Genomic DNA, 103,054 nt, shown 5'->3' on the forward strand with positions numbered 1-103,054 from the left:
GCAACAGTCCAGTTCTTCTTCTCCTTAGCCCAGGTAAGACACCTCTGACATTGTCTGTGGTTCAGGAGTGGCTTAACAAGAGGAATACGACAACTGTAGCCAAATTCCTTGACATGTCTATGTGTGGTGGCTCTTGATGCCTTGACCCCAGCCTCAGTCCATTCCTTGTGAAGTTCACCCAAATTCTTGAATCGATTTTGCTTGACAATCCTCATAAAGCTGTGGTTCTCTCGGTTGGTTGTGCATCTTTTTCTTCCACACTTTTTCCTTCCACTCAACTTTTTGTTAACATGCTTGGACACAACACTCTGTGAACAGCCAGCTTCTTTGGCAATGAATGTTTGTGGCTTACCCTCCTTGTGAAGGGTGTCAATGATTGTCTTCTGGACAACTGTCAGATCAGCAGTCTTCCCCATGATTGTGTAGCCTAGTGAACCAAACTGAGAGACCATTTTGAAGGCTCAGGAAACCTTTGCAGGTGTTTTGAGTTGATTAGCTGATTGGCATGTCACCATATTCTAATTTTTTGAGATAGTGAATTGGTGGGTTTTTGTTAAATGTGAGCCAAAATCATCACAATTAAAAGAACCAAAGACTTAAACTACTTCAGTCTGTGTGCATTGAATTTATTTAATACACGAGTTTCACAATTTGAGTTGAATTACTGAAATAAATGAACTTTTCCACGACATTCTAATTTATTGAGATGCACCTGTATATATAAACATCCCTTTTTCAGGACACTGTATTTTAAAGATAATTTTGTAAAAATCCAAATAACTACAGATCTTTATTGTAAAATGTTTAAATAATGTTTTCCATGCTTGTTCAATGAACCATAAACAATTAATGAACATGCACCTGTGGAACGGTCGTTAAGACACTAACAGCTTACAGATGGTAGACAATTAAGGTCACAGTTATAAAAACTTAGGACACTAAAGAGACCTTTCTACTGACTCTGAAAAACACCAAACGAAAGATGCCCAGGGTCCCTGCTCATCTGCGTGAACATGCCTTAGGCATGCTGCATGGAGGCATGAGAACTGCAGATGTGGCCAGGGCAATAAATTGCAATGTCCATACTGCGAGACGCCAAAGACAGTGCTACAGGGAGACAGGAAGGACAGCTGATTGTCCTCGCAGTAACAGACCACATGTAACAACACCTGCACAGGATCGGTACATCTGAATATCACACTTGCGGGACAGGTACAGGATGGCAACAACAACTGCCTGAGTTACACCAGGAACGCACAATCCCTGCATCAGTGCTCAGACTGTCCGCAATAGGCTGAGAGAGGCTGGACTGAGGGCTTGTAGGCCTGTTGTAAGGCAGGTCCTTGCCAGACATCACCGGCAACAACGTCGCCTATGGGCACAAACCTACCTTCACGGACCAGACAGGACTGGCAAAAAGTGCACTTCACTGACGAGTCGCACCATTGAACACGTCTGGGACCTGTTGGATCGGAGGGTGAGGGCTAGGGCCATTCCCCCCAGAAATGTCTGGGAACTTGCAAGTGCCATAGTTGAAGAGTGGGGTAACATCTCACAGCAAGAACTGGCAAATCTGGTGCAGTCCATGAGGAGATGCACTGCAGTACTTAATGCAGCTGGTGGCCACACCAGATACTGACTGTTACTTTTGATTTTATATATATTGTGCTTAAGAACACTTAAACACATTTTACCCCCCAATTCTCATTACCGTAATGTGTCCTAACATTTTACTTTTACCATTTTAATTGTTTTCAGTGATGACTCATTGCTGTAACAGTCATTTTTAAACTTTATTACAGTAAAAAGATGCTGTTGTGCAGTGATTTTTACAATTAAAATATATATTAAATAATATCATTTATCATAGTGCAGTAATGAGAATATCAAAATCTTTTTTCGCATTGCGGTATTGAGAATTGTGGGGTAATACTTTATGTGCATAACTGTCATGAAAATGTCACAATGTAAAAAGTGCCATTGGCCCTTAAAATAGGCTTCATTGTCTATAAACAAAATCAAATTTCTTATTTATTTATTTAGATTTTTGAGTAAAATGTGACTTGGTGTGATTTTGAGAGCTAAGGCAGAAGGCAAAATATTTAGTAAATAATGACTTAATTTTCGTCTTTTCTGCATAAGATATCTATAGTATGGCTTCAGAAGACTTGGAATATAGCTCAAGGTTGACTTTTATTGTGCTTTTTTTTGGAGCTTGACAGACCTGGACACTGTGAACTGTCATTGTATGGAAAAGAGCAACGTGAGCATTCTTCAAAGTTTGTTCTCTTGTTTTCCACAGGAGAAAATCATACAAGTTTGGAGCAACATGATAAAACAGAATTTCATTTTAGGGTGAACTTGTATGTGGTCAGAGCCAAATGCTTTTATTTTTATGTTCATGAAAATGATTGCATCTCTTTTCAGTAGTAAATACAGTACATTACCCAAAATACACATACTAACATGTTCACATAATCACTCACAACATCCTTAATTTTGCCAAACCATTGTAGACTTACAAAAAAAACAAGAACTCAATGTTCTTCTCCATGTCTTGTTTTTATATATAAAGTTTATTGTAATAGCACTGTCGCCTCACAGCAAAAAGTTCCCCCAGTTCGAGTCCCGGCTCACTCTTGTTCCTATTGTGTGGAGTTTACATGTTCTCCAAGTGTTTGCATGTGTTTCCGCTGGGTTCTCTGGTTTCCCCCACAATCCAAAGACATGCAGGTCAATTGAATTGGAGACTCTAAATTGACCTTAGGTGTGAGTGGAAGTGTGAATGTGTTTGTCTGTGTGTGTTAGCCCTGTGATGGACTTGCCGACTGTCCAGGGTGTTTCCCTGCCTTTGGCCCGAGACAGCTGGGATAGGCTCCAGCCCTCCCCGTGACCCTACATTGGATAAGTGGCTATAGAAAATGGATGGATGGATGTTAATGTTACATTTTAATGTTGTTATAATTTAACCTGTATAGCCTTATTTTGTTTTCAAAGTTAATAACATTTCAAGTAGCCTAACACAATATTTCACTTAAAGTTTTGAAGAAAATTTTTTTTCATGTCTAGTTTATCATCTCTTGAGGGGCACACTTCTATAGATCATTGGTTCACAAAATGTGTGTATTTTGCACGTTTTCAGCATTCAGAAGTTATCGATTTAAAATGTATTTTGTTTTCCGTTTTTTGTAGGAATGACAGCAGTTTATGTCCAGGGCTTTGTGTACGCTGATGACAAGAAGTAGAATTTATTGTAAGCTGCTATCTCAAACCAAATATTACAAGCAATCTTGTAAATTATATTACAAAATAAGGAAAGAAATAGTTTAGAATAAGGCTTGGTAAACAGCCACATGGGGCGATGTCATTCAGTATATTTGTTCTTTTAAATCACTGTATCTTTGTTTTTCTGTGTACTTGAAAGAAAGAAAACTTAATATTTATATGCAAAACTGCATCCAAGAACTGAATGATTAGTACATGCTTTTAATTGCAAGGGATTCTGCTAATGGGGCAGAGTATATTTAAGCATATGGAGAATATTTTATTCATATGCAAGCTTTCTGTATGTTGTGAACATGATGGATAGAAAATGTACACAACACTTTTTGTTTTTATTTTCCTAACTGATAAACAATATCAGGTTAGATTTGCAAGTGATCACAGTACTGGTATATTAACATTCACACAGAAATGAAAATGCTGTCATTATTTACTCACCCTCATGTAATTCCAAAACCTATAACGCAAAAGGAGACATTCAGTAGAATACCACCCTGCTCCAATGTGGATGGGGTCCTGGGACAACTGTAGTCACCATTTACTTTCATTGAATGGAAAAGAGCAGCATGAATGTTCTGCTAGATAACTCCTTTTTTGTTCAATGCAAAAAAAGAAAGTCATGTTGGAATGATGTAAGATGAGTAAATTAATTTTCAGTTTATTGTAGTAACCTGCTGGATTTTTCAATGGCATTCAGGGTTTCTCTGAACTCTCATAGGGATTGTTGAACATAACACCCTCATGTGTTTTTATCATGCACTAGTGCAATGCTGCAGCCACAAAACAAGAAGGTCAAGAGCCTTTTTTTCCCTTTAATTCTCTTGTTTGATAAATATTACAGTGCCATGAAAAAGTATTTGCCCTCTTCCTGATTTCTTGTATTTTTCATACTAAATTGTTTTAGATCTTCAAACGAGATATAACAAAAAACAAAGGCAACCTGAGTAAACACAAAATACAGTTCTTTTCTCTCTCTCTCTCTCTCTCTCTCTCTCTCTCTCTCTCTCTCTCTCTCTCTCTCTCTCTATATATATATATATATATATATTATTTCTTATTTATTTATTTATTTATTTTATTTTTTTGAAGCCAAAATGTTATCCAACACCTATATCACACATGTGAAAAACGAACTGCCCTCCTAAACTTAATAGCTGGTTGTGCCACCTTTAGCAGCAACAACTGCAACCAAACACTTCCGATAACTGGAGATCAGTTTTTCACAAAGCTGTGGAAATTTGGCCCCCTCTTCTTTGCAGAACTGCTTTAGTTCAGCCACATTGGAGGGTTTTCGAGCATGAACTGCCCATTTAAGGTCCTGCCACAGCATCTCTATCAGGTTTAAGTCAGGACTTTGTCTAGGCCACTCCAAAACTTTAATTTTGCTTCTTTTGAGCCATTCAAAGGTGGACTTACTCCTAAGATCATTGTCTTGCTGCATAATCCAGTTGCACTTGAGCTTCAGCTCACGGACTGATGACCAGATGTTCTCCTTTAGGATTCTCTGGTGGAGAGCAGAATTCTCTCCTCAATTATTGCAAGTCACCCTGTCCCTGAAGCAGCAAAGCATCCCCACACCATCACACTACCACCACCATGCTTGACTGTAGGTATAATGTTCTTTTTGTGGAATTCTGTGTTTGATTTACGTCAGATGTAACAGGACACCTGTCTTACAAACAGTTCCACTTTCAACTCGTCAGTCCACACAACGTTCTCCCAAAATGTTTGAGGATCATCAAGGCATGTTTTGACAAAATACAGACGAGCAGATGTTTTTCTGGGTTAGTAGTGGTTTTTGCCTTGCCACTCTTCCATGGATTCCATTTTTGGCCAGTGTCTTTCTAATAGTGGAGTCATGTACAGTGACCTTTATTGATGCGAGAGAGGCCTGCAGTTCCTTAGATGTTGTCCTTGGCTTTTTTGTGACTTCCTGGATGAGTCGTCACTGTGCTTTTCTGGGAAGGTTCACTTCTGTGCCAAGTTTTCTCCATTTGGAGACAATGGCTCTCACTGTGGTTCTTTGGAGTCCCAGAGCCTTTGAAATAGCTTTGTGACCCTTCCCAGACTGATGTATTTCAATCACCTTTTTCTTCATCATTTCTGGAATTTCTTTTGACCTTGGCATAGTGTGCTACTGGGTGAGACCTTTTAGCCAACTTCATGCTGCTGAAAAAGTTCTATTTAGGTGTTGATTTGATTGAACAGGGCTGGCAGTAATCAGGCCTGGGTGTGTCTAGTCCAGCTGAACCTCATTATGAATGCAGTTTCATAGATTTGGGGATTTAGTAACTTAGGCCCAGTTGGTTTTGGATAACATTTTTGCTTCAATAAATAACATTATTATTTAAAACATTTATTTTGTGTGTACTCAGATTGCCTTTGTTTTATGATAGATTTTGTTTTAATTTTTGAAATAAATGGTATGAGATATACACAGAAATTGAATGTATATATTGTTTTGCATTTAAAATTTTCACTGTCATCTGTGGGGTTATGTGTGTTGGGTGCATGTACTTTCCAACAGTATCCATTGAGACGTTTTGTCTTCCTTTATTTGTTAGTTTTTTAAGAGCACTAATGTTTCTGCAGGTTGATCACTAAAAGTATTATCACCTTTCCCTCCTTTTTTGCCAACAATATAAAAGCTTTCTCTTATTTATCTCATGTTTTCTAAATATAGGTCTTCCAGGCCAAATTAGGAACTCTTTTTTTTTTTTTTTTTTTTTTGTCTTTATATTTCTATTAGTTCATATCAAACATTTCCAAAAACAATTTTAAAATTGTGTATCACGTTTTCAATTATGTATACAGGTAAATCTATGCCATGTATATAAAAAGGGCTTTTCATTATTAATAGCTGGATGATGGTGAGTGACTGAAGCTTTTTCCCCCAAGTTTTCGAATTTTGCTGTGTTCATAGCGTTAGGTTTCTGCACAGTCTTGACTGAATGCTTATATAAGCATGTGGCAGATACAAAAAGAGCCTGTTTACTCTCTGCGTGTGTGTGAGCTCACAATTAGTGTATTTTGGGTTTTTGCCTTTATACTATATATGGTTGATTTACGTAGTATAACTACATTATGATATTTTTGTCATTGTTAATGGATTAGTAATAAAATGCATATGTGTGGTCTCAGATATACAGCGACATATTTGGTCATTTGGTCTCTTAAAAATTTATGAATGTCATTGCATTAGACTACAAATATCAAACCAAGTGCCATTTATTTGAGAAAGATGACACAAGCAGACTTTTCAAGCAAAACATTTCACAAAATACATTTTTACTACTTTGCAAAAAATCACCTTTGCCCAAACGGTTCGGAAAAGTGAAGTTACTTCAGAGAAAAGGTCTAGCGTCATTTGTTTACAAATGCCATTTAATTTTATATTTGCTATCTAATGAAATGGCATTCATACATATTTAATGTGGCTTTAGTGTCCAAATACTTTTAGTGCATTTTATTTTTGAAGCTTTTCTCAATGAGTAGTTCATTTCTTTGGTCATGGATCCAACAGTGTTGTGTATTCATGCCTGTTTTGAAAGGGAGCCCTATTCCCCCTCACACCAATGCTACACATTCTGCCTCTCATGATCAGCGCTTGGTGGACTTCATATTCAACAGCACAGGTAACTCATAGCCATACTCTAAGTTTAAGCAGATGTTTTGTAGAAAATGATAGCAAACTGACGTACTTTATTTGTATTTACTGATGTTAAAAGTCATTCAGTGAATCTGGTAATGTGTTATTACCAGTTGTAATATGTGCATTATAATAATAGGGGATTGATTTCTATTGCCGGTCACATTTTTCCGGCTTCCAAAGAGATGAAACGCATGAGGCATATAGTAATTCTAATGGCCCTCATAGCTGGTGAGTTAAATTAAAAATAGTATCAAATAGTTTTTATTATTTGCATAAAACATTCTGTGTATAACAAAATGTGTGAGCAAGCGAAAGGTAACTGTAGCAAGGAAAACACCCTAAATACATCGTGAACTCTCACTATTGTCTTGCCTCTTTACTGTTTTGTCTCTTGTTGTATTGCTGCTTGTTTTTTATATTTCACATTTTGGCCCTATTTTAAGTGTGCTAGCGATAAGTGCAGCGCTATGCTTTAAGTCATATGTGCAAAGTCAGTGGGCATGGCCATGAAGGTTTGGTATTTTCGTGCAAGCATGCGCTAAGTCTAGGCGCAAATGTATTTGGCGAAATTGCGCACGCAAGCGATAATGGGCTGGGTCAAGTGCAATTTAATTCTGAGGTTTTTCTCTGGTTATTGCACTGTCTGCATCCTATTATATCGTTAATTCCCTGTCAAGCACCAGCAATGTAAACAAAGACAGCACATTCATAAGAAGTTGGTAGTGTAAATGGATTGTATATGCAATTAATTAGAAGAATAGAAATATGGACTTTCTTTTGTGCATTAACTGTGTCCTTGTTGAACGACATAATTCTATGACAGTGACATGCTCCTTTTATATGCATGAAAATTTAGTTCTCATCAGTATTTGGATGTAGGCTCTGTTAAATTTTAGAAAATGTAAGTATTATTATTAATTTTCACCTGCTGACACAAATCATAGCTAGTATTAACAGTGATTGTATCGGCCTTCCAGGTAAGGTGATAAATCGAGGGATTTTTGCACGCACTTCACTTCTACTGCTCAGTTTTGAAAAATGTATTTCATTTATTGAAACACGAAAAAATTAATTCAAATTACACTTGAAAACAAAATGAAAATATAATCAAAATAATGAAGTGATCCAAAAAATCATAAAAAAAAAAAAAAAAAATTCTAACATTTTACCCTCTCCAACTTGTTTTTATGAAACAAACATCTCCAATTGTTTGTTTCATTAAACGGCTACAACAGTGATTGTCAGGGACATTATTTGATGTTCCATTATATTTTCAGAGTTTGAACATGAACATTATTACCAGTACTACCTTCTGGTGGAATCTCTTAACTGATCTTAGACTTTGCACTGAGATTAGACGTCCTTCTCAAATGCCTTAGCCTAATGACCTATTTCTCAGGAAAATAGCAAATCGCGCTTTGCGCCACTTCATTTACGCACATTACACCCCAGTTTGCATGCATACACCCACTGAGAGCGCAGACACTCCCACCCCCTCTTGCACTTTGCGCTGGCACGAAAATAGCGCTTAGAATTAGCGTTCTCATGAAAATTTGTTAAGACTTAGCGCACGTTCGTTGCATGTAGCGCTGTGCTTAGTGCGTCATGAAAATGGAGCCCTTTATTTCCATTTTCTTACATTTTTATATATTATTTCATATATCTTTATATTCTGTTTTATATTTTATAAAGTTTATTGTCTCATGTGTCTGTCTGTTGCACAATCTGTTTGTCCTAATTTTGCAAGGAATAATTCAAGAATTTAATTGGACTTGGTACACTATACTCTGTACATATGACAATAACAACCTGGTCTAATAGAACTGAATTACTATACCTACATTTTTGCAAAATAATTTTTACGTGATTCGTTGTATGTATCGTGAGAGTTTCCTGGTAAAATGAACACTAGAGGCATTAAAACAATGACTTCTATTCCCTTTCATACAAATCACTAGTGAAACGGCAGATTGTTAGTTCATAAACACTTATCACACTTTTCAGCCTGTTCCTCACGCAATGCTGTCTTATGACATCTAAACACTTTTACTATAATGCGTGACTTGTAAGGCGATACGTTTGAATGTTTGCATTATATATCAACTACATTTAGAGGTTTGTTCTTACACAATCAAATTGCCCAGTATCAGTTAATAAAGTGTTGCAATTGCGATGGGCACACGAATCGATGCGTGAGCCAAAAATGTAATCGAAGCATCACTAGATGACATGGTTGCTTCAGCAATTGCTTTTCACGTGTCACTTTTGCTTTAAATGACAATATTTGTTAGGTTTAGGCTTAAGGTTTAGGGTTTTGTTCATTTAAACCCGAGAAAGCACTGACCTTAAAAACCTCATCTGTTGGGAAAAGATTTAACTTGCTTTTAGCGCCACTCAGTGGACATTTTACTTTGGAACTGCCACGATATGTGTAATGAACCACATAATATTGTTTTGCAAAAATGTTGCCACAGTCATGTTATTTTCATGAGACCAGGCTGGACAATAAAACTTTGACTTTGACCAAAAGATAGTTTGGAAGTATGCAAAAGAAACCTTGGGAGGAACCAAAAAAACAGAGAACTCCTCCTCTGGCTCGCATGTTTAAAAGAGTGTATATAAAAACATGAATACATGCACAGATCATCGTTGGCAAAATAGTTATCAGCCATATTCCCAGATATCACACGTTTATTTCTGAGATGTCTAATTAGCATTGCTTTCTAATTAACATCTGATAAACATCTTAAAAAGTCAGATTTACAAACATTCTAAATCATAAATGTCTCAAAGCTATATGTCCTTTTAACATCCAAGAGGAAACGTCTTATAGACATATTTTAGATGAGCAAACAATTTAAAATATGTCTTCCAGATGGAAACATGCCTCAAATAGACGTCTGGGTGATGTACAATAATATGAGAAGTGCTGTTAAACAAAGTTACAAATTGCTCTGAAAAATACAAGTGGAGAGGAAAGTGAGAGACGGTGGTGAAAGAGTGGAAGAGAAGTTCGTGAAATGTATTAGTGCCTCTGTGAGATGGCACCACAAGGCACCTCTCTTCAGCCGATCGCAAGCTTCTGGAGGGCACATACATTTGAAGTAGTGAGTGTAGATGGGGGGTGCGGAACCAGTGGCTGTTCTGTATGACAGCATCAATGCCTTGAATTTGACATGAGTAACCATTGGCAGCCAGTGTAGTTAGATTAAGAGAGGCGTGACGTGCACTCTTTTGGGCTCGTTGAAGACCAAACGCGCCACCACATTGTGGATCAATTGTAGAGGTTTGACTGTATATGCAGGAAGTCCTACCAGTTGTCCAGTCTCAATATAACAAGAAACTGGACATGGAGTTGTGTAGCATGCTCAGATAGGAAAGGTCTGAACTTACTAATGTTGTACATTGCAAATCTGCATAATCGTGCCATCTTTGCGATGTGGTCCGTAAGTTCAACTGATCGTCAAACACAACCTCAAGTTTTTTTGCTGTCCTGGATGGTGTAATTGTTGACGAGTCTAGCTAAATGGTGAAGTTATGTTGTATAGCTGGGCTTGCTGGAACAACTGGAAGCTCCGTATTTGCTAGGTTGAGTTGGAGGTAATGTTCTTTCATCCAACATGAGATGTCTACCAGGCTGAGATCTGTGCAGCTACCATAAGATCGTATTTGTGTGTCACTGGAACACTCTAAGTTCATACAGGTTTGTGGTGGTGACTTAGTCCTTAATCGTGGCTACTTTGAAGGGGGGAAAATGGACACCTTGAGGGGTAATGTCCCAATCTGGACCGGTAACACTGTCAATGTAGGCACTGCAGGAACATGGAAGCGTCAACAGTTGTTGAAAAAAGGGGCTCAATCCTTTGACACTCAGACAGAAACGGATGTTCCAACATCTTCTGAAAGTTTCCAAACACATCTGAATCATGGGATCACCAGTGAAATAACTCAAGATCTGGTGGAAGTAACAACAGCTGAACCATCACCTGTGTCAGGCAATACTGACCAGTCACCCTCAAAGATTGTACAAATATAAGAGACTGTTAAACGCTACCCCACTCACATCACTAGACCACCTGATTGTTATTAAGCAACATAGTGTGTACATTCTTTAAGATGAACAAGGACACAATAAGCTGAATAAATACACAAGAATAAGATTAAAAAAACTTTACATAAATTTTTTTAAAAACTTGTCAGAAACTGATATATTCTGCAATCATTGTGAAACACTAAGTGGCGCTGTATTGTTGTTTACACCACTGAACAACTTCAGTAAAAGTTGAGTTAAGAAAAATATCTTAATGCCTCGACCTTGACCTGTTTCTCAATGCTAAGAATGCAGACAATGGACTTGGGTTCTTATGAAGACTTGCCAGGCTATCTTGGAAGAACAAACTCGGAAGGACAGGAGGACGTAGAACGCATCTATTGCGAGCTTTGAGATGTGCTACGATTTTCCTGTTGTGCAATTGCCCGTCCCAGCACATTTGTAGACTGAGAGAAATACTGTCATTACAAATACAATAAATGTCCTTCATCTGCCACCGTAGTGCTGCTATGACTTCTGGTACTTCAAATGGGTTCTTGCCCACAAGTCACCATTCGATGCATCCTCGATTTTCTGCCTGATCAAGAACACATAGGGGTAAATTTATGCATTCTCGGTACTTGCATTCTTGAGTATTGGAAGTGAACTTCGTCAATGGATGATGAATTCAAACGAGTCCACGATTACGTAAGAATAAATAAAAACACACATTAAAAAACACCCATTGTGCCACTCTCCATTATTTTTACAATATATTGATATTGAGGGAGGAGTTCAGTGAATAGATATGAATGTTTTGAAGAGCATGCGAATATCAGAATTGCTGTTGATTTAGTTTAGATAGTATTATGTTTAAGCGGTTTAAGTAGAGAAGGAAGAGAGCAGTGACTGATACCTGCTTAGGTCAGTTGGATCTTTAAAGTTGTGCCATTTTCTTACTGCAGCTCTGAGTTTGGACCGATGTTCACAAAGAACATCAGATAGCCAGGGGTTTAAGGGTGTAGCATGGGCTGGCCTGGAGGAGAAGGGACAGAAGTTGTTTTGTATAGATGTTTTTAGACCATAGATATCCATTAATATCTAACTATATGAATTTCATTAATGTAAACAAACATTATGGCATGATATAATGCTTAAAATGCTGCCCATATCCACTATTGAAATCTGCTGCTCTAAAGAACCTGGATGCACGGTTGCCTTTGTGTAATGTCATGGTAATTTCATCTGTTGCTGCTTGCAGCATCAGTTTGTTAAATAAAAATTTAATTGTGCATTAAAACTGGCAGAAATATGTCAAGTGTAAGTTGGGTTAACCTCTTTTCAATCAACAAAACATCTAATTTTACCAGGGGTGCCCAGACTTTTGCATTTAACTGTTAATCGCAGAATGTATATTATTAATTATTCTATTCTGTTGTATCACGGTAAGATAGGAGTCTATCTTAAGGTTGTGTGATGGATGCAAGCGTTGATTAAGAAATTAGTTACAAATGGTTTCAAAGACAACTGTGAACATAAAAAGACACCAGTTTAAGCTATTAGCTGTTCTTCATATGAAAGTGAAGGCTTCCCTTCCACACACGTACATCACCCAGATGTCTATTTGATGTATGCGTTTACATCTGTAAGACTTATTTTTTAGGTTGTTTGCTCATCTGTAATACGTCTATAAGACGTTTCCTCTCAGATGTCAATAAGACATTCAGCAGATGTCTTTGAGACTTTTATGAGATCTTTTTAAGATGTTTATCAGATGTTAATTAGAATGTGATGCTTTTAAGATGAAAAGATCTAAAACAGACATCTCGGAGATGTACATGTGCTATCTGGGACATTATCTGAGGGATGCATTACATTTAAAATTGCATGCAGTCTAATGAAGAACTGTTTGCATGTAAATGAGAATTGTATTTGACTTGTATAGTCAACAGATTTATAATTGAGTTTTCTAAGGGTGCGTTTGCTGCTCCGTTTGTCAAGGGGGATCAGGCCAAGAAATGTTTATGCCCGAAGAGACAGTTTGGCTACTGGGACCCCAGCCACTCACACAACCAATGGGGTTACACCATTCAAGAGCAGGTGAGTCATCTTTTGACAGTCTCATATTTGATTTCTTTCATGAAATTCCTTGCATTTATCAGTGACGACCATGTGTTTTAAATGCTGTTCCTCATTAGCATGCACATGGTCTCTATTTGATAGGCATTGAATACTGGAATTCTCTGAGAGCAGATGCTCAATATTACATGGACATGGTAAATCTGAAGTTTGACCGTTCTGTGGCTGAGTGAGGACATTTCAAGGTGAAGTGTGTAATTGTTTCATTGTTAAAATACTTTCAGCTTAATGTGGATAGACAACATAAGGTAGCCATTCGAGGTTGACCACGAACATTTTAAACAGAGTGGCTCTGTGGCACTATCAGAACATTGCTTTGTTTAAGCATCATAATGGCCAGCCTGACATAATTTAGCAACATTAATTACATTTACATGCTAATCAATAATCCTTTTTTTTTTTTTTTTTTTTTTTTTTGTGAGAACAAAGGCCATCTTAACCAGAATATGGACCTTAAGCAGAAAATTATATGCATGTAAGGGTCATTCTCATGAAATCTGTCAAGAAAATGTCCTGGTCATATTTAACCCCAAATCTATATGAAAAATATAAAATAAAAATTATATTTTTCATAAAGAAAATGAAGCCTACATTGAGGACCATTAAGATATTTTGCAATGTTAAATTATTTTCAGGACACTTAAGGACATTTTACCCACTAATTCTCATTACCGTAATCCTTAAGAAAGTTTACTTTTACTATTCCTATTGTTTTCAATGAGAATTCTTATTACCGTAACACAGTCATTTGTTTTTACTGTATTACAAGAAAAAAAAGATGCTGTTGTACAGTGATTAATTAAAATCAGCTAACATGAAAGACAGTACAAAGGGAGAACTACTATGATGTATAAATACTTTACAATTTAAATAATATATCACTTTTTTCATTTTGTGGTAATAATACCATAATGACCATCTGTTTTGCATTGTGGTAATGAGAATTAAATGTGCGTAACTGTCATGAAAACAATGTCACGATGTAAAAAGTCCTAATGGCCCTAAAAATAGGCTTAATTTTTTATAGGAAAAATATAATTTCTTAATTGTTTTTTATTGATTTGGAGTAAAGTAGGAGCAGTACATTTTTTTGTCAGATTTCTTGACAGAATCACCCGTAAATGTAGTCATTGTCTCCACTAGTGGTGTGAGTTTGGAGCTGGACTATCTTGTTGATGACCAATAACAGACAGGGAGAGTGAGGGAAACCTGTATGGAAAAAGTGATTCTTTTTGCAATTCAGTTGATGCTAGTGGTACAGAAATTACACTTTTACAATTACACTCCTTTAATTAGTCTAAATAGTGAGATTTAGGTGTAACAGACCCAACAAGAGTACAATGTCATAATATAATAAAACAATAAATCAAAGTCTTTTGTTTTTTCTATAGTGAGAACAACAGGCTTTACATGGACATGCTGAGGAATGTGAGAGCACAGCTGTATGCACATATAGGCCGACAGTGATTGACATGACAGACTGATTGATGGATTAATTAAATCGATAGAGAGTGCTGAGGCAGCTTTGCTGATCTCGGGGTTGTGGGTAGGGCTAATTTCTCTTTGCAAATGGTTCTCTCAGAGATTGCATTTTGTTTGCTGAAATACCGTCTAGCATAGAGACCAGTATAAAGTGCTGTATGTCATCATACATTTATATTTTCAGTTATATATGTAAAAGAATACATTTGCAAGTACACAATAAAGAAGTCTGCAATGCATCTGCATCTCTATTATTTTGTTTTTTGGAGGGGGGCAAAAGTGTTTTCAGAAAATTAGTTATAAGCTATTACAGATTTAAAGTATAGAGGCTATAAGGGAGAATGGCTAAAGGCCCTTTAGGGTAAAATCCCTTTTTAATGTTCCGGTCCTATTTTGTCTATTTTAAATATACAAATAAAAATGTATATTTGCCTATAGAAAATGAATGTTATTTATAGGGCCATTAAGAGTTTTTACATTGTGACATTAATGACTATTATGCATATGTTAGCCCCCAGTTCTCATTACCACAATACAAAAAAAGATTCTCTTATAATATTCTCATTACCACAGTATATATTTGTATAAGTATATATTATTTAAATTGTAACATATTTATGCATCAAAGTAGTTCTCCCTTGGTATTGCCTTTCATTTTTGATGTTTTAATTATGAAAATCACTCAAAAAATAAATAAATATATATATATATATTTTGGCCTATCTGTTTTTTTTGTTGTTGTTGTTGTTGTTTTTTTTTTTTTTTTATGCAATTCATAATTTGCATTTCAATGTCATAACAACATTCCATCAAATTGAATTGTGTAATGTTTAACTAAATTAAATTAATTCACATTTTATTTTATTTAAAAGATTACTTAATTCAATGTGATGGAATTCATCGTTATAAACTCTGACCTTGATCTTGCCTTACTGTATATCATGCCACATGTTCATCATGGCCTACTTTTCATGTATGCACACTGATGCTCTCATCCATGCACGATCAAGTCCTAACGGCTTTCAACGTCCTTATTGGCTGGCTGCGTCACGCATGTCACACATTGTATTCTGTCAAGCCAATGATGAGCGCAACCTTCCATTTTTACGTAACACTTTACCGTGCAGTTCCCAACCCAGTTCTCTGAGTGGGATGCGTGATGCTCTGACTTGGCTAACTTCATGCAATGACGGATGCTGAGCTGTGTCCCACCCCCTCGCCCCATACGGATGCTCTTCCATGGTGCCAACAGACGGGCATTACACGGGCGAGAAAAACAACAAACAGCCTTCATCACTAGTAAGTATGTGCATGATGCCTCACTGGATTGTCAGTGAAATAATAATATTTAACAATTAGTTACACAGTAGCGCGCAATTTTCTCTAAATATTTGGATTTTTAATACGAGTGTAGGCTGCTTCGGGCAGTTTAATGCGCATATTTAATATTTTGTTGTTGGAGCAACAATCCTGATATAACGCAGGTTCTTATAGTTTATTTAACACAGCGTAATTCATTATATTATCATCGTAAAAACACGATGACTCAAAAAGTGCTGCGTGCCAATCCGTGGAGGAAAATGCGTGCATCACTATTTTGTCAGGTGGACATAAGGTAACGATGCCATAACTGCCTGATTTCAGGATTTCTTACGATTTCATTTGGAAAGGTTAAAGCTGAGCTTTCAAGAAATAATTTTCTCACATTAGGCCCAAAGTAGGGGAGACCATGGGTTGGTTGGTACAGAGCTGATTTCTGGTAATGTTGTAATTAATTTCACAAAAGTGTAACATTTACGTTCACGTTCTTGATTCTGTCAGGGAATTTGAATGTGAAAATCTGTTAAGGTGAAGATAACTTTTCATTTTATTTGTCAAAATAAATAAATAATAAACCCACTCTTCTAAGACCGGTATAGAAACAATACGTTGAAAGATTTTAAATATATAAATTTTAGTTAAAAGTGATGGGTACAAGTCATTTTTTATATAAGATTTGTAAGACTGCTTAGCTAAGCTAGCTGGCTAACATCATCACATGTTTATGTAAAATGGTTAACATTTAAACAAGTTTATACATGTTCAAAATTTTCATATTAATTCCAAACAAAAAAAAAAATATTTTAATGACAATCATGTTAATCATTACTCATAGTAATGATACTGTATATGACAAACATGTGTTCGGTTCAGTTGCCCTGTTAAAATAAACTGTTGTTTGTACTGTATTTCTGTGTAGATTCTCTCTTGAAACTTTAGTGTCAACACTGTGCCAACCAACCCCAATATAATTTTAATTATTAAATAAGTCAAAAAATGTTTGGCGACATTGAATGCATTTGTTTTTTACCTAAGAACCTAAGCTTTTATTTGCACGAGTTGGGTATCTTAACATTTGTCCCATCAAATACTATATTAAAAAAAGTATGAGGATTGTGCCAACTGCCAACCCACTTCGGTCTCCCCTACTCAGCCATAACAAGTATTGGGGGATCACCATAGGGGGATCCACGATGTGCCTCTCACATTCAGATTAGTGGTCAATCAATATAAGGTTTACAATGACATATTTTTGAACTACTATCTCCCAACCCTATCTTAAATACTTCTAGGAATTTATTTATATACTAATCCAAAGACTACATAATTTCAACCCCATCAAAGTTTGTAGCCTATTTTATGTAACTACTTAACATTTGAATATAGCAAAAACCATTAATTGCACCACATAACAGTCGATATTATGTTTTGTGCAAATATCCATATTTTTTATTTTCTGAAGTAAATATCACACTATCACATTTTTACAAATAACAGAGCTGAAATATTGAGCTTGATGAAGCTAAGATATGTAAATGTGTATAAATATTGATATAGACTGTAAGGGAAACTTGCCTCTGTTTGAACTAGGTTGTCAAAAAATGTATTATGATTGTCCTCCTTTAAATAAGATGTCTGAAAATTCAAAGTATTGTTTTATTAATGAGGGAAATGTCACAGCATAATGCAGTTGAAGAGAAAGTTCAAAAAGTGAGGGACAAATATAATTTTTAATTTGAATAAAAGCAAAGTTTAGGTAGAATTAAACAAATTTGTAACCGAATAAAGTGTAATGAAGGGGAACATGCAAACTGGCTGATATTCTGATGCAAAACAAACAAAACAAAGGTTTTATTTAAAATAAGTGCATTACACACCTACAGTCGAAATGTATTATTGTGACTAAATTTTGTACCCTGTTCATCAGTAGTCAGTAGTCATGGGGACTTTTCCTTAAAATTACCCAAGTTTATAGTTTATGCTTTAGTATAAAAAATTAATCATCGTTTGTTTGTATGAAACAATAAAAATAAAAAAAGGATGAAAAAGCGTACTTGTCAACCACTAATCTGAATTTTGGGCAAAGTGTCCCCCTTGTTGACTGTGGTGCTTATAGCCCTGGTTGTCTTGAATACAGACATGTTCTGTGTGTGTGTGTGCGTGTGTGTTTATACCCTAGCAGTTCAGATCATCTCTGGTGTAGGTCGGTGTTGATGTCTGAGTGCTGCCATGGCAAACAGGGGACCAAGCTATGGGCTCAGCCGTGAGGTCCAAGAGAAGATTGAGCAGAAGTATGATGCTGAGCTGGAGGCTAGGCTGGTGGAATGGATCCTTGTCCAGTGTGGAAACGACCTGGAACGGCCAGAACCTGGCAAACAGAACTTCCAGAAATGGCTCATGAGTGGAACAGTATGTGTTTTATGTTGGAATTAGAAAGAAGGAAAACTGTGGAGACTAACATTTAAAACCATGTTGCCCCTTCCAGGCCCATCGTGGAAAGTACTTGAAGGAACATGTCATAATTAGTTTTCATCATTTTATTTTGTTAGTTAAAAATTAAATGTTGGTCACTCTGTTTCACACAGTGCCAGAAACAGCACAATGTTTTGTAAACTGGAATAATGACATCTTCTGGTGTTAGAAATAATAGTATCTATCATGCTTCCTCCGTAAGACTAGGTGGTAGTATTTAAGACTATGTAGTAGCTGAACACCAAATAGGCATCATTAACGTGTAACTGAGGGTAGTCATATGTTAATGTATTCATAGGTTAAGTTGTAGACATCTGAAAGTTGTGGAGTTTCAGAGCTAGACAATTTTTTGAGCTTAGTTGCTCTTCGATGCTCTTTTTGAAATGAGCAGAAATTGAGTTTGTTTGCATAGTACATTGAATTCTCTTCTCAAAATATAAAAAAAAACTATTTTGACTATTCAAAATATGAACCCTATCAAAGTAAAAGACAGCTGTGAGATATGTAGTTATTGCTTTAGTTGCCTGGATAAATGGCATTATTGAGAATCTGGCAGAATGGATTCAACGAGTTTTGCATGGTTCTGGATATGCTCTGTCAGAGAATGTTTTCTGGCACATGTAGATAAAGATGCTTGTAACTCAGCATTCTGGGTGCGATATAAATGTCTCCCTGCCTTCCCTCTCCCCACCCCAGATTCTGTGTCGTCTCATCAACAGTCTTTACCCCAGTGGAATGGAGCCCATTAAGAAAATTACAGAAAGTAAAATGGTCTTTAAACAAATGGAGAAGATTTCTCAGTTCTTGCAGGCTGCTGAAGAATATGGAGTCACCAGAGGAGATATATTCCAAACCGTTGATCTTTGGGAAGGTAACACACACACACACACACACACACACACAGAAAATATTTATAAAACACATTTAATCCCACTGGTTAAATTTTTGATTGAAATTTACTTTGTAATTTCAAAGGTCTAAAAGAGCTGATGATTAAGTTTAAACTGTTGAAATGAATGTGCAGAATGTCTTGATTTCATGTTATCATTTTTATATGAGTGGTGCAAATAGTCAAATGACCACAGCCTTGTAATTCCACTTTGCCCTTCTAAAAGATGGTGTGTGTGTGTGTGTGTCTCAAAGCTCCATAAAAGGATGCAAGTAAAACCTGTAATAAAACGCATACAGCTACCAGATTTGGTACATATAATGTTTAAAGGGTCTGTTATTAATTTATTAATAAGATTGTTCTGGCTCATATAAATCATGCTCACAGGACAAGTAAACATGTAAGTCATCATGAAAACATTTAACAATTGTGACCACTAGGAAAACACAGAGCCTCATTTTTGAATAGGTTACTTTTAGCTATTGACTCCCATCATAAAATTGCAGATTTCAGAGTATTGTTTTGTTACAATAAATGAAACAAAATGCTTTTATTTTTCTCAATTGCATAAAAAAGTTATATATATATACAGTATGTATATGAACAATTCTACAGAGTTTAAACTGCAGTTTCACAATAAAAATAAAATGATAAAAAACAATTAAGAGTTTAGATACTGGATATTTCATAAGACTATGTTCTGATCTATTTAAACCCAAGGCATTAATTGACATGATAATAATTTAAATATACTGTATACAAAAACATAATTTATAGTATATTTTTTATTAGGAAGTGGCTGTCCCAAATCCCAACCCCTAAATTTCAATTTATGAAAATAATGCATAATATTAAATATATATATATATATAAAAATCTTCAGTGTTTATTATTTATTTATTTAAGATTTGTTTCCTTACATTCTATGGCAATATTTTGATTCTATTGAGGCTTTAATTTTTTATAATTACACTGTATCTAAGCATTTATTGCATCTGAAAGCATGACCAAAACTGGGGACATAAAGCAGTGCCCTCGACCTGAAGTAGAAGTGTGTGTGCAAGATCAGCCATTCTTGATGAATTTTGCAATAATTGATAACCTGCCCGCCGACATGATTTTAAGAAGAGACTCGCCAGTACTAGGGACTGTTACAAACCACCAAGGACTCTAACACTGCCACTGTAAATATGTCATGTCCAGCTGTTACTCGGGCCCAAGCCAAAGCAGGTGAATGATGGCTCAACCCGCAATAGCACTGAAGTGCAAGGTGCTGTTTATTTACAGTAGAGTTGGGGTACTCGAGTTCGGACTCGAAAAAAAAAGCATCCGGCCGGGATTTCAAAATTGCCTCTAAATGTCCGGGATTTGGCTTTGTCTTCATAATGATGAGGACTCTCTACAGTTAGCACCATCATACATTCTGTATATTTGATACTGCACATCAGTTTTCATGTGTGCATGTCCTTACGTGTGATTATTCTGGCTGAGAGCGGCTGCGTGCACTCTTTCAATGTACTTACTCTCTCTCTCTTGCCCGCGCATGTGCTGTATGTGTATGTGAGAAAGAGATCGCCACATTTGCTCTGCAACTTTCATCCAGAAACATCAATAACGTAAGTACACTTTTGAAAGTATGTTCCCCAACTCTGCAAATTATTAAATAGAACAAATGTTTTATCAGACTCACGTTACTATGCAAAGCAATTTCTGTAAATGAAAATGCTGTCTATATCGAGACAAAATCAAATTAACTATGTATCAGGGATATTTAAACTAATATGATGGATGAAATTGACCATGGAGATTGTTCAACTCAGTCCGTTACATATTTGTAGTGCAACCTCCGTGTTATCTGTAAAGCTGGCACTTGCGTTTCAATGGCAAAAAAGTCAGAAAATTCAATGAAGAACACAAGTGAGGGGAGAAGTCTATATTCACCTATTATCCATACTAAATATAATGTGAAATGAACAACACGTCAGCTCAAGGAGAGTTTGTCATAAAAAATTTGATCTTTAGGGAAGTAGGCTATACCTGGACACAGCAGGAGGACTGAAAAGTGTGAAGTGTAGTAGAATAAAAAGACATTTCTAATGGTATCTGATCTTTTCTGTTTTTTTCTTTCTGTTGAATTTTATGGGCGTTAAATGTTTTAATATTACATTTTATTAAATGTATTAAACACATTAAATGTATTTAATTAATTATATTACATGTATTTCCAACATCATTTAAATAAAACTAAACTAAATTAAATGGACAAATTGAAAATAAAGTAGAAATTTTTTTTAAATTAAAATTAGAAATAATAATAACTCTGGTTGTAATGACTAACGCAGATTTCACTTTCTTTGGTGTATGTTTGAGTGGAGGGGAAAAGCAACAAATAATTGAAATGTCAACAGAATGCAATAAGAAGTGTGTTGAAGAACAGTTTTGTCTTCATACACCTAAAGCATATGCTTTCATTCAAAGTTGTGAAAATTAAAATAAGCTTAAAATATTGATGTTGAGTTAACGGTTACAATTTTAATTCAGATTCATGAACAGATTCATTTGGACTCAACTCGGGCCTTGTATGGACACGGTCTTGAGTCCGACTCGGCCCCATTTTGACTCGGACTTGAAGTTATAGGGTCAGGTACCATCTTGTCACCCTCGCGTTGTGGTCCTTCATGGAGTGGATCCATGTTAGAGCACGATGGTCTGTCTCAAGGTCAAATTCTCTTCCCATTAGGTAGTACCTTAGACTATCGAGTGACCAATTGATGGCAAGACACTCCTCTACCGTCAAGTACCAGTTTCTCTGGGCAACAACTTCCTACTCAGGAAGACATCTGGCTTCTCTGCTCCCGCATTCCCTGGGGCAAGTACTTCTCCAATTCCTGTAGCTGAATCGTCCACCTGCACCAGGAAGAGCTGGGAAAAAACTGGACTCTGTGGGACCAGGCTTGAACATACAGTATATTCTTCTTCAGGGTGTTGAATCTTCCTGGTTTTAGTCAGGAAGTTTGTCAGTGGTGCTGCAATGGAGGAAAAGCCTTCAATACATTTTCTGTACCAGTCCATAAGACCTAAGAAGGACCTTAGGTCTCGGGCTCTGCTGTATTGCCTACACTTTATCGATTTGTGGTCATAGCTGACCATTGCCCAGATTATACCTAAGGTAGCTGGTTTCCTATCAGGCCCACTCACACTTTGCCACATTCAGGGTCAACCCACATCTTGGATCTTCTTTAAGCTCTGCTGCAAGTGTTCCAGGTGTTCTGCCAAGGTGTTACTATGTATCACCACATCACTGAGATAGGTGGCAAACCATCCCTTGTAGCCCTGCAGAACTTGGTCCAACAACCTTTGGAACGTGGCAGGTGCCCTATGCAGACAAAAGGGGAGGATGGTGAATTGGAACAGGCCCAGCGGTGTCCGGAACACGGTGTATGTCATTGAGGCTTGATTGAGGGGCACCTGCCAGTACCCCTTACACAGGCCCAGGGTGGTGATGAACCAGGCCTGTCCTATCCCTTCCAGCAGATCATCATTTTGTGGCATTGGGTAGGCTTCAAACCTCGACTGGGCATTTAGCTTGCAGAAATAGGTGCAGGCACACAGAGTTCCATCCTTCTTCAGGACGATGACCAAGGGACTACTCCACTCACTCATGGAAGCTTCGATTACTCCCATCTCTCTTATCGTCTCGATTTCTTTCTTCAAAGGAGCCACTAACATCTCAGGTACCCATTAGGGCCACTGTCTTGAAGTTGTGGGGTCGGTTAGGTGATGGTATTTTGGATCAGCTCAGTCCGTCCTGGCCCCTGGCGGAACAAAGTAGGATACCGGTTGAGAAGGTGTCACAGTTCAACCTCCTTGGAGTCCGTCAGATGGTCTAGGTTCACTGCTGATGACTCTGTGCTCTACCCTCTGGTTCCAGCTCTTCATCCTTCATATCTTCCACCTTCCATATCAGGAGCGATGTTTAAGTGGTCTTACTGGGTGGCTCCTTCCATTCCTAAGTAGGTTTACATGATATGTCTGTTTGTTTTTTCCCTTGTCGGGGTGGTGGATCTCATAGGTTACTGACCCCATCTTCTGTACAACAGTGTATGGCCACTGCCACCTGGCCAGCAGCTTGTGCATCAATGTCGGCAACAAGAGTAACACCTTCTGCCCCAGCTGGAACTGTTGAAGCCTTACATGCTGTAGTACCAACTTTTCTGTAGTGCCTGTTGCAGGTTTTCCCTCGTCTGTTCCCGATATCACTCAAGCCGGTCCCTCATCTCCAGGATGTCCCAGACAATGCCTCCACTGTTCTGGACTCCGGGACCTATCAGCCCTTCCTCAGCAGGTCCAGTGGTCCTTGTACTTGCCAGCCATTCGCAGGCTTGAGGTACTTCCCTATAAGCAAACAGTACAAAGGGAAGCCATTTGTCCGTGTCTGCGACGAACTTATGCAGCATGTTCATCAGTGTTTGATTGAACCTTTCCACAAGGCCATCAGTATGTGGATGGTATGGACTCATCCTGATGGTAGTGATGCCCAGCTGTCAGTGTAGCTGCCCCATTAGCCATGAGGTGGAAATCATCCCTTGGTCTGTTAAGATCTCTGTAGGGATGCATACCCTGGAGAATAGCTGGACGAGGGTGTGGATGATCTTGGATGTAGTAATAGATCGGAGTGGGAAGGCTTCAGGGTATCTCGTAACGTAATCGCTGATGACCAGGATGTACTGATGTCCCGCAATACTTCTTTCAAGTGGCCCCACGATGTCCATGGCAATGCGCCTAAAAAGGGAAGAGATGACAGGCAGAGGATGTAGGGGTGCTCTGCCCCGCTGGCACACAGCACAGGTCTTTTGACAGATAGCGCATGTGGTGCAGTATGTCTGTACATCAGTATACATGGTAGGTCAATAAAAGCGTGAGCTAAAGCATGCATATGTTTTCTGCTGGGCCAGGTGACCGGCCCAGGGAACAGTGGGTGCTAAGTGCAAGACAAGAGGATGACAGCAAATGGGAACAATAAAACGTGTGTCATCATTCGCTTGCAAATACAACACACCGTTCAACACAACATATTTCCTTTCACATAAGGTAGACACATGTACACACTGAACAGCGATGGTGTTAACATAGTTGACATTTGACACAAAACATGGTTTAAGCAGAGAAAGAGAGCTACCAGTGTCCAATAAAGCTCTTAGCGATTGTCCATCAACAGTCACATCATATACAGTCTGACTCTCCCCTACAGAGTCTTTTAAACAGTCCTCCTCCCCTGGGACATAGCAAAATCCAGTTAATTTGGCTCCAGCTGCTGACAGTAAAAGCAAACCAATCTTTTGCTAGCTGTTGACTTTGACCACTGTGTACTGTCCAGGCAATGTACTTGACCCATTTCAGCACCGCCCCCAGAGCTATGGGGTGTAGTACAAGTGATACCTCTGGGTGGTTGAGAGTGCGGACCTCCACGGTGAGCATTCATGTATTGCTGTGGCAACTTCCCCACCGCCAGTCCTGTCATCGGCTCGTGCTCCCTCACCCAAGTACGGCTGTCGTATGGGAGCACATGAAGTAGCTGCTCTAGGATTATAGTCTTGCCAATCTCCTCCTTAGAGTGCAGCTCAGGTCTCACCCAACATCGATAGAGATTTGCGCTGGTGGTAGGTCTCCGGAGAGATGTTAAACTTCTCACATGAGCGCCTCCTTTAGTTCCCTGTACACCTCTGCTTGCTCTTCATCCAACACTAGGTAAGCCTCCAGTGCCTGTCCTGTCAGCAATGGAACAAGCCAACAGCTCCACTCCTCCTCAGGCCACCGCCAAGTCTTGGCCAGACGCTCGAACCTGCAGAGATAGTCTTTGACATCGTCCCCCTCCTGGAAGAAAGGCATCCTCGGCTCAGATTGGGGCGTTGGCTGTCTATCTGAAGCAGAAACCATCAGTGAGTAGGAGTCTAATGCTATTAAGTTGTTGCCGCGTACTCTCTGTGGTGCCGGTGTTGGAACTTCCATCCACAGGCTCTCGTGATCGCTCGGGGTTGCTGCAGGCCGGACAGACTGCAGGATAGACTCATGTAAACCATGGAGCTCCAGAATATTCACTGTGACATGCCACAGGAATTTTTAGGGCCCAAGCACTGAAAGTGCAGAGACCGTATTGTTCTTCTAAGGATTATTATTAGGGCCCAAGCACTGAAAGTGCGGACGCCCTATTGCTTTTCTAAGGATTATTATTAATATTATTCTCTTCAAGGTTTCGGTACATTTGGGGTACTTAACATACGTGAAAACTATTTTTTTTTTGTGATATACATTTTTATTGATTCATACAACAAACAAAGAAAAGCAAAACATATATACACAGAATCAACATTTAACCCCCACCACTACCCCTCCCCCTCCCAATACCTGACCCCACCCTGACCCCCAACAAACATTCCTGTGGTCACACATGAGTATATTCACACACAAAAACATATATAATAATCACACACATGTATAACTATACCTCTCTCTCCAAGAACGCTAAATAGTTGCCCCATTTCCCAACAAACGCATCCAAGTTCCCCAGTCTTCTAGATGATGCTTCCTCGAAAGCCGCCACCCTCCTCATCTCCGTGTACCACTCCTGAAATGGGAGCACTCCAGCCGACTTTCATCCCCTTAAAAAGACTTGTCTGGCAATCATAACACTGGTTAGAACCCAATTTTTTATGTGTTTATTCACAATATTGTTGACCACCCCATCGCCTAAATTACAGAGTCTGGGACAAAATGAAATTTGAGTGCCCAATATGTCACACACAAAACTCTGAACCTTCAACCAAAATTCTTGGATCTTAACACACCACCAAAAAACATGGGTTGTGTCTCCATCTTCTGATTGGCATCACCAGCAGGTAAGTGTGTCTTTAACACCAAGCCTATATAATCTAGAGGTCCAATAGAATCGATGTAAAATCTTGAATTGCATAAGGTGCACCCTTGCATCTCTAGGTGTAGACTTGACATTTTTTAGAATCCTAGCCCACACTCCCTCCTCCAATACCAAGTTTAAAGCTTTCTCCCATAATCTCTCAAGAGATGTTGAAGCTCTGTCCCCCAGACTCTGAATTAGCAGAGAGTAATACATTGATGCCTCATGACCTTTTCCAAAAGCAGTAATCACCACTTCCAGAGTATCTGCCGCTTTAGGGGGGTGTATGCTACTCCCAAAAATAGTACAGATCAGGTGGCGCAGCTGTAAATACATAAAGAACTGAGATCTGGGAATCCTAAAATGTTTAACCAAATTTTCAAAGGCTCTCAACACTCTACTCTCATATAGGTCACCAAGTGTATTAACCTCTCTCACAATCCACTCTGACTAGCAGAAAGGGGACTTATTTATACATAATTTTGGGTTCATCCATATGCTAGAGGCAACATTTAAATAAATGTCAGCTTGAGCACATAAGTGTCTTTTAATGTCACCAGAGCCCAAGATTTTTGAATTCTTTGACATATTGTCCTCCTCGAACAGTTGTGGAGCCGAATGTATAGAATCTCACCGAATCTTATGTCATCAAAAGTGTTAAAACTAGCAAAGTGCGCATAGCTTGCCTTTCACACTTCCGAACTTCGCATGGCGTCATGTCTACGTGAAAACTCTTGAAACTTTGCACACACATTAGAGTCGTCAGCCATTAGGGCTGGGTAAAGTTGCGGGGGGTGGGGTGGGGGGGCTCTGTAGCACCCCCTTGAAAATGGGCATGTAATGGGTTCTCTGTAGCACCCCCATTTTCACCTAGAGTCACCAAATTGGTACATATATTGTTCTCATTAAGCCAAACAACTTTCATACTTACAGTTATTAGCTTGCCCCACAGGAAGTCAGCTAGTTTGGATATTCTGAAAATCGCAGGCTCTGAACTTTTAAATACTAAATTGCGAACAGATTTTTGATATATTGAACAGTGTTGCCATGGTGAGGCAATAAATTAATGGTGAAAAAATGGGAAACAGGAAGTGTCTCGTATCTTCTGTGTGTATTATGTTATTTAGATCAAAATGGAGCTGTATGTTTGGTAATGGGACTGATCACATGGCTACTGTGTGTCATGGTCATAGTGCCACCAACTGGAAACAGGAAGTGTGGCACTTACAACAGATTTTGAAATAGTCCTCTTACATTTACCCAAAATGCCCTGTAATGAAAATGGGCATGTATGGGGCTCTGTAGCACCCCATTTTCACCTACAGTCACCAAAATTGGTACATATATAGATCTCATCAAGCCAGACAACTTTCAAACTGACAAGCTCTGCCCAACAGGATGTCAGCCATTTTGGATTGTTTGAAAAATGCATGCTCTGGATTTTGAAATACTCCTCCTAGGGGATTCATGTTACTGGTACCAAATGTGGTCGACATCATGCAACATTGACAATACTAAATTGCAAATGAATCTTTGATATATCGAATGGTGTTGCCATGATGACATGATAAAGTAATGTCAAAAATGGTAAACAGGAAGTGTCTCATATCTTCTGCTTGCATCGTGTGATTTACATCAAAATTGAGCCATATGATTGGCCTTGCGGGTTGATCAAATTGATGTGGCTATTGTGGGTCATGGTCATAGCACCACCAACCGGCAGAAGTCGGCCATTAGGCCTGGTAAAAAGTTAACACATGGGCATGGCTGGGGAGCTCTGTAGCGCCACCTTTTGACAAAAGTGGTGGGGTCAGTTTCTTCTATGGTCACTAAACTTGGTACACATATTGTTCTGATCAAGCCGCACAACTTTCAAGTACAGTTATTAGCTCCGCCTCACAGGAAGTCAGCCATTTTGGATTGAATGTGCATTTTTTGAAAATTGCAGGCCCTGAACTTTTAAATACTCCTCCTAGGGGATTCATGTGATTGGCACCAAATTTGTGCAACAGCATGCCATCGTAGACATTGTAGATGCTAAATTTCATGCAGATTTTTGATATTTTGAACAGTATCGCCATGGTGAAGCAATACATTTGTGGCGAAAAATAGAAAACAGGAAGTGCCTTCTGTGTGCAGTGTGTGATTTTGATGAAAATTCAGCTGTATTTTAATAAAATCGCGGTAGTAAATATCCGAGCCCTCTATGCGCAAAACTTAGTGGTGAGCTTAACAACACTGAACAAGTGCAACAACAGCATCAGTGGTCGTCAAGCTATCCATGGTCCAGTTCTGGACCGGAGCGTGCATGTTTAAGCTTGTCTGGGCATAGTTCAGTTACACTCTTTTCCAAAACATGAACCAGCAAATTTTAGGTGAGCGCATTTTATCGCATCTTATTCAGTCAAATGTATTTATGCAAATTGTTTATCCACTGGGTGCAGTGAAAACTACAGCTTCAATTCAAAAATTCAAAGCTGTTACAGAAGTCAGCTCATATGCACAACCTTTTTTCACAAAAGATAAATCGATGATGAAAACCGAAGCTTCAAAGTAAATACACAGGAAAATGTGCATTTTATTCTCAATTCTTTTCTGTAGTGCTCATAAAGAGATTATGTGAAGTGTCACTGAACTTGCCTATGCATAAATCCTGACAGTAATTAGTTGGATACAAGTGTGTGTCAGTGTTCACAATCCTGAACATCATCAAATCAGTTTGTTCATTGTTTCTTATGATTATTTATTATCTGCATTATGATTATTTAGGATATAGCTCCTGTGTGCAAATTAATGTGTGCAGGACAAGAAAAGGCTAATTGTCCCCCTCATTGAATGACATTATGCTCTTTTTTTCAGTTTTAGGCTACATTATTTTGTGTAAAATGAGAGTTCTACATTAGATTGCCTTAGTTCTCTTATGTGAGTTGATATGGTCAAAGATAGACTTAAGCAGGTCTAAATATTCTTCCACAGATTTCATAAACAATAACCCTACATTGTATATTTTTATTTTACAACTTTCATACTAACAGTCATTAGCTCCACCCAACAGGAAGTTGGCCATTTTGGATTTTCTGAAAATCACAGGCTCTGAACTTTTAAATACTCCTCGTAGAGGATTCATGTGACTGGCACCAAATTTGTGCAACATCATGCCAAGACATTGTAGTTAAATTATGAACAGATTTTTTATATTTTGAACGGTGTCGCCATGGCGCAGCAATTAATTTATGGCTAAAAATGTGAAACAGGAAGTTCCTTATATCTTCTGTGTGCATAGTATGATTTTGATGAAAATTCAGCTGTATGTTTGGTAATGGGGACTGATCACATTTATGCAGCTAATATGGGTCATGGTCATAGCGCCACCAACTGGCTGCAGGAAGTATGGCACTTTTAACAGACTTTGAATATAGCCCTCTTATGTTTACATGAATTGCTTCAAAATTCTTTAGAATAATGTCTGATGTAAATTTGAAAAGGGATATTTGATATCTTAAATACTGTTGCCATGACAACGCATTAATTGTGATTATTCCTTCCTATATTTGGGTGTTTTTGAGGCACTTGACATGCTTAAAATTTCATGAAATTTTGCACACACATCAGTCGTTGGCCATTAGTTCTGGGCAAAAGTTCACGCATGGGTGTGTAGGGGGCGCTTTGTAGCTAAAATTGGTACATATATAGTTCTCATCAAGCTGGAGAACTTCCATAATTATAGTCATTAGGTCCGACCAACAGGAAGTCATCCATTTTTGATTTTTCTGAATATTGCAATCTCTGAACTTTTAAATACTCCTAGGTGATTCATGAGACTGTCACCACATTTAGATAGTATTATGCCAAGACATTGAAGATGCTAAATTTTGAACAGATTTTGATATATCGAACAGTGTTGCATTGGCGAGGCATTAAATTAATGGCGAAAAATGGGAAACAGGAAGTCATTTTTATTTGTATAGCACTTTTCACAACACACATAGTTTCAAAGCAGCTTTACAGAAAATCATGCATTAACAGAAAATAAAACTGTAATATCTATAATGTCTTACAGTGATCATTATGTAGTTTGATTACATATGATTGTAAAATGTGTATAGAAATTAAATAATAATTGTATTTAGAACCCATGTGAGCAAGCTGATGGCGACTGTGGCAAGGAACACAAAACTCCATAAGATATTGGTTAATGGAGAAAAATAACCTTGGGAGAAACTGTGGGGGCCAGTTCCCCTCTGGCTAAACAATATGAATATAATGCCAATATTAGTTCTTTGTGTGCAGTGCAAGTCATTGTTTTAAATTTGTAAATTAAGTTAAGGTCCAGTGTTTTAAAAATAAAAATAAAAGATTTTTTATGAACTTTAAGATGAATGACTAATGCAGAAGTTTACATAGATGTATTGTCCTTTGTTAGTTGGCTGATGAAGGCTTTTGTTGGCAATTAAATGATTGTCTATGTATTCCATTTCAAGAGTGTAGTCCATCAATAGACAAAAGTGATGCAGGCAGAGATAAATGATGAGGTGCATCGCAGTTCAACCTGGAGGTCATTTCGGTGAGGTTCATCCTAAGTCCAATGTTCAGGCAGTGGTATATGAAGTATCCAATGTCTTACAGTTGGAATCAGTTCATCCTTTGAAGTAAAAAACCTAGCAACACGTAGCAGTGGAGTCTGACACCAAGCAGGAACAGAGCTGGATCTGGCAGGCTCTGGTAACTTCGGGATATGGAAAAAAATAGAATAATATTAGCATAGGTGCCATTCAGTTTTATGCAGAGCTATAGATCATGATGGATGTTTCTGGTTCTGGCAGACCTAACTAAAGCAGCCTAATTGTGAGTTGAAGGATAAATTAAGTGTATGTCTGGCTAAATAGATGAGTCTTTAGTCTAGACTTTGAGTGAGTGTGTCTGCATCTCAAACAGTGTTAGGGAGACGATTTCATAGTTTAGAGCCAAGTGTCCTTATGTGGATTTTGATATTCTTGGAATTATTAACAAGCCAGAATTTTGTGATCATAATGAACGTGACAGAATATAGCGTGTCAGAAGGTCACTGAAGTATTGTGGAGCTAGACCATTCAAAGCTTTGTATGTAGTTAACAGAATTTTAAAATTAATACAAAATTTAACAGGTAGCCAGTGTAACGATGATGAACTTGGGCTAATATGATCACATTTCTTAGTTCTAGTCAGCACTCTGGCAGCTGCATTTTGAACCAATTGAAGTTTATTTATTGAACTTGCTGGACATCCTCCCAGTAATGCATTACAATAATCTAGTCTTGAGGTCATGAACGCATGAATACATTTTTTGGCATCAGCAACAGAGAGCATGTGTCGTAATTTAGCAATATTTCTCAGGTGGAAGAATGCTGTTCTACAAACATTGGAAATGTGATTTTCAAAGGACAGATTGGTATCAAATATAATACCCAAGTTCTTTGCTGAAGAAGACGACAGTACATCCATCGAGAGTCAAATTATATTTTAGTGGCTTATTTTTAGAGGTTTTTGGTCCAATCATTAGTACCTCTGTTTTGTGGGAATTGAGTAGAAGGACATTTCTGGCCATTCAATCTTTGATTTCATAGATACACTGCTAATTTGGAAAGTTGTGTATCGTCGGCATAACAGTGGAAACTTATTCCATGATTCCTGATAATATCTCCCAGGGGAAGCATGTATAAGGAGAAAAGCAGAGGTCCTAAAACGGATCCCTATGGCACTCCATACAATTCCTCATTTACACATACAAAGTGGTAGCGGTCTGATAAATAGGACCTAAACCATGCTAATGCAAGTCCACTAATGCCAACATAATTCTCCAGCCTATTCAAGAGAATGTCGTGATCTGTCATGTCGAAGGCAGCACTAAGATCTAAAAGCACTAGAAGAGAAATGCAGCCGTGATCAGATTATAAGAGCAAGTCATTTGTAACTCTGATAAGTGCAGTCTCTGTACTGTGATGGGGCCTAAATCCTGACTGAAATTGTTCATATATTCCATTTCTCTGTAGAAATGAACATAGCTGGGAGGACACTACCTTTTCTAGTATTTTTGACATAAATGGTAGATTTGAACTCGGTCTGTAATTAGCCAGTTCTCTGTCTAGGATCAAGCTGTGGCTTCTTAATTAGCGGTTTGATGTCCTAAGGATAGCGAGGAGTTAATAATATTAAAAAGAGGTTCTGAGATTACTGGGAACCTTAGTTGGTATTGGATCTAACATACAAGTTGTGGCTTTTGATTTTTTGATAAGTTTTGTTAGCTCTTCAAAATATTCCTCTTATATTTACCCAAATTGCTTCAAAATTGTTTAGAATAATGCTAAATTCCAAATGCATGTGTCCACCTTCCACTGTTTTCCGAAAGCCACCGTGTGGAAGTGGACCCATGATGCTTGGGCCCGTCATCACTGCTTGCATCTTATGGAGTTATGTGTGCACAGTCGCCTTTGATTTGCTCACTGGGGTACTAATTTTTATGACAGGATTTTCAATGACCTTCAATGAAACTGCTCATCGAGGACTTTAAGACATAACTGCATAATTTTCTGTAAAGCTGCCTTAAGACGGTGTGTATTGTGAAAAGCGCTATACAAATAAATATGACTTGGCATGGTGTTTAACTGTGTGTAGTATTTGAGATATTGTCATTAGCATGGTGGATGTGGTGTGAAAGGTGCTTTGGTCAGGTTGTATTGTGTTACAGCAATGATGTTTATTTAAGACATTTTGGTGTGTTTTTAAGGAAAGGACATGGCTGCAGTCCAGAGGACACTGATGGCTTTGGGAAGTGAAGCTCTAACAAAGGATGACGGTCATTATCTTGGAAACAAAGACTGGTTTCATAGGTGAGCTGGTCAAATGAGTTTGTTACTAAGGCCAGGTCCACACCAATATGTTTTCGATTGAAAATGCATTGATTTTATGCCTCTCATCCACAGTGTAATGCCGTTTTCCTCTACAGACAATGTAAACTTTAGAAAACACTCTCTAGTACTAAATACTTTGGAAAAAAATGACATTAGGAAATGGAAACTTTTTCCACCAAAAACTTGGAAGTTGCTGTGTATGGTCAGTTAGATGGACCAGACTCTATGCTGAAAGTTAAAAGTCTGTTGCTGGGAGACTAATCAAATCAAATACAGATACAATTTGTTATGCATTGTATTAGCACATTATTATTACAACCCATTATGCACACTTTCTGTAAAAAAACAATTGTGTTTTAGGAAAACAAAGGGAAACAAGAGGGAGTTTTCTGAGGAACAGCTGCGTCAAGGCCGTAGTCTAATTGGCTTTCAGATGGGAAGCAATCGTGGAGCATCACAGGCTGGCATGACGGGGTATGGCACCCCACGCCAAATCATGCGGTATGACTCTCCTCGACACAATGGAGATGAAACCAATCCCTAAATACAACACTGTTGGGTATGATTTAAAATCTCTATTGGAGATAAACAGTCAGTTGTAGAAGGACCATGTACATGTGTGTACCATATTTACAGTGCTGTGAGAAATTATGCACACCCCATGAAAGGTTTTATTTTTTATTTATTTTTATTTTATTTTTTTTACATATGTTGGCATATCAAAATCGGAGCTTTATTTAGACCGTATTAATGAGTGAAGGTGATCATTTAACAAATAAAATGTGAAAATTTGACTTTATTCAACAAAACTATCTACAGAAATGTCTTCTGTGTAAAAAATAAGCAAACCTTTACATTCAGTAGCTGGCATTTCCCCTTTAGAAATACCTTCTTGTAAAAAAAATTTGTTGTTAGTCTCTTATTCTGTGTTGCAGAACTCCATGAGGGGTTTCTTGCATGTAGTGTATGGCCCGCGTCAAGTCCTCCTACAGCATTTCAGTTGAATTGAGATCTGGACTTTGACTTGACGATTCCAAACCCCTCCATTTCTTTTTTTGAGCCACACCTTTGTGGATTTGCTTGCTTCTTTTGGGTCATTATCATTATCAAATATCCACTTTGCAAGTTTGCTGGACCCTTAAGCAGCAAAACAGCCCCCATACCAAGCCCAAAGTTGTTACAAGGTTGTTTTTCTCAAATCCAGTTTGGTTTTCGCCAAACATGGGGCCCTTTTTTCATACCTGCATTAGGTGCAGGGCTATGAGCAACAACTATGCTACATCTTATCCAATTTTCATGAGAGTGCTAAATTTGAAGTGCATTTTTCATGCCAGGGCAACATGCAGCTAGGCATGGGTGAGACCTGATTCTAATTTTTGGCACTTACAGTATAGTAAGTGATACAATAAATGTAGGGGTGTAATGAATTTCTTTGAACATGGTCATCTCTGTTTAAGCTATACACATTTTTACAAAATGTACATTCAAAGTGTCATTTGTTAAATTTAATTGCTTTTTATATCTCTATGTTCTAATATGCAAAAAAAAAAAAAAAAAGAAAAAGAAAATAATACACTTGTCATGGGGTGTACTTACCTTTTCACATCCCTGTATAGAGTGGACTTACACCAGCCCTAGATTACCCACATTAGTGTTATTTCTTCACCCACAGTGCACCAGTGTCCAAAACAAAAGTTCACAATACACATCTAAAACTGAATTAAAACTATTCAATATTAAATGTAATAATAAATTGTGGATGTTTCTAAATGCGTACCCCTTTAAGAATGGTAAGCTAACATGCAGTCTTTACAGGTCAAATGTCAAGTCCTGCATACTGTGCAACAGGAATGTTCTAAAGAATTTGTTTTATTTATTTTTTTTAATCTAGAAGCCATATAGAACTAATTATTGTGTTTAAAGATGTCATATTAAAAGAATAGTTCACCCCAAAATAAAATGACATTATTTACTCACCTTGTCGTTCCAAACCCCATAATTATTTTCAGAATTTTCATTTTTGGGTGAACTATTTTTACCATTAACCTTCAATATTCAAAAAATGTCAAAGTGCTCAAAACAAGAATGACCCTAGTCTCACTGTATATGGTTGAGGTAATACTTTGTGAAGTGACAAACAAATGTATACTGTTGATGCATAATGTCTCACTACAAAGATACACGTATTTTACAGTAACCTGCTACCAGAATGCTGCAAACTGACAGACTCGTGTCATTCTAAATTGTCTTTACAAAATGTAATTGTACTGCACATTTTTGTGATGTTACTGCAGATAACTGATGCCATAGATTCATGTGATATGCTGTACAATCATATACTAATCCAGTTGTGGTATTTATGAAATGTCAATTAAAAATGCATCTATTTTCAACTTCTTTTGCATTAACTAACAAGCATGTGCTTCTTATGCTTTATGATTGTATTACAGATTATTACACCATTATTTATTGTGAAATTTAATGTATATAACTACATATACTGTCCCTTTGACAATCAAAACACTTTCCAATTTTGACAATTGGTCAACATGTTTAGCTAAATCCAGTAGTACATTTTTTTTTCTTCATTTTAAATGCTGCTCATTTCTTTAAAAAATGGAATAGTCTTCATCGTAAATTTTCACTTCTACCACAGTACATGATTTATTATTAACATTAGGTTTTTATTTGTATTTTATTTTATTTCTTTTATTAGTTTTAGAGCATTTGCTTCACAATAAATTATTCAAGGTTTAATTGATTTAGATTTAATGGAATGTAGTACCCACTTTTTTTTTGACAGCATGGTTTGGCTGCATTGAAAATTAACAGGAGCAAATACTGTGCGGTTTTACCATTTAAGATGGTTCAGTGTTAAGATGACAGTTAGACCAGCATTGGCAAACATTGAGACACATGTTTGCGTATCCATCTGAATTGGGACTTGTAATTTTTTTTTTAATATAAAGCTAATTATAATTACTACAGACTAACCTTAACTCACACCCTACCCCTAAAAGAAAACATTTTGGACAGAAATAAAGTGTGTGCTTTGAGGACGTCCCTGAAGGTTCCCAAAGTGAGGTCTGATTTAGCTCTCTTTTAGGGACATTTTTATCTCCAAAGTATAGCCAAGTACATATGCACACACGCATGCACGCGCACACATCATTTCAGACCATGACCACTGAAGAGTCTTGCATAACTTCTTATGGTAACCTGATAAACAGCTGACAGTAAACATGCTCCATAGAAAGAGTAGTAAGCCATAATTTTTAAACAAAGAAGTTTATTTCAAGAGCTTACTATTACGCAGTCATTGAGCTGTGATGAAGTGACAAACATTTAATTTTGTTTACTGATACACATCCAAACCATCAGAACGACTTCACAAGTTTGTACACATCCGTGTCTCTCTCACTCTCATGGCGCTTTCAAAAACAAAACCTTTAAACAGTAATAATATGAAATGTAACTGTAATCAAAACAAATGATAATAAAAAATTAATCAAAAGTACAATGCCTTTGTCTTCCTCATGTTCACGCTTTTATTCACTCAACCATCTGGGTGTCCATCAGTGTCCTCATCCACTTCACCATGTTTCTTCTGCAAATCAAAGCAAGATGTAAGCTTATCCATGAAACCAGGATATGTAAAAGTCTAATATATGCCTATATATATATATATACATATATATATATATATATATATATATATATATATATATATATAGGCAACTGCTAAACTATGTCCATGGAAAATATCCTGGAACTGTAAGGTATACAGTGTGGAATGAAATGTAGTTTCATCAGGTCTACAGTGAAAGTTACAAATATGACAATGAACACTTGTAAACACACAGTGACCACGTTTACATGCACTTCAGAAAATGGTTTATTCCAGAGTTTTTGCAGTAAGTGTCATTCTGAAATGTCATGTAAACAATAACCGATTTCATTACACCATTTAAGAGATTAAGAGAAAGCAGTTTAACAAATCCAGGTTTCTACCCGTGAACGTGGCTTATGTGGTCATATAAACACATCAGCAGCGTTGTAACAGTTTTTGAAGTGTGTGCATGTGTGTGAACATACCGGACAACAAATGTCAAAGGATGGAGCCCAACAACAAGTCAACAAAGTGGAAAGAATTCAAAATTTCTGGTAGTACAATGGGAAAAGCAAATACACTACACTATAAACTATACCCATTAATACACACCCATGTAAAATATCACAGTCCCTCACGTTTGCTATGCGCTTGTAAATTGGAGAGGGGTCTGTCTGCATCCTGCAATACATGCCCACTACAAGTTGCGCCCCCTCCAAATAACCAGCGAAATCCTGAAGTCTTGGAACAGTTGGATGCCACATTCACACACACTGTTTGTTGTGTTTATTTGCTGTCCCTATTCACCTATCCATACTAACCATAGCTACAAAGATTTTAAAAACAAAAAGTTTGTAAATTCATTACATATACCGCAAAATAAAAGTTCTTTTGAATTCGATTACACCACCGTATAACTAGGTGGCGACAGTGAAGAGGAGAAGCTACCGGTATTCTAAGCTAATAGGCTAACTGATTAGCCTGTAAGCTAACTGGAGAAAACAGAACAGATAAATGTTTATCTTACCATTTATATGTTTTTTATTACTGAACAAGCAGAAATTGTACAAACACAGGAATAAAGAGCACTTCATCAAAATTTCACATTAAACAAGTTCAGTTTACCATTTATATCTTCCGTTTAATAATATGCTGTGTGACATATAATTTACAAGTTATTCTTTGTCATATTTAAAGAGTTAAGAGAAAATGAATTTTACAGCGATTGCATAGGATTTTAAAAGTTCTTGTAGCCAATAGAATCGCTTGATGATCCAAGGGGGGCATGTCGTGAAGTGGGTGTTCCTTGTAGTCTTGCTGGACGAAGATAGATACACTTGGTAAATTGGGGGAATCCCGGAATTTTACTTAAACCCCCACTATTGCAGCAAATTTCCACTGCAGGTTCCGATAAAAAATTAAGAAATCAAACGCAGCAACAACTCTGGAATATCTGGAAATAAAGCAACGGGGAATGAAAATATGGATACCATGTTTGTTTTTTACATGAGATTTTTGGGGAAAAATTCCATCACTGTGGAGAAAGCTGCTTACTGACTGAGCCACATGTATACGGGAGTAAAGAGTACACCGCACTTAAACAGTGCATGTAAATGGGAAAGCTACTTTCTTGCAGTGCAATGCTTTCTGGTGTCCATGTAAACGTAGTCACTGAGAGCATTTAAATTGCTCCCCTGTAAACAATACACTTTGCAGAAAGTGTTAACAATAGACTGTAAACAATAGACACTTTAAATATAAACTAGTACTGAAAAGATACTTGGATAACAAGTAGATGTTGACAGTTATTCCCCCTTAAAATACATTTGCTGCAACACAATAATACACTGACCAAGAGGAATATATCAAGTTACTCAAAAATATTCAAGCCAAAATCAATTATTCTTCTACCATTTAGATTTTCAGATAATAATATATTCATAATAAAGATATTGTATGGCTGCAGAAGACTTGGAAAATAGCAGACAAATTGAATGGACTATATTTCTTCTCTACAAAAAAAGGTTTTGCTGCCATATTACAGTAACTACTGCAAAAATATTTACTCTAATTTCTGTTCTAACCCCAGTACCTTCAGGTTGTTGTAGTGGTCAAGGCTGCGGCAGTGCTCTGATTTTGCTCTCTTCTCATTGCTGTAGAACATGTTACACAGCTTGCAAAAGAAGCCAGTTACTGGGATGACGTAGTTCACACCTGAAATGGGGCAAATTAATATTTAGTAAGATTTGAGCTTATTTCAAAAATACTCTAAAGTTACATTGGCTGTTTCTTAATGCAAAGAACGCAGAGAACGGACTTGATTTCTTATGAAGACCAGTCTTGCCAAGCTACCTTGGAAGAATGAACTCGGAAGGACAGGAAGACTTAGAATGCATCTTTTGCGAGTTTTGAGATGTGCTGCGATCTTCCTGTTGCATAATTAACCATCACAGCACATTTGAAGCCAGTGAGAGAACTACTGGCATTATCACATACCAGTGACATAATTATTATTACACCAGTGAGGTGTAGCAGGATAGTAACACGTTAAAAGAATAAAGTTTTTAACACTCAATTCCTCCATGTGTTTTTTTACGATATTAAAATTATGCCCAAAAACAACAACAAATGCTGTTTAACTCTCACTCTCAAGAGCTGCCAGACGTTCGTGAGCTTACAGCAAGAAACTCTTGAGGGAGGGGGCCTGGGTAGCTCAGTGAGTAAAGACGCCGACTACCACCCCTGGAGTCGAATCCAGGGTGTGCTGAGTGACTCCAGCCAGGTCTCCTAAGCAAACAAATTGGCCTGGTTGCTAGGGAGGGTAGAGTCACATGGGGTAACCTCCTCGTGGTCACGATTAGTGTTCTCGCTCTCAATGGGGCACGTGGTAAGTTGTGCGTGGATCGCGGAGAGTATGCACAACGAGCCACGTGATAAGGTGCGTGGATTGACTGTCTTAGAAGCGGAGGCAACTGAGACTTGTCCTCCGCCACCCAGATTGAGGTGAGTAACTGCGCCACCACGAGGACCTACTAAGTAGTGGGAATTGGGCATTCCAAATCTGGGAGAAAAGGGTATAAAAATTAAAAACAGTGCTTTAAACAAAACAAGTATTTAATAGTGAATGTGACTCATTCTAATTTTTGAAAATAGCTGTTAAGCTAAAAGGGGAAAAAAGAGAGTTCAGATCTATCTGAGTGAGTGTATATAATTTAACAGCTTTCTTTTACTTTTCTTATTTATTTTCTTAATTAAAAAATATTTATTTTATTTCTTGATTTATTTTATTTCTTGACTTCTTAATTGGTTTTAAAATGTATTTTTTTGGATCTTGTACTTATTTTCTTAATTTTTTTTTGTATGTAAAGCACTTTGAATTGCCATTGAAATCTGCTTTATACATAAACTTGCATCACCTATTGATAAAAAAATAGATGCAAAAGATGCATCGTGATGCATAGAGAATTGTTTTGTAATCGAATTGTTACCCTTTGGATCGTAATAGAATCATGAGGCCAGTGAAGATTCACACTCACACCTCTAGTTGTTATTGAGAAATATCTGACCTGAGATGGCGCGACTGACTAATCAGAATTAAGTATTAAAGAGAGCTGTGTAATATTGTACTATTTTCATAGCATTTTAATGTTTTCATATTTTTTTATTGCAATTAAAATACCTCGTATTATATATAATACATATAATGTAAGACAAGTGTAATGACTGACTTAATTTTTATGAAACTTTAAGTAAACAAAACAGTTCTTGCTTTTTTTTGTGTCAGGAATGAATGAATAACCTCATTTGTTCATCAGTTTCAGTTGTTTATTCAGTAACTGCTCTGATTGACTCAGTGAGTTCATTCAGGGAAGGATTCGTCAACTGATTCATACCGATAAATTGTGAGTCGGCAAGCCATTTGTAGAGATTCATTAAAAGAACTGGCTCATAAAGGCCATTTGTTCATGAATTGAACTACACTTGTCATGCTGTATGCCTGTTGTTTCTACGTGCGTCGGAAAACAATGCAGCAGAAAGACATTTTTGTGATTATTTTTTATCTCAATGCATTTAATTCAGAGTGCAAGCTCACCACTGGGGTGAAGCATAATTTCTTTTGCTGTGGCCTTTGAGGTTCAGTAGCAGCAGAGCATGTGATTTATTAAATGAGGCTGTAGTGGACATAGTTCCTGTAGCTCAATTGGTAGAGCATGACGTTAGCAATGCCATGGTCAAGTGTTTGATTACCACTGAACACACATACTGATACATTTAAAGCTTGAATGCACTAGTCACTTTGGATATAAGCATCTATCAAATGCATAAAAGGAAATGTAATGGAAATATATATTTTGGCAATGATTCTATTTTCAGAGTGTGTGAAAGTCTTACCCACACTGTGGTCAGGTAGGTAAGGGCCCAGAAGGGTTTTTTCTTGATGGTCAGTATCTTCTGAACCTGGTGTTTCACAAACTGGATCCACACACACCCCTTCACAATCTGGAAAAGAGCTGTGGTGGTTCTACAAACACAAAAATATTGCAAGTATTGAATCACTTATTTTGACAAATCAATTTCCACTTCCTGTCCATGATTTTTACAGTGTTTTGTGATTACTAGATAAGGATTTTAAATATGATTTTAGAAAATTTCTAGCTGATGAGCATGAGCATTACTAACAAAAATGATGTTCACTACAGAAATGTTCATGTCTTTTCCAGACCTGGAAACCACAATGTAAAAATTTAAATTCATTACCCATTAAATCAATAAGCTATTTTAGGCTTTGCGTTACAGTCATTTTACAATAGTTAAGAGATTTTTCTTAGGCAAGATGCAAAGCCGAGGTCAAATCACTAACATTCACCTCCTTTGTGCCACTCTTGGTCATCTGGTCCTTTTCTGTCCTTTTGGTGCTTTTAGGTTTTTTTGCCTCCTTTCTGAATTCTCTCTCCTCAGTGCTGTGCTTAGGGCGTTTCCTACAGTAACAGAGCAAAGTCTCAAGAGTTTACTACAAATTGAGAATAACACCAATTTTTTGTTACATCTTTATTGTTAAAATGGCTACCACAAGTCACAAGTGCATTCACCTAACACAAGGTTGGTCAACTATTTTGGTAAAGGGGCCACATCGGGCTTTTAGTGCATAGGGGGCCACATTGTATTCCTTTTGAGATACAATGTTCTGCATTGATTTGGTTTTTGTACCTTTTAAGCCCAGAAATAGTTGTGTACTCAATCTTAAGTGTATATGTGACTGATGGGACTATTCTGCAATTGCCTAAAGTACTGTATTGCTCTACAAAGGTAGATACTTTTCTATCAGGCATTAAAAAACCGAATAAAGGCTGAGCTTATTATAAATTATTTATTTTACCATCTCTACTTCCCTGTTAATTTATTATTCAATTTAACACTCTCTACATCAGGGGTCTGTTTTAATGAAAAAAAAAAAAAAAAAAAAAGATAGAACTTTTAATGTTTGTCGCGAAGCTGGCAAGTTTACTTATTTTATTCTCAAAACATTACTCGTTTACATGCTAAAAGGGTCATGATGTGGGTCTCGTCAATGTTTTGACTTTCCATTCACCACACAACTGAATAAAACAGGCTGAATGACTATGATAAATTATTACTGCAAGAGTTAGATTAACATACAGGTGCGAGGGGACTTCAACATTCCTAAATTGCACAAATACTGGTCAAAAGTTTTGAAACATTTGACTGAAATGTTTCTCATGATCTTAAAAATCTTTTGATGCTTAAATGTTTGAAATTAGTTTTGTAGACAAAAATATAATTGTGCCACCATATTAATTTATTTCATTACAATACTAAAATTTAATAATAAAAAAAAAAAAGTTTTTGAAATTGATGACTTGGACCAAATAATACAGAAAAGCAGCCAATAAGTGCCCAACATAGATGGGAACTCCTTCAATACTGTTTAAAAAGCATCCCAGGTTGATACCTCAAGAAGTTGGTTGAGAAAATGTCAAGAGTACATGTCTGCAAATTCTAGGCAAAGGGTGACTACTTTGAAGATGCTAAAATATAACACAGTTTTGATTTATTTGGGATTTTGTTTAGTCACAACATAATTCCCATAGTTCCATTTATGTTATTCCATATTTTGATGACATTACTATTATTCTAAAATGTGAAAAAATATTATAATAAAGAATAAGTGTTTCAAAACTTTTGACCGGTAGTGTACATATTCGTCTCCCGCTTGCTTTTGCTCATGTGTCAATGATGCCGAGATCTACTTTTATATTTGATTTCATCACTGAGAAGGTTTACTTGCAAACTCAGTAGCACCAAACATCATATATACTTCATATATACATATATACGTATAACACTTTTCCTTGAGCAGAATATTGCACAAGAGATCGCTAAATTTTTTCAATGGGGAAAGCGAAAGCTAGAAAGAGTGCACTCGTGTGCATGGTTGCCAGACTGCACAAAATAAGTATAACATTAGGTGGAATATTTCCAATTTACGCAAGTATAAATCACAAATTGGGGGTGTTGCGTCTCTTATCTGGCAACCCTAAGCATGTTAAAGGATTGTGGAGGCGCGTTAGGTCCCAATGCAAGATAACTGAAATATCCAATTAAAAAAAAAAAAAAATGCTTTTAGGATAAATGAGCCGTGGGCCACATTAAACCATGTGGAGCGCTGGATCCGGCACATGGGCCGTAAGATGCCCAGGTCTGACCTAACAAAGGCATCATGAGATTTCATTCAGAAGTTAAACTGTAGAACCTAGTCAGTCATTAGATTCATGAACTTATTATTTATAAACTCAGCAAAAAAAAGAAATGTCCCTTTTTCAGGACACTGTATTTTAAAGATAATTTTGTAAAAATCCAAATAACTTTACAGATCTTTATTGTAAAGCATTTAAACAATGTTTTCCATGCTTGTTCAATGAACCATAAACAATTAATGAACATGCACCTGTGGAACGGTCATTAAGACACTAACAGCTTACAGATGGTAGTCAATTAAGGTCACAATTATAAAAACTTAGGACACTAAAGAGACCTTTCTACTCACTCTGAAAAACACCAAAAGAAAGATGCCCAGGGTCCCTGCTGATCTGCGTGAACGTGCCTTAGGCATGCTGCATGGAGGCATAAGAACTGCAGATGTGGCCAGGGCAATAAATTGCAATGTCCGTACTGTGAGACGCCTAAGACAGCGCTACAGGGAGACAGGAAGGACAGCTGATCGTCCTCGCAGTGGCAGACCACGTGTAACAACACCTGCACAGGATCGGTACATCCGAATATCACACCTGCGGGACAGGTACAGGATGGCAACAACAACTGCCCGAGTTACACCTGGAACGCACAATCCCTCCATCAGTGCTCAGACTGTCCGCAATAGGCTGAGAGAGGCTGGACTGAGGGCTTGTAGGCCTGTTGTAAGGCAGGTCCTTACCAGACATCACCGGCAACAACGTCGCCTATGGGCACAAACCCACCTTCACTGGACCAGACAGGACTGGCAAAAAGTGCTCAACACTGGCGGTTTTGTCTCACCAGGGGTGATGGTCGGACTCGTGTTTATCGTCGAAGGAATTAGCGTTACACCGAGGCCTGTACTCTGGAGCAGGATCGATTTGGAGGTGAAGGGTCCGTCATGGTCTGGGGCGGTGTGTCACAGCATCATCAGACTGAGCTTGTTGTCATTGCAGGCAATCTCAACACTGTGCGTTAAAGAGAAGACATCCTCCTCCCTCATGTGGTACCCTACCTGCAGGCTCATCCTGATATGACCCTCCAGCATGACAATGCCACCAGCCATACTGCTCGTTCTGTGCATGATTTCCTGCAAGACAGGTATGTCAGTGTTCTGCCATGGCCAGCGAAGAGCCCAGATCTCAATCCCATTGAGCACATCTGGGACCTGTTGGATCGGAGGGTGAGGGCTAGGGCCATCCCCCCCAGAAATGTCCAGGAACTTGCAAGTGCCTTGGTGGAAGAGTGGGGTAACATCTCGAAGCAAGAACTGGCAAATCTGATGCAGTCCATGAGGAGGAGATGCACTGCAGTAATTAATGCAGTTGGTGGCCACACCAGATATTGACTGTTACTTTTGATTTTGGGGACACATTATTCCATTTCTGTTAGTCACATGTCTGTGAAACTTGTTCAGTTTATGTTTTAGTTGTTGAATCTTTTTATGTTCATACAAATATTTACACGTTAAGTTTGATGAAAATAAAAGCAGTTGAAAGTGAGAGGAGTTTATTACATTTTTTGTAACCTGACCAACTAATTGAAAAGATCAGACTCAAAAGAATGATTTGTTCAAGTTGTTTATGATCTGACATCGTTACTTCTTTTATTTAACTTATAGGGTTAGTTCACCCAAAAATGAAAATTCTCTCATCATTTATTCACCCTCATGCCATCTCAGATGTGCATGACTTTCTTCTGTTGAACACAATGAAAATTTTTAGAAGAATATCTCAGCTGTGGACATCCATACAATGCAAGTTAATGGTGACCAGATCTCCAAAAGCTTCAAAAATTAGATAAAGTCAGCTTAAAGCTAGCATTTTTGTTACTTTTGTTTGTTTGTCATGTTTTTTGTCACTCTTTCCCAATCAGTTTCACCAGAGCTTAACTGCTTAATATTCAGCAGAGCATACTTGATAATTTTTTGCCGGTGTTTGATTATTCAGATGTTTTATTTGATATCTTAGTTGGAGGTGCAGCGGTGCTCTACAAGCAATCCAAAAGACGCACGCAAGGGAAGCAAGCCAGTGTGCTTGTGAAGCTTTGTCAACGCAGCTTTAAGACTCCACTGCCGAGTATTCATCTGGCGAATGTCCGCTCCCTCGACAACAAAATGGATGAACTGCTTCTGCTCACTCAAACAAATAAGGACTTTTCTAATGCCGCTGCTCTGTGTTTCACGGAAACCTGGCTGAGTGAAGCCATTCTGGTCAGGGTGTTACATCTGCCGGACTTTCAGCTGTTCAGAGCAGATCGCATCATGGAGTTATCGGGGAAAAGGAGAGGTGGTGGAACATGTTTTACATCAACGAATGGTGTACGGATGTAACAGCGTTGAAGATGTGCTGCCCTAATTTATAGGCGCTCTTCATCAACTTTAAGCCTTTCTACTCGCCGCAGGAGTTTTCCTCGTTTATTCTGTTGAGTGTTTATATCCCGCCACAAGCATGCATGAACGCAGTGTTGTAACAGCTGGCTGATCACATCGCAGACACAGAGCAACAACACCCGGAGTCTCTTATAATTATTCTGGAAGATTTTAATAAAAGCTAACCTCACCTGTGAACTGCCAAAATACAAACACCACATCACATGCCCCACCACAGAAAGAAATATATTGGACCACTGCTACACCACTGTAAAGAATGCATATCACTCTGTCCCGACCTACAAGCAGAAACTAAAATCAGCTAAACCTGTAGTAAGGACGGTAAAGAGATGGACCAATGAAGCAGAGCTGGAACTACAAGCCTGCTTTGACTGTATTGATTGGAGTGTTTTTGAGGCTGCAGCCACAGACCTGGACGAGCTCACAAATACTGTGACATCATATATCAGTTTCTGTGAGGATATTAGCATCGCTACTTGGTAATTTTTATCATTCAATAATGATAAACCATGGTTTACAGGAAAACTCAGACAGCTTCGTTATGCCGAAAAAGGATGAAGTGGGCATAAAACATTGTACAACCAGGCCAGGAAAACACTTAAGGAAATCAGAGTGGCAAAAAGAAGCTACACTGAAAAGCTGAAGAAACAGTTTTCAGCCAACAATCCTGCATCTGTGTGGAAAGGCCTAAAAAGCATCACCAAGTACAAGATACCTCCCCCTCACACTGTAGAGAGTCAACTAATGGCTAATGAACTGAATACATTTTACTGCAGGTTTGAAAAACCCAGTCTCACACCCCTCCATCGCTCTGACCTTCACTTCACACACACACCAACACCTCCTGGAACCCCCCTCCTCCTCCCTCCTGCGACTCAATCTGCACTTATGATCTGTGAGGAGGATGTGTGCCGGGTCTTTCAGAAACAAAAGACTAGGAAAGCTTCAGGCCCAGATGGTGTTTCACCTGCCTGTCTGAAATTCTGCACTGACCAACTGGCCCCCATCTTCACACAGATCTTCAATAGATCACTGGAGCAGTGTGAAGTTCCCTGGTGCTTCAAACGCTCCACCATCATTCCAATCTGTCCATGGATCACCAGCTTTCTGATAGGCAGCAGCTAGTGAGACTGGGGAAACTCACATCTGGGACCCTCACTATTAGCACTGGTGCTCCTCAGGGATGTGTTCTCTCCACTGCTCTTCTCCCTGTACATGAATGACTGCACTGCAAAAGACCCGTCTGTCAAGCTCCTGAAGTTTGCCGATGACACCACGGGCATCAGCCTCATCCGCGATGGCAACGAGTCTGCATACAGACAGGAGGTTGATCAGCTGGCTGTCTGGTGCGGTCACAACAACCTTGAGCTGAACATGCTCAAAGCAGTGGAGATGACCTGTACATCTCCAGAGTGATGAAACGTGCAGGTTGAATCACTCTGGACCCCACACACCCTGCCCACTCCCTCTTTGAACTGTTGCCCTCTGGCCAGCGCTACAGAGCACTGAGTGCCAGGACATCCTGCCACAAGAACAGTTTTTACCCACAGGCCATTTTCCTCATGAACAATTGAACTGCCTCAGGACTCCCCCATAGTGCAATAATGTAAATACATCTCATGTACATATGTAAATTCACATATTTAAATCAATAACTGTACATACCCCTACCTTGCACGTACATTACCACTTGCACATACGCCATTCTGTTACATGTCCTATTATTTGTATGTCTATTTATACTCTTACATCGTTTTATATTCTGTGTCTCATTGTAGTGTTCTGTGTGCACTTGTTACTCATATCACCAAAAAAAATTCCTTGTGTACGTGAGAACACTTGGCAATAAAGCTCATTCTGATTCTGATTCTAAAGTAATCCATAAGACTCCAGTGATTTAATCAATGTCTTCTGAAGCAATCCAGTTAGTTTTGGGTGAGAACAGACCACAATGTAACTCCTTTTTCACTGTACATCTTGACAGCAGTCAGCTTGGCTATTATGATTTCAAGCTTGATTACATTTCCTATAGTGCCATTTAGCACTCTGCACATGTAAGTGCTAGGAAGTGTAATCGAGCTTGAATCATGATGTGTCTAGAGACTGCAATGACAAGATGTACATTGAAAAAGGAGTTATAGGGGGCCTGGGTAGCGAGAGAGTATTGACACTGACTACCACCCCTGGAGTCGCGAGTTTGAATCCAGGGTGTGCTGAGTGAATCCAGTCAGGTCTCCTAAGCAACCAAATTGGCCCGGTTGCTAGGGAGGGTAGAGTCACATGGGGTAACCTCCTCGTGGTCGTGATTAGTGGTTCTCACTCTCAATGGGGCACATGGTAAGTTGTGTGTGGATTGTGGAGAGTAGCATGAACCTTCACATGTGGAGTCTCCACGGTGTCATGCATAACGAGCCACATGATAAAATGACTGTCTCAGAAGCGGAGGCAACTGAGACTTGTCCTCCGCCACCCAGACTGAGGTGAGTAACCGTGCCACCACGAGGACCTAGTAAGTAGTGGGAATTGGACATTCCAAAATTGGGGAGAAAAGGGGATAAGATTTTAAAAAAATATATAGAAAAAGGAGATATTTTTTTCTCTGTTCTCACCCAAAACCAACTTGATCACTTTAGAAGACATTGATTAAACCACTGGAGTCGTATGGATTACTTCATTGCTGACTTTATCTCCTTTTTGGAGCTTTTGGATTTCTGGTTACCATTCACTTGCATTGGCTGGACCTGCAGTGCTGTGAAAAAGTATTTGCTGATTTCTTCTATTTTTGTGTATTTTTCACACTAAATTGTTTTTCTTCTTCAAACGAGATATAATATAAAACAAAGGCAACCTGAGTAAACACAAAATACAGTTTTCATTATATATATATATATATATATATATATATATATATATATATATATATATATATATATATATTTATTTTTATTTTTTTAAGATATCCAACACCTATATCACCCATGTGAAAAACGAACTGCCCCATTAAACTTAATAGCTGGTTGTGCCACCTTTAACAGCAACTACAACCAAATGCTTCCGATAACTGGAGATCAGTTTTTCACAACGCTGTGGTGGAAATTTGGCCCACTCTTCTTTGCAGAACTGCTTTAGTTCAGCCACATTGGAGGGTTTTCAAGCACGAACTGCCCATTTAAGGTCCCGCCACAGCATCTCAATCGGGTTCAAGTCAGGACTTTAACTAGGCAACTCCAACACTTTAATTTTGCTTCTTTTGAACTATTCAGAGGTGGACTTACTCCTTTGCTTTGGATCATTGTCTTGCTGCATAATACAGTTGCGCTTGAGCTTCAACGCACGGACTGATGACCAGACGTTCTCCTTTAGGATTTTCTGGTAGAGAGCAGAATTCATGTTTGCCTAAATTACTGCAAGTCGCCCTAGCCCTGAAGCAGTAAAGCATCCCCACATCATCACACTAACCCCTCCATGCTTGACTGTAGGTATAATGTTCTTTTTGTGGAATTCTGTGTTTGATTTACGCCAGATGTAACGGGACCCCTGTCTTCCAAACAGTTCCACTTTCAACTAATCAGTCACAGAACATTCTCCCAAAAGCTTTGAGGATCATCAAGGTGTGTTTTGGTAAAATTCAGATGAGCCTAAATGTTCTTTTGGGTTAGCAGTGGTTTTTGCCTCATCACCCTTCCATGGATGGCATTTTTGGCCAGTGTCTTTCTGATAGTGGAGTCATGAACAGTGACCTTTATTGATGCGAGAGAGGCCTGCAGTTCCTTGGATGTTGTCCTCGGCTTTTTTGTGACTTCCTGGATGAGTCGTCGCTGTGCTCTTGGAGGAATTTTGGAAGGTCGCCCACTTCTGGGAAGGTTCATTAATGCGCCAAGTTTTCTCCATTTGGAGACAATGGCTCTCACTGTGGTTCTTTTGAGTCCCAGAGCCTTTGAAATAGCTTTGTAACTCTTCCCAGACTGATGTATTTCAATCACCTTTTACCTCCTCATTTCTGGAATTTCTTTCAACCGTGGCATAGTGTGCTACTGGGTGAGACCTTTTAGCCAACTTCATGCTACTGAAAAAGTTCTATGTAGGTGTTGATTTGATTGAACAGTGCTGGCAGTAATCAGGCCTGGGTGTGTCTAGTCCAGCTGAACCCCATTAGATTTGGGGATTTAGTAACTAAGGGGGCAAATACTTTTTTTTACAAAGGCCCAGTTGGTATTGGTTAACGTTTTTGCTTCAATAAATGACATTATCATCATTTAAAAACTGCATTTTTTGTTTACTCAGACTACCTTTGTTTTATGTTATATCTCACTTGAAGATCAAAAACAATTTAGTATGAGATATACACAAAAATAGAAGAAATCAGGAAGGGCAAATACTTTTTCACAGTACTGTACAGAGCTGAGATATTGTTCTAAAAATCTTAATTTGTGTTCAGCAGAAGAAAGTCAAACATATTTGAGAAGGCGTGAGGGTGAGTAGATGATGAGAGAATTTTTATTTTTGGGTGAACTATCCCTTAAATGCAGTGGTTCCCAACCACTGTGCCGTGGCACATTAGTGTGCCGTGAAAGATTGTGAGGTGTGCCATAGAAAATTATCAGATTCCACAAAATACATCAGGGCTCTGGACTGAAACTCATTTTTCAACCATTTTTCCTAACAGTTCGATTAAACTTTGCAAGAGGTCGCATTTGTGCGACTACAAATTTGACTGACTCTCTGATTGTGCTCTGTCGTTTTTTGTTCCGTATGAGAAATATCAAATGGCAAATGTTCTAAACGCAAAAGGAAACAGCTTTACCAGGATCAACAATGGTTATGTGGGACAGTGGGATAGAGGTGTGCCATGGGATTTGTTTGATTGTAAAAAGGGTGCCGTGGCAGAAAAAAGGTTGGGAAACATGAAGAGATAGGGTGCATGTCTTCAGTGAATATCTTCAGTAAATAAATATTGATTTCAGTCTGTTACTCAGACAAGCTAATGTATGGCTTTAGAAGATTATATACAGGGTTCCCACACTTTTAGACCAAGGAAATTCCATGACATTTTTAGTCATTTGCAATTGCTGGAAACAGATTTTAAAAATCATTTTGATGTAGACTGAATCATTAATTAATCATTCAGACTAGGGATGGGACGATATGTTTCTCACGATTCGGTATGATATGAGGTTCACAATATGATATAATCTTTATTCGCTATAACACTTAAATGACAAAGTATGACATAAAATATAGATTTTTTTTTTTTTTTATGTTTGCGCATAATGCACATTATAATTTCTCATCAAATTGAAGTTAATTTATACACAATATAAATGCTCAAAGTTTAAATAATAAGAGTTGCTCATATACAGTTGAAATCAGAAGTTTACATACACCTTAGCCAAATATATTTAAAATCAGTTTTTCACAATTCCTGACATTTAATTGTAGAAAACATTCCCTCTTTTAGGTCAGTTAGGATCACTACTTTATATTAAGAATGTGAAATGTCAGAATAATAGTAGAGAGAATGATTTATTTCAGCTTTTATTTCTTTCATCACATTCCCAGTGGGACAGAAGTTTACATACACTTTGTTAGTATTTGGTAGCATTGCCTTTCAATTGTTTAACTAAGGTCAAACATTTTAGGGAGCCTTCCACAAGCTTCTCATAATAAGTTGCTGGAATTTTGGTCCATTCCTCCAGACAGAAATTGTGTAACCGAGTCAGGTTTGTAGGCCTCCTTGCTCGCACATGCTTTTTCAGTTCTGCCCACAAATTTTCAATTGGATTGAGGTCAGGGCTTTGTGATGGCCACTCCAATACCTTGACTTTGTTGTTCTTAAGCCATTTTCCACAACTTTGGAGGTATGATTTGGGGTCATTGTCCATTTGGAAGACCCATTTGCGACCGAGCTTTAAATTCCTGGCTGATGTCTTGAGATGTTGCTTCAATATATCCACATCATTTTCCTTCCTCATGATGCCATCGATTTTGTGAAGTGCACCAGTCCCTCCTGCAGCAAAGCATCCCCACAGCATGAAGCTGCCACCCCATGCTTCATGGTTGGGATGGTGTTCTTCAGCTTGCAAGCCTCACCCTTTTTCCTCCAAGCATAATGATGGTCATTATGGCCAAACAGTTCAATTTTTGTTTCATTAGACCAGAGGACATTTCTCCAATAAGTAAGATCTTTGTCCCCATGTGCACTTGCAAACTGTAGTCTGGCTTTTTATGGTGGTTTTGGAGCAGTGGCTTCTTCCTTGCTGAGCAGCCTTTCAGGTTATGTCGATATAGGACTCATGTTACTGTGGATATAGATATTTGTCTACCTGTTTTCTCCAGCATCTTCACAAGGTCCTTTGCTGTTGTTCTGGGATTGATTTGCACCTTTTACACCAAACTACATTAATCTCTAGGAGACAGAATGTGTCTCCTTCCTGAGCGGTATGATGGCTGCATGGTCCCATGGTGTTTATACTTGCGTACTACTGTTTGTTCAGATGAACGTGGTACCTTCAGGCATTTGGAAATTGCTCCCAAGGATGAACCAGACTTTTGGAGGTCCACAATTTTTTTTCTGAGGTCTTGGCAGATTTCTTTTGATTTTCCCATTATGTCAGCAAAGAGGCACCGAGTTTGAAGGTAGGCCTTAAAATACATCCACAGGTACACCTCCGATTCAGTAACCTCCTATCAGAAGCTAATTGGCTAATTGTCTAAAGGCTTGACATCATTTTTTGGAATTTTCCATGCTGCTTAAAGGCACAGTTAACTTAGTGTATGTAAACATCTGACCCACTGGAATTGTGATATAGTCAATTAAAAGTGAAACAATCTCTCTGTAAACAATTGTTGGAAAAATTACTTGTGTAATGCACAAAGTAGATGTCCTAAACGACTTGCCAAAACTATAGTTTGCTAATATTAAATCTGTGAAGTTGTTAAAAAATTAGTTGTAATGACTTCAGCCTAAGTGTATGTAAACTTCTGACTTCAACTGTACCCTTCTCTATAAGAAAAGATAAACAAATAAGCCTTCAAAAGTGATTAGGCTGATCAAGTGTAGAACAAGCAACAGAACTGAACAGAACTTGTCCTGAAAAAGTATGTGAAAGTGTTTATTTTTTAATAATTTGTTTGTCATCATTAGTCACATTGTATTCTTTTATATAAAAATTCTACATGTTATCATTAAATATTATATAATGAAATTGTATATAAAATAATGATATGTGCTATGCTATCAATGTTTGAAATAATGTGTAAAATTTACAAGTAAAAACAGAGTTTACATTTGTATTACAAGCGCTAAAAAGTTACTGTCACTTTAAGAGTTCAACGTGCACCTCACAATGTTTCGGTTATTAACGACAGAATTCTTTTTTTTTTTTTGCACATCTGTGCTATTTGTGATTAAAATTAATATTTATTTTTACTTTTTAAAGAAAAAAGTATATTAAAGATACATTATTCAATTAAAGTGGAGTATGCAAGAGGATATCATCTTTGTTGGACACACATTACATGGAAGAAATGTTCTCAAGCACTTTAACAAAACGGAGATTTCCAGGTATTCCTGTACTTAAATTTCTAAAAGTTAAATTCAAGCACTTTAAGGACCTTGTGTGAACCCTGTAAACAGTGTTGAAAAATAAAGCATGGCAGGGATCAAATCAAGCGACAGATTATGATGTTTGACAGGTCATTTTCATTTATGCTCACATGGACAGAAAACAATGTTACAAATTTTGAAATATCGAATTTTGCCTTGATATGGCTCATTTTTATTTTTTTAGTTTGTGATATATCGTCCCATCTCTAATTCAGACTTATTTGAGAATCGCTTTGACATATTCATTGTCTCAAAATAATGATCCACTCCCAAACCAGACATCACTATGGCTTTACTCTACTGGTGGTGCACTATGGCTGCCATCACATCATCCAGGTAGATGCTGCACACTGATGGTGATTGAGAAGATTCCCCCACTATGTAAAGCACTTTAATTTTCTAAAAAAGCCCTTTATAAATATAAAAAATTATTATGATTAAAGGTGCTGTAAGTGATTTCGTTATGAAATGACATCTAGATTTATTTCTTATAACCTGTCAAATATCACTGAAATAGGTGCCATGACATCTATCTCTGTAACAGCCTAGGCTCTGTAAACAACAGGGAAAAAGATGTACACAGGCCACAGTCAGATCCTTTTTATTTTTTTTTTTTTTTGCCAATCAGAATATTCTGCCTGTCAAATCATTGTCTGCGTTCGCAGGGCAGTCCATCTATGCTCATTTAAGTGCCGGTACGGTGTCCTGCCCCTGCGAAATTCTTAGGATTGTTCGATTGTGGGGTTTTGGAAAAAGGGGGTATTGCTAATTTAACGGCTAAATCTGGGAAGTTCAAGAAGGGCTTAAATCACTTACAGCTCCTTAAATTATTATTAGTATTATTTACTTTTTTAGTTTTAAAAATGGAGCTGATAGATCATTCTTTAAAAACTACTCACTTGAACCAGTAAATATGACTGTATTACAGATGTTATGCTCGTTTGAATAAGAAATAAATAACATTAAACTTGAATAAATTGCACCATGTCAATTGATTTATGGCAATCCTGATGAATCGTTATAAAGTTAGACTTAAATAACAATATTCAAACAATGTAATAATGAATTAAATGAAAATGAGAAAATTAACAGCATGTAGTAAACAACAAAACACATGATACAAACACAATGCACAAAAATCTCTGCATACATGGTGTAATATTTATGCCGGCAACAAGACTATGTGCAGTGGTTGTTTGTGTGTTATGTGTATGTGCACACGCGCATACTCAGGCCACGTCCACACTAATACATTTTCATTTGAAAACGCATTCATTCTGATACGTCTCTCATCCACGCTGGAAAACGCACTCCATTACCACATAATATGGAAAACGATGATGTTAGGAAAATGAAAACAAGAGTTTTCAAACTTAAACATTATGGTGTGGACATGGCCTCAGTCTCATTCACATATGCTCATCACTCTCAGAGGACACCTGTATTTCAGCATTGTACTGAACTGAATGAAACGGCAACATTCACCTACCAACGAATCAGGGAGTCTCCCTTCCTGCACCTGGCTACTTTTAGGACCAAACCCCAAAATTTGCGGGGCCAGCGAATGCTTTGCTCCACCATTTTTTCAGCTGCCTCCGTACTTTCCAGTTGCATGTAACACTGAGAAAAATAAGTGTGGTGGAGGACAGACAGAAAAGAAGGTCAAAACAAACAGCAAGAAAAGGTTAAAAAAACTTTTACAAAAACTGCATTAAATGATAATGCTGTCTTCAAGTGCATCAGCAAAAGTTCCCACCACTGCGTTCACACATTCAGTTTGTCAGAAACAATGTACATTTTTGTGGAAATTGTGGGACTGGCAGTGGAGCAGACCAAGCAGTGAGAGTCAAAAAGTTTGGGAAATGTTAACAAGATGTTTAGCAAACAGAAGCTAAAAAATTCAGAAATAAATTTTGCAGCTTTCCAAAGCATTAGGAAATAAAGTTTAGAGCTTTCCAACTGTAAATATGCATATGAGTCATTTCATGAAAAGAGTGCCATATGTCCACAACAACTGATGCAGTAAAGACACAAAAAATAATGTATTTATTTTTAAATACTTTTGTACTATTTATAGAAGCAATTTTGCTAGAAGGCCATAACCTTTAGAACAACGAGAAGAGCAGCAGTTTTGGTTTGAAATGTTCCACCCAGTCACATTCAACCACATATTAAGTAAAAAAAATTCCCAATATGTTAAAGGTGCTGTAAGTGATTTTAGCCGTTCTGGAACTTCCACAAGACTTAGCCGTTGAATAGAGATGAGACCGACAGCGAGCAGAAGAGAAGCAATGTGTCTTCTCACGGTTGTCAAACACAACAGTAGCAAAATCCCGCCCTCAGCTGACTGATGAATCTGAATATGCCATTAAACCTGAATGATCAGTTGTAACTACTACACTGTAAGCATGCGCAAAATGACTGACAGGCAGAAAGCACATCAAAGTCTTCTGGCTGATCAATTTACACAGTCTTGAGATGTATTTTACACATCACTTATTTCAGTGATATCTTTCAGGGAGTAGGAACATTTTCTGCATACCTATAATTGTTTTTACAAAAAAGAAAATAATAACTTACAGCATCTTTAATTTTAATAATTCAGCTTAAAATGGCACAATGCAATATAAACTCACTGAGCACTTTATTATGAACACGAGTACACCTACTTATTCATGCGATTATCTAATCAGCCAATCATGTCGCAGCAATGCAACATATAAAATCATGCAGATACAGGTCAGGAGCTTCAGTTATTGTTCACATTAACCATCAGAATGGGGAAAAAAATGTGATCTCAGTGATTTCGACGTGGCATGATTTTTGGTGTCAGATGGCTGGTTTGAGTATTTCTGTAACTGCTGATCTCCTTGTGATTTTCAAGCACAACAGTCTCTAGAGTTTACTCAGAATGGTGTCAAAAACAAAAAACATCCAGTGAGCGACAGTTCTGCAGACAGAAACGCCTTGTGGATGAGTGAGGTCAACAGAGAATGGCCAGACTGATTCGAACTGACAAAGTCTATGGTAACTCATATAACCACTCTGTACAAATGTAGTGAACAGAATAGCATCTCAGAATGCACAACATGTCAAACCTTGAGGCGGATGGGCTACAACAGCAGACCGCATCAGGCACTTTATTAGGACCATAGTGTTCCTAATAAAGTGCTAAGTGAGTGTATTAGCTTTTAAAGACATTATTTGTCTGAAATAATTTTTTTAATCCTACAGAAATTCCAACAAAATTTGTTTTTAAAGGCACTATAGAATGACTCATATTTTACTGACTGTGTATTGAAACAATCACGGCCTACATACTGACTGTACATCCTTGTTCCATATTTATCACTAGTATACAACTTTGCTAGGTAATTTGTGTGCACGGAACCCATCATTATTTTTGACTCCACTTGAAGGATATGTAACATCATATGGAAAGTGATTAGGGAAAAAACAAAAGTTGTAAATGTGCATACATACCGTTCCCAGTTGCTTGTTTAGAAAGTAGCCAGTCAGTTTTCCAAAGGGCTTGGCCAGATTAAAAAGGGCTCTGTATGCTGTGTGTTTCTGCCATATATACTTATTGGGGAAACCACTGATGAAAACAGATCTCCCACTAGGGGTCTAAAAGGGTATGAGGAAATCATGAAATCATTACCATCTTTTTACTTTAAAAGAATAGTTAAACCAAAAATGAAAATTCTATCATTTAGTCACCTTTATGTTGTTCCAAAACCATATAACCTTTCTTTCTTCCATGAAACACAATAGATGGTGTTCGGCAGAATGACAGCCTCAGCCAAGAAAGATGCTTTGAAAATACATTTATGGCTCCAAATCCCAAAATATATTTTTTAAATATTAGCGTGTTTGAATTGGTTTACAAAATAATTTCAAAATGTGTAAATGGGTTCTAAAATCATAAATACAATTTATTTATTGACAAAAAGCATGTGTGGATGACATTGTGTTCAATGTTAAAAAAAAGAGGGGAACACTGGTGGTGACCAGGTGGTACTTAGATGTTTTGATCTGATCAAAGGTGGTACACTTAAAAAGGAAATCTTCTAGAAACGTCAGTCACTCTAGTAGTAACTCTTGTCATACAACTTTAATAGTTAGGCCTCAAACATTATTGCAACAACTATATAAAAAATGCATATTTTCCTTCTCTTTCGTTGTTTACGTCTTTTCTGCTCACTGCTACAGTTTATGTTGTGTTTGTGGCTCTCCGCTCAAGTTTTATACTGAATGGAAGAGCAGTCTGAACATTCTGCAAAACATTTCCCTTTGTGTTCCATGGGGGGATAATCATACATTTTTAAGTCACATGAGGGTGAGTAGATGACAGAATTGTAATTTATTCTTAAAAAATAAATAAAAAAGGCTTTAAGAGAAGCAGTGACATTATTATACTGGTTGAATAAATGAGTCGCTATTAAAAATGATGTTATTGGTGTGTTTTTGTCTTAACAATACCTCTATTGTTTTCATGGAATTGCACATAAAAACAGACACAGGATGGCCACAGATTGTTGCCTTGTGGTCTTTGTAGAACCTCAGCATTTCTTGGGCTTTTTCAACAGTTTCCAATTCTATCATAGCCTACAAGGAGGAACACACACACACACACACGGTAAAACCTGAAAATCGTGCAATTATTCAAACTGAAAGTGTATGTCAGTGGTTGTCAACTGATATTGCTTTAAAACCCAAATTTTACATTGGACATCAAGTGGCAACCCAACACACTACTGAAATTATGAAATTTCACTTAATACTACCAACACTGCAATACTGGCCTTGTTGGATTGCTTTGTATTATAGTATCGACCAGTACTTCTGTCATGTGGTAGCGATTGAAAACAAATAAAATCCGTACAACATAAAAAATGTTGAGAGAACCTAATGGGATGTATCAATACTATTTTTATCTTACCAAATAAGATTACAAATACTTCCTTTTTGGCACTCACCGCTTCCAAAACGTATTTAGTAATGTTTTTATTTTCAAGTACAGTATAGTGGGGCTGATGGTTTGAGGGTATCATGTTTAATTTTTTTAAGAAGTATTAACGCCACTATTATTAACATCAAATACAGGACACTACACTGTAGCTGATCACCAAAGCATCACAAAATCTAAATGCATTATTTAATCGAAGTTATTTAAGTGTAACAATGTTTTGGGTAAGAGATAAAGGAATCATATCTGTTGTCTTAATCCATTTAGTATACACAGATAACTTTTGTAGTACTACTTTATAATGAAAATGTTCTGCTCTGTTCCTACTTGTGCTACAAATACGATTTTGGTCACAATGATTTCACTCCCTTTATTTTGTTGGCATGCATGTGCACACTGAGCAAACATACAGTAATCAAGCACACATGTAGAGAAAGAGACAAGTAGCCTAAACGTATTAAGCATACTCTCTTATGTCTTTACTCGCCTGTAACGTTAGGAATTGCTTTTGAAACATCCAAAGGAACTACTGTATTTTCGCTGTTTTGTCTTTCGAAAGGTACTGTGACTTATAGCCCAAAGTGACGTTTTACTTATTTACTCTTCACATCCTCACAAAATGACGTTTTATCATACACCTAGTAAAATAATTTAGACGGTTAACAGGATAATTAGTGCATTTGAAATAGGGTTGCAAATTTCAGAAACATGCTTGATCGACATCACTAATTTTAATTAATAGAATACAACAAGCATATTGAATTTTTCAATTGTATATGCAAGCACAGAGTTACGTGTGTTATAAACCGATGTGGATTATTTGTCTTTCTTTTTTCATGAAACAAACAAAATGTGAAAAACGATTACTTATCCTATTCCTTAAAGTAAACTTTGCACACCAAACGCAAAATTTCGCCGCAATTTTTCGCTACGATCATCATTTTGAATAAAAATTGATTCCTAAAGAGCCATTCAAACCTGGAGCAAACATTCGTACCAAATCGCACGCTGACAAAGCAAAGCTTTTTTCCACAGTGCGTCAATTGTTTTTTCTTCACCCAGCAATGAAATGCCCTGACAAATAAAATATATGCTTTAGATCATGTGTCAGAAGCTGATGCAGTTAAAAGAACCAGAACAACTGGTTGACAACCGACATTAAACACTGAAGTAACTCAAGGAAGAAATCCTAAAAATGCAGTGAGGATGTGTAGTTCATTTTCATCTAATGCCTTAAAAACTGAAACCTTTTTTTTTAATGGGTTCTCTTAACATGTTAATGATAGTGCTGGATCACTGCCTTGCATACCCTTAAACATGTTCTGATCTTATGTGGATTGTCATCATAATTTATTATATATTGCTGCATTTTGTTGCCTTTGCAAAATCTTACATGGGTTCTCATATCTAATATATACACAGATGAGCCAAAACATTATGACCACTCACAGGTGAAGCGATAACGTTGATTATCTCCTAACAAGGCCACATGTCAAGGTCTAGGTAGATTAGATGGTAAGCGAACAATCAGTTCTTGTAGCCAACATGCTGAATGCAGGAGAAATGGGCAGAAGACCTGGGTCGACTGGGTCAGAGCATCTCTGAAACAGCAAGGCTTGTGGGGCACTCCCAGTCAGCAGTGCTGAGTACCTAACGACAGTGGTCTGATGAGGGGCAAGCCACAAACCGGTGGCAGGGTGTTGGGCGCCAAAGGCTCAGCGTAGCGTGAGGGCAATGAAGGCTATCCTGCCTGGTCCAAACCAACATAAGGTCTATTGTGGCACAAGTCACAGATAATTTTAATGATGGTTACGGGAGGAATGTGTAACACAGAGTGCGTCGCACCCTGCTGTGTATGGGGCTGTGTAGCTGCAGATCGGTCAAAGTGCCCATGATGACCCCTGTCCAGCGTCGAAAGCGCCTACAATGGGCATGCGAACATCGGAAAAGGACATTGGAGCAGTGGAAGAAGGTCGCCTGGTCCGATGAGTCCCGTTTTCTTTTACATCACGTGGTGAGCCAGTTTACCTGAGGAAGTGATGGCACCAGGATGCACTGTGGGAAGACGACAAGCCGATGGAGGGAGTGTGATGCTCTGGGCAATGTTCTGCCGGGAAACCCTGGGTTTGGCCATTCATGTGGATGTCAATAACACACGTGCCACCTACCTAAACATCATTGCAGACCAGGTACACCCCTTCATGGCAATGGTATCCCCTGATAGCAGTGGCCTCTTTCAGCAGGATAATGCGTCCTGCCACACTGCACACATTGTTCGGGAATGGTTTGAAGAACATGATGATCTGATCAAGGTGTTGCCCTGGCCTCCAAATTCTCCAGATCTCAAGCCGATTGAGCATTTGTGGGATGTGCTGGATCAACAAGTCCGATCAAAGGTGGCTCCACCTTGCAACATACAGGACTTGAAGGATCTGCTGCTATTGTCTTGGTGCCAGATACCACTGGATACCATCAGGGGTCTTGTAGAGTCCATGCCTCGGCAGGTCGGTGCTGTTTTGGCGCCATGCAGAGGACCAACAGCATATTAGGCAGGTGTTCATAATGTTTTAGCTCATCAGTGTATATGGCAGCATCTTTGCCTTTGTATCACCTTTTCAAATAAACAACTTGATGTATATTAAGTGTTTTTCTTCGCCAAATATGAATAATATTTATACTACTGCTGTGACTTGCAGTCCACTATAGTGTATATATGTCTTTGTATTCAAAATGCCATGGAATAAAAAATAAAACGTGGTCCTGTCTCCAGAAACTCATTATTGCTGTGCTATTGTTTATAGTTGTTAACAGCGGTGCTGTTGTTGATTTTTGTTTTATAGCCTCTTGGAGCATTTAAATGTCATCACATTTAATTCCTAACATGCAGGGTTTTGAGCAAATGTATAACACAAGTAGATGTACATGGCAATAAGATACTATAAAACATTTGTTTTAACAGTCACTGAGTGTGCATTGCACAGTCTTTCTAATCACCCCTCAGACTGTATCTACATGATAATACTGTCAGTCAGCTTGTCCAGCAGGTGAGCTAAAATAGTTTGTGAAGTGTCTCGAATGTTTTCTTTCTTGAGCAAATCACCAACAAACTCATCGTCGCTACTACAGCTTGTAGAGAAATCCGTTTTAATTTTTCGATCTGCTCGAAAGAGAACTCGTTTGCTTGTCTTGCAGACTTGTCAAGAGGTTAGTTCTTCTTTTCACCCGTGATGGGCAGAGGGCGGACCAGTTTGAAGGTGCGTTGCGCCACCTACCATATTGGGATAAAACTGCTTGTCGATTAGCGCCACCGATTGTAAAGGCGTGAATGCGCTAACGGCGAACATTCGCGCCGCTTTCTATGGAAAAAGGGCTATTCGTTGGTGATATGTCTCTCATAATGGCGTCGCCTTTAGTGTGGAAAGGCCTTAAAACTTGCTAAATGTGATACAATGTGCAGATTTTGAGGTAATCTTCACAGTCACTTCACATCTTGACGTGCTGAGCAGCTGAAGGGAAGTTGGCGAATCCAGGGTCCTAATGCCAGCCAAATGCAACCACTATCAGGCTATCAGTTTGACTTATTTGTGGGAGTTTTTTTTCTAAATTATACCATTTTTACCAGGTGCGATTGTCAGGTGACATTATTTCTGCAAAATACAGTAATTCATTATGATAAATAAAACTTTCCAATGCTCTTCAGAGAAGAAAATGCACTCCATCTGTATTGCGCTTTCTTACAGCATCTTTGAAGAAAATTACACTGTAATGTCTTAAATGTCTAAAAGCCCCAAGTGAAATCATGCCTTAATGTTTTGTTTAAAGTTTGTTTTTGTTTCAGTAAAGCACATGAAACTGACCTCTTTTTTGTACAAAGACAAAGAATGCTTCACCAGACTGCTGAAGGGTGCACACAGACTGCTCAGAGCCTCTGTCAAGTCTGGAATCTTCTTGACAGGCCACACCATCAATACTTTACCACCCTGTGAGAGTGCACACACAAAACACACACAAGTCATGCTCTAGATAACAGTTTACTATTGCTAAAAGGGTGGCTACGTTTGGAACAGTATAATAATGCGCACAGTTAGGATGTCAAATTAAAATTAGAAATTGAAAAATGTATGAAAAAAATGCACAAACTGAGCATTTGAATTTTACTTTTGTGCCAAGCACTAACGATGACTATGGTGGAGGTCTTTGGCCATTGCGTCTTGCTCTCTTATCATCATATCAAAGCATAAGCAATGCATTTAAAATGCGGTTTCAGGACCTTCTTTTTCCATTCTGTTGCACTCCATCTAGCCGCCTATTAGAACAGGTAGTCTGAGCTGCTTCAAAAAGTTCAACCAAGCACGTGCTCCAATCACCCGACATCGCATCTAATTTGCGCCAGATGGCAGAGGGTGCGGGCTTCCGCAATCTAACTTGGCCGGTACCCTCCCGGCTGTACCCCTGGATCTGCGAGGACACTAGTGTGTACACAAGGAGAACAGAAGCCGGCTCCCCAAGGAGAGGCATGCTCTGCATTTTTATGGCAGTGTTGATGATGCTCCACTCACATCAGGTGTGCCTCATCATCCGCTGCCCTAACGAGGCTCATAAAGTTGCGCCTCTCCTCGTCTCCAGCCCAGTGCTGTTGTGAGCCTGGCTGAAGGATGGCTTTAAGAGGTGGGGCATGATGACGAGAAGGAGGGGCGGGTCGTTCTGCCACAATAACTAGATATTATACTGTAAATATGATATTTTTGCCATGTGTAAAACATTTCATGGTTTTTAATTGTAGATCCTTAAATCTTATGGCTAAATTAATGTTGACATTTTAAGTCACGGTTAAAAGTGAAACAGTATAATCGCAACATCTCTAGACATCTCTTAATATAATTTTTTACACTTTTTAATCACACCTCAGATGGAGTACAATTGATAATACTGTCAGTCAACTTGTTCAGCAGGTGAACAGAAATAGTTTGTGAAGTGTCAACAACAAACTAAATCTCTGCTGCAACTTGTAGAGAAATCGGTTTTATTTTTTCGATCTGCTCGCTAGAGAAATAGTTTGCTTGTATTGTTTGTTTTGCAAACTTGTCAGGTGGTTAGTTCTTCTCAACCATGATGGCCGGAGGGCGGACCAGCTCAAAGGTGTGTTAAGCCACCTACTGTAAAGGCATGAATGTGCTTACAGCGAACATTCGTGTCACTTCCTATGGGAAAGGGCCATTCGTCTGCAATTCGCTTCTCATAACCACCTCATCTTTGGTGTGCAAAGACCTATACTCATATTTATGAAAGTTTCATGAATGAGGCCCAATGTCATTATAATATTTTAAAACACTGACTCGATTGCAACGTGGATTGATGACAGCAGCAATGCTTTAGATTGTTTGTGATTCACTCTTAGGGATTTAGGAGTCCTCAGGATGACTTCTAAGTTGTAGTGGGTTCACTAGTGACTTGTAGCTTTTTCCCCTGTACTGGTATAATGTCTTTAAAATTCAGATATATTTATGAAGTCGACTAGTGAGTTTAATACTTTTAGCAGTGGTGCTTGAAAAGAGAGATGCAGTTCTTAAATAATTGAGAGAGACAACTTCTAGGAGTGTTTTAGCGTGTTGTGCTTTAGCGTGGTAAAAGTCGGCATGGTAAAAACCCTCTCTCTTTTAAAATACTGCTGTTGTAGCCACCAAAGTTCAACTTTAGGTACAATTTTACCATATTCAAAAATATATTTTAGAGCAATCAGTATCAGACTTCAAATGATGATTTGATGATCAGCAGATGTGCTGTGAATAATGTTCCTGTTATTATGTATAATTCACAGGTTTATATGTGAGGTGTGGCAGATTAAAGAAGTCTGGTTGCTGATACTTTTTGGTGTGGTATTCAAACCCGGGTGTCAGTGAAAACACTGCAATTAGACATTTTTACTCATAATTGGATTAAAAGGCAAAATAACCATTTATATTTGACACTACTCACTGAATTAAACATGCAACACTGAGTTCATGTAGCAATGCAGCTTACTACTATTGAAATGTTTAATGCGGAATAATGCCTATTCTTTTATTTACTATTTAAAAATGAGTCAAGTATACTGCACAGATTTCAGCAAGTAATATGCTAGTATCCCATCCTAAAAATAGCTTGTAACCTGATATCCAACAACTAAGATTTCAAATGAGAGCTGTAATACTGACCTGTGTCTCAGATGAATCTAGAAGAAATGAAAAGAAAAAAAAAAAAGTTACTGACAAAGATTAAACTATATGCATTGTGGGATTAAATGTTAAAAGTCTAAATGTAACAGAGGTCATAACACAAGATTTTTCATGATCATTTGAAATAAGAGTTTGATGTATTCTGTAATCAGTCTCTCCACAAAATGATGGTTAGTTGTAAGTTTTACACTTTAATTTAGCACGATTAATTATAAAGAAATTAATGCGATAAATCAATTATTCCTTATCTTTATCTATCATGCTGTTTAATTCTAAGGGTCAGAGAGAGTGTGGAAAATGGTCATGAAACACTAAATTATAATTGTATTTGTGTAAAAAACTTGACTAATGCTTTAGCCTCAGGGAAAGGAAAAACAATATGATAAATATTTAAAATATGAAAAACAAAAACTTAGGATACAGGAAAATGAAGGAACCCCTAAGGGATTCGGTAGGTGTCAGGAGCAATTAATTTTATGTACCTAAGGCTGAATCGGCCCCTGCAGTGTTGTCCAGTTCATCTAATGTAACAAAATCTTCTAGGTTCTCTGGGAATTCTTCATCATCCACACTTTCCTGAAAAAAAAAAAAAAAAGACATATGACAGTAAACACTTCACATTTAGTCACACTGCATCTAAAGCAATGTTAGTGGTGTCAAACAGTTCTCAATATCATTGTTAAAAAAATAAAATAAAAAAATAAAACATTTTCCAAGACCAACTTCACAATATTATAAATATTAGAATATTAATAGTATAAAATATAATAAAATATACTATCTATCTTTAATATATAGTATATTATCTGTTTTCAATATAAATGATAACTGATTATGCAGCAAGGTTCTCTCTCAGGATTTCATCTACTAATATTTTCAATACATTATGTCAACATTAAACGGCCATTTTTAATGTAAAGGTCTGTTCACACCAAGAACGAAAACTATAATGATAACTAAAACCATAAAGTTTTAAAAAATCATTCAAACTGTAAGAGAAGAGTCCACACCATAAAAATAACTATAACGACACCGAGGAACGATATCATTTGGATCACTTTCAGAGCGATTTTGTTTCCAGCTGATGAACGACTGACAGCCAGTCAAAGTCCATCCAACTTTAAAGGGTTCGAGCTGTAAGGTGCACTCATCTTCAAAATAACACAATCTAGCAGTGGATCGCCACTTTTTACACACACAAAAAAAAATGGAAACTCCTGCTCAAGAACCGGCAATGTTTCTTCTGCATTCTTCTTCAGTATTAATGGAGATGAGATAATGAAAAGCTAACGCAAGCTGGTAACACAAAATTACCAGTGCTAATGTAGACAACTTTGTCTTGTCACCTATGAAGTTGAATCCATCTGTTTTTATTTTAGATTCTTTACAAAACTTAGAGCAGAAGCAGGTCATCTACATCCATTTTCTTGACTGTGAACATAACTGCAGCGTGCTCTTAGAATAAACAGAACATTATCGTCCGTTGATGTTAACTCTAATTGTCATCACTTACCTTCACACTGTTGCATGACTGAATGTATTATTTTTATATACATGCATAAAAAAAAAATAAAAAAAAAAATAAAAAAAACCTGTTGGCAGAAATGTTGGCACTAGGGATGGCCATTTCAAGTATTTTTATAGCAGATTGTTCTAACATATACAAAAACGAGAAACTGATAATTTGAAAATTAAAATTCAAGTCAATAAATGTTACTTTATCCAAATAATGGTTTCACAATAAGTTAACTTCTATTACCTAGGCTTCCACCATGAAAAAACAAGTAATATGCATTACTAAAACATCAGGATTTATAAAATATAAATTAAACTACTCACCCAGTGCTTACATAGTAATACATTTTAAAAGCAGGTACTACACCATTAGGGTAATACACATATACAGTATAAACTCTGTGACTACAAAATGGCTAGGTGAAAGTCGGCTTCTTAACCTGTTAACAAAGAGACTTGCTGTGGAGAAAACACAGTGTGCCAGTACAGATATTGCTGTAGGAATTAGAGCCCGACCGGGATTTTTGAGACCGATACCGATTTTAGAGAGGGAAAATTCACCGATTACCGATATGGTGGTCGATATATGTAATTTTTGAGCTGGAATGAAAACAGACCTTTTCTATGTGGATTTTTCACCGATTTTGCACCGATATGACTATGCAAAGGTACTAAGAAGGCTGATTTCTTAAATATTTTTATCAAAGAATATTTGACATTATTATTATACACTGTCAACAAATTCTAGAAATGAACACTGAGAAAATAAATAAATACAAATACAATAAATAGCTAAATAAACATCAGTACTGTTTAGTATCAGTCAAATGCTGACCATTAAAATAAAGAATAAATAAAAATAAAATAAATAGCTAAATAAACGTCAGTACTGTTTAGTATCAGTCAAATGCTGACTACAGTAATACTGCCGAGTCAAGATAAACAGATAAGCAGCGGTGTTACACCGTATTCTGCTATACAACTTCAGGGGAAACTTTCAACGGTGGAAAACCAGACTTTTAAATATTACATTTTATAAATGCAACGGCTGGAATTGTTCAGTTGAAGGGGGTACCAAACTGTGAATCCTGAACAAAACAGTTTGGTGAATACATGTTTACACATTAGCTTCCACTCAGCTGACAACAATAGCCTAGTTTCCATCCACTTTTCACGCTATTTTGTTATCGACAAAGTGAAAACGCGCAAACATGTTTTTGCGAAATTTGCCGTCTTCTGCCGCATAACAAAAAACACTTTGTCGTATAAGTTTTGGTTTATCGCAAAGAACAACACATACAGAAATGTGTGTTTATCGCTAATTCGCCTCCCAGATGTCCCTAATGTTTTTCCTCCGAAGTTTTGGTAAAATGGGTAGAGTATTTAGACAATTAATTGAAATAAGCTAACGGTCATTTTAATTTCACAAATAAATGCAATTAGAAGAGGAGGAATTGCAATCAAAAGGGAGCAGTTGCCCTTCTGATAGGACTGTAATATTAGTCCTGATGTTGCGCCTATCGCAGGTTGCCACCGGTTCAGCGCATCGTCATGGCCCTGTTCAAGCTGGCAACCTGCACCAAGTAGTGGAGAAATTTCCGGTCTTAGTATAAGGACAATCAATCGATGTGTATATGCTGTGTGCACAGCTATTAAAGAAAAATTGATGCGGTGTAATATCAGGGTTTACATATGATACATTCCTGATATTCAATAGGCTATTTTGAACAATCATCTAATCTAAAGTATTGCCATCTCAACTGCATTATACCCGTATATTTGTCCCACAACTTTTAACGACCAACTGAACTTGTTTATCATCTAAAATTAATTTTAGCGTCATAATGCAATTTACATTTAAAAATATATATATTTTTTTTCGTTTGGTAATTTATTTTTTTTAATTTAATGCGTTTTCGTTTGGTAATTTAATACAGGAAATTTTGCCAGAATTTTTTCAAAAGTAAGCTAAACAATAATTTAATATAATTTGGCTATATTAGTGTTCCAAAAAAAACACACTGAAGCTTTTCTTCTAGTATTGTGTATTTATTTTTAATTTAAAACCTCTTTGTGCACAGAAATTTTGTTTTTTGTATTGTGGGCTAATTCCATGACTGCCGCCTATTATTTTGAATGGTGTGTAAAAGCAACTTTAATAAATAAACAGATGTCTACCGCGATTAAATTAATCGTAAACAGTGGCCATTCATTTGTTCTCCGTGCACCTGTCAGTGTGCATGATACGAGATATTTGTGTTGGCACTCCTGGAGTGTCATGTTTGCAGTGATCGGATCTTTATGCCGTTCAGATCAATCCATAATCACGTACAATAAATTGGCTTTCAAGGATCCTATACCTTGTAGTCATGATTAACACAGGCCATTGATTAGGGTAAATTCTGTCATATGACACTACATTTTTGCATTAATGCCAATTTTCTCGACAAAAAGTGTTTCCAAACCAGTTTTTCACGACATTGATGTATCGATATAAAGTTTATGCGCTAGAGTTAAATGGAAAAATATTATGTCGACACTTGTGAAATCATTAGCTATATTTTGATGTGCTAAAATGTTTAGTTACTGAAAGTAGATACATGATTAGCTAGTTAGCTATAAGCTTGTTGTCATGGAGAGTAAAAAATGGATGTTGTTTATTTTACTTTCCAGCATTGTGTCTCACCAACTACGCAACAACATAGCATGAAATCAACACTCATCAGACACAATCCACCACCGCACCATTGTCTGATGAGCTGCAAAAAGATGCTCTGATGTTTACCTTTCAATCTGCTACATTACTGACTGCACTGACAAACTATAGCTGGCTAACAGCAAACAGACATGAGTGACATGGTTGTCAGGGACATGGCTAATGTTATATTAGATATATTGAAAAGGGAAAATGATGGGGTCATTGTTTATTAAGTTTCCAGTATGTATTTCACAAACTAGTTAACTTACCGAGACACCGCTTAACTCTGCCCTGTCTGCAGAGCCACCATCAGCTCAGGGTCAGCTCTGTAAACAGTGGAGTTGGAGTGCGCTCTGCTGGACAAACTACACTATGACACCAATTCTAAAGCATTGTTTTCTGCATTATATGTTCTGAAAAAAAGTTTTCATATCGGCGCATATCGGTAAAATATACGCCGATACCGATATATCGGTGAAAGGCTAAAATCGGCCGATGATATCGGCCGGCCGAAATATCAGTCGGGCACTAGTAGGAGTGAAGGAAAAACCCAGAAAAACACAATCAACATGAATTACAACTGGTGCTTGCGATTGGATCAAATTAGATCAGAGCAAGACAATGTCTTGTTGTCATTACTTCAATGACTACGTTTTCATGGAGACTAGAAAGTGGCTTATTGCGAGAAAGCGGGTTATTGTGAGAAAGCAGCGTTCCTGTTTACATGCACTGTATAAGCAGCTTACTCTTTACTCCCGTATACATGCGTCTCGGTCTGTAAGCAGCTTCCTCCACAACAATGTAATTTCCCCGCGACGCTTGTGTAAATAACAAATATGGCATTCGAGGAAAACTTCATTATTTTATTCTCCGTTCCTTTGCTTTATTTCCAGATATTCCAGAGTTATTGCTGTGTTTGTTTCCTTACCTTTCTATCACCAATTGCAGTGGAATTGCGTTTCAATAGTGGGGTTTCCCTCTTATGTAAAACTCCAGGATTCCCTCAATGTACTAGCGCATATACACGAATGTGAGGGACCGTCAATACTTTACAGTGGTGTTTATAAATGGGTATAGTTTGTAGTGTATGTGCTTTTCCCACTGTACTCCAAGAAATGTTTTGTTGACTTGTTGTTTGGCTCCATCCTATGCCGTGTGTTATTCGGTCTATTCACGCACATGCGCACTCTTCAAAAACCTGTTAGAGCGCCGCTTATGTGTTAACCTGGCCACATAAGCAGCTTTATCCGGGAGAAACCTAGGTGTGTTAAACCACTTTCTCTTAATCCCTTAAACGGCGTAAGGAAATCGGCAATCTCGTTTAAATGACGTTTCAGAACGCCACTTTCTGCAAAAACCCTGGAATAACCCGCTTTCTTAAGTGCATGTAAACGTGGTCAATATGACCAAAAGAGCCCAACTCGGTGAAGGAAATTTTTTTTAAAACACAACAGAGGTTAATTCTCAGCTTGCAAGACCATAATCTCAGCAGGAAATCGGTGGAGTCGGTGCGGCTGTTAATACCCTCCCACTGAGGGGGCCTGGGTTGCTCAGTGGTAAAATACGATGGCTACCACCCCTGGAGTTCGCTAGCTCACTAGTTCGCATCCCAGGGCGTGCAGAGTGACTCCAGCCAGGTCTCCTAAGCAACCAAATTGGCCCGGTTGCTAGGGAGGGTAGAGTCACATGGGGTAAACTCCTCGTGGTCGCTATAATATGGTTCGTTCTCGGTGGGGCGCGTGGTGAGTTGAGCATGGTTGCCGCGGTGGATGGCGTGAAGCCTCCACATGCGACATGTCTCCATGGCAACGTGCTCAAGCCACGTGATAAGATGTGCAGGTTGATGGTCTCAGACGTGGAGGCAACTGGGATTCTTCCTCCGCCACCCGAACTACGTGACCACGAGGACTTAAAAGCACATTGGGAATTGGGCATTCCAAATTGGGAGAAAAAGGTGAAAAATCCAACAAATAAATACCTTCCCACTGGTGCAAGTTATGACTCCCTCTGACTGAGAAATGTTTGCATAAATGAAACAAAACTGACAGTCGGAAGTAGTTTCGGCTAGGGAGACACCAGCTTAAAGTGTGCACCAAAACAACAAAAAACTGACCTGTTCCTCTAGATTCTCCTCTGAAGGTCTCTCTCTATTCTCTTCTGCCTTAGCAGCGGATTCCTCTTCTTCTGTCCTTTCCTCTTCATCCTTTTTTTCTCCCTCCTCTTTATTAGCCGAGATTTCACTAGTCTTATTATCAAGCAGTGCAGGTTTGTCCTCCATCTGAATTCCTTCCTTATCACCAAGCACCTTCTCATCTTCCCTTTGCATTCCCTCATTTTCTCTCTCAACATGGACGGCTGTGGCTTCCTGGCTGGAGCTGTTGTTTTTGTCCTTGTTGCTTGAGGACGACTCCTCTCTCTGTCTGCTGTTTTTGCTTGAATCAGATTTTCTGAACAGAGGATCAGGACTGTTCTCTCTGCAAAAGGGTTTTATTTAGCTATTATCACAAGTCTGTTTTGAATACTTGATTCAGATTGGTCAATCATACAGTTTAATAGTCAGTTCTTTTTAAGATAATGACTGCTAAACTGTAGTTGACCATTGTCCATGGCAACATACTGGTGGTACTTTTATGTCTTTTGTCTCACTCCATGCTCTCTCTCTCTTTTCATACCAACTTAAAGTAACAGAGGGAGAGATGTTACATTGTAGCTCAATATGTTAACTAACTAGCGCAAAGAAAAAAAACTTTGATTGCAGATTAATAATAATATACTGTATAATTTCATTGTTGCAATGTTTGTCTGATTTCTAGGCCAAATGTTTTCTACTCTGCTATAAACTATTTTATTAGGGAAAGCTTTATGTCTATTTAAGATAAAACAAGTAAGATAATTTCAACTATATATACTTCATGTCCATATATTTCTTTATTTGGTAAGTGGCACTGTTATATTCTACAAGATGTACATCGGGGTGCTGATCAACCTGTCAGGTTTATTTTGCAATAATGACCGGATGACTGTGCATTATACCTTCCTTAGTTCTGCTAATAAAATTTTCATTTAAGACAGACAAATGAATAAATTAAAAAAATTATTATCTTTTTTAATTATCTTTCAAAATTCCAAAATTGAAAAACAGGAAAAATTTGTCATTTGTTCTTTTCTCCTTTGCAGCAAGAAAAAGAAAATTGCAGGAAAACAAAAACAGAAAAAAAAACTCTTGGTTATTCAATGTATTATAATTATACGTATTACACAGAAAGTTGACACCGGAAGTTGACGCTTCATTTTAGGTTCAAGTGCATGTGTTCAAGTACCAAATTCAAGTGCTTCCAGCATTCATATATATTATTTTATTTCATTAGTTATCACTTTTAGCCAACAATATTTACAGTAATCACCTCACTTGGAGATAAAGGTTTTCGTTCTTTTTCTTCATGCTCTATTTTTATCCTATTGCTATGTTTTATCATTACTTTGTATACAGGCATAGCACTTTAGGCTTCTTTTGCGTTCTTGCATTTAAAGTGCCTTTTTCCCATGGTCACTTACCATGAACAGAAAAGATGATTAAAATGAAAAAACTGATGCGCTAATTTTAAATGTTACAAATTTAAAATACTAAACTATTAACGGTAACATAATGCAAGACAGCAGGGGCAGATTGGGAGACTAAATTTTACTGGGAATTTCGGAAATATTGCGGCCCACTGGACATAGGTTTCTTCAAAGATATGTATAATCTATATTATTAGTGGCCACAGCATCAAAGTGTGTATTTGATAGTTTTCTTCTTGTGTGATTTCGAGCGTGGCATGATTGTTGGTGCCAGATGGGCTGGTTTGAGTATTTCTGTAGCTGCTGATCTCCTGGAATTTTCACGCACAACAGTCTCCAGAATTTACTCAGAATGGTGCCAAAAAACATCCAGTGAGCGGCAGTTCTGTGGACGGAAACACCTTTTTTTTATTTTATCCCCTTTTCTCCCAATTTGGAATGCCCAATTCCCACTACTTAGTAGGTCCTCGTAGTGGCGCGGTTACTCAACTCAATCAGGGTGGCGGAGTTGCCTCCGCTTCTGAGACAGTCAATCTGCGCATCTTATCACGTGGCACGCTGTGCATGACACCGCGGAGATTCACAGCATGTGGAGGCTCATGCTACTCTCCACGTTCCACGCACAACTTACCACGTGCCCCATTGAAAGCAAGAACCCCTAATCGCGACCACGAGGAGGTTACCCCATGTGACTCTAGCCTCCCTGGCAACTGGGCCAATTTGGTTGCTTAGGAGACCTGGCTGGAGTCACTGAGCACACCCTGGATTCGAACTCGCGACTCCAGGGGTGGTAGTCAGCATCAATATTCACTGAGCTACTCAGGCCCCCACCGGAAACACCTTCTTGATGAGAGAGGTCAACGTAGAATGGCCAGACTGATTTGAGCTGACAGAAAGGCTATGGTAGAAGAACTGAGGCTGTTTTGAGAGCAAAGGGAGGACCTAGCCAGTAGTAGTATAGGGTTCCTAATAAAGTGCTCTGTGAGTGTATTTGGACTGTATTTGGACAATTCACAGATGTCTAAAGAGCACGCTAAATGTTAATAATGCATTTTTTTTATTAGAAAGTGTAGGTGGGGGCTGAACGAGCATGTTTTGCATATGTTTCTGGCACTGAATATCAACTTTTGGTGTAATACGTATAACACATTGAAAAATATGCCATTTTTCTGTTTTTGTTTTCCTGTGATTTTTCTACTCGTTTCAACAAAAGAGAAAAAGAAAAATGAATTGTTTTTCTGTTTTTCAATTTTGAAATATTGAAAGATAATCAAAAAACATTTGTTTTCCATTTTTTAGTTCCTCTTAATTGAAAATTGAATTACTGGAATGTAAACGGTCCTTCCGGGTTCAACATCTACTATATACTTAAAAATTACATTTCAAACAGACACCACTCAGTTCCTGAGCTGGCAGATACATTTAACAGTACACACCAAACAAAACTTTCATCTGCAACAGTGAAGAGAAGACTCTGGAACGATGACCTTTAAGGCAGAGTTCCTTGAGGTTAAAAGTTGACGTTAAAACATGAATTATCTTGTCTTTTTACTGTTTTCAATGGAATTCAGATTAAGAAGTATTTGCTAATAATTTTTACATTTAACACGGGCATTTTTTTTGGAATTGAGGTTTGTAAGAAAGAAAGTAAAATGGGCAAAAAAATAAATAAAATAATATTGGATGCTAAACGATTAGTATTATGGGTGGATGATAAGGTTTGAGGTTTTGAGTAATGGTCTGTATTTTTGTAACACCATGGCATGTCAAAATAAAATGAACTGTGGTCATTTACATGTTTCAGACGGCTCCACATGCAACCAGGCAATTCTCGGCCATCATGGCTTGCAAAACTAATCAGTCGAACAGTAAAATGTATCAGCCGATACTAACAATTTAAAAATATGGTCTGTGAGAGGTGCCCAACAATCCAATCACAAAAACGGTAAATGATACAGAGAGCATGGGATGAAACTTTACATCCATTAGAATACCTAAGGTCTGCACAGCTGTCACTGCAGCAAGTACTTTTATTTGAAATAGAAATAATAGTTATAAATGCATTTACCTTAATTTTTTATCAATATAATTTAACCTTGGTGAATAAAATGATCAATTTCTTTCAAAAAATAACATTTCTTAGTGGTTTCAAACTTTTGAATATATATAGTAAAGTCTAAATATCTTTTTAGGGCTCTGAACATCAGAAGAGTAAAAGAGTCTCTTACCGCAGGCTTGTGATGTTGGTCATGGTAACTCTGACACTTTTGCCCTGAATCCTTAGTGGGTTACTGGAGTAATACTTCACCATGATGTCTGCATCTCGCCAGTTAACCATTTCTATCAAGGCCTGGACACACACAAATAACCTTATTATATTTTGGAAAAAGAACCTGAAGAGAAAAAAATAATCAGCTGTGTTTCTACACTGTGAGCACAAGTTAACACTACCTTACTGTTTGTGAACTCTGACTGCTGCACCTCACCGAACATGCCTGCAAGCTCCAAGACCTCAGCCTCAACACCCTCCCCAGCAGGCAAACGTGAAAGGCAAACTACTGAAGGTAAGCTTGAACGTTTTGCTCGTTTTTGCAAAGGCTCATCAAACATGAATGGTGGCTGCCAACAAGAAATATTCCAAATGTTGTAATTATCCAGGAAATTAATGGTAAATCTGGATTTTAAAGTGACATTGTGAAATGTGATCGATGGGATTCCTACTCACATGAATGCTGTCTGCTGTTAGTGATAAATACAGGATGATTAGGTTCTCCTTGATGAAGGCTGGTTTCAACTTGTAGTGACTTACCATATTTTGAGCCTCTTTGTGAGAACTAAACTCCAAAAAACCCTGTTATTCAGCAAAAACATAAAAATAAGACTTAATACATACAAAAACTTTGAGTATTGTAAAAATTCTCCACCCTTAAGTTGCTCCAAGTCTGTATGCTGTTATGTCTTTGGTGAAAAACAAAAAGAGAAAATACAACTAGAGAGGAATGATATATCATAAACATATGAGTTCCCTTTAAGTCGGTTACTTCAACACTGCGTCAGTAGCTGACACTATGGGTACTCCCCTCCTAGGAGTGGCGATCTCCAAAGACCTTTATAATCTTGCCAATCTTATTGGAAGAGGGCACTTGGCACTTGTCCCCTTATGCGCTTCATCGCGGGCATATAAACCGAGCACAGCACCATTTGGTAAGAATCTTTCTCTTCAGGGTCGCGATAAAAACATTTCTGCGCCTTCTGTGTTTGCTATTGTGCTGAATTGTGTTTTGTTCAGTAAAAAGAATCTAAAACAGCAATTTGCTTAACGACATCTTTATAAAGATGGCATTTCTCAAATGTTTTCCCTCTTGCAAGCATTATATCCCCCATCTGACATACACAAGCACTGCTTTGTTTGCCTGTGCCAAGCTCACACGGTAGTGGCGCTTGGTGAGACTGTTTACATTCATTGTGAGCGCATGAATTTCCGCTGGGTACAGTTCTTTCCCAAGCTGCACGGCTCAACGAGAAAGCATGTCTTCAGTGCAGCGGCCTTCACAACGCTTGCTCACGCAAAGAGGCAATACAAAGTTTCCCTAGTCGAGAGAGGCAGTCGCGGCCCACTTGTGCCCCTCCTTTTCCAAACTGCCATGGAAATCTAAGCCGGTACGTCAGTCCAAGTCATGTAGGCTCTTGGGCTGGCCGATGTGACGATGTAATCGGACATCGACGATGTCTTACAAAGATCCCAATGCCGATTGCGAACAGAAGATGATCGACAATATTGGGAAATGGCAAACCATGGATCTGGGAAGATACCAGATATATTAAACAGTGGCCAGGGTGTGAAACTAGCACCCGCCACCCGCAAAATGCGACAAGGCTGAATCCACTTTGCAAGCTCCTCGTCCAAATATATATCATGTGCAGGTCATTTAGCTCATCTACCCGCAACAGGTGGGTGACCTATAAGAGGTCTCGGAGTGACACATGACAAGAAATGCTGTTAGTCACAAAGACATGCCCTTGAAGAAACACACTTTATTATATTTTTGAGAACAGACAACAGAAAAGCCATCAATGTTTGTGTCTGATTCACTGCTTGTTCAGAGGTGTGCAGCATGAGCCTGACTCATGGAACAAGCACATGTAAAGAGTTTTTACTCTTTTTTTTTTTTTTTCTGTTTCATTCGGCAGAAAACTATTTGCAAGAATAAAGTTGTCTATGAGAATGTTTTAAATTATCTCCGATCATATCGGGAGGTGCTGTGAGTTTCCTTTATTTCCACACAGTTGGCATGCATTGCGGATTCCTATTTGATGCAAATGGAGCCATTGGAAACAGTAAATATTTGTATTTGGGGAGGTGGTTAAATAAGATTTTTTGATCACTTCATTATTTTATTGCTTTTTTCTTTTAGTTTAAAGTGCAATTTGAATTTAGAAATGTCTTTTGTTTGTGTTTTTCATGTTTCAATAAATGAATAAAATTTTTAAAGCAAAACATTTACCTGATTCGCTGTTTGTTCAGAGGCGTGCAGCATGAGCCTGTCATGTGAAACAAGTGCATGTAAAAAGTTTTCACTCTTTTTTTCTCTGTTTAATTAATCTGAAAACTGTTTGCAAGAATGTCGTCTGTGAGAATGCTGCAAATTATCTCCGATCATCACAGGACGGGAGGTGCTGTTAGTTTATTTCGCTTTATTTCCACACGGGTAACATGAATTGTGAATGCAACTTTGCAGGTTCAGTAATATATATCTTTGTATAAAATAAACAAAGACGAAAGTGATTAAATCATAAATTAATGCAAGACACGTTCACCTTGAACATAAATTGAGTTTTATTTTCTTTAGGGTGCATTAACTGTATTACCAAAATGGAATACAAACACAAATTTAATAAAAACACATTTGGCAGCATTATTTTGGGAACACAAGGGAATTTATTAGGCTTATTTATTTTGATTATTATTGTCTTTACATTTATAATTGTCTTTAGTTCTTAATCTGTAGGCTATTAGTAATTTTCCATCTGTTGTGTTGACGGATGCTTGCGTGATGGCAAATGGAGTCGTTGGAGACGGTAAATGTTTGGATTTGGGGAGGTGGTTAAATATGATTTTTTTGTTTGTGTTTTTCGTGTTTCAATAAATGACTAAAATGTTTAAACCAAAATCAATAAAGCAAAACAATTCACAGATCTTAGGCAATTTTTTAAGGTAATTATCGCTAAAATAATTTTTACATATCGCCCAGCCCTAGTAGGCTCACGTCCTCATTTAGTGGGTTAATGCTGCAGTGCGCCAAGCTGGTTTGGCCCTGCACACCATGGGGGTCTTGCAATCCTATCAAGCAGACCTACAAATGACAATGGACGAATGCTGCAACGCAGATATAGCGCTCCAGGCTACCAAAATCACTGCCAAAGCCATTGGCAGGTCTATGGGGATGGCTATGTGCTTCAGTTCGCAAGGCAGCCGCCTCGCTTTAACGTATTCTATCATCCACGTGAGCATCGGTCTTACGCTCAGAGGTACAGCGTCTCCTCACCAAAGATGCGATAGAGAGTGCGTGCCTGCTTGTGATCCACAGACGCTATTTTCAGGTCGCCAAAAAGGACGGTGGCACTTGAACCGGACACTCAGGAAGTCTCCGTTTAATATGGTTACTCAGAGAGCATCTTGTCTAATGTCTGTTCATTAAACTGGTTTGTGTCGACCCGAAAGACACATACTTTCATGTACAAATAGCACCTCGCCACAGGCCATTCTTGAGATTCGCCTTCGAGAGGAAGGCATTCCAGTTCAAAGTCCTACCCTTCGGCAGTGTGTTTTCATGAGCTGAATGAGAGGCTAAACACTATTAAACTGTATCGAGACTGTGGTATAGTCAACAGAGATGAGCGCATCTCTTCTAAGCCACTCACTCATCATGAGCCAACAGCACAGATCAGTTCAGTCAGTGCTTCACTTTCTGTGAATCGCACTGTGCTTGTGACGCAGAAAGGCTTATACAGCAGCTATTTTCTGGCCAAAAAGGACAGTGGGATACATCCTATACTGGACTTGAGGCACTTGAACCAGACACTCAGGATGTCTCCTATCAAGATGGTTCAAAGACCTACCCTTCGGCATGTCCCTAGCTCCCTGCACATTTACCAAATGTATTGACGTTGTGCTTGCTCTGCTGAGGCTGAGTAGCATCCGTGTGTTGCACTACCTCAATGATTGGCGACGAAGAGTGCTTTGGTGCCCAGTCATCAAGTTTCCTTTCGTAGGAATAAAACTCTACTCTGTGACCATGTCAGAACATATGACCAATGCTGGCATTCAGTCTATTCTATAATGTTTATGAAATTCCAGCTGGGGGTAGCCTTACCATTGCAACAGTTCCAACGGATGCTAGGGTTGATGGCTTTAGTGACCACTATCACCCCTTTGGATTTGTTGAATATGAGCCTTCTCAAGTGCAGAGTCAACACAAGAAGGCCTTTTCACATGTGGCGACGTAGTTGCTTCCGTCTTCTAGTGATATGCTGTTGTCTAGCGTGCTAACATTAGGAGAAAGCCCTTTTTGTACTTGGATGTTGTGCTTGGCCAAGTAAACAGACTCAAAAGTTGTCATGACGGACGTATCCAACTCAGGTTGGGGTGCCATGTGTGATGGTTGTCCAGCATTCGGCACATGGACAAGTGAGCGAATTATGTGGCACATAAATGTGGCAGTCCTCCTGGCTCTGAGAGCTGAATTTGCTCTCGCATTAGGGAGACAGACAGGGGGATTGGAGACTTCATCCTCAGACAGTTAAGAGCAGGGGTCGGCAACCTATGAGTAATCACTGACATGAAAGCAACAGCGAGAGAGTTGTAGACTATTTTATTTATATTAAGTCCCTTGTACATGCATGCCAATCTACATCTTTACGTTATCCTTCCTCACGATCATGCAGCATGTTTTCATGAGCTGAATGGGAGGCTAAAGACTACTAAAGTGTGCCAAGACTGCGGTAGAGTCAGCACGTGCAAGTCATTCGTGCATCACAAGCCGGCATCGCAGATCAATTCAGGCAGTGCTTCACTTTCAGTGAATCTCACTGTGCTCGTTTGTTGACTATACTGCTGTCTTGTCAAACTTTAATAATGTTTAATAGGGGGTAGGTGTTGAGTCACATGACGCCAAGCAAGGAGCGAACGTGTAAATGACGAGCTCTGCGAACTTTGCTAGTTTTTAATTGTCATAAACCGATTCGCCACATCCTGCTACATAACTGCTCTATGAAGTCAACATGGCAAAGAAGTCAAAATCCTCAGGCTCTGGAGATATTAAAAGACACGTGCTCAAGCTGAAACCTCTGACAGGCCTGCAGACCAGGTTACAAGATTGTTGGACGTCGAGAGACGGTTTGATTATCTGGAGTCACCAGAGAGGGAATTATCTGCTAATCCGCTAGAGACCAAGATAGATTTGGAACGAGTTTTTGAAAAACTGGAGGATTTGGAGAACCGCAACAGGCAAAATAACATCCGAATTGTTGGAATTCCTGAGCATGAGGAAGGCAGAGATATGGTCAAATTCCTAGACAAGCTCTTCCCGAGTCTGCTCACATAACAGGCCACAAGCTGGAAATCAAGCGAGCTCACAGAGTTCCGGCTCGCAAATCCGCTGAGGGAGACAGGCCCCGCTCAATTCTGGCTAAATTTCTGAGATCATCTGATAAAGATCTTGTGTTACACGAGGCGAGGAGCAAAGGAAAGCTTTCTTGGAAGAATCACAACATTTTCTTGTTCTCAGACTTTGCGAATTCGACAAGAGAGAAACATGATCGATTCAAGGAATGCAAGAAACGGAAGATGGCTTTTGCACAAACATGTTCCCGGCCAAGTTGAGAACAGATACTAAGGATGGCTGCAAAGTATTTACATGCCCACAACAAGCAAAGTACTCCATAGAGGCAATGGACTGAGTAAGCCATTTGATGCTTCTAATGTGGCCCCTGAGTGAGCTCGTCTCGCCGTAAATTCACTTGGTTGTCCGAGGAAGCTGAGTGCCTTCTTTGTTTCTTTTTGTGCTGGTTCCACCAAGCTGCTAGAGTTTGTTTCATGGAATAACACTCCTTCGGGACAGTTGTGGATGAAACTGCTCGTTCTTTGTGCTTGTGCCTCCTGTTGGCTGGAGTTTTTTTAGGACATTGGAAGGATTACGTCATCTGCTGCACTTATGAAACAGCCGGCTCACTGAACATTCGTTTTACTGTCCAAGGAAACTGAATGGCTTTTTTTTCTGTGAATGAATCTACATGTTCTTTGTGTTTATTCTGCATATTGGCTGAAGTGTGTTTTACAGAGTATTTTCTGTTGTGTAATTTTGTCTCACAAAACTTGTATAGAAGCACCGTACTTGAACAATCTGATGGCAAAGGGACTCTCATAGGCGTACATGGACTTAATGAGTTCAGAGTGTGTTTCTTCAAGAAATGTATCTTTCCCCGCAAGAAGCTGGAAAATTTGGGAAGATATGGGGTGGACATGTTTTCTTTAGTGCTGGCTCAAGTAAGAGCAGGGGAGTCATTACATTGATAAACATCAACAATTCAAATGTCTCAAACAGAGTAAAGATAAATTAGGAAGAGTCATTATTGTTTTAGCAGAAATTCAGGGGCAAAGGTTGATTTTGGCTAATATTTACGCACCTAACGCTGATGATCAGGGCTTTTTTTATAGATCTTGAAGGGATGTTGCAAGCCGCTGGCACCCCTCATGATATAATATTGGGAGGAGACTTTAATCTATTGATGGACTCAGTCCTTGATCATAGTGAAGCAAAAATGTGTAAACCCCCTAGAGCAACTTTGACACTTCACAGGATGTGTACAAATCTTGGTCTTACAGATATTTGGAGACTTAGCAACTCATCTGGTAGGGACTATAAATTTTTTTCATCAGTCCATAAGATTTATTCTAGAATATATATATATTTTTTTATATTTAAGTTCCTCATTTCATCTGTTGTTGATTGCTCAATTGAAAACATCTTAGTCTCAGATCATGCCCTGGTGAGTTTTGAGGTGTTGCCACATATGGAGAAAAATAAATCATATAGTTGGCGCTTTAATGTATCCCTTTCGCAAAATCCTGATTTCCAACAAATGTTAAAGGCTGAAATCAATCTTTATATGGAGACCAACTGGTCCTCAGTGTCCTCTGTGGGTGTGGCTTGGGAGGCACTTAAGGCAGTTCTTAGGGGTCGGATCATACAGTATGCCTCATTCATCAAACAATCCAAAGAACGAGAACTCATGGAGTTGGAAGAGAATATTAAAAGTGCCGAGGCAGAGCTGAAGCACCGAATGATGGCCTCAGAGAACTGACCCATTTGAAATACAGATATAATACTATTTTGTCACAGAAGGTGGAGTTTTGGCTATTCAGGGCAAGACAGTCATACTTTGAGTCAGGGGACAAAGCAGGGAGGCTTTTGGCTAGATATATAAAGCAGAGTCTTTTTCTACCATTCCCTCAGTGAAATCTGCTGGTGGTGACATTTTTACCTCAGCCATTGATATTAATAATGCTTTTAAAGAATTCTAGCTTGATCTTTATAGTTCCATGTATTCACCTACTGATGAAGGTATTAGAAACTTTGTGGAACCATTAGAACTCCCTAAATTGACGACTGAGCAAAACAATTCTCTTGATTCTGAGATAACCTTGGAGGAGCTTGACGAGGTAATTAAGGCCCTGCCTACAGGCAAGGCTCCGGGGCCACATGGCTTTGTCGCTTAATTTTTTAGATTTTATGCTACAGAACTGACTCCACTTTTGTTAGAAGTTTATAGGAATCAATAAAGAATCCGAAAAAGGCATTTGATGTGGTAGAATGGGATTATCTTTTTAAGATTTTGGAAATGTTTGGGAATACTTTTATTGAATGGATGAAGTTACTTTATAGACACACGGTAGGGGCGGTACAAACAAATGGATTAATTTCAGATTATTTTACTCTGGATAGGGGCACCCAGCAGGGTTGCCCTCTTTCCCCATTATTGTTATATCTTGTCCTGGAACCATTAGCAGCCGCGATAAGAAAGGAGGATGATTTTCCAGGAGTGATGGCGGGAGGTCTGGCACATAAGCTTCTGCTTTCCGCAGATGATATTTTATTATTCGTCTTCGACCCCACTAGATCTATGCCTTGCCTCCACAGAATTACTAATTCCTTTTCTAAGTTCTCAGGTTAAAGAGTCAATTGGCTCTGACAGCGTACTGCCCAGTAACGGATTTTCAACCAGACGCCTTTCAGTGGCCCAAACAGGGCATTAAGTATTTGGGTATTTTATTCCCAGCAAATTTGTGTGATTTAGTTAGAGTTAATTTCAACCCTTTAATAAAAAGTTTTTGAGTGATGCGAGTAGGTGGGCTTTATTACATTTATCTATGATTGGGAAGGTTAATGTTATTAAAATGAATTGTATTCCAAAATTCCAATCTCTCCCTGTAGATATCCCCCTCTCTTATTTCAAGCAATTTGTTAGCATAGCGAAGTCCATTATTTGGATCGGTAAATGTCCCAGATTACATTTCAACAATTTACATAGGCCGACTGACAAAGGTGGGCTAGGCCTACCCAAGATTTTTTATTTTATTATTATGCATTTGGTCTCAGACATTTGGCTCATTGGCCGTTTCCACCTGAGAGAGCCCCTCCCTGGTTTCATATTGAACAGGAAGTCCTTGCCCCTATTTCGCCATTGCATAGCCTTTCTATCAAACTAACCAGAGAAGTTAAGTCACACCGCGTTATCTCACATTTGCACGTGGTTTGGACAAAAGTGTCCAAAGTGTTTAATTCAGACATTTATTTAAATGTTGACTCAAGCATATGGCTGAACCCTAAATTACGTATTAATAAGTCCCCTTTCTGTTGGTCAGAGTGGATTGCAAGGGGGGTTACTACACTTGGTGACCTGTATGAGAGCGGAGGGTTGAAATCTTTTGAGAATTTGGTTCATCATTTTGGGATTCCCAGATCTCAGTTTTATAGGTATTTACAGCTACAACTTCTATCAAGAGATTATGGGAGAAAGATTTGAACTTGGTATTGGAGTGTGGACTAGGATACTAAAAAATTTCAAGTCTGCATCTAGAGATGCAAGGGTTCGCCTTATGCAATTTAAGATTTTACATAGATTTAATTGGACCCCTTCTAGATTTTATAGGCTTGGTCTTAAAGACACACCCACTTGCTGGCGATGCCAATCAGAAGTTGGAGACACAACCCATGTCTTTTGGGGGTGTGTTAAGATCCAAGATTTTTGGATGAAGGTTGAGAATTATTTGTGTGACGTTTTGGGCACTCAAATTTTACTTTGCCCCAGACTTTGTATTTTGGGCGATGGGGCAGTCATAAATTTGGAGGACAAATATATAAAAAATTGGGTTCTGACTAGCATTATGGTTGGCAGACAAATTATTTTAAGGGGTTGGACGTCGGACGGAGCGCCAACATTAGTGGAGTGGTGTGCGGAGATGGGGAGGGTGGCAGCTTTTGAGGAGATAGGCTGGGGTTTGGGGACTTGTTTTTCAGGAAGTGGGGTAGGTATTTGGTGGTTTTGGGGGACTCTCTGGGAAGGGATGAGAAGAGAGGTTTAGTTTAATTATGTGTGTTTATTAAATATTTTATTTATTTATTTTTTGTGTGTGTATTATTTTATGTGACCACAGGTGTGTTCGGTGGGGTTGGTGTTTGGGGAGGGATATTAGTGAGGGTTAAAAGTTAAATGTTAATTCGGTGTGTATGTGTTGTGTTTTTCTCTGTTGTGTTTTTTCTTTGAATCAATAAAACATTTTAATTACAAAAAATATGGGGTAGGTGTCTGCACATTCATTAACAAGGCAAAAACATATTTGGCACTCCATGTCAAAAAGGTTGCCGACCCCTGGTTCCACGGATTTGGGGGGGTATTCTTGGAAGCAAAGATGGACCTGTATGCCTTCCCGGAGGCGACACACTGTCAGCTATGGTACTTCATGACTTAAGCTCCGCTGGGCATATAGCACAAATAGCCAGCAAAACCAAGTATTCCTTCCCTCCTTTCCACTTGCCACACCAAATGTTTTCCAAGGTTCGGGAAGACAATGAAAATGGTGTCAGAGTGGCCCAGCCACACTTGGTTTTTGGAGCTGGAAGAACTGTTGGATGCTCCTCGCTGGGAAATTCCCTTAAAAAATGTTAATCTCGAGGAACGATCTGGCATCCCCAGTGGAGATGTGGAGTCTTCATTTTTGTCCCCTGAATGGGGCTCATCTGACACTCATGGGCTATCGCAGCCAGTGCTTGACACCATACTGCAGGCTAGAGCCCCCTCAAATAGGCAGCTCAATGCCCTTAAATGGCGCCTTTTCGCTGACTGGTGTTCTTCCTAAGGTGAGGACCAAACACATTGCCCTGTGCAGACAGTGCACCACGTCTTACAAGAGCATCTGGATGCAAGTGTATGTCACGATGGGGCATGACCCTTTGGGTGGTTTGTCAGTGGGCAAACACCCTCTGGTCAGTAAATTCTTGCAAGGAGCTAGATGGCTGAGGCCATCTTGCCCACTACCATCATGGTCTGGGACTTAGCGCTGGTGCTAAATGCGCTTGTTGGTTTCCCATTTGAGCCATTAGACACAGTAAGCATACGCATACTCTCATTGAAGACTGTGCTACTACTCACTTTGGCTTCAGTCAAACAGGTGGGGAAACTTCAGGCCTTGTCGGTAAAAGTCTCCTGCTTGGACCCGTGTTGTCTAAAGCCTTTCTCAATCAGAGGGAAGTTTATGTGCCAAAAATATTGGCCACTCCCTTCAAGGCTGAGGTTGTCACCTTACAAGAATTCTCTCCTACACTGTTCGAGACAGACAAGGCTAAAAGACTGCACATGCACTGCCCTGTGAGGGCATTATGCATGTACAAAGCATAAAGAATCCACAACACACTAAGTAAGGCGTGGCGTATGACATGCACTACACTGCTGGTAGCACTCTACCACAACTTTGTGCAGCTGTCATGGTTGCAGCCCTAGTTGTACTCTTCTCCCGTATGTTTTTTTTTTTCTTCGTAAATGATATAAAAACAAACACTACACTTTCAGTAAATTTTGTTGTGCATTTCATTGGAACCCATTTTTTCACTTGATTTGTTGCTATGTTAATTAAAATGTCTAAACATACAAAGCACAGAAAAGCTAAATTGCGAGTTCGGTCATCTTGAAAAAGTTATGTACAGTTACAGTTAAAATTTACAGTATGTACAGTTAATTCTCTAGTGTTGTAATTTGCCTAGGTAGAAGCTAAACTGTGGCACGTAAGTATATCATTAAAATGTATATTTTTACATAAAGATTATGAAGCTCGGCAAATACGCATTTTAGCATAAGGTACCACTGAACTAAGAAAAAGTAGTCTGCATGTACAATTTAACCAAACTGTTTAAATCTGATTGTCCCTGGCCAAGTCTATTTTTATGCCCAGGAATATATTAGAATGCAGGAAACAAAGCCTATTTTTTTTTAAAATAAGGTCTGGGGTTGGCAAGTATACATTTACAAAGCAACATGAACTTGACGTTTAAAAATAAATCTCTACCATGCGACTTCCTCCACTTTACACGCATGAACGGCATGTCAGAGAGCGCAGCTTTATAGGTACTGTAGGTGCTTATATGTAAAGTTACGACAGGCCAACTATTTGCTCATACATTTATTTGCTTAAGAGAAGAGCAACATTATGCATGCAATGCATGTTCTGCTAATAATATTTTATTTGTAATATTCCTTTTAAAAAAAGATAAAGAAAAAAGAAACCGGGTTTAAACAGTGCTTTAGGCATACAGGAAATGGAGCGTGATAGAAAATGGAAACTACTGGCAAGAAAAACAACAAACTGTACATGAATACATTTTGATTATGTGAAGAATGACAGCATAGTTTTTAGGTACACAACTTGTCCATTTAGTCAAAGTTTTCTTTGAAGGTATTATAATTATTTTATTATTTGAATAATAATATTAGCAATACACCTTAATACGCGATACCTTGATACTGCAATTCCGTGAATGTTGTGTGACTATTATCATAAAATCTCTGTATAAAAATCAGAGAACGTATAAAATCTCAAACTGTTATACCTCTAGTTTAGGGTAAAGATAAGATAAAAGGTTACAATATTAAGGAAAACATGTTTAATGCTCAAACACAAGACCATAATCAGGAAAAAGTGTGCAAAACAATGTTGCCTAAATGTTGTCAAGAAATGGTTAATCATTCTGTATAAATCTAGAATCTCTAGAACCTCTTACCTTTGCAGGCAACACTAGGTTTTTCACGATTGTGCCGAATGGCTTGCCAAGCCCTAAAAGTTCCTCCACGGTCACAGTGCCCCTAGGAAACTTGGCAACTACCACTCTCGTATTGAACTGAGGGTAACACAACCACATGACAAAAAAGCAAAAACTTTTAACTGCATACGTGATAGAAATAAACTGAATAAAACAGCAGCACAACAATCTATATTAAAATTTAGGAGCATGAATTACCTTAGGAGGGTGTTGGAAATCTGACGTGGTTGACATGGATTGTTTACCTTAATATAAAAAAAATATATTGCTCCATTTATCATCAACTAAGTTCTATTTCGTTATGTACTACAGTGATTCCCAACCAGAGGTACACAAATCGAATTAAATTTTGTTGTGTATGTATGTATGTAATGTATGGCTCAAAATAAAAATAATAAGGATTAGGGATGGGTAAAAATATGGATTTTCCAAATAATCAAACTTAATTTTAACAATCCCATTTTTATGGGTCTAAACTCCTGAAGAGAAATAGTCCAGTATCTCATAGCAGTCGTAGCGTGCATGCGCTAACAACCTGCATATGCGTGCAGTCAACTAAGTGAAACTTAGGTAGAACATAACCCTACGTATAAACTAAATATTTACGGAAGACTCCAACCAGGAGTAACGGATGGAATAAAAAAGCAGACTCATTTAATGACATCAGTGAGCTCATGTTTTGGTTGACAGGCTTCAGTCCTTTCGACATATATGATGATGTTGGCATTTACACTCGTTTACATTTACGGGAGAAGACATTATGTACAAAACATACTTCTTCAGCATGAAACCGATCTAACGGTGCACCTTCCTGTGTACTCCTCCCAGTGTCAAGTTTAATAAAATATGAAATATATAAAATATTAAAATGAATAAATGTCTATTTTTTCAGCCTGTTATATTAGTATGTATTTTTTGTCCTTTTTTTATTTTAGACGCAGTTATTGAATATTGTTATTTACATGGGCTAAATATACCATTAATTAAATCTTGTTTTATTATGTATCGTATTTCAGTGGGTATTTAATTTATTACAGCTGACAGTTACATGAGCAAACAAGGTTTGAACATCAACAGTAACAAGATCAAACTGAAACTAATGGCTTTTTAACAATTGTGTACAAATTTGAAGGCTGCTTATTGGATCAATACAGGTAAACGTGATATTATGCGACTACGCATTACTTTACGAAGAGCTTACGACTTACTAGTTAAGTCTTGCCTTAAGAACAGGTGGAGCAACCAAATTAAGCACTGACTTAGTTACAAACTAACTAGTAGTTACTAAGCCCTTAGAGTGAACTTTACATCTTATGCACAGCTGGTGCAACCCTACCCTGGAGTTATTACCTCGAAGATCTATTTCTGGTTGATCTAACACATAAAAATGCCTTTTTTCAGTGTATACTAATTTTTCAGGTAAAAATTGTCAAAATTAACTACCATTTCTAAATTAATGTAAATGTTACCACATAAAGCACTTTTTTTAAGGTTACCTTACAAAAAATTTTACAGTGCAGAATACATGGAATTTGTACATTTTTAAAAGCTAAAATGTGAAGCAAATGATGGAAAACTAATGATAAAATAAATATGAAAAATGTATATTTAGAGGGTCCCCTGTATAATTAACAGCATTAGCTGAGAAATAATTTATTTTATATGTAAGAAAATAGACTTAACTAAAATATACCCAAATTAATCTGCACTGAATCTCAATCGAATTGAAAAATCTTTATCAACACCCAGCCCTAATGTGTATTGATAAAGGGATGTCAATAGATCAAACCAATACTGATCAATAATAATCAATATTAATGATAATGTTAAATATTTAGTCTCTGATACATATCTTTGGTTTTGTGTCGATGAAGGTGTACTTAAGCCTTACTGATGGTGCTGTGGGGGTACTAACGGCAAAACAGGTTGGGAAACACTGGTGTACAATAACACAGTATCTTATAAAATAATTGAATTGAGTTACAGGTCCTTCATTGAAATTGCAAGACCCCATTAATAAAACAGCATGGGATACTTTCCTGTGTTTATTTCCTTTTAAATCAATAAGTTGGAAGAAGCGACATCGAAGCGCTGTCCCATCTTTTAAATAGCCATTAGACTTTAGTTTACATCAACCATACGCAAACCATCATTTGCTATATGTTATTGCTAGCTAGTGATAGTGGAAGGTGATATTTAAAATCAAGGGGGAGGGGACGTTGTCATTGTTGAGATCATTTTATTGGACAATCAGTATGTGCATCAGCTAACAACATGAGTGATCAATATTTTCAAAAAATATTCACTATATTTGGGGTAGTTACATTATTCATTATAGATGCAATGGGCAATTCTTTTATTCATTTGTATGAAAGGAAAGTTTCGTACCTGTGACAGGATCAGAGCTGTAGGGTCTCTTAGGGGGCAGAGAAGAGCGAGAACTTCTGTGAGAAAGGCGTGATTCATGTGATTGGTGGCGGGCACCTAAAAAATGTTCTTTCCATGTCTAACAAGACAAAAATATAGAACACAACAAGTAACTGAGAAGACTGAATTATGATACAGGCTCAGACGAATTGTCAAAAACTAAATGGCAAAATGATCATGTGTTGGTCTAAAAGGCCTATTTAGTTTTGGTCGACAACGGAAAATAGAAAGGCTAAACAAGATATTCAAAAGCAAGAATGGGTGTATTTAGCGTTTAGCTTGTATTTGCTTTTTAATTCTATGTGCTACGTGTAACCCAAATGTTACATCGAATGCATGAGTAATCACGGTAATGGTATATATCACGGAACAGATATTGAGGTATGAGGTAATGCCTGTTTTGGATATTCCAGTGAATTCTATTTTAATGCAGCTAATTTTAATTTTCTGTTGCTGTTTTTTCTTATGTTGCTTTATGTTGATTTTAGATTGATAGTTTTTTATGCTGAATTTGGTTTGATAGTTTTTGATGAACTACAAATATGGCATATTATGCCCCCAAAATGTTTCTTAGGCCAAACTTAGCTCACTACCTTCATAGAATTCACCACACACTTGCAGAGAAAGCATTCGTGTGGAAAAACCGTGGGGTTGTCGGCCAGTTCCACCTCCTTAGCCACATCATCTCCACTTTCCCGGGATGACTTTCTGTATCTCGAGTCCCTTCTTCCTCCTGTGGACCGGTCAACCCTCCGATGACCCTCCCCTTTCGCATGTTGCTCACAGTCATGGCTGCCAGAGCGCGGTGTTGACCTGGATAACTGCGGGCTTCTGCGTCTCTCAGCGGTGGACTTCTCGGGTGTATCCGGCTTGTCCTGTGTGCTTCCAGACTTGTCTCTGTAGTCAGTATCTGAAGTGGCTGATGTCTTTTGGGTGCGTTTTGCCTTGAGTTGCATAATGAAATAAGGGAGTGTCTCTACACTGATCTCACTCTCTGGAATCTGAGCAAGAGCATCCATATCCTCTGGTGACAGGCCGAGTGAGGCATACAGGCTCTGTGTACTGATAGCTTCAGCTTCACTTGTGTCCATAGCCAGCCGTTAACACGTAGAAAAGGAAGTGACGTGATCGTCTTAGTTTTAACACTGTCCAGACACACAAAAGACAAGAGAGACCAATATAGGTTAATCTGTAGGGATGCAACAGAACTTTTATTTTATGAAGGGACAGAGCAAACAACACTGAAATGGCACCAAAGTCCAAAAAGAGAGGACCAAAATCAAACTAGATTTGTACTTGCTGAAGGAAACACCAGTGCTTGCAATGCAGCAAAAGAACAGAGTTAAAGTTTAAGGTAAAATAATCCCAAAAAGGAGAAGAAAGCCACAAAATGAGCAGCTGAAACAGATCAGTTGTGTCCTCACAATGCAAGTGAATGGTGACCAAAACTTTGAAACTTCAAAAATCACAAAGTCAGCATACATAAATAATCCATAAGAATCCAGTGGTGAAATACACATCTTCTGAAGCAATAAGATAGATGTGGGTGAGAAACAGATCAAAATTTGAGTCATTTTTTACTTAAAAAAATTCACTTTCACATCTACATTCTTCTTTTGTTTTTTGGCAATTTGCATTCTTCATGCATATCGCCACCTACTGGTTGGGGCTGGTCAAAGGTGGAGATATATAGTGAAAAAAGACTTAAATATTTATCTGTTTCTCAACCGCACCTATCATATCACTTCTGAAGTTATGAATTTAACCACTGGAGTCATATGGATTACTTTCATGCTGCCTTTATGTGAGTTTTGAAGATTTAAAGTTTTGGTCACCATTCACTTGCATTGTGAGGACCTACAGAGCAGAGATATTCTTCTAAAAATCTTCGTTTGTGTTCTGCAGAAGAAAGAAGGTCATACACATCTGGGATGGCATTATGGTGAGTAAATGATAAGAGAATTTTCATTTTTGGGTGAACTCTCCCTTTAATGTCAATTATTAAGAACACAAGTCTGGGAGCTTGCAGATAGCACAATTCACTACCTCTGCAAGAAAGTGTAAACAAACATGACAATACAAAAACTGCTTGATTGCGTATGCACTTATATAAGCTTGCAATACAATTAGTGGCTGATTTGTCAGTTCAGTACACATCATAACATGCTGTGGACAGCAACAAAAAACGGTACTCCTTTCATGAACTGACTCTGATTAAACAACATTGCTGTACAAAACTCTGGGACAACAAACAGGAATACCTGTATATTTCCATAGCACTGGAATTTAGCTCTGTTTGTATGAAAATTTGCTAACTCACCAAACCTCACGTATAAAATATTTATCATTTCAAAGTTTTACACCAACAAGCAATTCAAATTTGGCCATAACCAACCTCCTGACTACAGTTAGCCCCATAGCTAACCTTAGCTACGATGTTTGTCAAATGCATCTTCACAAAGGTCATTGCAGCATTTTCATATTCTTTATAACATAATCATAATTGTCGTGAAAGGGACACGCGCAGCTCTTTGGACACGAGCAAGAAATGTGTCGCACGCTGATAAATAACTACCGGGAACTTCGCGAGATGGCTTGCTTAACTTTCGCACTGTTTATGATTTCCCCGCTTTAGGGACATTCTTTTTGTTTGTTAAACAAAGGCAAAAAAAAAAAAAACCACACACACACACAAAAGCACAAATGGTTTTAATAATTACCCAAATTTCCGTCGCTGAAACTCGCCTTTTGTAAATACTGACTGTACGGTCGGATTTCTTCTCCTATAGTGCGCTGGCAGAACGAATCAAGTCATACTCCAACACTGCCATCTACTGCTCTGAAGCACAAGGAGAGAAAAGCCGGAGACAGGTAGTGTCTAGAAGGTAACACCCCAGTTACATAAAGTCTCGCGAGAGCCGAATTGAATGTTCACACGCTGTGTTCTTTGTATTTATTTAGAGTCCTACAGAAACCCTACACCTACCCCTGCCCATAAAACTAACCCTAACCTTAACCCAAACACTAAATCTAACCCTAAACCATAGTAACAGTGAATGAGACTCTCGCGAGACATAGGCTGCCGAGGGGTTACCTTCTAGACAAAGCCCCGGAGACAGGCCCTGATGCGTTCCTGTTTCGATCAAAGTCCGGGAGGTCACGAGTACCACTAAAAATGAAATGACGAAATCAGTTATCAGTTTATTAATTCAAACATGAAAATTTAAATAAATAAATCATTTTTTAAACTGTAGTTAAATATAATAATATACATTTTCAAATTGAAAGATTTTAAATTGCATTAAGTAAAAGCATCAGCCAATTGCTTTTCTAAATCCATTTGCCATAGGTTTTATTTGTCCTTTTCCCAAATAATTTTCTTTTGCTGCATTTCATTTAACTTGGAAAGTCAGAATTTCCAACTTCCTATTAGGAAAAGTGCAACGCTGCTTGAAGTCGCATTTCCAACTTGGAAACTCCTGCAGAAATCTTCAACCACCGAAATTCATGTGCGCGACGTCACAACGAACATGTCGGCACACAGGAAATGAGTCAAAGTTCCTACATTATATCCAGTGTGCTGTGTGTCTGCACTGGTTTCATAACAGCTTGAAATGCACCTTCTTTTCATCATAACTCCGTATACAGCCTCTGTAAGGAAAATGTTCCAGCTTTTGGATGCATCCACTGATTCTCAATGTGATAATACACAGTGAATATAGGATAGTTTAAGGAAAATTAGCCTATAGTCCACGTACTTGGTCATTGTGTTGAACAGCATGCCGTTTTGCGATAAATCAATGAAATTTTTTAAATAGCATATCGGATGAAACTAGAGACTATACTCTTTGGATTTAAATAGGTTTGAATATAAAAACTTAATGAGGTTTCTCACAAGATGCAGTTTTGTTGGCGTTTCTCCCAAAGACAAACTCAGCTAAGATTGGCTCTATGTTGTTTTGTCAGATGAATCGGTGCTTTAAAAGTTTAACACTTTAATGACAGCCTAGAGTCTCCTGAACTGAGATCAGTTGGTTTAAATTAAATGTAATTATGCATAGCCTGTATCGAAGCCAAACGTACTGTCCACGCATGTGGACGCGGGGTCTCAGGAAGTTAAGTAGGAGAATAAGCAGTTTATGGCCACGTTCACACTGCAGCTAAATACGGTTGTCAGTTCACCTTTTAGTGCTTAATTCTGTTCTGTACACACACAGTCAGAGGCGTACCAACGAGACAGGAAAGGCAGGCAATTGCCTGGGGTGCCAAGCTGGCAGGGGGACCCCCGTGGGCGGCAATTACTGTAGTTCCCTGCAACAACACTTGAAACCAATTATTGGCAATACTTAGTATATTAGGATGACATTTTCGAAAAAACCCCTAGGGGGCCCCCATCCCTTTAGCTACAATCATATACAAGTAAGAGCAGGATGCAGGCTTCATGAAGAGGACGTCCGATGTACCAATCTGGGAGTCAGAAGAGGAAAAAAGAAAGAGGAGGATGAGTAGAAGAAGCATGACTGTAACTTTTACTGAATTATCCCTTCTCACGAAAAGATCGGCAACGGCCGCGGTATTGTTTTCTCTGCACTTATTCTACATACAATTCACATTTAATCCCGACAAACCATACATCATTAGAAAGGCGTAATCTCCAGCTTTGATATATAACCACTGTTTTATAATAGAAATGCTACATTGAGAGTATTTCCTTAATTTATATCAGGAGTACACATCAAAACGAGCGTTACGGATATAAACATGTAATAAAGACACACATGTCCATTAAAGCGAGAAAGCTCTCGTCTTTTTGTTATTGCGAGGCTTCAGCAAACAACGTCCATTAAAAGCTGAAGTCCAAATATGTGTGCAATTAGAGACAGTTTTAGATTCTCATATGTTTACTTCACATTTCTTTAGAAAAGATTGGATTGTCACCCAGTTTTCCTCTAAATTATTCAATCTGAATTGCAAGAGTGCTATTAAACTCTAATATGGTGTGTTACATATATACAGAAAGAGAGAGGGGAGAGTTATTACATCATAGCTAGTTCATTTTTTTCTGCAGAGTTTAGTTTAGCAACATCTACTATGGATTAGCTCATTTATTTTTCATAAAAAGAACGGTTGTGAGATGGCATTGCCGGCTTTTAAAACCTATATTTTACCAAAAAAATAATGATTGTTACTGAAAGATACCCAGAGATTCCCCCAGAGCCCCTAGAATCACCTCTGCACAGAGTTCAGTAATTTAAGGGAGTGACAACCACATTCTACCACCAAATGAACTCCTGAAAAATTCAGGAAGTGAAAATCGCATTTTCATAAATTCCACATATGTAAGGAACCGAACTGAACAACTAGTTAACAACAATTAATGGCGAGATCAATAGTGCGTGTGAGATGTGTCCGTAATGTCCTGGTGCAACTAACACAAACAGAGGCAGGTGTCTTCTCTCATTCATATATTCGAGTCTCTCCACTGTAGTTTCTCCCAGCAGCCCTGCAGTTTTGGGGTAATCTGTACATTACAATCTAGAGTGTGCACTGTTTAACAGCAGTGGCTTAGACGCACATGAACAAAACACTGCAATTCTGTTGATGGCAGCTAACTGAACATTTTCGCATGATAGGCTAAGAAATCTCTGGTGGGTAATCCAACTTGAAAATTTAGGGGATTCACTCCCACATTTAAATGCGGTTGTCACTCCCAAAACTGTGTTGTGTGTATTTGGTCAGTGTACTCAGATAAGGCCGCAAACTTTAAAAGTAGTGGACACGAAGCATAATCAGTGTGGCAGTGGATGCGTGGTCAAGCATCTCTCCGGAGAGAGAGAAAGCGGTAAGGGTGCTTACACCTGAGTTAAATTATGTCTAACACCTGTCTCTAATTTCAGTGAGCACGGGGAGAGCGGCATAAATAGAGCCACACAGCAGGTATACGAGAGAGAAAGCCTGGGCACCAGAGACCAGAGTGTGAAGCGAAGACTTAATTATTGTAAATGTTGAGAGTTTATTTTGTGAAGTGGCTTACTGAACAACATAAAAAGCTCTAAGAGTGTACACCTGCTGTAGAGAGGGAAATAAAAATCCTTACCTGAACCAGGAAATCTGCTTCTCGCCTCCTCCTTCCACGGAGAAGTGTTACAATCAGATTAAGCGCAATCAGTTAACGGTGCTTCGTCAACACTGCCGTTAAATACAGAGCGTGGCTTTAGCCAGGAAGGGAGCCAGTTACTGAGTGAATGAATGACTGCGTTACCATCAACAGAACGAGGAATCCTGGTGGCCTGGCGACTGATTTGGCTCGCTGCCCCACTTGTTTTTATTTATTTATTTATTTACTTATTCATTATTATTTGACATTATTGCCACCTAATTGATTTCTGAATTTGACATTCGATAATAAATCAATAATAAATCATGAATCCACTAGTCTTGACTAATCTGGGCCACCCCTAAAATAGGTCATATCATAATGTGAGCCCCACTCATTCAAGGACATGCATTCATTCAGTACATGGACCGACCCATACCCAGGAGAGTTTAGTACGGCCCTGGAGATAGTTGGCAACACAGAGCTGTGCCTGCAGAGGAGATGATTGGAAGTGATGATGATTCAGGAAGTGAGCAGGATGTGGATGAGATGGAGGAAGGTGTAGAGTGAACTCTGAATGATGTTGGATGGCAGTTAGTTTGTATGAAAGGGAAAAGGAAAGAATCCCATGAACCTAGTTGCAGTACGGATAACGAAGGCAAAAGAGTGAATCAGCAAGCTCAAAAAGGGAAAGAGAGATAGCAATCAAAGTTTTGAGAACAAAGTCTCTGGTAGGCAAAGCAGTGAAATGTATAAGATGTGAAGAGAAGAAATTAGTAAAAGGTGTGTTATAAGGAGTATCAACTGGCATGTCCACCAAGGTGATTATGAACAACATTTCTGGGGCAAAGGTGACAAAATCTAAATGATTACAATAGGTAAGAAATGGATTGAAAAAGAATAGTTTGTCAGTACTGGTTCATTTCCAAAATGAAAAGCTGCCATCTAGAGTGATGGTTGGGTTTATAAGTTATTCAGTAAGCCAGTATGTACCACCACCACTCTGGTGTTTCATATGGAAAGGTTTGGTCGTATAGCAGTGGTGTGCATCTTGTGATTGGCAATGGTGATTAAGCCCCGCTTTAGGCACGTAGTTGACCTATATAAGCGGGTGCGAAATCACCGTTTCTTCAAAATTTTCTGACTAAGGGACAAGAACGCTCGTACCTCAAAACTCTGAAGCAGTAGTGTGGCCAGTTTTCGTAATGTCTCCTTCCCTTCATCTCAGGGAACCGAGGTTACGTGTGTTACACACACACACACACATATACATATATATATATATATATATATATATATATATATATATATATATATATATATATATATATATATATATATATATATATATACACACTACCGGTCAAAAGTTTTGAAACACTTATTCTTTATTATAATTTTTTTTCTTCACATTTTAGAATAATAGTAAAGTCATCAAACTATGGAATAACATAAATGGAACTATGGGAATTATGTTGTGACTAAACAAAATCCAAAATAAATCAAAACTGTGTTATATTTTAGCATCTTTAAAGTAGTCACCCTTTGCCTAGGATTTGCAGAGATGTACTCTTGACATTTTCTCAACCAACTTCTTGAGGTATCACCCTGGGATGCTTTTTAAACAGTATTGAAAGAGTTCCCATCTATGTTGGGCACTTATTGGCTGCTTTTCTTTATTATTTGGTATGTCATCAATTTCAAAAACCTTTTTTTTTTTTTTAATTAGATTTTAGTTTTGTAATGAAATAAATTAATATGTTGGCACAATTATATTTTTGTCTACAAAACTAATTTCAAACATTTAAGCATACACCTTCAGATCAAAAGATTTTTAAGATCATGAGAAACATTTCGGTCAAGTGTTTCAAAACTTTTGACCGGTAGTGTGTGTGTGTGTGTATATATATATATATATATATATATATATATATATATATATATATATATATATATACACACACACACTACCGGTATATATATATATATATATATATATATATATATATATATATATATATATATATATATATATATATATATATATAGGAAGTCACAGACCAACAGGATGGTGACTTATTAAGACATGCCTTCAAGTGTATAAATTGACGAATAACCCCACATGGAAGTTAATCTTAACCTGGGAACCTATATGAATCATAAACACACAGTATAAATGTAACCCCTTCACAACCAGAGGTTGGGAAAGAAGTTTGTATTATTCCTTTATTGAAAGTCCTTGTGACTTTTAAAGGGTAATTTCAACAACAGCTTACATCCATGCAGTTCTATTAAAATTATAGCAGGTAGCCTGCCCGTAATAAAGGGGCTCGGGCTCACCAGTCGAGTGTTGTACACTAGACAGAGAGGACCTGTGAAGAGCTGGACATCACGTCCAGGTTGTAAAAGCTTGTGAGCTCCTTGTACACCAGGTTTAAATTCCAAGTCGGGACTGTAGCAGGGCGAGGGGGGTTTAGGCACCTCGCTCCTTTGATAGAAAATTAGAACATGTCTGCCTATGGAGGAACCAGCCTTCGGGGCATGTTACGTTGACAAAGTCGCTACATAGACCTTACGTGTCGACGGGGTGAGATCTGCATCCAGCCGCTCTTGGTGGAACGTGAGGATCTCGGCTATGGAGCAATTTACTGGGCTTTCTCCATGTGAAGAGCGCCAGTTTGTAAACACATGGCACTTAGCGCGTAGAGGCATCTCGTGGACAGCGCTATAGCCTGGCATCCACCCTTAGCTGGGCAAGCGATTTATGTGTGCTACCACTGTCATGTTGTCCAATCGAATCAGAACGTGGTGATTCGCTACCTCAGAATGAAAAGAGACAGCTAGTATTTCCAGGCGACTAAAGTGCCAGGTGCGCAAAGCCGTGCGTCTGCCGCACAGTGCTCCTCAGCCTGCGCTTAACGCATCCGGGATTAACACTGTAGGTTCTACTGGTTGTTTAGATCAGTGTTACTATCAGAAATAATTAATAATTATTTCTTTAGTCATTAATTAATATTTAAATTAAATAATAGAATCTAACTCATTAAAACCTCACACGGCGCACCATTAAATGTAGTGCTCCACGTTCAGGAGCGGGTTTGGTTATTAGCAATAATTAATAATTATCAAAGATAATTATTAATTATTAAAATCAATAGAACATTGATGAGAATCAATGTTAGCTTTTTTTTAATCCTTTAATTCAACAATTATCAAAGATAAGCATTAATTATTAACATCGATGAAACATTGATTAAAATTAACACTAGCTTATTGATCCTTCAAATTCAACAATCATCAAAGATAATTATCAATTGTCAAAAATCAATAGAATATTAATAAGGATTACTATCACTGGGGCACCACCCTGGAATCAGGGACTAATAACCAGATAGTATAACAGTCTCAATATTAGATTGTTCTCTTAGGAAAATCAACATCCGAAGAATATCGAACTTCGAGAAAAAAAAAAAAAAAACGAAAAGAAAAAAAAAAACAATGAAGGCTTGAATCCGAGCACTGACATCCTCTGTGAGCATTTGACACTGGTGTATGCAAAACAAACCAAAACACTTCTCTTTGAAATATAACAAAGTTTATTTATGCAGTAATATCAATTAATGATCAATACAATGCAGTCAATAAACTTCTGACTTACAACTACAAACAAACAGTGACATGATTAGATATGGTAACCAAAATAAGCCTATAACACATGAGAGGAAGATAGGTGTGTGTGTGTGTGTGTGTGTGTGTGTGTGTGTGTCTGAATGTGTGTGTGTAAGGTGTGACCCGCACAAAATGGCGGACGTGACCCTCATGGAGAGTATGTCATGTGAGATTTCCGGCCAGAGAATATGGCTGCGAATGTGGGCGGAGAGAAGCCGGTCAGTGGCGTCTGCCCGTTTACCGTGTGTCTCCGCTTGTAGGATAACTTAAGGACACAAAGTTATCTACTAGCCAAAAGTGTGTGCGAGAATGTTTGTGAGGGGTCACGTGTGTGTGTGTGGTTAGTACGAGAGAGAGAGAGAGTAAAGTGGCGGCACCAAAGCTGGTTTCACGATCGTGGGAGAGAAAGCAACTGTTAGTTTATCACTCAGAGACGGGGTAGACAGCTCGTAAACCATCCCACGGTCTTTGGTTCTTTAATGGATAAACACAGTGTGCCGGTCTCACCTGCGATGGCGGAAATACACAACATTCCAATGTGGTTGGACAGCAGATCTCATTAGTGATAACAGTACATTACAGTAATACCTTGAGTATTATTGACAGCAATGAGTGGACTCAGCGAGAAATCAGCGACATCGACTTGATTGAAGATGGAAGAGAAATCTTTTATCTCTTAACTTCTGCAGGCAAACGGATGAAGATGCGGATTGCTCGGCGGTCTCCTTCGGATCCATTAGAGTGTTCGGTGGAACACAGAGTAATCTCAACTCTTCCAGCGAGATGGAGATTGTATGGCCACAGTTTCAAGTCGGACGTTACTTCCTTGTGCCACAAGGTTACACCTGAGAGCAGCGATGAGCTGCATCTACACACGGCGAGCAAAGTTGCTGGAAGCAAATCCCTGAAGCATCTCAGAGGTATTTCTACTCCTGATGATGTCATGGTTGAGGGGCGTTCTGTCGTGTGCCTCATCCAGTAGGAGTTGAGAGTTCGATCTTTAGTGAGCAAGGCTTCATGGGATTTGTAGTCTGTTTTGGACTCCCTTTGTTTGATTTTGGAGCAGTTTTTATCAGTAAGATTTATGACGGAGTCCTCAGTCAGGCTTTTACGACTGTGTTAGGGCTGCCTTTGTCTTCTATATGAATACATGAGGCCCAACACCACCTTTCGCCAGAAGACCTGACCCTGCATGATGCTGTTAAAAGGTTGGAGCTGCCCATGGTGCTAGAGCAGCTAGACAGTGGGGAGTTATGCCAATGCGCATGCACCCTTGGCTCCAGGCGTGCCGTGGTACATGATGCTTGAGCCAGAGCTGGAGAGGTCTCATGTATAAAAGACCTAACGATGTGATGGCGGATGGTGCTGCCATGAAATCCAGAACTTTGAATGACTTCAGTGGAAGTGATTTCTCTTTTGTGTGAGAACATTCTTATGTGAACACAACACACATAAACATATTTGTGAATCATACCAGCGAACTCCAGTGGGGAATGAGCAGGGTGTGAATGTGTGCATCTCGAACATGTGCAACAAGCACATTTCTGATTCATGAGAACATTGTTTATATGAACACAATCACACAGAAACAACATATGAGAATTCCTGTTGAACATCGGCGGGGAGTTGGAGCAAACAGTGTGAATGTGTTTGTGTCTTGAGCAGGTGCAATGAGCACATTTCTATGAGACGTTTTGTGACACACAGCATCGTTTTGAAGTAACCATGAATTTCGTGTCACTTCCATGACTCTGTCATGGCACTTCTTCTGACTCTGAGGCCAATGCTTTATGAGGCTAGTACCTTTGAGATGCAGCCTTTGACCAGCTAGACTGCAGGTTCATCCAGGCGAGATCTTTTCTGGTTGACTGGAGGGGACCACTGTAAACCAAGCTCCTCAACCGCCCGCGAGAGGACGTGAATCAGCTCTTATCAATGGCATGCGCACGATCTTCACCCTCACTGGGGGAAGGGATGTAACATCCTCCATGCACCAATCACCCGTATTTGATGCTGCGAGGGACACAACGTTATCCTCAACATCAGAACTGCCAAAAGTGATATACTGTACTGGTGAGGAAGATACATCGGAAGATCGAGGGGCTCAAAGGGCTTGCGCCCTCGAATTCATCCATCTCATCCGCCATGCCTCCTCATGTAATCCCTTGGGATTTAACAGAGGGGGCAGCTGGGAGGGCGTGGGAGGTGGGATCATCCCTCAGAAACAGGGCGATCCTTGAGCGGAGCGTCCAGAGAACTGCTTCGCCATGGGCGTGGCCTAGGCGGGATGGCGGGATGTGCCACTCGCATATGAAACACTTGCGTAATGACATCTTGAAAAATATGTGTAGCATGCAAGCGATTCTTTTTTGATATAACAATACATGTATATGAAAAGGATACAATATCTCCTGCCAGAACCCTGCGGGAAGTGGGTGGTGTCTCGCTGAAATGCTGCGTTGTTCAAATGGCGAGCATCTGAAGCGAAGAATCCATTCACCAAGAAACATCTTAGACGGCAAGGTGGAGAGAATCTTCTCTGGAACACAGCAGTGGAGGGGAGAGTCTTCTCGCTGCAGGCACTGAGTAGTACAGGCGAGAGTCGTCCTGTCCACGTCTGCAGCGAAGATCCCGTCCGCTGAGAAGTGTACTTTGACGGCGAAGCAGAGAGGGCTTTCAAGACGAGAGATGATGACGCTGTCATGAAGGAAGAAAATTGTGAAGAATTGGTGATTTCACACCCACTGATATAGGCCAACTGCACGCATAAAGGGGCGGGGCTTTATCACCATTGCCAATCACAAGATTGCCATTATTGTATAAGGGCTTCAACTAGTCGTCGGAGAAGGAATTCCCCATAGCGTTTTGTGGCAATGTCGAATGAACTGAATCGAAAGGGAACTAAACTGTTGCAATTGTGGGGGTGTGCATAGTGCAACTTAATGTGGATGTGTTAGGAAAAGAGCAGTAAATGTGCAGATTATAAAAATGGCAGAGGGAATTTTGTATGCTGAAGCCCTTAAAAGAGTCAAGATTGCATCACCGTCAAGCTCTGACACCATACCTAGCTAAGATACCAGAGCAAGACAGAAGTCACTGTAGGGTGACTAAATAAGTTCCAGTGTTTAATTAAATTCGTAACCTTTATGGCAGAAGTGGTTAATTTGTATAGCCCAAACATCAAGCAGAATAAAAGAAACAAGACTATTATTAGAGCTGCAGAGAACATATTTGGATGTAGAAGATGTCACTGTAGAATCGACCAATTAAGCGCTCAAAGTTGGACTGGCAAGTACACAACTGTCCAATGGGAAAAATATATGAAAGGGATGATTATACTTCAGTGGAATGTGAGAAGTCTTATCTCAAATAGACAAGGGTTTAAAAAGTTTATTGATGAATTGGATAAGGGACATAGATTGGAAGAAGTTCAAAATAATATATACTAATGGATTAATTCAGTTAATTGAACTGGATGTTGATATAGAGGAGTTTAATTCAAGAATAAGTATTTTACATAGTGCAGCAACAGAGGTGGTTGGGAAGGTGTTAAAGTGATGGATGGGAAACAAAAATTTCTGATATCTAGGATATGATGGACCAAGGGAGGAATTAAGAAAAAACAATAATATGCCTGTTAGTAAAATTGGAGAGGAGATATTTCAAACAAAGACAAGCAGGGATGTTAGATAAAGTCTTTAAAGCCATAGTTATACACACATTGATTCCTTATTTGGATGGTTTGTATACGTCAACCGCGGTGCCATCTTGGAACGGTCAAGTGAATGGAGGAGATGCTTCAGACCACTGCATAAACTGCTTTTGTTTGGAAACAGTTCATTAAGTAATGAATTGACTGACTGGGTGTTAATTTACAGTATGTTTGCCATGATATATTCATTTGTAGAGGAATTTATTTGCAGTTTGCTATGAAAAAAGTTGTTTTAGAAGTGAAGTCAGGAAATTGCATCGAGTAAGATTTATTTACAGTAACTAACTCACTATCATAAAACTCTGAAAAGTTCTATATATAAATACAACTTACTTTGTGTGGTAAAATGACCTTACTATTAATGTTATATTATATTTTGGATGCTAGATTAA

General features: G+C 38.4%; 2 protein-coding genes and 1 long non-coding RNA gene across 4 annotated transcripts; 2 read left to right on the forward strand and 1 right to left on the reverse strand.

The window, feature by feature from the left end:
* The first annotated feature begins 12,963 nt into the window (after window positions 1-12,963).
* On the forward strand, window positions 12,964-15,096 carry LOC127426506 (uncharacterized). The gene is made up of 3 exons (XR_007894789.1): window positions 12,964-13,064; window positions 13,188-13,288; window positions 14,495-15,096. It is a non-coding gene; the product is annotated as an uncharacterized LOC127426506 (long non-coding RNA).
* Window positions 15,097-15,738: 642 nt separating this feature from the next.
* On the forward strand, window positions 15,739-36,586 carry LOC127426378 (transgelin-3-like). 2 transcript variants are annotated; one of them, XM_051673168.1, is made up of 5 exons: window positions 15,739-15,884; window positions 18,085-18,314; window positions 19,074-19,248; window positions 32,943-33,045; window positions 33,427-36,586. In XM_051673168.1, the coding sequence occupies exons 2-5, from the start codon at window positions 18,135-18,137 to the stop codon at window positions 33,608-33,610; spliced, it is 642 nt and encodes a 213-aa protein (XP_051529128.1). In that variant the 5' UTR covers window positions 15,739-15,884; window positions 18,085-18,134; the 3' UTR covers window positions 33,611-36,586. The 2 variants fall into 2 exon arrangements, with proteins under 2 accessions (XP_051529128.1, XP_051529136.1); XM_051673176.1 differs by having other exon boundaries at window positions 15,753-15,884; window positions 18,088-18,314.
* LOC127426011 (matrin-3-like) lies at window positions 36,336-92,034 on the reverse strand. The gene is made up of 19 exons (XM_051672432.1): window positions 91,905-92,034; window positions 89,778-90,329; window positions 89,146-89,263; window positions 86,956-87,002; window positions 86,719-86,835; window positions 75,111-75,236; window positions 74,837-75,004; window positions 74,614-74,735; window positions 70,938-71,298; window positions 65,094-65,187; window positions 64,591-64,607; window positions 62,254-62,376; window positions 57,910-58,035; window positions 56,911-57,054; window positions 54,917-55,047; window positions 41,544-41,655; window positions 41,069-41,198; window positions 38,769-38,890; window positions 36,336-36,673 (listed from the first exon to the last, which is right to left on the reverse strand). Exons 2-19 carry the CDS (start codon window positions 90,273-90,275, stop codon window positions 36,623-36,625), a joined length of 2,607 nt encoding a protein of 868 aa, XP_051528392.1. The 5' UTR covers window positions 90,276-90,329; window positions 91,905-92,034; the 3' UTR covers window positions 36,336-36,622.
* Between the last annotated feature and the right edge of the window lie 11,020 nt (window positions 92,035-103,054).

Source organism: Myxocyprinus asiaticus, chromosome 3 (assembly GCF_019703515.2).
Source record: "Myxocyprinus asiaticus isolate MX2 ecotype Aquarium Trade chromosome 3, UBuf_Myxa_2, whole genome shotgun sequence".
NCBI classification, from domain to species: Eukaryota; Metazoa; Chordata; class Actinopteri; order Cypriniformes; family Catostomidae; genus Myxocyprinus; species Myxocyprinus asiaticus.

What these genes read in the sequence shown, in the direction of transcription:
- LOC127426378 (XM_051673168.1), top strand. Translation starts at nt 18,135, where the DNA reads ATGGCAAACAGGGGACCAAGCTATGGGCTCAGCCGTGAGGTCCAAGAG. An exon ending in AATGGCTCATGAGTGGAACA is followed by an intron (nt 18,315 to 19,073) that starts GTATGTGTTTTA and finishes TCCCCACCCCAG; the next exon opens with ATTCTGTGTCGTCTCATCAA. An exon ending in AACCGTTGATCTTTGGGAAG is followed by an intron (nt 19,249 to 32,942) that starts GTAACACACACA and finishes TGTGTTTTTAAG; the next exon opens with GAAAGGACATGGCTGCAGTC.
- LOC127426011 (XM_051672432.1), bottom strand. Translation starts at nt 90,275, where the DNA reads ATGGACACAAGTGAAGCTGAAGCTATCAGTACACAGAGCCTGTATGCC. An exon ending in ATTTCCAACACCCTCCTAAG is followed by an intron (nt 86,836 to 86,955) that starts GTAATTCATGCT and finishes TGTTACCCTCAG; the next exon opens with TTCAATACGAGAGTGGTAGT. An exon ending in ATTCCATGAAAACAATAGAG is followed by an intron (nt 57,055 to 57,909) that starts GTATTGTTAAGA and finishes ATACCCTTTTAG; the next exon opens with ACCCCTAGTGGGAGATCTGT.